At 49.2% G+C, this 121896-nt stretch overlaps 2 protein-coding genes and 3 long non-coding RNA genes across 10 annotated transcripts; 3 read left to right on the top strand and 2 right to left on the bottom strand.

Moving 5' to 3' along the window:
- Positions 1-344: 344 nt before the first annotated feature.
- On the bottom strand, positions 345-21157 carry LOC115505721. Of its 3 annotated transcripts, none has more exons than XR_003966095.1 (5): positions 19343-19464; positions 12306-12402; positions 12057-12206; positions 7501-7794; positions 345-1240 (listed from the first exon to the last, which is right to left on the bottom strand). It is a non-coding gene; the product is annotated as an uncharacterized LOC115505721 (long non-coding RNA). The 3 variants fall into 3 exon arrangements; XR_003966096.1 differs by having other exon boundaries at positions 7603-7794; XR_004343142.1 differs by lacking the exons at positions 345-1240; positions 19343-19464 and adding an exon at positions 20953-21157 and having other exon boundaries at positions 6183-7794.
- MAPKAPK2 (MAPK activated protein kinase 2) lies at positions 19744-64248 on the top strand. Of its 2 annotated transcripts, none has more exons than XM_030303480.1 (10): positions 19744-20225; positions 58822-58961; positions 59152-59225; positions 59504-59583; positions 60066-60192; positions 60819-60894; positions 61300-61424; positions 61748-61833; positions 61953-62033; positions 62526-64248. In XM_030303480.1, exons 1-10 carry the CDS (start codon positions 19941-19943, stop codon positions 62667-62669), a joined length of 1218 nt encoding a protein of 405 aa, XP_030159340.1. In that variant the 5' UTR covers positions 19744-19940; the 3' UTR covers positions 62670-64248. The 2 variants fall into 2 exon arrangements, with proteins under 2 accessions (XP_030159340.1, XP_030159341.1); XM_030303481.1 differs by having other exon boundaries at positions 19748-20225; positions 59152-59216.
- A 24942-nt stretch (positions 64249-89190) lies between these two features.
- On the top strand, positions 89191-94604 carry LOC115505250. Of its 2 annotated transcripts, none has more exons than XR_003965961.1 (3): positions 89191-89507; positions 93032-94205; positions 94382-94604. It is a non-coding gene; the product is annotated as an uncharacterized LOC115505250 (long non-coding RNA). The 2 variants fall into 2 exon arrangements; XR_003965964.1 differs by lacking the exon at positions 89191-89507 and adding an exon at positions 92143-92547.
- IL10 (interleukin 10) lies at positions 91082-95588 on the bottom strand. Its single transcript, XM_030302745.2, has 5 exons — positions 95322-95588; positions 94467-94526; positions 94059-94211; positions 92980-93045; positions 91082-91906 (listed from the first exon to the last, which is right to left on the bottom strand). Exons 1-5 carry the CDS (start codon positions 95484-95486, stop codon positions 91814-91816), a joined length of 537 nt encoding a protein of 178 aa, XP_030158605.1. The 5' UTR covers positions 95487-95588; the 3' UTR covers positions 91082-91813.
- Positions 95589-116181: 20593 nt separating this feature from the next.
- LOC115505251 lies at positions 116182-120468 on the top strand. Of its 2 annotated transcripts, none has more exons than XR_003965967.2 (3): positions 116182-118692; positions 119247-119392; positions 119671-120468. It is a non-coding gene; the product is annotated as an uncharacterized LOC115505251 (long non-coding RNA). The 2 variants fall into 2 exon arrangements; XR_003965966.2 differs by having other exon boundaries at positions 116182-118783.
- The last annotated feature ends 1428 nt before the right edge of the window (positions 120469-121896 follow it).

Raw genomic sequence — 121896 nt, 5'->3', positions numbered from 1 at the left:
GACTGTTTCCACAGGGAAACTAATGGCATTTTTGCTACAGTTTCTTTCCTTCTTTCCTTCCTTCTACTGATAGCTTAAAAACTAAAATAAACCCAGTAGTGCGAATGGTCGCCTGAATGGTCAATGCTTTGGATAGGTGTACGGTCAGGACCAATGTTGCACAATGTGTTTCAAAATTGTTTTCAAGGGGCGTCTGAGGGGCTCATTCAGTGGAACATGTAGCTCTTGATCTCGGTGTTGCAAGTTCGAGCCCCGCATCGGGTGTAGAAATTACTTAAAAATCAAATATTAACAAAAAAAAAGTTTTTTCTAAGAATTTATGTTACTAAGGGTTACCTTTAAACTTTTTTTTTTTATTGTGGTAAGATGTATAGGATACAAAGTGTAGGATACAAAACTTTTTTTTTTTTTACCGTGGTAAGATGTATACGATACAAAATGTACAAACATCTCTAGTTCACGGAACATTAAAGTACTTTCACACTGTTGTGCAACCATCACCACTCCGCAAGCTTCAGAACTTTTTCATCATCTCAAACTAAAACTCTGTACTGGGGCCTGAATTTAACACAAGTACCTATGAGAACCTGCTGGGGTCCAGTTGGACCCTCAGACCTCCTAGTGGCTTTCTCTTCTGCTGCTGTCCCTAACCTGATCAGACCTGTAGTGGTCACTGTGTTCTGGCCCTTTCCTGGTAGGAATGACTCAGGTACTGATAACAGCAGAGAAGAGGGCTGCACCACAGTTGTTGAGTTTTGTAGCGAGAAGGGACCTCTAGGGATCCTCTGCATGGCCCTTCCACAAAGCAGAACCACAACTACCCCATAGCCTACCTCCATGCCTCAGTTAAGACTTGTTTAATGAATGGATGAATCTGGAAAGATAGACACTATCCTGAGAAAGGAGACTTCCTAGCTGGCTACTCATGGTCGTAGGGGGATGACAATGCATGTGCTTTGAGGTCAGAAAGATCTTTGTCCCTTTGTCTCTTGCTAAGTCTGTGGCTAGGTTTTCCTCTGTTACACCACGAATGGAAATAGTCATTCTTAACTCATGGTACGAGGCTTGAGCGAGGCAGTGCATATGAGGTGCTGTAGCAGAGACAGAGAGTAGTAGAAGTTCAATGATGCTCGTTCCCTCCCTTCCACCTGCCAGACACTCTCACAGATGCATCTCGGGAAACGACTTCCTCTTCTTTGACTCCATTTCCATTTCTTATTGGCTCCTTTTGTGTCAGATCCTAAGAAACAGAAGCTTCCCCATTACCTTTGCCTTTTAAAGCTAGGGTTCTATTAGTAAGAAAATGTGAAAGGGGAGTATTGTTTGTCTTTATCTGAAATTGAGCCTCCCAATTTCTATTTTATTGGATGTGGTTGTGATTTATTAATGTTATGTGTTCTCTTTCTCTCCTCCCCTCCCTCCCCATACAATCACCCATATAGGCAACTCCTCTCATACCCTACACTAAATTATCCTGTTTTTAACTGTTTTCAAATCCAAGAACTTGGTTACATTCCCCTGAGACAGAGGACAGAACTTACTATGGATACCCAGTATTTATTTTATTTTATTTATTTTATTTTATTATTTTATTTATTTTATTTTATTATTTTATTTATTTTATTTTTTTAAGTTTATTTATTTATTTTGAGAGAGAGAGAGAGAGAGAGAGAATGGGGGAGGGGCAGTGAGAGAGTATAAGAGAGAATCCCAAGCAGGTTCTGTGCTGTCAGCCTGCTGATGTGGGGCTTGAACTCATGAACCTGACCCAAAATCCAGAGTCGGATGCTTAACCGACTGAGCCACCAGGAGCTCCTCGTTTGTTTTTATTTATTGATTTTTTTTTCTGAAAGAGAGAGAGAGAGAATGGGGGGAGGGGGAGGGAGAGAAGGAGAGAGAAAGAATCTTAGGCAGTCTCCACACCGAGCGTGGAGCCCAATGTAGGGCTCAATCTCACGATCTTGAGATCATGACCTGAGCCAACATCAAGAGTCAGACACTTAACTGACTGAGCCACCCAGGCACTCCAGCACCCAGGTTTTAGTAGTAACCAGGTCCTATCATTCATTCTCAAAGATATTTCCTTCATCCACCCCTTCATCCCAATTACTTTGTACCTTTATTCTCACCTCCAGATACTAATATGAGGCCACAGAGTAAGTAATTTGTAGAAATCAAGTGATCTGGCTAAAATCAGTGGGCTGCAGGACTCTATCTTTTCTGGTAAGTAGTTGGAACACTTCAAACCCAAAGGAAAGTAATACACTTCAATTTTAAATCAATACTCATTGGGCATTGTGTTTATTCAAGGATTCTGGGAGCAGCATGGGCTTACAAAATCTGTAAATCTGATAATAGAGATTTCAAAACATTATTTGAGAATAGTCTCTTCACTGATTTCTGTCACTGTGTGTCCTCTCTTCAGCTGAATTTACACAAAACTTGCAGACTAAAGTTCTAAAAACAGCACTGGTGACTTTGGGCCCAAGGCTGTACTAGGGAACGTAGTCCATTTCTCTAGGCTCTGGGGATCTATTGAAAGATTTTTGAAGCTCTAGAATAACATATTCATATTTATATTTTTATTTTTTACTTTTTTGTAATGTGTATTTATTTTTGAGAGAGAGAGAGAGAGAGAGAGAGCATGAGCGGGGAGGGGCAGAGAGAGAGGGGACAGGGGGCTCCACGCTGGCAGAGAGCCCCATGCAGAGCTCGATCTCATGAATCACGAATCATGAGATCACGACCTCAGCTGAAATCAGATGCTCAACCGACTGAGCCACCCAGGCACCCCCAGATTTATATTGTTAAAAATTATTGGGGCAACGCTGAGAGAATGGACTGGAAAGAGAAAACCAGAAGCCAGTTAGGAAGCTGGTGCCATCATCCAGATAAAAGATGGCGAGTGCCTGAGGCAGGGAAGTGGCATAGTAGCAGAGAGGAAGAAAACTGGTAGAGAGGAGGGGGGACGAGCAGGAAATGGTCATTGAGTGTCAGGGATAAGAGGAGTGAGGACTATCAGACTCAGCCTTTGACAACCCAACAGATCGTGATCCCTTCTCTGAGCAGCAGAATGAAGCTGTGTGTGTGTGCACGTATGTGTGCACGTGTGCAGACGATGAAATCCATTTTGTAGCTGATGATTTAAGGTGTCTGGGAACGCCTAGTAATGGAAGTCCACAATGGGTATGGATTCAAGAAAATATTTGGGCTGGATTTGTAGATTTGGGGGTCCTGGGTACAGAGTTAGCTAATAGTTGAAACCTGAGAAGTAGCAGGGAATGATTGGAAAACGGTCAAAGAAGGAGCCCAAGACAGCACAAACACCTTAGGGACAGGTAGGAGTGAGGAGCCATTGAAGGCAACTGAGCAGTGGACAGGGAGGTAGAAGTCGAATTCAGTGTGAAGTCCTGAGAATCAAGGTAGAGGGAGGCTGAGGAAGAAGGGATGGCTCCACGCATTCAAAGCCAGCAAAGAGATCAAACTGAGGAAGTGAACTCGGGTGAGAAGGAGGAGGAAGGTGGCAGAGACAACAGCCTGACTGCGGTGGAGCTGAGGAGACACGAGATGAACTGGACACAGGCAACGCAGCTGCATGGCTCCTGCAGTGAGTCTGCTGGGAAAGGGAAGGGGAGAAATGGGGCAAGTGTAGGCAGAGGCAGGGCTGAGGGCTGGGGGTGCCTCCACATGGTACAGGATCGGGGGAGGAGTCCGCAGAGTGGGAGTCGGGGCACTTGCTGTCAGTTACCCGTGCAGAAACCAGCCCTCTCTTCCTGGGTGGTAGGCTTCTTCCTACCCTGAGAATTCCAGTTCCTTTTGTCCAGTGATTGGTTTAAGATAGACATGTGACCGATTTCAGGCCAATAAGATATAACCGGAAACCTGCTGAGGTTCTCTGGGAAGTATGTTTTCCCTTGATGAGTAACATAGTCACAGGAAGCGGGGGGGGGGAACCTTTAAAATTTATTTGTATGCTTGTAATATTTGTATATGTTTTACCCCTGCCTCTTTCGTTGCTCTGCTGAAGGCTGTCACTTGGGGGTGTGAACCTTAGAGCTGCTGCAGCATCCTTGCAAGAGTAAAGGGGTGAGCTGAGCTGGTGGGCGGGTACAGTCAGCCAAGGACAGCAAAGCAGGAGGATGGTAACACAGAGAGAGAGGGAGACACAGAATCCAAAGCAGGCTCCAGGCTCAGAGCTGTCAACGCAGAGCCCAAAGTGGGGCTTGATCCCATGAACTGCAAGATCATCGCCTGAGCGAAAATCAAGTCAGACGCTTAACTGACTGAGTCACCCAGGCATCCTGGGGGGCAGATCTTTCTAACAGTTCTAATTGGCCACATTTTTATTGTCATAGAAGATAGGGCTTTGGATGTCATGCTTTCCTCTGGAATTTAGGCAAAAGAGCAGTGCTCTCTTGACTGAGGATTCGAGAGGCAGAGCTGTATTCCAGACCATGGGGCCTGATAGAGATCCAGAGATGTGCAAACAAAGGAGGCAGGAGAGAAACACCCAGAAGGTGGAACACTCTTCTCAGGGCTCCTGAGGAAGGTACAGGTGTCTGGGAATTGAGTACCCACCCTGGAGAAATGTACAGTCCAGGGGAGAGAAAGTCCTAACATGTAACTAATAAAGACCGAGTGTAACAAGCACAGGGTTGGAAACAATGGGGGTTGAAGGAAATAGATCTAGTTAGCGGTTACTAGAATATTCTAGGTAAGCAAAAACTAGGCCAGTAGCCGGGGAGATGGAAAAGAGGGCAGGATACAGGACGCCTCGCTGAGATAGAATCAGCAAAAACTGCCAACCTGTTAGATGTGGGATGTGAGGAGAGGAATGGATAGAAAGACAAATCAACTCGTACAGCATTGAGAGAGGTCTTTAAAAATCCTCTAAATCAAGGGTGAAAACCAAACTGTCATTTCGCTATAGAAAACCTTCTTCAACAAAGCCAGACACAGACATTCAAGGCACTTGGGGGTAGGATGTGTTTTTCCCTTTTCCCTTTTCTTGTTCAGGAGTTGGACACACACCAGGGCAGAAGAGACGCCAGCCCCGGTGTTCCGCACAAGGATTCGTACAGGTCTATGCAGGGCCAGTTCTATGGGCGTGTGACCCATGCAGTCACACAGGGGCCCGTGTTTAGAGGACCCTGTGCTTGGTTTTAACGTTCTGCTACCGCTCTTTGAAATTCTTAATAAGCTCTGAACGAGGAACTCTGCATTTTCATCTTGCACTGGGTCCTGCAAATTAGGAGCCCGAGCCTATGGTAGTTGGTGCTGGGAAGAGAAGCAGAGGTTAGAGGCCAAAGAACGCAGTCCTTCGACAAGCTCTGCGATGCCGAGACAGCCAGGGTGGCCGTGGACGTGAAGAAGAACGTCCTAGCAGCCGGAGCCTACTGTACAGCATTGTTGTGAGTATTGCAACCAGCAAAAACACGGGAAGAGTTCAGAACAGCGTCTGGCACGTAGTGATTTGCTATTTAAGTGTTTGATGGCGTGATTAGCCCCTCTCTGCACCGACTCAACAGCTGACAGCTTGAGGTTATTCATTCACAGGGTCACAGTTAAATTTCATTTTCAGTTTTAGGGGCACCTGGGTGGCTCAGCTGGTTGAGTGTCTGACTTGGGTTCAGGTCATGATCTCACGGTTCGTGGGCTGGAGCCCCACATTGTTGGCTTTGTGAAGACAGCTCGGAGCCATTTTCGGATCCTCTCTTTCCCTCTCTCTCTTCCCCTTCCCCACTTGGGCTCGCGGGCTCGGGCACACACTGTCCCTCCCTCTCTCTCCCTCTTTCAAAAATAATCATTAAAGAAAATTTTTAAAATTTCATTTCCAGTTTTAACCTATCGCTCGCCATCCAGCTCCAGGCTGATGATTGATCTTCGGCGGGGGGGGGGGGGGGGGGGGGGGGGGGGAGGGGAGGAATCCAACAACAATAAATATCATAATAAATAAATGTGCACCATCGCATCCTGTCACCTTCCTGACAACGCTCTTTTATGTTTATTTATTTTGACAGAGAGGGAGAGAGAGAGAGAGCATAAATGGGGGAGGAGCAGAGAGAGAGAATCCCAAGTAGGCTCTGTGTTGTCATCGTTGAGCCCAATGCAGGGCTCAACGCAGGGCTCGAACTCACTAACCAAACTGTGAAATCATGACCTGAGTCGGACATTTAACTGCTTAACTGACTGAGCCACCCAAGTGCCCCTAAAAACAAATCTTGAGCTCCCTGCTTCCCTCCTCCCTGGATCTAAGGGAAGATTATGTCCCTGCTGTCATCAAGATAATGGCTCCTTCCCGCACTTCCCTCCACTTCCATCTGAGTCCCGAGAGCCTATAAAGTGTACAACCTTTGTCCTTTAGAGTACAGCTCTTGACTGGTGGTAAAAAATTAAAACCCTGGCCCAACACCTCTATTCCATGAACGCTTTTCCCAACCAAAGTCTGAAAGCTGTTCCTCCTACCCCCCCTAATCTTAGATGTTCCCAACATGTTCTTGGTAAGAGGGAACTCTCTCTTATTGTCCTAGGGTTTCAAGTCGGCAGGGACTGCACATTTTTTCCTTAGCTAAAATAGTTGTGGTTTTTCCTAAAAACTTTGCAAGTTCCCTGTAGACTTGGAAATTCCCTTCTTGGTTATAGCTCTTAATGGATGCAGAAGAATCCTGGCCTGGTCCTATCTTTCCTGCCGGTCTGCTTGCTGTGTGACTCTAGGAGGTCAGCCTAAACTCTCTGGGCCTCAATTCACAAGGATTTCCTTAGCTGGGGCAGATTGGAGAATGGAAAGTTTTGGGGAGGATTTATTTCCGGAGGACCTTGGAAGAAGAGATTTATAAATGTCTCTATGGTAAGAATAACCATTTGGGAAGCTAACAACCCATTTAGATCCCTCCTCTTGAAAAAAAAAATGAGTTTAATAATTTCCGCTGCTAATTACTAACCCCCACCCTCACCTCCATGCCTGCCTCCACTCCCGGCTGTTGATTGATGGAGTAGATAAGCTGTAGTCTCCCTCTCCCACCTATGTGCACACTTCTGACAGGCCCTAGATAAATAGGAGGCAGAGGCAAGTCCTTAGAATTATTATTATCATTATGATGATTATTATGCTTTCAGCATGAGAAACAGGAAGTGAAACTGACTAAAACATCCAGCGATAAATGCCTAGCCCCATCTCCTCCGCCAGACTTAAAGGCAGAGAAGAAGCCAGCCAAAGAAAACTGTGGGCCACAGACTCTGTCAACCCTGTGTGTGTGTGGGTGTGTGTGTGGGTGTGGGTGTGGGTGTGTGGGTGTGTTACAAGGACTGTCTCTGAATAACTAGTTTCCAGGACTTGTGATCTTTTACCCTCATTCTAATGTCCATGCTTCCTCCTTCATGTGATATCCTCAGGGGCCTTTCTTACGACTTCCTTCCCCATTTCCTAGAGAGAGCTTCCCATGGCTCTCAGAAGATGTTAAGAGGACCAGCCCAGTGAGTAACTGGTGCATCGGTACATACCTTGCCTGCCGAGGCCAGGTCTGAGCCCTACACCTTTCTCTGTCGCTTGATTTGTCCCCACGGCAGACAGATTTCCTGGGCCAGAGGCCTTTCTTCCCTCACCTTTCAGGGGAGCCCTGTTTTCTCTTCTGGCCTGGTCACCTGACACTTCATCTGCTTGGATGATTATTCACAGCCTTTGTCTTTTTCAGTAATCGATTGTGGACGAACGGTAGTCAGAAAACAGGGCATCAGGGCCAATGTAATTATCCCACGTTGACATTTCCATTTGCAGCACCGTGGCCTCTGGAAACTCTGAAAAATAGTGAAAATGACCTGATTTTCATACTACCTTGTTAGCGCAACTTCCCGTGGAGAAAAGAGGAGACAGCTGTGTGGGGAGAAAATGAACCAAGCTGGTGTTTCAGAAATGTCTTCTCATTTGGACAACGTTCTGAAAACTACAGAGGGGACAGATGAGGAAAATGCATCAGGAGAGGTAGCAAAGACAGAGAAAGAGCGAGCAGGGTGCCGGGCTCTTGTGCTAGTCCTGGGGCCCATGTCTTTTTATGGCTTTTGTACCAACATCTTGAGCCAGAGTAACAGAGTGTTGGAACTTTGCTTTGGGAAACGTATAACCATCGCAGTCTCCTTACGATTTAATAAGGTCCCAGTGAAGCCTACCCAGGGGTTGGGATGGCGCTGAGGCCACAACACGGTAACTGACAGAAGAAGAAAACTCCAGCATAGAGCTCTATACCCCAAGTTGTGACGACAGTTGTCTGCCTCCGGATCGTCCCCTTCCGGCTGGCCCTGCTCCCTGTCCAGGAGACCGTGGTGCCTAGGAAGACACTGTTGAGTCCTGGCTTCCTGTGTTCAAACCCCCATTCCAGTACTTCCCGTAAGTCACTAAGATTCACTGGGCCTCAGTTTCCTCATCCGGACCCCTGGAAGGATATTAGTAACACCTACCCTATAAAGGTGTTGTGGAAATTGATTGGATTAACACATGGAAAGCACTTAGAAACCCCATCAGGAAGACACTAAACCATATGGGGGCCATTGTCATGATTTTGTCTCGTGTGCCACCCTCCATTCCATCCATCCAGGAGAATGTAAGTGTCACATTCTGTGACAAGCATTGGGTGAGTCGCTAGGGATGGAAAGTTTGCAAAACATAGATCTCCGGGGGCTTCGCTCTCTCTGCAGGGTTTCTCTTCTTAACAGAAAATAGGTGGTGCCGCACTGACTCCCATTCTTCTTGGTTCCTTGACCCTGTTCCTTGACCCTGTTCCTTGACTGCCTTCATTTGCTGCTACTGCTCCCCTGCTCTTTCCCTCCCCAACTCTGCAGAAGATAGGTCCCAGATGTCTCAGCCAAAAAAGGCCCCAGCGTCCTGATAGGCTCTTCTCTGACTTGTCCTGGTGAGGGAGCCCTGGGAGGGGCAGGGCCCCAGGGAGGGTGCTGGTCTTTCTGCTCAGCGGCTCCCCCTTCCCAGGCCCTGGGCTCCTCCACACACACTCTGGAGAAGCTGGAGGAGGGCCACCAGGCTCTGTAATAACCACACTTCCTCGTGGTAAACAAGAACCAGATTCCTGGGGAGTGACGCGGGCGGGAGCCCTGTGGCCGATCAAGGCAGCCGTGTGACTTGAAGGAACACCTCTGCTTGGCCTTGACCTGTCTGGGGAAGGTTGAGGGGAAGGCTGCCCACATGTCCCTCTTTGCTACCCTTGCAGCCGTACTCTGAGCTACGGGGTCCTTCACACCGAGTGGCCCTGCAGACTCTGGATCTGGCATCCTGGCTCGGTCTCACAATCAGGGAACATCTGCCCCGTGTCTCCTGTGTCCGCATTTGTCTCACCCTCTTCCCTACTCCTGTACCTAACTCCCACCCTTGGGTGCCTCCCCGTCCCCCCCGCACCCTGCACGAGGAATCGTATGCTTCCCTCACTGTTGCCAGAAGAAGCCTCACAATCCCAGGAGGATGGCTTGATCCCAGGAACTCAAGAGTGAAGGCTGCAGTGGAGGCTGGGCCGGCCCACGAGCTGCCTGGGCCTTCTGACTTTGGGTGGCTGGTCCAGAGCTTCCATCTGAACAGCGTGACTTGGGAGTTTAGGATCTGATGTCTCAGGAATGGAGGCCAGATAGGGTCCCTGCTAGTTCTAGTTCCTGGGTGGAAGGTTGGACTGGCTCAAAGACCTCTAGAAAGGGCTCCACAAGAAAGGGGGGGGGGCAGAGAACTGGTAGCTGAGGGCTTAGGACGGGAGGGGGCAGTTTATTAGATATCTTTTTGGGCGTTTGCATTTTGTTCCATGTGAATGTACTGAAGTTTCCAAAATCAAAAAAAAGACTTCTGTGAGTTGGTAAATCTGTATGTTAAGTTATAGAGAAGTGTCCCTTGACCCTTGTCCCCTTGACGGTGAGACATCCAGCTTAGACTTCAGGCTTAGAAGGGCCGTTAGAGGCGGGTGGCTGCTCAGGTCTGGGATTTTCCCAGCGTCTGAATGATTTGCAATGTTGCACTGGAAGGAGAGGCGTTGCTGAGCACATTGGTCCAGGAGGAGAAAGGACGTACCTGCTGTGCTCCTGTGATCCCTCCGGGTCTGGAAGGCCAGGAGTCTCCCATCTAAAGGACCGCAGGAGCCCGGCTCCACCCAGAGAGGTCAGCCGGGCAGGCCATTTGTGTTACCTCGGTCCCTGGGGGTCCACAGGGAGGGGGTGGGCCAGTGCCAGCACCCTGGAGACCCAGTGTCTTCTCTGAACGTGCCAGAAGCCACCTCAGTTTTCCAGGCATTGTGTATTAGTCTTAAAACTTGTTTCTTTAAAAACATTTCTCTCCTTGGGGCATCAGCGTGGCTCAGTCGGCTAAATGTCTGACTTCGGCTCTGGTCATGATCTCATGGTCCGTGGGTTCGAGCCCCACGTCAGGCTCTGTGCTCACAGCTCAGAGCCTGGAGCCTGCTTCAGATCCTGTGTCTCCCTCTCTCTCTGCCCCTCTCCTGCTCATGCTCTGTCTCTGTTTCTCAAAAATAAATAATCGTTAAAAATTAAAAAAAAAAAAACTTTCTCTCCTTTTTATTCTCAATCCTTACATTCATGTAACGTGTTGAAATTTGCATAGCACTTGCGCATATGTTACCGACGGCTCCCTATTGCCCAAGTCCAAAGCTTTAGTAGAACTTCTAATCTTTATATCTGCCTCCCACCTCACATCTTGACACTTTCCCACACACATCCTATATTCCAGCCCATGCCGACCACCTGTTGCTTCTACGAGCCACACAATGTCACCTTTCTCTCCATTCCATCATTCAGTGCTACCTCTTTCTCCTCCCCTTCCATGAGAACTCTTGCCCGTCTTTAGATGCCTAAGTCAGATGTCACCTCCTCGGGGAGGACTTTCCGGATGAATCTGTCTTGTTTATGAGTTCAAGAGCACCATACTTAAACCCTCTCAAGGGCCACCTGGTAAGGCGGCTATTACCAAAACTGAAACCAACCAAACCAACGCTAGAAAGTAATGGGTGTTGGTTAAATGGAGAGACACAAGAACTCTTGGCACAGCTGGTGGGGATGTAAAAGATGCAGCTGCTATGGAAACAGCACAGGAGGCGGTTCTTAAAAAGATTGAAACAGAATCATCATATGATCTAGCAATCCTGCTTCTGGGGATAGACCCCAAAGCATGGAACGCAGAGGCTCCAACAGGCATTTGTACATGGTGCTCGCAGCAGCCAAAGTGTGGAAGCAAACAGGTGTCCACTGAGGGAGGGACGGATAAACAAAAGGTGGTTCATACATACAATGGTGTATGCATACACAGAGCCTTAAACAAAGAAGGACATTCGACACATGCTACAACATGGCTGAATCTCAAAGACATTATGTTCGGGGAAATAAGCCAGTCACAAAAGAACAAATACTATATTTGTATGTATATTTGTATATATGTTCATATATGTGTGTGTGTGTGTGTGTATATATATATATATATATATATACACATGCATATAAGCCAGTCACAAAAGAACAAATACTATATTTGTATATATATTCGTATGTGTATATATTCATATATGTGTGTATATATATACACACATGTATATAAGCCAGTCACAAAACAAATACTATACTTGTATATATATTTGTATATGTGTACGTATATATATATATATATACACACATATATATACGTACACACATACATATATACATACACACATACATATACACACATATATGTGTGTGTATATATACATATATACGCATATATGTATACACATATGTATATATGTGTGTATACACACATATGTATGTATGTATGTATGTATACACATACACACATATGTATATATATACATACACACACATATATATATATATACATAAAAAACTTCTTCTCCAGGCACCCAAGGCCTGTCAGGGGCATCAGGGCATCCCCATGCCCAGCACAGTACTTGGCACTAATCGGTGCCACCCAGTCCATCTTTATTGATACGAGACGGGCACAAAGTTGATGGTGTGTGTGGGGGGGGCATCTGCAGGTAGGTCTCAGGCTGGGCCACATTCCAACTCACCTCTTTCAGCACATCCAAGTTTCCTCTGCACCTGCCGCTCCACTGGAGGGGGGGCGGGGCTCTAGCTATCTTTCCAGCACCGTGGGGAGACCCTTGCCAGCATCAGCGAGTGAGCATCCAGGAGTGACAGGGACTTGCCTGCAACATGTGCTACACGGGTCACACAAAAGGAAAAACTTACCCTCGTGTTATAACGAGGCACCGGAAGTCCTGAGAGTGTGAGGTTTTTAGGGTCACACACCTACCTACCTATATGGTGCTATAGTTGTGGTCTTTGGAGGAAGGAGACAAATGAGGTGATTGCCATATGTCCTTTTCATCTCCACAGTATTACAGCTTTCATAGCCTAAGAAGATAGGTGGGGAAAAAATTAGCTCCTACCTCTGTCATGAAATGAGCAAAACCAAAACAAAACATAGTATATGTACTACATATACCTCACATATTTAGGTCCTCCCTCAAAAGCTTATATGTGCTAGGATCCCAAACTCATTAATGCTTCATTGACTTTACTCAATGCCTTTACCTCTCCTAGAGGGAGAATCTTTGGAATCAGAGTAAACTGCAGGCCGCAGAGTGTGTTTCCTTCTCCTGAACCATGCACACAGGCTGAGATGGCATCCCCAGAGAGGCCTGGCAGGTGTCAGGTGGCTGGACCACTTACAAGAGCATTTAGGACCACAGACTTTGACATATGTGGGAACAGCATGAGTCTGAAGTCTGGCTCTTCCCACTCCAGCGTGATGACTTCGGCCAGGTATTTAACCTTTCTGGGCCTCGGTGGTTTCCGTGATCCAAATGGCAGAAATACTACTACTCACAGCCTTGTTGAGAGGATGGAAGGAGATAATTGGCACGAGAATATCTACTGCAGTATCACGGCTCACGTTTATAGAGGTCAGTTACTATGTGTGGGTAACAGTTCATAATGTTTCATGTGTATTTAAGTTAGGGAATTATCACCCCCTTCATTATAAAAAGTGCGTTCTGAGGTGTGGTTAATATGGCAAGTGGTAAGTGGTGGAGATGGGAGTTGAACTCAGAATTTGATTCCCCCATGCTCTACTGCCTGAAAATTACCTTCTCATGTGAAGCTAATATCATCATACCCTTAGGAAACCACTAGACATTCCACACACACGCTAGCACACCTCTTCTCCCCCTTTCCTACCTTCCCACTTTACTTTTCTTGTTTTTTTTTAATGTTTACTTATTTATTTTTGAGAGAGAGAAAGAGACAGAGAAAGAGACAGAGAGAGAGAGAATCTAAAGCAGGCTCCAAGCTGCCAGTGTGGAGCCTGACACAGGGCTCAATCCCACGAACGGTGAAATCTTAACCTGAGCCAAAATCAAGAGTCAGACACTCAAGCAACTGAGCCATCCAGGCGCCTCTCTGTATACTTTTCTTAAGTGATGGAGGGAGCAAAAAAAACCCCCAAAAAACCAAAAACCTGGGGACACAAGATTACCAGGAAAAGATGAAATGACCTCCTGGGTTGACACACTCTGGTTGTGTCCCTGGATGTCCCCTTTTCCTTTCTCCCTTCCCCAGTTCACTCTCCAGGCTGAATGCTCATCTGAGTTGTAACTGACATGCTCAATACAGGGTAGTTTGAAGGGGCAAGACTGACTACAGGGACAGGGATCACAGCCTAGTGCCATTTTGAATGTGGTAGAATATTTACCTCTTTTCCCTCCATTTCCCATACTAACCTGCAGAATTTATAATTAGGCATCTTGTAGTCCTGATTAGCCTCATTTGTGGTCCCTTTAGACATGTTATGTTTGTTGATGGGCAGAGGCTAAATTTCCATTCCCCTCTGGGTACTTCCTTCTTTCTCTTTCCATTCCCATTCTTCCCCTCTAGTCCAGCTGCTCCCTGCTATGGCATTAAACCCTCAAAGGTTGGGGTACAGACAAAGGCATCGGGGGGTGGGGGAGCAGAGCATTTCTTCCCCTCTGGGAAGCCCTCAAGTAGGGCATTGTCGGCAGCATTTGCTTTGGGTAGAATTTCTTGCTGTGGACCAGCTCTTAGCACTTTCAGAGATTTCAGAAATTTTTGTAACTAATGGTTCTTCTGTATCTGTTATCCTTGAAGACATTGAAGACCCTCATTTTACCAAAGAATTACTAGCCTATGACATGAAGACTGCTTATCTCTCCCTGGTCCCAAAATCATTTTCCTTCCCAACGGTGAGTTTTCAGTGGACAGATCTTTTCCTGTGAATCACGCTCCCTTTCTTCAATGTTCTGCTTTTTGCCATGCTAGCATTAGATACAAAGTCTACTTTATATGTGTGCCTATGGGTATCCAACAGCCAGTGGATGATTCTGTCTCATCAAGAGCATGCTATCTGAAAATTTTCAAGAAATTCACCTCCATAGATCCCTACCCTCTGTCATCCAGTCATAATGTCACAGCATAATAAAATAGGAGATGTTTACTCTCTGATGGTGTGAAGGCCGGGTAGGGGAAGCTTGGAGAAGAGAGTTCACTGTGGAGTCATATTTATCCCATAATATAACCAAGCTATGCAAATTAACATAGACCTATACTAGAAGGTTGAAGGAAATTGAAATGTGGGAGATTTAAAGTATATCTGAAAATGGAAACTATAGCCCATAGCTCTTTGGGCCATTCCTGCCCAGAAATGGCATATACTATCTTTCTGACATCAAGAAGGATTTGTGGGTATATGTCTGCTCAGGGTTTAGACTGGGGGCCATGATCATGGACTTTGGGTCACAAAGAACTGGGTTCTGTCCTTTGCTAACTCTGTCACCCTAGGAAAGTTATTAATTTCTCTAGGACTCAGTTTCCTTTCCTAAAAAATAAATAAATGAGGATAACAGTACATACCCCATAAGGCTATATAATAGGTAGGATAAGTAAGAGTTAAGTTTGGGAGTGATAGAAAACCTGGTATATCAGTTACTATAACAAGAAGGACATTTATTACTCTTTTATATAAAAGTCTCGGTAAGTGTGTCAGGGTTGATATGATGGATGCTTGCTTCCCAGGACATATGCTGCTTTTATCCTTTCGTTCTGTCATCCTCAACCTATGGCCTCTATTTCATGATCCAAGATGGCTCCTCAAGCTCCAGCCATTAAATTTTCACTCCAGCCATTGGGGAAGAGAAAAGAGGAGGAGAAGGAGAAGGACTACCTCTACCTTTCAACCCCTTCCATTTACAAGTCATTGGCTAGAACTTAATCTCATGAACACAACCAGCTGTAATGGAGGCCGGGAAATGTAATTTTTAGTCCAGGCAGTCATGTGCTTAGCCAAACATTGGAAGGTCTTTACTATTAAAGAGGGGGAAATGGGTATTGGCTCAAATACCTAGCAATCTGCCACAGATCTTTATGAGATGTAAGTAAGATGATGCACAGAGTAAGCACCCAATCATCACCATTACCATCACCATCATCATCATCATCCCCATGAGAATGTGGAGAATACTTTGAAACCCATCACCAGATGTTTATTTTAACCTCATCTTGTTAATAATGTCATTCTTATCCACCTCCCTTTTAAGACACTATTAGTTTTTTTTCTTTTATGAAGGTCAGACACTTATACCTTATGAAATAAAATTATGGAAAGCAAGAGAAAACTGAGGAAAACAAGGGAATGGTGAACACGGGATTCTAGATAATGGTTCTCTTTGACGGTGGAAACAGAGGTGGGGTGGTATGGGGATGGAGAAACCACCTAGTTATTTCATTGTCAAAGCCCTCGTTTTTATTTTGGGCAGGAGATTCACAGGAGACTCTTGCGTTGTTAAAAATAATGAATAACCAGGGGCGCCTGGGTGGCGCAGTCGGTTAAGCATCCGACTTCAGCCAGGTCACGATCTCACGGTCCGTGAGTTCGAGCCCCGCGTCGGGCTCTGGGCTGATGGCTCAGAGCCTGGAGCCTGTTTCCGATTCTGTGTCTCCCTCTCTCTCTGCCCCTCCCCCGTTCATGCTCTGTCTCTCTCTGTCCCAAAAATAACTAAACGTTGAAAAAAAAGAAATTTAAAAAAAAAAATAATGAATAACCAAATAAAAGCGGAGATACCTGGACCAATGATCCAATGTTGGGGCTGTGTTGTGAATCAAGGATTATAATTAATCTGACTCTATGCAATGAGGTCTTTAACGTTTATTTATTTTTTTTGGGAGAGAGAGAGACAGAGCATGAATGGGGGAGGGGCAGAGAGAGAGGGAGACACAGAATCGGAAACAGGCTCCAGGCTCTGAGCCATCAGCCCAGAGCCTGACGCGGGGCTCGAACTCACGGACCGCGAGATCGACCGCGAGATCGTGACCTGGCTGAAGTCAGACGCTTAACCGACTGCGCCACCCAGGCGCCCCTCAATGAGGTCTTTGAATTGTACAATATCACATGGCATATGTCTGTATGTCAATAATAGACAAAAATAGTGCTTTCTATCTGCATAGAGCTTTAACTTTTGAAGTGCTTCTACACATCCATAAAAACTGCTTAAGAAGTTCATTACACGTGGCTGAGGGCTTGGAATTATAAAAATAGGACTTTGGACTTGTGCGTCCTAAGGGAAAATCATTTATTTTATTCTTACAGTAGTTTTGTGAGGCAGGCAGGACAAATGTTTTATCACTATTTCACAGATGAGAAAGAAGGAACTGAGAGGGCAAGGGACTCCAATGAGGTTGTATGGCTAGTTGGTCAGCAAAGGAACTTTAGACTAGATCTCTTGCCTAGTGCTTCTTCCTTTACGCGAGCTCACTCCCGGTTATTACGCATCTGTTAGGCATTTATTCTGTGTTACATGCCAGGCACACCATGCCGATATGTTTGTGTTTACGTAGGTGCGTGTTTTCCGGGTACTGTGTGCAGTTTATGCGATCTCTGTGCACACGCACACATACACGTCCTTGTTGTCCTTGTGTGCCCCGAGGCCTAAGTGGCCCATGTAACTCCAGGAGGAATCCCCAGCTGGGGTTTCAGTTGTCTTGTTATTCCTAGGTCACTGGGCTTCAGCATCTCCCCAGAGCCCCAGCTAGTTAGGAAGGCAGCTTTGGTATCAGGGACAGATCTCCAGGCAGTGGGCACAGAGCACAGCAATGCTTTAATAAAAGAAGAAGAAGAAGAAGGAGAAGGAGAAGGAGAAGGAGAAGGAGAAGGAGAAGGAGAAGGAGAAGGAGAAGGAGAAGGAGGAGAAGAATTTCCTGATTATTTCTAGTTTATGAAGAAATGATCATAAACACTATCTCATTAAATTCTCATTGTGTTCATAAACACAATCTCATTAAATTCTCACTCAGCCCTGAAGTCCATGTTATTATTTTTCTCATTTGCTCAGACACAAAGAGAGGATAAATGGCTTGCTCAGGGTAACTCAACCCGAGGGCAGACTTGAACTCAGGTCACTTGTCTCTGAATTCTTTTCTTTCTGCTGTGCCTTCCATCTCTGCAAAGGCAAAAAAAGACCCTTATCTTTCTTCTAGTGGTGTGGGGAGAAGCTGTGAAAGCTCCATGCCAAGCAGTAGAACACCCCTAGTGACACCCTCTGTGGACAGAAAAAGAACAACTCAGAGGGCGGAGCAGCCCCAGACCGAGGACCTTCAATCAACAGAGAAAAAGACGGAGTAGCTGGGGCTTTCCACCTCCCTCTCTCTGCATCCTTTCTTGTCTCAGTCCTCTGGTATCTCCGGTGTGTGCCTCGGGGAGGCGATAGCCATACTACTAAACTGGAGAGGTCAAGGTGTTTTCCAATCTCTGTGGCCTTAGACAGTCTCTTTGTCTTTTAAGAGTCAGGGGGTTGGGAGAACTGTCTCACCACAGGCATCCTCGGCTACTGCAGCCACAGGTGAATCCCTCCAGCTCCCAGACTTGTGTCTGTGCCACTTTGGCCAAGCTGTTCGCCTGCACGGGTCTGTCTTCTCCACCGATTAACACCATCTACCAACTGCAAGGCTGAGCATGGCTTCTTGTATACAGTCAAGTTGTGCACTAAATGAACTCTGCTTCAAAAGAGCCAATATTTATGTTAGGGGAACTGGCCCCAGGGAGTGAATCCTGCTGCCCTCCCTGGAAGGGAGACTCCTGCCTTTTGCTCTACCTCTTAATCCTTCCCTGCCTGGGCTCAGTCCCAAGGCCTCCTGTCCTCAGGATATCCCATTGTTTTCTCCCTATGCTGGGTGTCCTTGGACAAGGGGGCTCTGGAGTATCGGAGGGACATATTAGGGGCCATGTGTGGCTATAACTCAAGCCCCATTTTTAACATTTTATTTTATTTAGTTTTTTTTTGAGAGAGAGAGAGAGAGAGAGAGAGAGAGAACCCCAAGCAGGGTCCGGGCTTTCAGCCCAGGAGGTTTGATTCCCCCCGACTGTGAGAGCATGACCTGAGCGGAAATCAAGAGTTAGTTGCTTAATGGACTGAGCCACCCAGGCGTACCCATTCTTACTTTTGCATTACCGGTAATCAAGCTGAGGTTTTGTGTTCACCTGTCTGGTCTTTTTTCTCAACTGTTCTTAGAACAGGGAGGAGGTCAGCAGGGATGTATTAGATGATCATCCCCCACACCCATCAGAATGCGTATAGAGGCCCTCCAGCAGCTTATAGTTAGGGCCTCCCCAGTCGCCTCCCCCTGATCTGGGCTACTATGGGCCCAGCTAGATCCTTGGTATCTTCCGCAGAGATATGGCGCTAATCTGGACTAGACCTCAGCTTCTTAAAAATACCCACTTCTCCTAATAGGCGTAACCCAGGGACTAACTTTTCCACGCTAGAAATCAGACCCTAGTCTGATCCAGACCTTCCTTTTGTTTCACCGTCTTATCTAATTCCACAGCGCTGCAGAAAGGTATTGCTTTTCCTCCCACTGAGGGAGAGGTGCAAAGGCTTGCCCAGGGTCACACAGGAAGTCTGAAGGTCAGTCTATCCTTCCCCTCCCCCCCCCCCGCAGTTTCCTTTCTTAGCTAATTTACATGAGAAACAGTTCAAAGTTATAATTGCTACATTGTTCAAAGTTACACAATGATTAAATCTTTCGCTGACAAATTCATGAGAAAAGAAATGCAAAACTCAGAGGAAAATGGTCCAGCTAAGAACATGTTTAATATTTGCCTCACACCTATTTCTAGGAGGAAGGGCCTCTGTAATTCCCTGTAATTCATGCTCACGCCGCTTACACTTACTAGTCGGTCACCTCTCTCCTTCAAAATACACCCCTTCTTCCGATTGGCTGCTGCCGTCTAAAAGAGCCAGACGACTGGAGAAAAGTGGGTTTTCTATCTGAATTATGCGCCTACCTTCATACGCCTCCTTCTTCTCTTGGCTTGCCCCTGATCAATCACGAACCGGGGTGTCTCGGCCCCCACTCCCCTTTAGCGACCCCGCCCCCAGGCCGCTGCCCCGGCCAGCCACCCTCCGTCCGCACTCGGGAAGGCTCGCGTCCTCCCCTTTAAGGCCAGCCCCGCCCCCGCGCCCACGCCTCCTTGGCCCCGCCCCGCCTCCCGAAGCCCGGCCCCTCCGGCCCTCCCCTTTAAGGACCGGCCCCGGACGCAGACGAGGCTGTGACGCGGCCGCCGGCCCCCGGGCTGGGTACATTGTCGCGCGGCCGCTTCCCCCCGGGCCGGGCCCCCCGCCGTCCCGCGGTCCCCTGAGCGCCAGGCCCCCGGGGGGGGAGGGCGGGAGGGAGGGAGCAGGGCTGGTAGGCGCCAGCGGCGCGCGGCGGGACCCACGGAGCCCCGCGACCCGCCGAGCCTGGAGCCGGGCCGGGGCGGGGAAGCCGGCTCCAGCCCGGAGCAAACTTCGCCGCCGGGCGGGGGGTGGCGGGGACCCCGTCCGGAGTCGGAGGAGGGGGCGGCCGCGGGCCCTCCCGCCTCTGCTCCCGCGTCTCCGGGCACCATGCTGTCCAACTCTCAAGGCCAGACCCCACCGGTGCTGTTTCCCAACCCGCCGCCGCCGCCGCCGCCCCAGCCCCCCGCCCCGGCCCAGCCTCACCCCCCGACCCAGCCGCCGCCGCAGCCCCCGCAGCAGTTTCCCCAGTTCCACGTCAAGTCGAGCCTGCAGATCAAGAAGAACGCCATCATCGACGACTACAAGGTCACCACCCAGGTCCTCGGACTGGGTATCAACGGGAAAGTTTTGCAGATCCTCAACAAGAGGACCCAGGAGAAATTCGCCCTAAAAGTAGGTTCGGGGGCCGGGGGAGGGGAGGACGGGCACGGACGGAGGCGGGGGTGGGGGGGGGTGTCCCGGGGACGACCCCCAGCGCTCCGAGCGCCAAAGCGCACGGTCGCCCGGCGCGATCGCGCGGACCCTGCCCGAACCCGGCGACCGTCCGTCCCGGCCGCGGCGGGGTTGTGGGTCCCGGGCGCCCGAGGGGAGCCAAGTGCGCGGCCGGGGGCGGGCGCGCCGCGGGGAAGGTCAGGTCCGCGCGGACCACGCCGCCCAGACCGAGTTTCCGGTCACCTCCGGGTGTGAGTGGCGGGACCCGAGAGGACTCGTGAGCACTCTGCCATTTTGGGGTTTGAGCGGGATCCAGCCGAGTCGCAACGGTTGGCTTCGGGACCACTTCTGCTAATTTCACCCTGGCTCGAGGAAGTGATTTTCGAGGCTTGTGGTTCCCCATCCTCTCCTCCCTCCTCTCTTTCTTTCTGCGGGCACAAAAGGCCCATTACTCATTGAGCTGGTTGGTCGGTTAGTTTGGAGAAGTCGGATCTCAGAGGTTTATTTAGCCTCGCTCCTTATTTGGGAGCCGGAATGTGTGATTTCACTTCCCTGGGCCTCCCGAGTGCGGCCATGCCGCCTTGGGGCGCGCCGGCCCGGGAGGTGCCAGCCTGGAGATTCCGCGGGGACACCGCCCCCCGGGCGCGGGGGAGGGACTGTTTTGATCCGAGAGCAGGCCCCCTCCTACCTTCAGTGTCTGTGAGGCTCCAGATGGGAGGCCAGCAGGCTCCGGCGCGATGTCTGCTGTTTCCATAGCTCCATTGATCATTGTGAACCGGGTGTCTAAACCACGGCTTGGCCCGGTGCTGATTCCGCAAATCAGGGATGGCCACCTGAGCCCTGGACGTGGGCGATTGGTGGACAGTACGACGGAGCGTTTTCCTTGAGCCGGGGAAACCCAACCTCTTTTTTCTTTTTTTTTTTTTTAAGGGGGGGTGTGGTGGTTTCGGGGGGGGGGGGGTTGGGGAATGAGGAGTTAGATGAGAATACCTAGTTCAGAAGTTAAACAGAACGGACTTGGAGGCCTGATAAGGTGGGTGGGTCCCCAGTGCAGCGTGAGCCGGTGTTCAGGGTCACTTAAAAAGGTTTTCCCCCCTCAGACAGGTTTCAGATCAAACCACATCTCTAAAGGTGACACATTACGCCTATTTCCCCTGGGGTGTCTTAATGATTGGAGGAGGAGAAAAATACTTCCTGTGTTATATTTTTCTCTTCCCCCTCATGCCTCCCCTCCTCAGCTAGCTGTATTTCAGCTATTAATACAACTCAGATAGGTGTGATGGGCGGAACTGTTGGAATATATAATTCGATGTAATAAAAGGCTGGCACTTTGCATTCCATGTGCAATTTCCAGATTTTCAGGCCTCTAAAATCATTTTCCTGCTGCTTTCATCCTCTTGGGGGAGAGCTTTCAGCTAGTCCCAACACTGTCAGATTTCTTTGGTTTCTACTCTGAGCTGTTGCTGTGGGCTTTTAGCTGTTGTGACTTAGACCCCTTTCCCCATACAATCAACTGGGGACAGGGAGTAGGAGCTGTGGTTTAAATGTGTCACTGACCTTGGGGAATGGAATTGAGTGAGTGCTGTTTGACCACAGTTAACTTGTACGGGTGAGGAAGCGACAGACGCCCTTTCTGAGAGAGTTTTCTATCCCTCCGAGAGGCCATCTGCCCTCACCCATCAGCAGTTTGGGGACGAAGGCTGTTCATTCATTCCCCTGGATAGTTGGAATATTGCATAAAGACTTGAGAACAAAAGCTCTCAACCTCTTTTTATTCTATTTAATGACACATAAAACTCCACTCTAAAATGTTTTAGGGTGGCAATGCAGATTTCTTTTGTAATTCAGATTTCTGCGATTGTAATTAATAGGAGAGAGATTTGGATATGTCCCCCCCGCTTTAGTTTTGAAAGGAAAAATCCCGCAGCATTTTAAATAACACTCATAATTTATCCCTCTCGGGTGGGAAGTGGGTGCAGATTGAAGTCAGTCTGTTTTGACAGGCAGTCTGCTCCCAGATCTTGTAAGTTGGCTCAACTGTTAAATTGCAGATTCCCACACATCTTTGTGTAAAAACTTAATAATAGAGGAAGAAAGAAGGTATGAGACATTCAGAGACTGATAGTGTCAACAGCACTTCCATGTCCAAATATTGGCTAAGACATAATTACAGCTTGTAGGGGGAATCTGGCCCAGTGAATCCTGTCTGAGACACACACCAAAGAGATTTCTAGATCTTGAATCTTGGTGAAATTAACCTTCGGTGCCGAGTGGTGAAATGATTTTCAAAACCAGGAGCGTTTTGACTATGAAGCAAGGGGAGGTAGATGCTGCGGGCTAGGACGGATTGCCCCATCGGTAGGTGCCTGAGGAAAAAGGGATCAGATCTCCACTCTCTGCACAGCGTTAGGCCATTCCTGGGGATTCGGGGCAGAAGCTGCGGGGCTGGAGCAGGGCCTCGGATGGGGGTTCTGACCTCTGCTGTTTCTCAGCTCTGAGAGTTAATGGGAGGTGGCAGATGCCCAGATGCCCTGCTCGCTCTGTGGTCTGGTGACCTCCTAACCCTCTTAAGTGAAATCAGTGCTTTCCAAAAAAAAAAAAAAAAAAAAAAAGCCCCAAGCCACCTTGCTGCTTCTCTCCCTGCACCTCAGAGAGCTAACATTTCAGTGCTTTTAGTGCGTGCTGTGACCTTACCTTACCATCTCTCCTGGCTGCTGTTGCTAAGTTCTGAGTCATACCCATACTTCGTCAGAGTCGGAAGGGACTTCAGAGGTCATCGCATCTACCCCCCTTGTTGTGCAGATTTGCGAAAACCAAGGCCCAGAGCAAAGACTTGCTTGAGGTAGTATAGCCACGCGCTTGGCAGAGGCAGGATTAGAACCCAGGATGCCTGACTCCCTCTCTCAGGCCTCTTCCCACTTTGTAACTGCAGTGACGTCAGCAGACTCGGACCTGGGATTGGCTGCGGCTCCAGCCTAGGGAGCTACTCTCTTACCCCCTTGACTGATGGCGAGGGGGTGCCGGGTGGGTATGTATTACCTCCCCAGCAATAACCCCCAGAGTTGGAAGGGCAGCTTACGAACCAAGTCAGCAGCTCCATGAGTTCTAAATATGGTTAACAAGCTTTTTAAAAATAATTTTTGTATACCACCCCCTCCCTTTTTAGGGCGTGTTTGATATAAATCTAACGTATTATTTTTTGTATAAGAACATGGGAATTCTATTAACTATTTCTTTGATACGGACGCCTGGTCCCAATCCACTTGTGTAACGGTTGGTTGTATTCCCCGTGGGGTTCCTCAGCTGCTTCCTGCTTCTCCGTGTCATGGTGACTCTTGGGTATTAGCTGAACAAATTTAATTAAAGCTGGCACTGTTGTCCCTCTCTGCTGTGTGACTCTGATTAGGTGAAGCACATTATTGCTTTACAAAATATAGAATGTTGTCCTCCCTTATCTCTGTTTATCTTTCCATTGCGTGGATTAGAGAAAACAAGGTCCTGTGATGTCTTCTCCTTTCCTTTCTCCGGTGGTCCTCCTTCCCCAGGTCACCTCGTGTCACTGCGGTGTGGCTTCCTTTGTTGTTCTGAGGGGGAGATCATCGGAACTGCCCATGGTTGGTCTGAACACTGTTAGAGGGAACCACCAGATCTCCCACAGCCCCAAAGTACAGGCATCTTCCTCTCCAGCTCACATCATCCTGTATACCTCCCGGGGAGCGGGGAGCAAGATAGGTAGTGTGGCTGCGTGAGGGGGCAGTGTCCCAAGATGGGGTTCTCTGGATGGAATCACACGGTGAGGAAAGTTTCTTTGACTAATAAATCAGCCTCTTTCATATCCATTGAGGTTACAGGAAGTTAACAGTTTGCTGAGCATCCTATCGTATGCTTACTTGTGTGGAAGAGACAGACCTATAAAGTGCCTTAAAATTTAGGGGGCCAAGAAACCGATTTGGAGAAGGCAAAATTAACAAACTTGGTTTGCACGCTCCAGTATGGCAGCCAATACCCATGCATGGCTATTGAAGTTAAAATTAATTAAGCTAAATGAAATTAAAAATCAGTTGCTAGCCACATTGCAAATGTTCAGTAGCCTGCACGTGGTTAATGGCTGCTGAAGTGAATAGTGCAGAAGAATATATTCATCCTTGTAGAAGGTTCTACTAGCCTTTGCTGGTCTGGAGGTTAAATCATGTGATTGGGAACAGAAGAGCTTTAGAAGGGAAATCTGGGAGGACCCAAGGAGCCATGGATGGCTCATTGCTGGGCCTCTGAGGTATGAGTAGATCTGTCGGAGGGGATGGTGACCCTGGCTCTGAGGGGAGATCAGGTTGGCAGGGAGCATATAGGGCTAGTGGTTCAGAATTGACTCTGACCTAGTTTTGTGTTAAAAGCCGGTTTCAAAGTACTTGAGGGGCGTGAAGTAAACGAACAGGCTGTTGTAAAGCAGGGTGACAGATCACTGAGGTTTGGGCTAGGAGGTTCTAGTTTCTGGTTTCAGAGATGCCCTCCCCGTCTTGGGGCCTTGGTCCCTGTTTACTGCACCAGGGCTCTTGGTGTCCACTGAGGCAGGATCAAAGCTGGGTGCCTGGGACTTGAAGGGGCTCCTTTTCAGGAGGACGAAGGCACTGGTACTCATGATTAAGATGTTTTGACTGCTTGGGCCCAGAGGAGTTGGCCCATCATCCATTGATGATTCCCTTAAGAAGCAGGTGCAGGGATCCAGGGAGAGACCTGGAGGAGCCAAGATTCAGGACTGCAGACTTGATCCCTGCCCAGATCCTGGGGTTGGAGGAGGGGCCAAAGCTCCTGTCACCCGCAAATCCCAGGGATGTTTGGCAGCCTTGCCAGGAGGAATGTCAGCCACAAGCGGGGAAGGACAGGGCACTGGCGTCTGCATTTGAGTCCCTTCCATGATTCCCAAGAGGCCCTTGCGTGTTCTGAGTCAGGACTCCTCCCTTCTGGTTTGAGGTCCTCTCTTCTGCTGCAGGCCCTTCAAAGTCATGTGGGGTCTCTTTTCTCCTCTCTTCCCTGGTCTGCAGCGGTGCTTCAGGGTCCAAGAGGGAGGTGGGCGGGCAGGGTTGGTGTCTGCTGTGTTCCAAGGGGCTGCAGGTGCTCTTGGTAATGGTTTAAGGCCCGGTGGTACAGAGACCCACACATCATTGCACCTTACTGCTGACACTCCCCGGCATCTTTCTTGACTCCTTCCATCCCACCAGAGCGGGAGGCTAGGCCCGTCAGGAGGGGTTCAGTGGTCTGTCCAAGGCCTTACCTGGCATCAGCATCAGGGACACAGTTCCCCAGGACCTGCTCTGAGTCTGGGTTTCTTTGGTTTTTTGGTTGCTAGAGGGAGTAGCGCTGGGAGTATAGACCTGGCAGCACACAACTGAGTTCTTGGCACTAGGTCTTCCTACGTAGGTCACCTCATAAATGGGGACATTGGTAAAGAGAAGGGGCCACGCCACTGGGCGGCTTGATGTACACCAGGTATGTGACCCACATCAGACTTTGTACCCTCTCTGGTCTTGAGAGGAATATTGATATTTTGTATTTTAAGATGTATAAAGATGCATATTTTTAGAGAAGAGCCTGTTATTATTTGTTATGTGTCGGATGGGAAAGCCAAACATGGGGTCCAGGCTATATGCCCTGCTAACTGGGCATGTGTCCTGCAGTAGGTCAGTTAAATTTTCCAGGTTTGGGTGCCCATGGCAGAGGTCAGGCTACCCATTGCTCCTGAGCACTGGCATTGGTGGGTAGCGGAAGGCTGTGCCGGGGGCAAGAGGCCAAGAGCTGGCCGGATGGCTTGCTGACCAGCCCTGTGTCTGACCATCAGCAGCGTCTGAGCCAGAGTGGATGCTCCTGGTGTGGCCTTGATGGCTCCAGGGTAGCCTGTGCCCAGTTAATTAACAGTCCTCCCTGACCAACCGTCACTTCTTTTGTGTGAAGACGTGGAAAGTGTTGCACCTAGCGCCTCGGCAGAGAGGATGGGGCCAGATAACTCAGTGGGATGTGAATCTGTTCTTGCCTTGAAGTTAGAAGAATCTTAGTGTAGCGGTGTCTCCAGGCGGAGATGCGGAATTCTTTGTGTTCCCTGTCTGCAACTTCCTCCCCACTTGAGGTGTGGGGCTAGACGTGGCCGCTGTGATCGGTGTGCAGGCTGGGCCCTGCACAGGGGCACCAGCTGAGGAAGTGAGGGCTGCAGTCTAACCTACCATTCGCTAGTCAGGCTTCGCGTTGGCTTGTGGCTGGGTCCATCCACATGGGTGCCTTCTTGTAATTCACCCAAAGATACGGTGTGGGCTGGGGACTGTCCTGGGATGAGAGTTGGGGACTGATTCCTAAAGCTGACGAGGAAATTAGGATTTGCATCCAGGTACCACTCAGCAACCCCCTAGGGCTGGGTAAGACTGGAAATCAGAAGTCTAAGGAAGCAGGAGGAGAGAGGGATGCCTGGTGAGGTCTGTTCTCTTTCTTCTTCTTCCTGCTCACTAAATGCTAAAACAGTCGTTTCAGTCCTGGAGCTTCGGACCATGGAGTCCTGTGCTCTAGGCCATCATATGTGGCTGGATCCAGGAAGAAGAGACACAGTGGAAAGGGGGATGAGCCTCTGGCAGTGCCCTTTGGGGGGCTTTATTTCCTGATCCAGTAAACATCTCTGTGTGCTAGCTGGCAGGTGGGAGAGGCTGGGACATGGCCCCAAGGTCATCCCCCATCAGTAACGCATGTTCCCTCCAAGACTGGCCAAGCTGTGTGTTTATTCTGCTAGGAACATGAGCCGTCCCAAAGGGTCATATGAAAGGGCATCTTACTCTTGAGGGACGTTTCCAGGCATCTCCATGGCCCGTGTCCATCCAGCACTCATCTGGAAGGTGAGGAGTGGTGACCGAAGGCGGAAGCTATGTGGCCACCACTCGAAGCCTGTATGGCTGATGCCTTCTCTCTGCTTGGCTTCTCTCCACTGATTCTTCTTCTGAACCCAAAGCAAAGGTGAAGGGGACCTACTGACAGGTCCCTGCGGGCTCCTCCACCGACCGTCATGCTCTTACGGGGTGCCTTGCCCCCGACCCTTCTGTGGCAGGTGACTGAGTCAGTCATGTTGCTGCCATTGTGACAATCCATGTTATCTCTAGGCTCCCAGCCCACACACTGGATGGACACTTGCAACCTGGCCTCCCGCCCAGGGCCTCGACCTGTTACTCAGCCCCTCCGTCCCAACAGCTAAAAATAAACCTGCCGCTGCTGCAGTCCCCCACACACAGCCCGGCCCTGCTGTCTGCCCCAGGGCTGCCTGCCACACCGCCGAGCCCACTCTCTCTTGTCACTTGTGGTCTCCCCATTTGCCCCCTTCTCTTGTAGCCCGAGCTTGGGAGGTGGTGGGGGGCAACTCACGGTTCTGAGCGCTGGGAGTGAGATACGATACCCGGAGCAGCACCAGGCTCGGTTTGCTCCCAGCGCTCGGAAACGTGAGTTGCCCCCCACCACCTCCCAAGCTCGGGCTACGGGAGAAGGGGCAGTGCATACAAAGGCTCTGGGGAGCCACCGTGCTTCTTCCCCATGAGGGGAAGGGCTGGGAGGAGGTTGCAGAAGTTCCCCGGGTCAATTAGACTTTCCCCCGTGCTTGCCTCCTGCTCCGGCTTCCTCCAGGCTGCACCGGCAAGCAGGCCTCCCCGCAGAAGGTACACGGAGGCCAGCAGGAGAGCTCTGCCTGAGGCTGCCCCAGGCCCTCACCCCGACTGCCCTGTGACTGAGCTCGCTCCCTGCCCTGGGACTCCTGCCCTGCTGCTGAGCTATATTCTCCACCCCTGCAGCGTGGGGCTTCAGGTTACCACATTCAGAAGTGTGACCTCATCCTGTTGGCTTCCAAGGATAACTGGGCCCTGGCTCTCGGGGCCTCCCTCCTGAGTCAGGCCATGGCCCCTCTGGCCCTCCCAGCTTCGCCACCTGCAGGATGTCACAGAGAGCACGGGTCTCTTCTGCCTCCCGTGAGGGCAGGGGTGGTGCTGATCGGTGTCCACTGAGGTCCATTGAGGTGACCTCTTGCCCTACTGCCTGGGGATCCCGGAGACCTACAGGATGTGAGGAAAGGGGCTCAGGGAGCTGGGGTACCTGCTTAACTGGTAGATACTGGGCAGACTATATCTTTTAGCTTGACTTTGGCACTCTCTTCTTACTGATTTTTCTAATCCTTGGGCAGGTGTTGATACTAACCATGCACAGAGGGATTCTGTGTCTTTTTTCTGGGATTGGGATTTGTTTGGGAGAAGGTGTGTTGGGGGAAGAGTAATAGAAGCTGAGGCAGGTCTGGGGGGCCCTCTGGCTTGAGCTAGAGTTACATACTGGACCAGGTCTCCATGGACTGCTTCCTCCCGTCTGTCCCTGCAGGGCCTCATTTCCTCTGCAGGGAGAGATTTATCTGCCAAGGCCCATTGGCTTCTGGAGGGAGGAGTTGGGTGTAAATGGCTAAGAGTTTATTTTTAACTCTGACAGAAGGAGCCCCTGTCCTTGGAGTCACCATACCCTCCCTCTTCTCTGTCCCGGGCCTCCTTCTCTGGCTTCTGTAATTCTTAGAGGAAGGCTTGTAGATTCCAAAGGCCAGGCTTCACAGGAGCTGGGGAAGGGGAGCCTCTCTAAGTGAAGAATCTGCAGGTTGCCCGACAGGCCCGACTTCTGTAGAGCCCAGAGCACCGTGGGGGCAGGGGGTAGAGGGGGAGCCCTGGGCATTGGAGGCCACAAGTGTGGAACGCACAGCATCCTAGGAATGCAGGTGGACCGGTGCGGAGGCCACAGGGGCCTTGGAACCCGGAGGACCCTGTCTACTCTGTTGTGCTGGGGAGGGTGGCAGGGGACATCTTGAGGCCTTCGTGGTGCCTCTGTGTTTCCAGGCACCCAGGTCTCTGAAAAGCAGAAGGCCACGGGGACAGAGTGAGTGTACCTGGTAGCTTGCTTTGTAAATGCTCATGTTTACAGAAACCCGGAAGCTTTGTTATTCCCTCGGACTGCCGGCCTCCCAAGCGTCACATCCTTTCTTTCCACTAGAGCCCACGTGGGATTCTCAGCGGTTTCCTACCTTCATGTCCCCCTCCCCTGGCAGGGCACTAGTCCCCTGTGCTCCTAGGGAGGAGGACGAGGGGTGAGAGCACCCTTGACCCTTCTGATTTCGTGGACTTGTTTTTGTTACCTTGCCTTAGATTTTTAAAAAGAACATAAAATTGAGTTAGAGGTGTGTAATTAGAGAAAGAAGGGATGGAGAGTAGGGGGGTGGCGAGGGGGACAGCCGAAACATTTAGCTGACTCTGAGAACCTCAGGCGGGGAATGAGGGTCTTGCCCCTCTGTCCCTTGGACCACACGCGGGACTACTTTGCCAGCCCTGGTCATGTAGCTTCGTAGTTTCAACCCTTCAGTGGGTCCCCTTTGCCTGGGGAGCACAGGAGATTTTCAGATCCTTCCTTGATCTGACCCCAATCTGGTTTTTGGTTGTGTTTTTTTTTTTTTTTTTTTTTTTTTTTTCTGAATGACTGCTATGTTTCAGCTCAAGGGGCTTACATTTGCTCTTTCCTTAATAGGACCCTTCCCCTCCCCCTCCACTGTCACCTTTGCCCGTGGTATGTGTGCCATCTGTTCATCCGTATCTTCTTTGCCTCCCTGCCCCACCCCTGTCTGTATCTACCTACTCCACCCTGTACAAATGCTGCCACCCTCATGAAAGCCTTCACCCTAGAAGTGGGTCTCCCCAACCCTCCCCCGCCAAACTTGCCAAGACACTCCTCCCTTCTATTTCAGTTGAAGACAGTGTCTCCATGTTCAGGGAGCTTTCTAAAGATTGGACTGCAAGTTCCTGAAGACTCACATCTTCATTCTCTTTATATTCTCTTACTTCCACGTGACTCTATGCCCTCATTTAGAAAAATTTCATGGAGTATTTTGGCATCATGAGTTATACCCAGCTGCCTAAGAAAGGTGCGATAACTGAGTAATGGTGGATGCTATCTGCATCGATATAAGGTACGAATGGTGATCCTCAGGGTGGAGGGGGACGGCCGCGGGCGTGGAACAGTATTGGGCTGGGCTCTCTGAGACTAGCCAGGGGTATAGTGAAGCCCCCCGAGTGTCTGTCCCTGCTCTCCCTCCTGTCTGCCAAAAAGCCATTCATAGCGGAACAGTCTTCTGGGCATCTCTTTTCTCCACACATTCGGATCTGCTGACTCAAGCTGGCACCTTCTGTTTCTGCTAACGGATTTCTCGTTCTCGTAAGGGCCCTGACCACAGTTTCCCATTGATGCCTCTTGTCTTTCTCGTCCCTGCTCCAGTGCCCCTCCTTTTCCGGTTCCACTACGGAGATGACCCTTCTGCCTCTCAGAATTTTCACTAAGGGAGGGACAGATGTGGAAGTAGCCAGCTCTCCTCTGGCTCTTGGCATCTTCTAGTTAGCTCCAGACAAAGCAGAGACACACAGATGTAGTCCAAGGTGATCGTACTGCTGGCTTTGCTCCTGGGTGAGGCGAGAACACCAGCGTTGAATACTAGGCTGCCAGGTCTGAGGTCAGAGGTTTGACTCTCGTGGGGCCACTTGACTCCATGCCGCACCGTTGTAGGAGAAACAGAAGGGGACTGGTATCTGAGAGACCTGGCTTGTGTGGTCCTCAGCAGGTCCGAGAACCTGTCTGGGCCTCATTCAGTTTCCTCGTTTGTGAATCAGAGGGCTCAGAGTTGATCTCAGAGGACGCCTGCTTCGAATGAAGGGCTTTCTGTAGTGCTGCTTCTGTGACCCCACCGCTGGGAATACTGCCCTGTGCTGGAGGACGTGGGGCAGCCCAGGTTCCAGGCCGCAGGGGCCATCCTCTCCGCCCTCACTTTCTGCAGGCCAGCGCTCTTTCACCCTTCTCCGGGCTGTAGTATTTTTATTCATTCAGCCGTTCAACCGATGTTTGTAAACATTTATTCTCCTCCATGCCTGCCTCCTTGTCTTCCCTGACTGGCCATCAGGAGGCCCAGATGGCAGGATTAGCCTCGACGGACTGGGAGACTAGTCAGGGTCATCCCCTTGGGTTTAGACCCCTTTAATACCTCTGCTATATGAGATGAGAAGAATTTGGAACAATGAGGGCTGATTCTTTCTAGCAGCTTGGACTAGACTCCTGCCTTTCTAAGCAGGATTTGCCTTAGGGTGCCTTCTATCCCTCTGAGATCCAAAGCAACTTACTACTCAAGAAAATTAATTAGCAGTGCTAAGGATGACTTTGCAGCCTCCCTACGGATAGATCGGAACAGCAGATCGACTTTGAAACATATAACAGTCCTCAACTTTCTGCCCCATTCAGCTCACTGTTGAAGGTTTAGCAACCCTGTGAAGGTTTCCCAGATTAATAACAAGTCTTTCTTGAGCAGATACTATGTGGCAAGCATTGTGTTAGGTGTCTTACTTATATTCTTGTTAATTCCCTATATTAATACTGCCAAGTAAAAGTATTCACAGAATACTTAACATTTTACAGAAGGGGAAATGTGATCAGACATGTTCGGAGCAATGCATTCATTAGCAACCATTTGTTGAGTACCTACTGAGTGCTAAATATCGTTTTAGGCTCTGGGGATACATGAAGTGTACAAAACAGAAAAACAAAAACAAAAACAACCTGCACAGAGCCTGCATCCTAGTAAGAGGAGACAGACAAAACGTAATCAATTAAATGATACAGTTTGACAGATGGTGATAGATACAGTGGCAAAAATGAAGGAGGGAGGAGGCCCTGGAATGCTGAGAATGTGTGTGGCTCAGGGAAGGCTTTCCTGGGAAGGTGGTGTTGCCTGCACAGTGGGAATACTGGGATGGGAGGGGCGGGGTCAGGGGGCAGAAGGAACAGCAGGTTGCAAAGCCCTGAGGCCGTTAATGGTGGGAGTGTCTTACGCTGAAACCTGGGCTCCTTTGGCGTTTGCAATATTGCTGAACTGTTCCTCCGTGACTCCCTTATAATTTAGTACTCAGTTGACCTAGCGATTTGTGTTGTATCATCAAATATTTATGGAATGCTTATTTCGTGCAGATCGCCACCATGGTAAGGTGTGGGCCTTGCCTTTGGGAACTTACAGTTCAGAACAGGAGTGAACACCTGTGTGTATATAAAAGGGATGAATACCACCACCACCACCCCCCCCCCCCACACACACACAGCAGTCTGGATTGTGCCCTTTCACACACATTCCCATTTGGTAATCTCTGGTAAAGGTAGTACTTCTCTGACGGAGGCAGGCCAGGTGGCCTGATTTCTGGGTTTACACACGAAGAAAGAGGTTCAGGGAGATGGTGGTGGGGACGCGGGTGGAGTCAGGGCAGAGGATACAGAGACACGGGATGGGCCCCTCAGGGTGGAAGGGCTCACTTTTGCCTGGCATGGGCAGAGGACACATCATGGAATCATATTTGTGACACACCCAGGGGAGGGTACAGATAAAAGTTTGGCCAGTGGGGGGGATTCTAAGGGGAAATGGTGAAGAACTACATTGGGTACTCCTGTCTTCTGTTTGGCTGAGAGGGAAAGAGATGACCTCCTCCCAGGGATCTTTCTGGTAAGAGGAAATGCTCGGTATGGGTGTGGCTGGCTGACCATCCGAGAGAATCAGGGAGGAAAGGGGGAATAAAAAAGAGGGGGCCGGCCTGAGCCTGGGGCAGAGCTTATTTTTATCCTCCTTTGGGCCCTAACGGGACTTCTGTCTCGCTCTGAAGAATCGCCTCCATCCTGTGTTCAGCCTCCCGATGGAGGAGCAGGCAGGCGGCCTGCCAGGTGATGGGGAGGCTGTCTGTCCCCCAAGCTCTGGCCATCTTTGCTTCCTGCCTCTCAGGAGCCCAGAAGTCAGGGCTCGGGATGGAGCTGACCGTTAGCACAGATGGGAAAGTGAAGCAAGGCCTGGGGTTTTTTCCCGAGTGCGTGCGGTGATGAAGGAAGTTGCAACATCATTTTCTTTTTCTTTTCCTTTCTTTTCTTTCTTTCTCTCTCTCTTTTTTTCTTTTTCTAGAAGGGGGAAAACCATCTTCCAGTAAACTTCACAAACAGTATCCAGTCTTCGATGGAAGCCATTGCCCCACCCCCACAGTGCTTTTCGTATTTGATCTTTTCTTCCATCTTTCTCCCCCGCCCCCCCCCCCCCCCACTGTGGTGTTCCTCTTGGCTGAGAGACCACGTCCCTGCGTCAGGCTGGCTACCCAGAGGCTTGCTCAGTGGCCTCTCCTTGACGGGGAGCTGTTGAAATACGACAGGTGGTTCCTGATACCCACCTGGCCTCTCCTGCTGTCGCATCAAGTCTGTTCCTTTGGTATTCCAGAAGGTTGAGGCAGCACTTCTCAGCTCAGGTAACCACACTTTGTGGTAGATTCAGAGCATGTGTGCAGGCAGATGCTGGGCAAAAAGGGCCTAAAATGTGGAAGGCAGGAATCAAGGCTGGAAGACCACACATGTTAATCTGGAGTCCTCGGTCAGGTTTGAACTTGGCCTTTTACCGTACCTGGGCAGGGGTCCAGTTATGTTTGAGAGTGTGCACATGATCTCTTTTGCCTGATGAAAAATTCTGAGGTCTGGAAAAGTAGTGGATTTGAGGTTTGCTTTTTGTTTTGTGAGATTCATTTTCTCTCTCTTGGATTTCTGCACCCCAATACAGCCAAAAAGTTCCGGTACAAAATTTGAGAGTCCGGCTCTAGTCGGCCAAGGAGTGTTCTAGGTCATCCCTGAGAATGAGGTCTGCCTGCTCCGAGGAAGCCGGGAGACACCTCACTGCCTGGGCTGGGATGGTGGCTGCTGGTACCTCTGGGGCTGCTGGTGGTGTTGCTTTCTCGGGCAGGGAAGGGCAGAGCCCTTGGGGTGAGAGTTTTAGTTTGGGCTCTTTGTTCTCTGTACCTGTTGTCTTTGGTACAGCTGACACAGAGCTCCTCCTTTCCTGCTATTTTCTTCGAATTTAACCTCTCTGTCATCAGGTAGCTCACTTCAGGCTGGAAATGAGCTCTGAGAGGCGGTGGTCGAGGGAGGTGGCTTGTTTACCTGGATCCCACAGTGAGTACAGTACATAAGCCATCTTTCGCAGGAAGCTGCTGCGGCCAATAGAGTAGCCCCTGGTCATCTGTGGCTATTTCAATTGAATACATAAAATTATAAATTAGTTCCCCTATAGCACTAGCCACCTTTCAAGTCCTTGGTAGTCTCATATAGCTCGTGGCCACTGTATTGGGCAGTGCAGATAGAGAACATTCTATCATCACAGAACATTCTCTTAGACGATGCTGGACTCTGAGGTAATCATTCTACACCCTGGTGAAGATTTATCTGAGCTGGAAAGGGGATTTATGGAAGAGCACAAGGAGAGGTTTGAAGGCCCAGGTGAGAGGGTAAAAAGAAGCTAATCATTTAGAAAGGACCTTACGTAGTATTTACTTTGTCTTGTTTAAGACTATATACCAGCAAATGGCCATCTAGCCCAGTGGCTCTCTAAGTCAGTTGTCAGAATCACCCATAGATAACATTGAAATATAGAGATTCTTCAAAAATTAATAAGCATTAAAAAAAAAGAAAAGTTATTTATTTATTTTTTTTCTAAAGGGGGCACCTGGGTGGCTCAGTCAGTTGAGAGACCGACTTCAGCTCAGGTCACGATCTTGCGGTTTGTGGGTTCGAGCTCTGCGTCAGGCTCTGTGCTGACAGCTTAGAGCCTGGAGCCTGCTTCAGATTCTGTGTCTCCCTCTCTCTCTCTGCCCCTCCCCTGCTTGCACACACGCACGTGTGCTCTCTCTCTCAAAAATAAATACTAAAAAAGAAGAAAGTTAAAAAAACAAAAATAGAGATTCCTGGCTCCACTCTTTGTATCTTACTGAGTGTGGGACTCTGCAGAGGAGAGGTATTCAGGAATGTGTGTTTTCATCTGATGATTATCTGGGTTTGGCCACCACTGATTGATTGACTTTACGCTTCAATTGCTCTGGTGATGGGGGAGCTTACCCCTTTTCAGGTAAACCTTACCATTGGGGCACCGGAGTGGCTCAGTCGGTTGAGCATCCGACTTTGGCTAGGGTCATGATCTCACAGTTCGTGGGTTCAAGCCCCATGTCAGGCTCCCTGCTGTCAGTGCAGAGCCCGCTTTAGATGCTCTGTCCTTCTCTCTCTGCCCGCCCGTGCCCCCCCCCCCCCGCCCACTCTTGCGTGCGCTCTCTCAAAAATGAATATTTCAAAAAATAATAAAAATAAATAAACTCCTTGGTTAAAAAAAAAATAACCTTACCATTAAAAAAAATTTGCTGTTGTTAAAGTTCAAAATTTTGTTCCTGGGACTTGTAATATTCCTCGGTGCTAGTGGCCTTTTCTGGAGCCTCAGAGAATGCATCAGTTCCATCTTTTGTATGCAGGCTAATGCACATATTTGAACACAGCCTGTGACCCAATGTCATGGCACATTTTCAGAGTACTTGACCTGCCAAGGGCCCTGGAGAGATGCAAAGATGTGACGTCATTCCCTGATCCCTCCGATTACCGGGCCTTCCTGAGAGATTGGGGAAAGGTCCACGTCTCAGGGGACCCTGTCAACGGGGAGTCCCAGAGGCTGTCCAGCTGCTGCGGACCATGCATGTCCTCCACCCCTCTGCACACTGATTCATGGGAAAGAGGCCCCGACTCCCCATGGTCAACTCTGCTTCTTGAGGGCACTGATCTGGTTTTCTTCAGAGGCACCAAGAGACTCAGCCATCCATCCATTCCTGGTCAGATAGGACCACAAACATTACTTCTGCTTGGAGACCTTCAGTAGCACCACCCTCCCTGGCCCCCAGCGTAACGCTCCCACTCCTGACATGGTATTCGAACAAGCTGGCTTTCACCTTCCCTCCCACCCCCACCCCTCGCACACAGACACTCACCCTTTCAGAGATGACTGCTTCCAGTCTGAGTGCATTCTTATGCTCCCAGATCTTCTGTTGGGCCTTCCTAATGTTCATCCTTTTGTATCCTGGTGGAGTTATAGCTAGCCTTTGAGGCTTAGATTTTACCTGCAAACTGCCCACCCCCACCCCCACCCCCACCCCCAACTCCAGGCAGAATTCCCTTCCCTATGCTAGTGGTGGTTCATACTAGCTGTAGGTCTGCTGTGAATTTGAATTACAGTGACTCTTGTTTCCTTCCCTGCTAGACTCTGAGCTCCTTGAGGACAAGGACTGTGTCTCATTTATTTGGAGTCCTCCAGTACAAAGCACAGTGCCAGGTACCTAGCTGAGGTGTTGTGTGTGCCCACAGAAGTGGGCCAGTCTCTTGGCTGTTTTGTCTTTTGGATTCTGAGGAGTCTGCCGCGGGGAGCTGGAGCCCCTTCCGCACTCCCTTCCCCGGTGCCAGCTTTCTCTCCGCAGTGGCCTCGGGCCCCATCAGCTCTCTTGAGAAAAGTACTGTTTAGCAGCTGATAATTAACAAGCAGGGCTTGGAGCCTTGGCTGCCTCAGAGGCAAAACTGGTATTTAAACAATAAAGTTTTTAAAATCAAGAATTAAAGTGTCAGCTTCAGAAGCAGCGACATCCAAGCAGAAGCCTGCCCGGTTAAGATAAATGGAACGATGAGTGGAGCCAAGGGGTTCTCTCTAACCCCACGGGGTCGGGGGGGGGCAAGCGGCCTGGCTGGGGTGCTGTTCTCTCTAGCCCCGCAGGGGTCCGGGGGGGAAGCCGCCTGGCTGGGGTGCTAGAAAGGGAAGCTTCTGTCTCTGCTCTTGGTGTGGGGCCTGGGGCTGCTTCACTAGGAAAGCCTGTCAGCTTGCCTTTCCACTCCCAGCTTCCATAGATCAGACTAATTTTGCCAGGTGGGCAAGAAGAGAAATTCGGAAAAATAGGGTAGGAATTAGGAATAAACTGAGGGCTTTTTCTAAGGTGATAAAAAGCACACTTTTGTTTTTAGTGGCAAGTAGGGACCGTTCAATACTGCCTCAAGGTGTCTCCTTGTGTTTTCTTCTGATGCTTCGAGGGCTGAGAATGGAGAGCCGACATTGGGGCCTCCTCCCTTCCTAGGTCAGAACCAGGGCATGAGGAATCCCCCAGCCTCCTGCTGTTGCCCAGATACTAACCACAATCGCCATCTCCACTGTTCTAAGAAACATGCATACCAGGAACAGTCCGTGGCTTCAGAACAAGGGCAGCTGCTCAAGAGGCAGAGGCTTCCTGTGTGTGTGTGTGTGTGTGTGTGTGTGTGTGTGTGTGTGCGCGCCATGTGCGCGTGCGCACATGCGGGTGGGGTGAGGGGGGATTGAGGGTACCCTGCAACCTGTCACCAGGGCACCTGCCTCTGTGCCCAGTTGCAGAGCCCGGTGGAAGATGCCTTTTCAGAGTGCATGGTTGTGAGTGAAGCAGGAGCCTCCTGAAGGGTCTCTTCCATAAGTTCACCCCAGGTACGTGGCCAAAATTAGACAAATATTTTTTTAGGGGGGTGAGTAGGGAGAGACTACTGTCGAATCCAAGAGATGATCTGAGATATACAGTTTGAATGTAAAAATACTGGGCTTACTGGGAAATGTTGATGATCTGTGTCCTGTCTGACGCTCATGTTACCTATCTTTGGTGTCTGTGGTATTGATACGCCCACACCATGTGTGACCCTTATGGTGTGTGGTCTGTGGTCGTACGTTGAGTGCAGTGACCCAGTTACCTGTGTGGACAACTGCAAAACAGTTGGGGTAGTTTAGGAGGAGAACGAAACCCACTGGCTCACCTGGGGTTGAACCCTTGTCCCTGGTGACATAAACACAGATGATTCACAGCCAGTGTTGGCTTGGGCGTGTGCAGAGAATCCGTCTCTTCGATGACATTCTAATGGCCCTTGCAGAAACTTCCCCACTAGTTGAACAGAACGGTGAAGGTACCACAGGCATGTGCGTGCTCCTTCATCTGCCCACCCAGCCGTTCTCTGGAAGTTTATCGAGGGGAGACCATGTGAGCCAAGTACGTCTTCGATACTCCACGTGTAGAAGAGCTGTGGACAGGGGGCCAGGTGAACGTGGAGGAAAGAGCCGCCCACGTTTCTCCAAGCACCAGACAGTCTTGGAACGTGCTGCTGGAGTGCCCATCCTGAGATGCTCTGTGACCAGAGAAACCTGGGAAACACTGCAGTGCACATTAACATTTTAAAGGCTCTGAGAAGTTCTGTAGCAAAAGAATGCATTCGACTTTGTAAAACCTAGTGCTTCTGACATGTATAGGATCCCTTTTTTACTCACCACTTATTAATATCCTGGTAGAATACTGAGAAATGGCTGTGCACAGTCTCCCTGCTCTGGGAGAACGGTCCAGTGATTCAAGAAAAATTCACCTGACTCTGACTCAGCACGGGTTTGAGAGGCTTTAAAAAGGTGTGCGTGTGTGTGTGTGTGTACATATGTGTGCGCATGCGTGTGTGCTGGGGGGTGTGGCAGAGAAGGGCCCCCACCCGGCAGGTGGCTTCTATTGAAGTTGGCCCTGTCTGCATCCCTGCTGGCTTTGTGCTTCTGGAGAAGGCTTTTGTCCTGGCTTGAACATACTGAATAGCAGCTACATCTGTCATGCCTGGGAAGCGGCAGTTTGCAGCATGGGGGGTGAACAAGCAGTGAGCAGACACCCCAGCTTGAGGCCCAGGCTGCTGAGAGCCCCTCTGTATGGAAGGGAGGGGCTGGCCGTCCAGAGGCAGCTGCTCGCTAATCCTGGAAGTGGAGGGGAGCAAGGCCTAGCTCCCTTGTCGCTGCGTTCTCCTCGTCCGGTGGGGGAGGTTGTGTTGAACCTTGAGGCGGTAGCTGGGAAGAAGCAGGTGGGCAGGGTATTTCCTCCCCTTTGCTAATAACCACAAGGCATCTGGAGGGTGGACCAGAGCGGAAAGGCACTCAGCTCTCCATTACCCAGGGGAGGCTGAGATGAAGCCATTTTGGTTTAAATGTGCGGAAGAATTCAAAATTGTGAAGTGGACTTAGCAAAGTTTGTGGTGTTTTACAGTTGGAGGGTCCCGGCTAGAGTTGCTTTTAGGCCGTTGGTGACAGGAGATAGGTATGAGTGCCTGGCCTCCCCGAGGGCCAGCCCCTTGAGAAAGGTCTGGGAGGCCTTCCTGGATTCTCCCCCTGGAACAAAACCAGGTGCAGGCACTTCCTGAGCCGGCGGCAGGCCTCAGTACCCCTCCTGCACAGCTTTGCCAGGAGGCAAAGGATTTCTAAGGAAATGGGCAACTGGGAAAAAAATGGGAACGTGTGTAGGAATCAGTCACTCTTCCTGGGGATCGTACATGTCCGATGTGGGTAGACCTCTGTGTAATTAAGGCGGGCTCAGGATTTCCCAATCTGTTTGTACGGATGTAGGTATTAATATACTTTTATGATGCTTTTCCTCTTTTGACCTTCCCAGAGGGGGAGGAGTTAGGTCCTCAGCAACGAGGGTGAGGTGTCCCTTACCTCCCCTCTAATCTGGCCTTCGCCTTCTCTTCTCAGTCACAGCCACAGAGCTCCCTGGAGTCATTCATCCAGATGGGGGAGGAGCAAATCCAATCCCTCCGATCGATCGTTGCCCTTGTTAGAGAAAAGGCAGATGCTGTCCCTCCGCTCCCCCTGAACAGGAAGTCCGGGTGGGCCAGGCTTTGGTTTGGGAAACAGGAGTATTAGCTTCTGCTGCCAACTGGGGTTGTGTTTGCAGACTCCCAGGCTCCAGTGTCTCCGGAGGGACCAGCAGCTCTGACCCCCGTGGACTTGCTGTGGTCCCCGGGGAGGGAGCCTTTGCCAGGAACCTCTGAGCTCACTGGAGGTGGGTGTTGGGTAAGGGTGGTGGAGGACTGGGTAGTAGGAGAGGAGCAGGGGGATGACTCCCTCCTTCCTCCATCAGCTGGGGATGCATCACCACTGCTGGGAATGCATTCAGGCCACTTCTAGACAAATTGGTCATTATGGAAATTCTTTCTTACCCCACGGTGGGGCTTTACTGCGTGTCCAGAAGAATCTTTAGATGTCCTGGCCGTGAGGGTCCAACCCTTTTGCCTGCTGTCCCCTCAAGGCTAGAAGACGGAGCAGTGTCTGAGCCCCCATTCCTGTGATCTCTCCCTGTTCTCCCTTCTCGTGTCGGCCGGTCTTCACCTGGGCAGACGTTGGGGCGGTGGTCTGGTGCATAGCGGGCATGGAGTTGGGGGAGACGATGGCACCACATGCCTCGCCCTCCTCTTCCCCATAGGTCCGGGCCCTGTTGGGTCTCCACTTCCTGTCATGGCCTCACTGGCCACTGTGGTGGCACATCTGGACCTAGACAGGGTGTCCTGTTGTCCTGCATAATGAGGATCCCAGACTTCCCCTAGGTGATTTGCCACAGTTATTCCAGGGAGGAGCGGGATTTCCCCTACCCCCAAGCACTCCAGAGACTTCCTCCAGGCTGCGGGCTCCCATTTCTGAGTCTTGACCTCTTAGCAGTCTACTCTCCTGTTCCTCCCCTACCCCCACCCCTCACCCCAAGGAGAAAGGCGGGAAGGAAGTCCCGCCAGAATTGTTTTTTGGTTTGTGAGGTAACGGTCTTTGGGTTGAGAAACACACCCTCCCCTTTAAGATCTGAGGCCAGAAGCAATGGGAAACCAGAGTGGGCAAAGCAGGGAAAGGAGCAGGGGGAGGGGGTTGGGGGCTGGTTATAGGTACTGAAATCTGGGAGGGACTCCCTGGGCGGTAGCCCTCCCTCTGTCACCCACCAGCAGGGGAACCTTGGCAAATACCTCAAACCCTCTGCTCCCTGGTTTCCATGTGCCTAAAATGAAGGTTATGTCGACTCCACCTGGATTACGGATTTAAAGGTGACCTTATACACAGAAGCGCTCCAGAATATATAAAAATTAAACACCTTTTGAGGTTATATTACCTGTCTAGGAGGAGAGAATCGTGTCAAAGAAGACGGAGTTATAGAAACCTTAGACCTCACGTAGGCTGGTTATATGTTAGATTTTACAGGAGAGGAGACAGTGAAAGTGACTTGTCTGTAGGTAGGCACTCAGCAGCAATTGTAGACGTGGGACTAGAACCAGGTCAGCCAGCTTTCTGGCACATCCTTCTATTGCTTGGCAAACTCTAGGTTGTGTCCTTGGGGTAGAGAGCCACAGAGTAGAGAAAACGTGGCACAGAAAATCTGACAGTCTTGTGTGCAATCAGATTTAAATTATCCATGCCACTGAGAGTAGGGGAGGGAGGACAATAGAGTAGATACTCTTAAAATTATTGAAATTGAACTTTGCAAAACATTATTGAATTTTTTTCCTGTAGCAAATGTATCTCCTTATTTCTCTCGGGCTCCCACAGTGTTCTGTGTCCCAGAGACCTGCTGTGTGTTGGGGGGCGGGGTGCTCCCACTCCTGTATTCAGTGTTTGCTGTGGCTACCCTACAAAGTGGATTGTCCACATGCATCGGGTTAAGAGCTTGTCCCTTTCTCTGGGGGATCGTGAGCTCCTTGCCTTTTGCCTGTAGGAGACTGGCTGGAATGTCTGACACCACCGTCGTACCTCTGCATCTTTTGGCTCCTGCCTAGAAACATGGTTTGTACAGATGCAATGAATCGTAGACTGTCAGAGCTGGAAAACACATTAAGCGTCTTCTAAACTAGTCCCTTGAGTGTCCAGGGAGAGGGACCAAGGTCAGAGCGGTGCAAGGACCTGTCTGGGACCAGAGAGCCAGATAGTGATGGAACTGGTCTCACGGGGACAAGGACTTACGACAGGAAAGGTCTGAGTGCGAACCTCACATGTGTCCCATCTTAGCTATGATCTCCTGTCCCCAGGTCAGCCGGGCCTTTTGCAATGCTGCCCCAAGAGGCCCCTGTCCTGGCCAGAACAGTTCCTCTACTTTCCCTTGCTGCTTTCCTCCCATGACCCCCCAGCCACCTCTTTTTCCCTTGTGATTCCTACTGGCTGTAATTCCTTCCCTCCTCCCCCACTTTTTATTATGAAGCACTTTAGATACGCAACAAGCTTGAAAGAACTTCACAGTGAACACCCGTGTACCCAGCCACCTAGATCGTACCATTAAATTTCACTCTGCTTGCTTTCTCCGGTCTTTGCAGTCTTTCCATCTCTCCACCCATTTGTCAGCCCTATTTCAGGGATGTGTTTCGTTAGCAAGTCGCGGAAATCAGTACATTTCCCCCACTAAGCATTTCTGCATACATAGGCATTAGAGTTCGGTGTTTGTTCATGCATTTATTTTTTTGTGTTTTGGTGGTAAAATGTATGTAACTGTGAAATGCTCAAATTTTAGGTGTATGCTTTGATGTGTTTTGGTAAACGCTTCCATCTGTGAATTCCAAACCTCTTTCAAGACACAGAACAAACATTGTTTTAAGTTTATTTATTTATTTTGAGAGGGGGGGGGCGGGGAGCAGGGGAGGGCAGAGAGAGGGGGAGAGAGAGAGAATCCCAAGCAGGCTATGCCCTGTCAGCGCAGAGCCCAACACAGGGCTTGATCCCATGAACCATGAAATCATGACCTGAGCCAGAGCAAGAGTCCGACGCTTAACCGATTGACCGCCCATGTGCCCCAGGACATTTTTATTACCTAAGTAAGTTTCCTCATGCTCCTTCACAATTCTGGTGTTTCTTCACCATAGGTTAGTTTTGCCTGTTGTGGGACATCATATGAATGGAATCATCAGTATGAACTTTTTGTTGTAAGGTTCATCCACATGGTTACCTGTGTAGGTCATTTGTTCCTTTTTATAGCTAAGTGGTACTCCATTGTATGGACAGCCTATAATTTGCCTATCCATTTTCCCGTTGATGGACATTTGGAGTGTTTCCAGTTTGGGGCTGTGATGAATAAATCTTCCATGAACGTTCTTGCACAAGTCTTTTTGTGGACATAATGTTTTCATTTCTCTTGGGTCAATACCTAGGAGTGGGATTGCTGGGTCAACAGAGGCTGGCTGTTCCTTCCTGTTCTGGACTCTGCCCTGCTCTCTCATTGTATTCTGCACCTGAGATTGTGAGTAGCAGAAAGTGCCTTATTGCTCATCTAGATTATTCTCTTGCCGGTGTAGGAATCCCCTGAGAGCCCACCTGACATTCGAGTCTCTGCTTGAATGTTTCCAAGGATGGGGAACTTGTTTCCTAACAGGTCCCTGCTTTTAGGAGACAGCTGCTTATTAATTTCTACCTTGGGGAACCACATAGGACAAGTCTAATTTAGCCTCTTCCGTGTGACAGCCCTATAGAATTTCAGGACTGCTGTCACATCTCATCCCTCAGCTGCTCCTCCAGGGTTTCTCTTCTTCAGGCGGATTGTTCCAGTTGACTGAGCCGTCTCTCGGGTGACGTGATTCTCAGACCCTTTACGTTGCAGTCATCATCCTCTGAAAGCTTAATGCCCCCCTTCAAGTGTGTTGCCCAGAGGTGAGTCCTGGATTCTAGACGTGTTCTGTGAGGTACAGAGTGTGGCTGGATCTGGACTCCTGTCTTGACCTGGGTACTCGGTCCACCCATGGGTTGAAGGCAACGTTTACTTCTTAGCAGCCCCATCATGGCACAGGAGGAGATGAGTTAATGTTTGTAAAAATTCCCGCAAATCTCAGATGGTATTAAGACCGCCCGTTTTAAATCACCTGGAGCCGCAGGTATTAATAGCATTTGTTGCACACCTTCCATATGCCATCATCCCCTTTACTCTTTGCCGCCACCTTATGAGAAAGTTGCCGTTAAAAAGAACTTAACAAACGACTTGGCTTCGAACCGTGTTTGTCAGCTTTGGCACCGTTAACATTTTGTTGGGGATTGTCCTGTGCCTCACGGGGATTCGCAGCATCCCCGGCTTCTATCCACTTGCGGTTCTCTCCATGCCCCATAAGCTGTGACGATCAAAAATGTCTCCAGTTATTTTCAGGTGTCCCCTGAGGGGGAAAGTCCTCTTAGGTTGAGAACCATTCTTAAGGCATAGAACTTGGTCACTGAAAAAAGTTTAAATAACACAGCTCTTCCCAAAGGGTCACCGGTGTTATTCTCTAGGATGTATATTCCCGTACTGTGTCCTTTGTGCAGGACAGTCCTTGCTTTTTGCAGATCTAGTGCACGTGGATCTCAGTTACTACTAAGCTACTACTACTAGTTGAGTAACACCACTTGCCGCGGTGTATTAACTGAGTAGTTGCATAGAGCACAGACTTTGCTACGAGCTCTTCAGTCCACAAATCACTATGTACAGAACAGATGTTTTTTATGATTACATCCCTTCTTTCTGAGTCTGTCAGCGGCGGTCGCTTATTGCCCATCTGTTGTCGGGCTCACACACAGATAGGGAAGTGGGCCGTTGTGTTGCCTCCTTGTCCCCTAGCGATGAACTCATGTGACACTTTACAAACATGGATAATCCAAAGAGGGAATTGGCCAACAAAGATGACATTTCCACAAAGAATTGAAAAGTGGTAATCCCGGAAATGAAATTGGAGCTGGATTAAATGGAGTCACAGAATCAGTAGTTGATTATAGGGATGTCGACATGGCCACGGGTCACGACTCTGCAGGTGAAGCCAGAGGAACCCTGGAAGGCAAGCTCATTGACATGAGTGATTGTGACGAAAAGGAGGAAGAAGTTCCAGAGGAAGTGGCGCTGGGGAAGAAACTCCACATTGAAGGCATTCGTGGAGGTATTCTGTGACACTGAAAGCACAGCGGATAACATGTTGAAAACCGACCCAAACTTTGAAAGGAGTGTGCCAGTTTGCAAAGGCACGGAAACGGTGCCCCCTCTAGAAAGCAAGCAGTGTCCCAACTACTCTGGATAAGTTTTTCCCAGAGAACTGACATACGCTATTCTAATCTGTATTACAGTGTACTGAACACAAGTTTTACTAGATTTTCCATTTCTCTCTTCATTTAGAACTGACAGTAAGAGAGTTCTCAATGTTTTGACACAAATTTCTAAAGGTCATGGAACAATCTTAATTTTTTCCATTGATGATTAAGATCGCACGATCATTTGTGTGGTTCTGTCTTACTGTGCAAAGCAAAGGCTGTCTATATTTAGAGAGGTGTGGGTAAATACACACACACACAACATTTCTTTTGCTTTTTCTCTTTCGTTTTTTTCAAAACATTTCAAAACAAAAATAGGATCAGACTACAAGTGACAATATGCAGCTTGCTTTTCTCATGGGAAATCTCTTTTTTGGAGAACTTCTGATCTTGGTATATCTGGATCTACGTCGTTCTTTGTGATAACTGTATATTATGTTATGTGTCGTTGTAGATGTACAATAATTTGTTTGACCCGTTTTCTGTTAATGGAGTTTAGCTTCTCTCCAGTTGCTTTTTCTCCATGGGATATAATGCTGAAGTGGGTATCTCTGGCAGATTCATCACTAGCCCCATTGAGTGGATGAAGACATCGGAGATAACTGGGACGCCTGGCCGGCTCAAGTCCGCAGAGCGTGCGACTCTTGATCTCAGGGTTGTGAGTTTGGGCCCCACACTGGGGGTAGAGATTACGTAAAAATAAAATCTTTAAAAACAAACAAAAAGAATGTGAAATAACTGCCCAGGTTCAGGCAGCTACTAAGCTCAGAGCTGGCATTTGAACTTAGGACTGTCCAGTTCCAGGTCCTTGTGCTTTTAACTACAGTGCTTTACAGATTCTCTTCTCTTAGAAGTAGCTTTTAACAACACAGCAGCAGCCCAATAGCAAAAAATATTAGAGTTTATTGAGCGAGACACAATTCTAGCGGCAAATACATTATTTTTCCTATTAACTGAGCAACAACCCTATGGGGTAGATACAGTTAATTGTGTCTGTACGATACTCAAGGACACCGAAGAAGGTGAGGAAACTAGCTAATGCAGGAACTGCGACCCCTCAGGTAGCCTGGCTTCAGAGCCTTTGCTGTCACTCCTCGTGTTATATGGATCTGACTTGAGAAAGGTCCCTCTTATCCCATGCTATAGTAGATGCCTTTTTTTTGAACCCCTGACTTGGGACTTTGCTCGGGTCCGTATGTTCACCTACTGTAATCGTTTAGAAATGTGTTACCAGGCACACCTCCACTTGTCGGTCACCTGCAAGTTTGATGAGCTTGCCGTGTACTCTGTCTTCAACCAGCTTGTTGGTAAAATAGCAGGCAAAGCCACAGATGGCATTTCTCAGTTTGTCGCTGGAGGTGTGCTTTGTGTTTAGGCAACAAGCAAGCGTGTATTAAGTACAGCCATAATGCCATGTACTGGGCCTAGGGTTTGCAAGCAAAAGTGAACAAGATCTAAGGTAACGCTTCGTGTCAACTAAGCTTCGAAAAAATGGTGGATGAGATACAGTCCCAGCCTTTAAGAGGCACAAGGTCTACACGGCAGGGCAAGGAATGGTCTTGTAACTGACGCCAGTGAGTGTGGAAGTAGGAGCTTACCAAGAGTCTCTGAGAGCAGAGAGGAGAGGGGCTGGCCGTGCCTGGAGGACGTCAGGGAAGCTTCTCACAGGAGGTCAGCACTGCCTTGGTGCTCGAAGGATGCAGACTTGGAGGCCTGGAGGACTGTCAAGTGTCGTGGCACCCAAGCAGAAAGAATGTGTTGGGGGGGGGGGGGGCGGCGGACAGAGATACTGCAGTGAGGAGCCAGGAAAGACCAGGCTAAGGAACTGGGGTTTTGTCCCGTAAGCCAGTGAACATGTCTAAGGAAGACAGTGCCCTGCTCCTGCTTGCCTTTCAGAGGTTGACGTGGGATGTGCCGGGAACAGATTAAGGCTAGCATCTAGACTCCAGTTAGAAGGCACGCAAGAGAAAAGGGAACCAAGCATGTGGCCGCAAGACTGGAAGAGAGAACGTGGATTTGTTTGGAGAGCTTTCCAAAGACAAGATCAGACTGGATGTGTGGGTGGGTGAGTAGGTGGGACAACTACTTCAAGGTTTATATCTGGGGGCTGGATGTCATTGTCATTTACTGAGGCCGAGGAGCAGGTCAGAGGGGGCGCTGAGTTCAGCTGGCTGCACATTCAGCCGGCCGCAGATCCATTAAATAGCACTTCGTCATTGGTCACTTGTGGCAGCGCTCTGTCCTCTCACCCTTTGTTTCTTTGTCATGTCAAAGGTCCGGCAAGGGACTGTCCTTGTACTCTCCAGAAGTGAAGGCCCCCTGCATCTGGCACTCCTTGGTCTATAATTTAGTGACTCTGCTAGAAAAGGTATTGAGATGAGATGTGTCACAGCCTCTCAGGGAACCCAGGCTGGGCTGCGGTCGCACTTCAGAATCCGTTGGCCAGAGACCGACGTGACGTTCGGCGGCCCCTCTTAATGACCATTCTGTTTACGTGTCGTTTCTTTTTCCCTTGACTGGTCTGTGAACTCCCTAAATCCCGAAGCGTTCAGCATGGTGCCTGGAGCATGGCGGGTGCTGAGAGAAGGAAAGCTGTGGGAGAGCAGGGCGCCCCCGTCTCCTCCTCCCTGGAGCCCTCCGTGATCACCAGCTGGTTCTGGAGGCACACCTGCAGATTGTTTCTGCGTCCCGCGGTGTCTTCACGATTGGCGTCTTGTCCCTCCGTCATCCTTGGGTGCTTATAGGTTGGCTCTTGGTTCAGCTTCCCTTCAAAGCTTCCCTTCAGTGTGTGTCAAGGTTTGGCCTGTTCGAATCTGAAGAACTTTCTCTGCGATTAAAAACAAACAAACAAAACACGATGGACCATACTGGAGATGAACATTCCCGCATCGGCCGTCATTTTTGTGGCTTAGAGCCTCAGCCCCATGAGGGGCCCTCTTCCCCCTCCCTGGTTTTTCTTACAGCTTTGCACGTAGGATTAAGACAGCCTGCAGTCATTCTTGCGTTTTCACAAGCCCTGCTCGCTCTAAGAGCCCACGCCACTCTCTTGGGGTCTGTCCTGTCTTCAGTACCCGAGCTCATCGGGGCTCCCTGTGCTGTGGACTTAACCATCGGTGGCTGCTTCCCCCTCGTTTCTTTCTCGGGGGTTATTATGTTTTACGTGCTCAGAATCTACTTCAGGGGGACCAGATCTTATCTTTCGAAATGCATTCCCCTGTGGGATCTGAGCTCATACTGCTCCGTTGAGGCAACATCTAAATATCGGTTTTCTGCAAGTCTAGGCTAAACAATTGTTTTTGTGCCTGAGTTTTTTCTTCCCTCCTTTGAACTCTAAAATAACAAGGTTACTTCCTCCCAATGTGGTATTCTTGTTGTTATTGTTTGTGCTAAGATGTTTTGTTGTTCCTACATAATTTACTAGATGTTGCTTCCTGGTCAGAATCTGAAGGAGCATTTCCCTTCCTTGCACCTCCGGCTGTATGACAGGTGAACTCTTTAAGAAAGGCACGGCAAGAATTTATCAAGTGCCATGCTCTTAGCAGACAAAAAGAAAAGAAAACAAAACAAAACACCTTGCATTTCTCTCTGTCCGATGCCCTCGTGTTCACGTTGGGTGATGCGAGCTCTGTCTTGCATCTGGGCCATTTTTGCTAACAGCAGGGAAGAGTGGTTCATACCTTCTACCAGTTTATTCTCTCGTAGGTTACCACGGGCGTTACTTAACCTCTGGTTCCCTTGCCTTCTCTCCTCACTCTGCTGACTTTCAGTCTTGGGCATGAGGAATTGTTTCAGGGGTAGGGTGTGTGTGTGTGTGTGTGTGTGTGTGTGTGTGTGTGTTGCCCTGGTGATCTGTAGGACCCTTCTTGTCTTCCATTTTCTGTCTCTCAACTCTCTCCACCTCCCATTAGATCTGTTGATGAAAGTGTATGCACCATGAATCTCATTCCACTTCACAGGAGAGTTGACCATGACCTGGCACTTATGGCTGCTAATTAAGAATTTGAATTTGCTTTGTCAGTTGCACAGGGTCAAGTTGATGGAGGCTGCATAGGCCAGAAACAGTGTCTCTGACCTCCTTCCGTCTTAATTTCTTTTGATACTTTGTCTATCTCTGTGGGTTTTTTAAAAGTTGTACCTAGACGCTGCAAAGAATGTGGCATTTTCTTCTTCCTGCCACTCTGATTTTGGCTTCAATCCAGCTGGGAGCGTTTAGTGTGTTTCCTTCCCACCACTGTCTGCCTCGTGTGCAGGGAAAGATGCTTTGTATCCTGATGTAAGCCATTCTGTTATACAGCCCGCCTTTTAATTTATCAGCAAAGTGTACATTGTGTCTCTTCTGCACTAAGCTGTGCGCTGGGCCGGGCAGGTGCAGAGATAAATGGGGCAGACCTGTGAACAGGGTGGCGTAGGGAGCCAGGGCAACAGTAAACTAATAGCAGCAGCTCAGGGTTTGCTTGTCAAAGCGTCGCTTGTCGTGAAGATAAGACCCTGGAACTTAGTGTCTGAACCGGGTCTGCATCTTGGCTCCGGCAGTTACTAGCTGTGCGTCCTTGGCAAGTTGCTTCCCCAGGACCTGTTGCCACACCTCCGCATGGACTCAGCAATTGACTATTCCAGAGGGCTGTTCGGAGGTTTCATTATAACGTGTTTTCTAAATATAAAGTACACCTGACACGTGGTTGGTGTGGTGTACACGAACATTCCTCTTTCGATCATGAGCATCTGCTGGAAGAAACACAAATATCTGTGTCCCCCAGTCCGTCAGTTTCCTGCCTGAGACTCCAGCGTGCTTGACCTTGTGCGGTGCTCATTTCCACAGGAGTCACAGGTGGTTAGCAGCGGTGGTCTGGGGCCTCAAGCTACTCTTTTTCATATTTGGGTTAATGCTCTTCAGGGAGACATCAGGCCTTTACATCAGCCGGGTAGCCCTCGTACTTTGAACTACGCCGGGTCCTTCCTCCTGCGGCCAGTGTGGGATCTCCTGCATCTGGTCCCCTGCCTCGATAGTCGGAAGGTTGACTTGCTTTGGGGCACACAGAGCTGGGTCAGTCTGAGGGCAGGGGTCAAGTAAGAACTGAGGCATAGTGCACCTTAGAATCTAAACCTCTCGGCTTGATTTTTAAAAAGAAATGCATGTAGATGGTGAGATCCAAATATTACAGAAAGATATAAAGTAGAAACGTAGGGCACCTGGGTGGCTCAGTGGGTTTAGCTTCCGACTTCGGCTCAGGTCATGATCTCACGTTTCTTGAGTTCCAGTGCGGCATTGGGCATGGAGCCTGCTTGGGATTTTCTCTCTCTCCCTCCCCCTCTCCCTCTCCCTCTCCCTCTCCCTCTCCCTCTCCCTCTCCCTCTCCCTCTCCCTCTCCCTCTCCCTCTCCCTCTCCCCCTCCCCCCCCGTTCTCTTTCTCTCTCTCTCAATAAATAAAGTAAAAAAATAAAAAATAAAAAAATAAAGGGGAAAACAAAACAAACAAAAAAACACAAGTTTTTCGGTAGAACCTTCTCCTGGTAGTCAACCCTCTTAACGTTATTTGGGATAAATACCTCCAAAATAATTGTGAGCATCTGCAGGCCTGTGTACCTTCTCCCCTGCGCCTTAAAAAAACAAAACAACAACAAACCACCCAAATGGTATTATTATATTTTCTATTCTGTTCAGTATATTTTTTGGATGTTTGAAAAGCCCACAAAAGAAGAAAGCACTACCTTTATTACCACCGTTTACAGTGACCCATTAATTAACCTTTTTTGGTGTGTTGGCTTCTTGTGTTCATGAATATACTTTAAAAGTTGCTTAAGTAATGCCAATGAAAGTCCATTAAACAAACCAGGATGGTAACAGTAAAGCCAAAGTGCCATCCTGTTCTTGGTCTGCCCTCCCATAAACATGGTGTATGCGGCCCCGCGTCTCTCACAGCCTGTGCACCAAGTTCTCTGGTGTGTAGGTGCCTGCCATCTATCTGACCAGCTCTGAAGTGTCGGACGTAGGTCATTACCAGTTTGGGGGCCATTAAAATGCGTTAGGAACCTATTTGTGGGATGATTTCCTAGCTGGGCAATTACTCCGTTCAAGGTTTGAACATGTACAATTTTGATAGATTCGGGCCAAGTTCCTCTATACTAGTTTACGTCCCTACGGGGTGTATGAGGGTGTACCCTTTCCTCCCAAATCTTGGCATAAACCCAGGAGTTTTGTTTTGGTTTTGGTCAAACATTAAAACATATTTGCCATTCTGGTGACATTACTGTCTTGTTTTTGTAAGCATTTCTCTTTTCACGAGTCGCATGGAGAATCTCTCATTTGGCCATCTGTGTTCCCTTTCTTTGAACTGCCTGGTCGTCTTCTTTGCCCATTTTTATATCGGACCGTTAATCTCCTACAATTGGTTTGTCGGAGTTAAGTTAGCCTTTTATCTGTCATGTGTTGCAAATAGATATTTTTTTAATTGTCATTTATAGTGTGACTTTTAAGTTTCTTGCCTTTTTGTTGAACCTTGGTCCTTTGTGGCTCCCCCAGGAAGGTCCTGGAGAGAGAGGGCAGGAAGCACAGGGAAGGTCTAGCTGGTGTGGGCAGTGTAGTGTGGTTCTTTCAAGGCTTTTAGTACTGGATTCCCCGTTATAAGTTCTGGCTTTGTTTTGGGTGAGGATTTTTCCCTATCATAATAATGAAAGTAACAAACAGAGAACCACTTTGACCTCCCAGCCAAATATTTGGGACTGTGTGTGCCAACGAGGGACCCAGATGCAATACTTCTGTGTATCTTTTATGTCAGTAACCTTCTAAGACTTAAAAACTCTATTTGATTTCTCCTTAGGTCATTTTCTAGGGGAAGGTCATCACTAGCTCCTCATTGCAGAAGTTCTAGAAGAGGGCATACTCCCCACCCCCACGCTGCCAGGGATTTAGAGAAAGGTCATTTCAACCAAGACTTACCTGTTCATCATCTCTTAGGTTCCTGAGCTGGGCTAGATGTGAAGAGACAAGTGACCATGTGTCCAGGATATAAGGATCTCTCTGTCATTGTGGGGGGGGGGGGGCGAGAGAGAGTCTCCCCACTACCACTGCTGATTTCTGACAGCACCCTAGCCCCCTGTTTCGTTCTTTTGTAGCACAAGTCACAGGATGTAATAAACCTTTTTAGACTTTTTGCACCGTGTGCCTCCTGCATCCCAATGGAGGCTGCATGGGGCACAGGCGTGATTTGCTGTGTTCTCTGTTACATCCCAGCACTCTCCCAAACAGCGGGCTGTGTGAACTGGGTGCTGCAGATGCTTGCTGCGTGATGGCATCCTGGGGGGGTGGGGGGGGGTGAGCTCCCGCTCTGCGCTCTGCGTCTCCTCCCTGGTTCCAGGTCCAGGGATGAGGGCTGTGAGGACAGTGTGTCCCAGTCCTGTGGCCTCGTGACCTCCCACATCTCCCTCTTCCGCTAGCACGGGGCTGCGGGGGCCAGTTCCGCAGGCTTCAGGCTGAGAGGAGAGGCGTAAAGAGCTTTGAGCTGACGCAGACGCCCGCTGGCTGGGGAGCTGGACGGCCAGGTCAGGAGCCAGAGGGGACGGAGGACGCTGGGGCGGCTTGAGCTGCAGTTCTCAGTGTCCGCCCCTCCTGTCGGGGAGAAGGGTGTGGGCACCTGCCCGTGGCAGCCTGCACCTGCTGGCGTGAGCTGCCTTCCCCCTTCCGTGGATGTGGGGAGACCTGGGGGTGGGACGACGGCCTCTGGAATACATTTGGAGAGCTAAGCGTCTTTCTTTGCCTCTTAAAAAGTACAGATGCTCATTGTAAGTCACCTGGAAGAGAAAGATACAAGAAAGTTAAGTTACTGTAATCCTCCTTTTCAGGTAGAATTACCATTAGCGTTTTACTGAGTATGAATGCCCTTCCTTTTACACCCTCCCCCCACAGATGTGAATAAATGTATAGAGCTGTACTGTACCTAATTAGGCTTTGTAACTTGCTTTTTTCACTTACTGTCAGATACTTTCTGATGAGCAAATTTGAGGAAACGAAGATTGGGATTTGTGCTTCAAAGAAAAAAAGTAGAGTGCCCCCATTGACAGTGACCGATGGTGACTGAGAATCTAACACACAGGACTCCCTTACTGACGAAACATTCAGTTCCAACACTGCAGTAACGATTATAGATTGTATAGGTAAACACACTTCTAAACAAAAGCAACTTTGACTGCTTATCGCTAGGCCTTCATTAGCTGTTTCTGGTTGATGTCACTGACCCGGGACATACCTTAAGGCCCCACTAGGATAGTAGCTTTGGGTAAAATTCTCTAAGTGGGATTTCAGGATCAAAGGGTTCGTACGTTCGGGCCCCCACTTTTGGCGTTGATATGTGGACAGTCATGGCAGATTTTGTGCCTTTGCCCTACCACGGGGCGGTGGAAAAGGGGCTTCAGGAGCAGTGAGAACAGGCACCGCATCCCAGCCCTGCCACAGGCAACTGCTGGGAGACCTTAAATGGATTGCTTGGCTTCTCTGAGCCTGAGTTCTCTCATTAGTAAAGTGGGACGCGCCCTCCCAGTTGGGTACGAGGGTTCCACGTTTGGAGTCCTTAGCACCCGCTTAGCACAGAGCACCCCGGAGGACAGGGGCTCCCTTCCCCCTGCTCCCTGGGGATCCCGCTCTCCACTGGAGTGCTCTCTGGGACTCACGGCAGCAGCCCTGCTGCCCACGACCTCCTCTTTCCCTCTGTGCCTCAGAGCGACCTCCTCTTTCCCTCTATGCCTCAGAGCGACCTCCTCTTTCCCTCTGTGCCCCAGAGCGACCTCCTCTTTCCCTCTGTGCCCCAGAGCGACCTCCTCTTTCCCTCTGTGCCTCAGAGCGCCAGCTCAGCACCGCCCTGTAGTCCAGGAGGAGGGCGGGTGCACGGCACACGGGGGCCTTTTCCCTTGACCTCCTGCTGCGAGTGACGGAGGAGGTCTGGTTTTAACGACACCCCACACACTTGCGGACACACGCAGTGCCTGACTCAGACTCTTGGCTCCTGGTCAGTCTTGGGAAGGGATGTCTTCCTCCTCATTACGGGTGCACCCGCCCCCAGCTGTCCGGTTGGTCTGGGTGGCGTAGGGAGGGAGAGGAAGAGCTCAGAGCTGGGATGCCAAAGACCGCCTCCCTTCCAGTGTTCTGGGTCCCCCTCCGCCCGGTGCCTGGACCTATTAATAACGCTGTAAACCAGGTGGGCGTGAGCGGGATCCCAGCTGCCCACCCCGGTGGGACCCTGAAACGACCTGGGTGGGAAGTGGGGGCAGAATGATAATAGCAAACACGAATGCGCTGCTCACTGTGTGCCCTGCACTGCTCTTAGTAACTTCCATACGTTACCTCATTTAATACAGGCGAGTCCTGTTATTACCCCCTTTTAAGTCCAAAGGGATTAAAAACTTCCGCAAGGTCACGCACCTGGCAGATGTTGGAGCCTGTGAAGGGGATGATCCCTTGGGGCCTGCGGCTCGTTCCTTCCCCTCCAGTCCTCGTACCTGCTTTGCTGGTGAACCATGCTTCAGGCCCTGGGCTCTGTTACTTCCCATTTCTCTGCCTCAGCCAGGTTTAGGATGCTGACCACTCCTGAGCCTTTTCCTGTGGCCCCACAGTGGAAGATTTGGTGACTGGGGAGATAAGGGGGACCATAAGCAACCAGCAACAGGGGCCCCATTCCTCGTCCCAGAGCTTCCGGCAAATTGAGGCTCGAAACAGGGTTTGGGGAAAGCTGCCACGTCTCCCTCGTTGCCACTGTCATCCTGGAGGTTCCTCCCCAGGCGGTGGGCTCTGTGGCCTTGTCCCTGGCCCTCGCCACACTTGGTGGGTGGCCTTGTCTATTGCACACGCGATCATTAACCTTTTTCACAGTGCGAGAGAATTTCAGACGCGGTGTGTGGAGTGGAGGGCGGGGACAAGTCACAGCATCTGCTCCACACTTAGTGTGGGCTTAAAATATTTCATAAACCCTTGCAGGCTTTGTGTGTTGTGGCTTCTTGGTGAGAAGACCCTTCCTTCCTTCCTTCCTTCCTTCCTTCCTTCCTTCCTTCCTTCCTTCCTTCCTTCCTCCAATCTGGTCTGGAGCCCTGAGAGCTGGAGACCTGGGCCCTTTGGCCTCCACTGTCTTTGTCGTGCCAGAGGAGTGAGCCTTTCCTGGGTGACTCTGTCGGCTTCTGGTTGAACCTGTTGGTGGCCCCTGGCAGCACCACGGGAATCCTGTTTCTCTCTCTGACTCTTCTCTGGCTAGGGGCTCATGCACCCCCCCCCCCGCCCCGTCTGCCACCACCCCCACCGCTGTTCTTTACTTAGCTCGCTTTTCATGTCCTCCCTGCTGGCTGTCCACACCCCACAGCTGTCTGCAAAGCCTCTTTGGCTCTTCAGGCTCTTCCCCCACAACATCAGCCCGCCCGCCCCCCTACCCAGTCGAAGGTCTTGCCTTCGATGCTTGTTGGTTTTCGTATCCCTCCAGGGATTTCTGATAAACACGTACCTGGACGCCAGGCACCAGTCTCCGTGGGAAATTCTTATTATGTTTCTTGTAGAACTTAAACATATGACTCTTTCCGGTTTATTTGTTTCGCTGCATCTAATCCCGCTTTACGGATGAGGAAACCCCTTGCAGAGAGGGAGGTTGGCTTAGCGGACCGCGCGAGGAAGCGCAGAGCTGGGAAGTGAGGTGCGCGTGGCTCCTGAGGCCAGCGTGTTGTAGTGGGTCCGTCTGGCTCGTCTACCAGGCGAAGTGTTGTGTGTGGGCCTGGAGGCGGGATGTGAACCCAGGCCTCCTGACCCCACATGCTCTTCTGCCACGTGGTCTAACCCGTCTCAGGTTGGAGCGCCAGCTCTGAGTTCGTGGGAGGGCCAGGAAACACGCACTTGGGTTTGGGCATTGGTGGTGTCCCCGCCTGGCACAGCTCTGGTTGGTCAGAGCCCGGAGCTGGTTTCCAGGTTGTGGTCACTGGGCCGCAAACGCCAGCCCGGCCTACGGTCTTGCTGGTGACATCAGCGGGCTCCAGCCCCAACTCAGAGGTGATGGAGAGAGTCCCTGTGCTGTGGCAGTTACGCCGCTGTTTACAGTGATGAGTGCCTTCCTGATAACAAAGCACTCTTAGCGAGACTATTTCATGAGATGCTTACAATGGCTCTGTGAGGAAGGGGGCCAGCCAAGTGTTACCCCCTCACTTCACAGATGCAGAACAGGCTTAGAAACGTAATGACCTCTCCCAGGGAATGCAACCAGAAATTGACAAATTCCAGACCCGCACGCAAGACCCTCCTGATTGTAAATCCATGACCTCGAGTTGCCTCTGAGTAAATCTGTCAACTTTGCTTCTTCCTCTCTGGGTCTCGTAGTCATCTAGGCACCTGTAGGGGGCGAGAGAGGTCTTTCCTATTTGGCTGTTCTGAGAACTTTTGCTTCTGAACCATTTGAACTTATCACCCATATAGCACATTAGCTCACTGGGTCATAAGTATTTTCTGTGTCTATGTCCCCTAGTACCCTGATTCCTCCCGCCCCAGCTTGAATTCTTTCAGATTGGGACTCTTCTGTTACGTCTTGACGTTCAACACAATGTGGGACCCAGTAAGTGCTTACTGAGTTGAATTACATGCAAATGAAATTGGTCAGTACCTCCTCCTGCTTTCCTTAGAGCATGGGAAGGAAAGTAAGCTTTTTTCCTGGTCCATCCAAATGAATTAAAGTTGAAGGCGGCGGAACTCAGAACATGTGCAGTATCCCCAGATGGCCACGAGGTGGCAGTGTGACCCCACAGGAAACTTGCCTCCTGCTTGCTCCTTAGGAGACTGAACTATCTGGGCACCTGTCTGGGGATTGCCTCTGCAAGGTCAGTCTGCACTTGCCTGTCTGGAACTGACAAGTCTCAGCCTCCAGCTCTCCTTTTAAAGACTCGTGTCACAGAAAAGGCTTGGGCTTTGGAACCCACCATGCTTAGATTCCAACCCTGGCTCTGCCTTTCCCTAGGAACTTAGCCCTGGACACGCTATTTGTCTGAGCCTCAATTTCCTCGTCCCATAAAATGGCAGTTGCATCTTGTTGACACGAGCACTGGGTGTTGTTGTATGTAAGTGACGAATCACGGGAATCTACCGCCGAAACCAAGAGCACACCGTTCACACTGTATACTTGACAATAAATTATATTAAAAAAAAAAAAGGCAGTTGTGCCGTTAGAAAAGGCCTAGGATATCGCAGACCGTAGCATGATGAATTCTAGTTTTATTGTTGGAAATTCCTGTGTTTGCCTTTCACCGCCCTCTGTGATCTGGCTTCATCCAGACCCTCCGATCTTTCTTTCCAAGCTTTGTGCACTTTGCAGCAGGTCTCTGAGTTTTTGGGCTGCATCACCCATCGACTCCAACTCCACTCCCTCCCAGTCAGTGCCCTGATCCCCACTGTTTTCCTGGCCTGGATGCCCTCCCTTCTGCCTCGCCATTTCCTTCTCAGCCTCCACCGCCCTTAAATTACTGTGTAGGGCTAATCTTGACTTCCCACAGAGATGGTAAGTCTCTCCGGGTCTTTGTCTTAATCACTTTGGCATCTGTGCTGTGCGCATAGCGGACGTTCTGGAATGAAAGCCATGGCTCTGGTTATCGGGCATAGACCAGGCACTCTGCTAGGCGCTTTGCGGGGTGGTTCAATCCTCGCAACTCTATCCCCATTTTGCGAAGGAATAGATCAGGGTGCCTTTGGCTCCGCGCAATAAAAGAACTCTCCTTAAAAGCCGTTTAAATAGTAAGGAAAGATTCTGATCTTACCACAAACAAGTTCTGAGGGCGGGTTCTTGGTGTCAGCAAGGATCCAGGTCGTTGCCTCCTCTCCCGGTTGCTTCCTCAGGGCATGGACTTGTCCTCTAAGGCGGCCTCCTGTATGGCACTAAGGTGGCTGTCCCCGTTCCAGGTACCACGAGCAGGAAAGACGGCATGGGTTCCTTGTGCTCCCTTTAAGAGGCCTCTAGCGGATTTTTTACAAATCTCATCTTGGCCGGCGTTGGCTCTTAGGCTTGTTCCAAAACTAGTCACTAGTAAAGGACTAGGAATTAGTGAGACTGGCTTGGATTAATCAAGATTCAGCCCCCCAGGTTCCATTAGTGTCCCTGGCCACCTGGTCCGGGGAAGAAGGCACAGGAAGGAGGCTCATGAGTTAAGTAAGGAATGTGCTCAAGGTTGCAAACATGTAAGAAGCGGCATTCGAACCGCATCAGGCTGACTCCCTAGGCCATCGGTTGGTCGAACGAAGTATGTCACAGAGGTAGAAAGCACCTTGCTCTGGATTTGGTGTGCTGGGTTTTGAGGGATCTTGGGGGTCCCTTTTCTTACTGATTCTGGAGTCTCTCCCTTCTCCAGGCCCCTTTCTGTGGTTGTATTCATTTTCTTTCAGCCTGTCTTTCTCCTCATGCCTCCTTTACTAACCCCAGTCTCCCAGTGCCCGACTGCTGCCTGCCTTCTAGAAAAGACTCCATGCCCATGGCTAGAAAGGGCCCACCTGGATAAAATGGTCCACGGGCTGATTTCGGTGTAGTTGTCAAGGCCCCATGGAGGTCATCTTAAGGTTTCTTTCAGAGCAGATAAGGGAGCTGCAGAGCTCCAAGTCAGGATTTAGGGGGAGGGGCCGGAGAAAATGCCACGGGAGCTGGCGGGGGACCAGATGGGAGTGGTGGGGAGTTCTGGCGAACCAGCGTGGATGTCCGTGGGCACCCGGGCCACGGCCTTGGAATAGGCCTACCCGGGGCGACAGCCAGCTGTCCTCCTGCAGAGACAGTGCAGTGACACAGGTGGCCGTTTGGCTTGCAGATGCTTCAGGACTGCCCCAAGGCCCGCCGGGAGGTCGAGCTGCACTGGAGGGCTTCCCAGTGCCCACACATCGTGCGGATCGTCGATGTCTACGAGAACCTGTACGCGGGAAGGAAGTGCCTGCTCATTGTCATGGAATGGTACGCACCCGTGCCCGTTCTGCCCCTTGCCCAGCCTGTCCCCGCCTCCCACTCAGGCCCCTCGCCCTCCGGGCACTGCCCAGGCCTGGACCCACAGCTTCAGACATAAATGCTTCATTTCTTTTGGCGGGCGGTGGGGAGGGGTGGCGGGAATTTGTACCCGTCGGATCTGACTGTGGCTTTGTTTCAGTCTGGATGGCGGAGAGCTCTTTAGCCGAATCCAGGACCGAGGAGACCAAGCGTTCACAGAAAGAGGTAGAAAGGGTCTGTTGTGGGGACGGGCCTTGGCAGGCAGGGGTGTGGGAAGGGGGCCTCTGCAGCGCCTGCTCTCTAGGAGGGATGCCGAGGCCCACGGCCTCCTCCAGCTTGTTGCCGAGGCTGGCATCCACAGCTAAAACGTGACCGCTCCCCATTTCTTGGTTTCTAGGGTGGGTGGTGGACGTAGGGAGTCTGGGGCTGCAATGGGGGGTGGGGGGCGGGGTTTCAAACCCGACAATGCATCTTGTGACCTTCTTTCTCTCTCCCACCTCTCACGGCTACAGAAGCGTCAGAAATCATGAAGAGCATCGGTGAGGCCATCCAGTATCTGCACTCAATCAACATTGCCCATCGGGATGTCAAGGTACCAGCCGTTTATTGCCGCCCCTCCCCCTGACTGAGTGTCGCAGAGGGCCGCAGCCGTGGGACCGCGGTGACCCTGGGAAGGTTTGTCCTTCCCAGGAGTGTCCTGCAGCCTTGCTGCCTGGCTCCTGAGGGCACAGTAGGGCGGGGTGCCATTCTCTGCCCCACGGTGCCTGCCCGCTCTGGGCACACCCCCAAACCCAGGAGCAAAGCCGCCTGTGGCTGTGCCCAGCCCTGTGGTCCTCACCTTTGGTTTCTGTGTCCCTGTGGTGTTTGCTCGTGGTTGTCTGTGTTAGTCTCCTGTCTCCAAGCACGCTGTAAGTTCTCAGAAGGCAGACCCCTGGTCATGTATGCCCGCCTGATTGTTGATGACTGTTGAATGGAGGAGGGAAGACAGGAACGTCACGCTTCTGATTCTCATAGCCCCTCAGAGGCTCAGCAGAGTTGCCGTTTCTCTGTCTCTCTCTGTCTCTCTCTCTGTAGCCTGAGAACCTCCTATACACCTCCAAAAGGCCCAATGCCATTCTGAAACTCACCGATTTTGGCTTTGCCAAGGAAACCACCAGCCACAATTCTTTGACCACTCCTTGTTATACGCCGTACTATGTGGGTAAGTCCCAAGGAGGCCTGGGGCGCCCATCTGTCCCCAGGGCTGCTCTCACACCCTCCCTCCAGCTCTCGGTGCCACCGGTCCTGGGAGAATCATGTCCTCTGACCCTTTCTGGAGCTGGTTCTGATGTGACCTGACCACAAGTAGGGCTCGTCAGAGTGAAGCTGGGGTTGAGGCATTATGGGAAATTTTCTGAGAGTATAGGCAGGATTTTGTGCCCACGTGTAATTTCCCCAAGAAGGTCGGTCCTTGCCATCAGATTCCTAGTGGAGTCTGGGACACAGATTTGGTTCTGGGGCCCCAGCTGACTGGCACAGAATAAACTCTCTGAACGTGTTTGTCGAATTAAATGGACAGCGTGGGTTGACAAGGCTGTTCAGTTCATGAATTGTTTCGGTCTCGAGACTCTAGCCCCAGGGCTCCTCTTGGAGGAGGGTCTGTTCCCCACCCCCAATCCCAGCACTGGGTGATGGCTGCTCCCCCCCCGCCCCCCCCCCCCCCCCGCCAGCTCCAGGACCATCATGAGGGGCTGAAGGGCTGGGAGGGAGAACATGTTCCACAGAGAAATGGGAGATAGCACAGTGCTCCCAGGGCCAGACCCACCCACAGGGACCTTTGGTTTGCAGCTCCGGAAGTGCTGGGTCCAGAGAAGTATGACAAGTCCTGTGACATGTGGTCCTTGGGTGTCATCATGTACATCCTGTGAGTGTGCCAGGGAGAGGTGGGGGGGGCGGTGCTGGGCTGGGGCAGCGGGGTGGAAGGAGGCCTGTACCTCTCTGGGACAAGAGGAAGGAGCGAAGGTCAGCGTCCCCTTCTGGATGGGGTTTCCCTGGGAATCCCCGGCACGTCTCCTTCTCTCAATGCTTATTGGATTCTGGTAGCCAAGCGGTGGCTATAAACTGATAAATGGGCAGGAAACTGTGCTTTAGATACTCCGCATGCTGGATTTCTGGGCCCTGGTCTTGACTTCATACGTTGTGCCTGAATCAATGAGTTCCAGTTTCTCTGTGACCTTGACAAGAAGAAGCCCGTTTCTCAGCCTGTTCCTGGTGCAAGGCCCCCTACATAATACCAGCGCTATCCCTCTCTTCCTGCGTCATGGTTTAGGCTGTGTGGGTATCCCCCCTTCTACTCCAACCATGGTCTTGCCATCTCTCCGGGCATGAAGACTCGCATCCGAATGGGCCAGTATGAATTTCCCAACCCAGAATGGTCCGAAGTGTCAGAGGAAGGTAAAGACCCCAGGCCGGCACGTGCGCGTGTGTGCATGTAGGTGTCCCGCTCGTGGGGGTGGTGTGGCAGCGGGTCTGTACCTGTGCTTGTGCCCACTGGGTGCGTCCTGTCTGTGTGAAGGGCCTGGCGCGGGGCCAGGGCTGTGGGGCCACGCGTAACCTATCAGGTGGTGCAGGCGTCATGCCCTCAGCAGCTCCTTGGGCAGTCTGCCTCCATGCAACACCCCCACCCCCGAATCTGGGTTCACCTTGCAAACTTTGGGAAGAGGCAGAAGAGGGAGAGTGGCCCCTGAACTGTCTCTGTCCCCCGCCCCACCCCCCAGTGAAGATGCTTATCCGGAACCTGCTGAAAACGGAGCCCACGCAGAGGATGACCATCACGGAGTTTATGAACCACCCCTGGATCATGGTAAGCCTGGTAGAGGCCGGAGAGACCTGGGTCCATGGGAACCGTCCCTCAGGGTGAGGGTTCAGCCACCACTGTGCCCCATCCCAGGCTGTCGCTTAAACTCCTTTTCTCCCCATCAGCAATCCACAAAGGTCCCTCAGACCCCACTGCACACCAGCCGGGTCCTGAAGGAGGACAAGGAGCGGTGGGAGGATGTCAAGGTGAGGGAAGTCCTGGCTGCGAGGGGCTGGGGGAGGCGGCTCGCCAGGGGTGCCCAGGCGTGGGTGGGGGCAGTTTGGGTCTGCGCTCGCTCACCCCGGGGATCTGTGTTAGAACAAGAGCAGTGACTCTGAGCCACTTCCCCAGCCAGGCTGTGGGCCGGGGACTCTGCGTTTATTCCCGCTAAGCCCCCCGCTCACTAAAGGGACCCCAAAGGCTACTACTCAGGGTCACGCAGCTATTAACAGGCTGGAGCTCACGGGACTCCTGGTCCTCTTCTTGCCTTCCTGCGGGGTCGTTGGAGGGCTCAGGGAGAGCAGCAGGATGCCGTGCCCAGGCTCCGGTGACCCACGCTGGGGTCCAGGCCGCTGTCGGCCCTGGACCCACTAACTAAGCAGCCTGTCCTCTCTGCTCCCACCTCCCGTCGCCCTCCCCCTGCCCTCGTGTCTCTTGTCTCCCGTGTCTCCCCCTCGGTGAAACCCTCCCCTCCCCAGGAGGAGATGACCAGTGCCTTGGCCACAATGCGCGTCGACTACGAGCAGATCAAGATAAAAAAGATTGAAGATGCGTCCAATCCTCTCCTTCTGAAGAGGCGGAAGAAAGCTCGGGCCCTGGAGGCCGCGGCCCTCGCTCACTGAGCCTCTGAGCCCATCCCACTGCACGGCAGGGCAAGCAATAACTCTCGACCTGGATATATTTTTTAAACGAAGAGACACAGAACTGTCCCGTTTCCGCCTCCCCTCCTCCTCGGCGGCATGGAGTCCGGAGCCCCATCAGAGGCTGAATCCTGCCTTTGGTTCCAAACGAACGGCCACCTCAGAGACGGGGAGGCCGGGAGGTTGGGGGTGGCGTGGAGAGAGAAGGGAGCAAGATGCTCTTGAACCCGTGCTCATTTTGCAATTCTGTCAGTAATTTGACGTAGAATTTTTATGAAACTTCTTTTATTGTTCCTTGCCCCACTCTGCCCTCCTGTTCCCCAAACCCCTTCCTCTGGACATGCAAGGGTTTGGGGTTTGTTAAAGGGTATTTGTGGAAACTGTTCTAGGGCGTGTCGCTGTGTGGTCCCACTGCCCTCTCCTTCCCCACTACAGCCTGAGGTCCCTGCTGGCCGAGGCATTCTGGGAGCTCGAAGCCATGCAGGGCCGGGGCTGGGATGCCACCCACCTCCGCTGGAGCCCTCAGACGTGTGCCAGACGCACAGAGGCGAGTGTGAGTGTGAGTGTTTGTGTGTGTGTGTGTGTGTGCGCGCGCATGTGTATGTGTGCCCGGATCTGTGTCTGGGACTGCATTTGAGGGGCCAGGGGCAGGCAGGGCTGCAGAGGGAGGGGCCCTGCTGTGGCTCAAGAGCCTTCACCCTCCCTGGGCCTGCCGTGCCCATGTCGGGTCTGCCAAAGTGCCTGAGAAGCCTATCCAGATTCTGGGCCAGGCCCTCCGTGGCCCGCCCGTTAGCCGGTTCTGGGAGGCAGAGAGGAGTGACTTAGGCACTGGCACAACAATCAGGAAGACTGGACCACCCCCCGTCCTCACCCCCTGCTCCCTAGTTAGTGCTGGTCCTCGTCCTCTGAGGCGCTTAGCTTCCAAGTGGCCTCTCCACTTCTCCTTCCTGCCATTCTTAACCCACTCTTGTTTAGTTTTCCTACATTTTTAGCCACTTCTTAACAGGCCTCCCCTCTGCCCGCGTGGGTGAGCCTGGGCAGTCTAGAAGTGATGCACAGCTTCTGCGTTCTGCTGTCTCTCTCCTGGGCTCTGGAGGCATTGGCGAGCCACCCCATGCGGGCAAAGGCAACACCACTCAAGTGCTGTTGTGTGTTGGGGGGGGGGGGATCCTTCACACCAAAGATGTCCCGGCTCTGCCCCCCCACCCCCCGTCCCCACTGGCCACTTTCCCTACCCCAAACAGCTCAGCTTCACGTATCCAGGCCAGTGAGGGGAGGGTGGGGAGGGTGGGGAGGGCCCTCCCCCAGTGTTAATGAGCAACCTGGGGAGACGTCCTCTGTGCCATGGTCTTCGGGGCTGTAATCCTTCAGCTTTCGTCTCCCTCAGGGGCAAGGTGGTGGAGGAGCCCCCCAGCTCTTCTCTGGGCACAGGGGAGGCCCTTCTCGGAGGGCCTGCAGCGCCTCCCTGTCTCTGATGGTGTGTCCAGCACTCAGATTGTTGTAAACTATTGATGTTTTGTATGAGCGAAACTGTCTTTACTAAACAAATTTAATAGTTGAAAGGTTTCCTTGCTCTTCCTTCACGGGACTCAGCCCTTCTACCCCCCTCCCCCCATTTCTCTTCTTCCCACAGATGGAGATGGTTCTGTATGTTGGGAGGGCAGAGTCTGGGTGTCCTGGCAGGGGAGAGGACGGGAGGGCCTCCGGGGTGAGTGGGAGCCAGCGCCTGTCCCGTCCAGGGTCTGGCCAGGATGTGTCTGGTGTAGGGGCATGAATGCTGCTGTCCTTTATAGCAGCATGGGGTGACAAGAAGGGGTGGGGGGCCCATGCTCTTTTGCGAAATGCTGAATCAGGAGTGAAGCTGTTTCTCAGTACTTGATTCTTTGACCTGTTTAGCCACAGCCAGGTGCTGGCCTGGGATGGGAGGAACTTGTTTCAAACCCTGGGAGAGACCAGGGGAGCAGGTTGGTGTAGTTCCTGAAAGTTCCAGCAGGGGGCGATAGGGATTAGGCTTAAACCAAAATACTCTACATGGACCTGGAAGAGCCCTCTGTGTTCACAGGACCCAATTCCCGCCAGTTCACGGATGAAACTAGCAAGGCCCAGAGGTGGGATGTTTGGGGTCACACCATGGATTGGCTTGCAGTAGGGCCTAAGGTAGAAACTGGTCTCCTGACCCCATTGCTCTTTCAGGAAAAGAGAGGAAAAACAGTGCACCCGAGTAGTTAACTTCCCATCTTCTCGCATGGTCCTCAGAGCTGACTGGGGAGAAACGCAGGGCAGGGTGGTTACCCCTGCTTCACGATGAGGGAACTGACTGAGGGCGCAAAAATGTACTGGAGCTCACACGGCTAACTGGTTTGGACTAGAACTCCGGATCCAAAGGCCTGGAGGGGGGGGGGGGTTTCCATCCTCACACCTGACTGTGGCTGGAGGAGGGGCCTGCTTATCCCCTCAGTCATTAGCAGGATCACAGCTCCACTGCTCAGGCTGGTGGGCTCAGGCAGGGCAGCCCCTGTTGACCCCCGACCTCCACTTTATACCCCCTGAATGGATTGTTGAGGCTAGTTCCTAGCTTGAGACCCCACTCAGCGTTCTAGAAACCACCGCTCAGGTGAACCATCATGAGCTTTTGTGTTCAGAGAAATCCAGTTGTGTTCTCTGCGCTGACACAAGTGTCAGAAGTGACGAGAACTTGGGGGAAGAGGAGCCAAGGGCAGATAGGAGGGGAACCAGGGTGAGAGGGCAGAAGGGCATGGTCAGAGCTCCATTGTCTTTGGAGGCCGTATCCCTTTTCTGTTGAGTCCTTGATGCATTCCATGGCTTAAAACGGCACAGATGTAATATCTTACAGGTCACTGGTCTGGTAGGGTCTCACTGGGCTAGAATCAAGGTCTCAGCACAGCGGTATTCCTTTCTGGAGGCTCTAGAAGATTCCGTTGCCTTGCCTTTTCCAGCTTCAAAAGGCTTCTGCATTCCTTGGCTAGTGACTTTTTTCTCCCTTCTTCAAAGCCAGCAACATCACATCCCTCCGATGCTTCTGCTTCTGTTGTCCCCACTTTGACCTCCACTCTTAGTGACCTGTGTGATGAGACTGAGCCTACCCAGATCATCCCGGATAATCTCCCCATCACAAGGCTCTTAACCTTAATTCTATCTGCAGGGTTCTTAGGTCCAAGGATCAGGATGTGGCATCTGCAAGGCACCTGCTTTGCCACAGAGGCCTGTCCCACAGCTTTCTCATCCTCTTGTCCCCACACGTTGACACTCGTGTTTGCTGCCTCTTCTGTCTGGGTCAGCCCGGCTCAGGACGCTTGTGGCCAGAGACCATCCGGCATGGAGTTGGTGTTCAGGGAGGATGGCTGGGGTGAAGGGCCCCGAGGGGCCCGGCTTCATGCATGGGGCCTGCCCATGCCTTTGCACTCCTCCCCATGCCCCTGACCCACACACGGGTGGCTCTGTGACTCTCCTGCTAAACTCCCAGGTGGGATGGGAAAGGGAACTTTGACGTAATGACAAATGCTGGCCTTCTGGGGTGCAAAAGACAGAGCGGTGTGATTCCTGAATGCCCTTAAGTGCTGTAAGATGTAAAGAGGGTCTAAGGACTAGTCTCCAATTTACCTGAGGAAACGTAGCCTCACAGAGTAAAATGACTCTCTCGAGACTTCACAACTAAGCAGTGGCGAATCTCACCTGTGACTCCAGCTTCCAAGTTTAGAGTTCCTTGAACAAATAAAACCAAATACTGCCCCCCTCCCCCAAGTTTCTTGATAAGAAAGTGGGGTGGGGGAGCCAAGAGCGAGACTGGTTTCCCTTCCACTGAGTGGAATTGTTTCCTTTTGTATGAAATGGGGGTGACGTGCCTGTGTCCTGGGGCTACTGTGAGGAATTTAATGAGATCATGGATTTTAATGCTTCGTAAGGCACTAGGTGGCCTTTATGAATCCCACCGTCCAGAGGACACAGGGAGCCCTAGGTTTGGAGCAGGGTCACTGGTCTAGGCTGGGTCTATCCCGCCCTCAGCTTGAAGATGTGTGTGCCTTGGGCTGAGGAGGCAGTTGGTTTGGTAAACAATAACAGTAAATTTGGGGTTTTCCTTTGACTTGGTTGGAGACAGGAAGCGCTGTGGAGGGCTGTGAGTGACGAGTGGGTAGTGCCAGCTCAGGGTGTGAAGGAAATTCAGTTATTCAGGGGAGGAGGATGGGGTTGGTGAGGCTGGGGAAAGTGCCCGCCCTCCCGCAGGTAAATGTAAACAAACCTGCTGGGCACTCCCCAGCTGGGCCCCAGTGGGTGTGGGAGCAAACTTGGGGGGCAGCCTCTGTGCCCTGGGCCCCAGGAATACAGCCCCTTCCTGCCTTTGACTCTTGAAGCCCACAGTTAGGGGCTCAGCCACCCCAGGGACGGGGGGTGGGGGGTACTGGCCAAGTTTGGAAGTAGCTACTCTTCAGAAGGAGTACCAAGCTCCAGCTCTGGGGGAGCCTTCTGGCAAATTCATCTACCTTTCCCCTCCCTGCACTCAGACCAGTGTGAAGAGAGCACCCAACGCCCTGAATCACTAAATACCCAGGCACACACTCTTATGCACTGTGCTTTGGGAAAAACCACGTGTAGGACCCAGGTCCTACTCAGTATGCAACCTTGGGAGGCCTTGTTTTGTCCTTTCTCTGCATCCACTGGCCTGGACACAGACTTTGGGGTCTGAATCTATCCATTCAAAACTGTCCCAGACAGTGAGGGCGGTTATCATCCGAGCCCAGGTGGCCCCGGGACAGCCTTTCAGCACCCCCAAAAGTTTTGGCACTGGAGGGATGAGTGAGGTCAGGTGAAGCACACCCCGAATCCTTGTCCTCCGGGCAAAGCCCTCACCTCTGCCTATCCTGGGGACAGTATCAGTCCTACCCCCACTGAGGCGCGTGACGATCGCATGTGGCCTTGCCAGGACTTTGAGAAGTAGGGGCTCTATCCGTGGGTGGACAAGGGGGTGGCCTGTCCTTTTGGCCTCCTCGGCTCAACCACTCTTGGAGAAGACTCCCCATGCTCCCAAAGTTAAGGCGCCACCCTCCGACTCAGCCCCTCTGGAGAACCTGCTACATGCCAGGCCCAGTGCTCAGGACTTCGGGGAGATATAGATGCGTTAGATGTGTGTCCAGCCCTCATGGACAGGTGGTTGTGGAGCTTTTCTGGGAGAGACCCTGGCGCGCCTCCTCTGAAATGCCCTTGGAGCTCGCTGTGGGAGGACAGGTTTGACCATAAACCACGAGGGAAGAGCACAGGGGTAGATTTTCCCATCAGATTTCCACTCTGGTCTCGGCAAGAGCCACATCTTTCCTTCTCTGAGTCTAGGTTCACCCCTTCCTTCCGTCTTTTGGTCTGAGCTGCTGTCTGTGCACCACTGCAGCTTGACCTTTGACCCCCACCAATCTGTCTGCGGGGAAGTCTGATTTCCCCCCCCACCCTCGGCGTTTTTCTGCCCCTTTTCTCTTCCGCGCCCCTCCAACTTGGATTCCTCTCATTTACTGTGGTTCCTTCCCCCAAACCAGAATTTGGGAACAGAGCCCCACTGGGATTTCCCCTCTGTTCTCCATTAACTTTTAAAGAAGCCTTAAACTTAGATCATTTTTAGTTACCCATTTTACAAGTTGTTATAAAAACAGGCTAATGTGACTTGTAATTGGGGGCACCTCTTGGGAAACTGGGAGCAGTGGTTGTTGAGGGTTTCCTTGCTCCCCTCTGTCACTGAAAAGCCAGAGCTCCAATTTTAATGTACCTAAGCTTCCACACTTTTTGTTTTTCACACACCAACATCTCAAACCTAGGGTTACCTCGGAATGTACAACCACCCTGTGGCGGTGGCGGGGGGGGGGGGGGGGGGGGGGGGGGGCGCATATTTGTTGCTCTGGGGGAAAACGACTACCCAGAGCCTCTGGCCAGGAAGTCTTGGCTGTGAAGCCTGCAGGATCTCAGGTGGGGAGGGGTGAGTGGGGCTGGGCTGTCGGAACCTGTGTGTGGTAAGTCGTTTTTAGGGGCCTGGGCTGCCATGCAAATGCATTTGTTTGCATAACTTTCTTGCTCCGTGGGACAGTGAAGTTTCCTACTCCTCGCGACACCTCTGCCAGGATTTGCAAGGGAAATGCTGGGACTGGCTTTCCCCCTTCACTCTCCCCCTCCAGGAGCCTTGTCCTCCCCCTGGGTTCTGTTTCAGTCCCTCTGGCTCAGTGTGACCAAATACCGGTCTTAACCTTTCGGATCCTGGGAGAGCGGCGTTTCTGGGGCCCCGAGATGCACAGTTATCTACAGAGGTTATGCAAATGAGTCCCTGGGGTTGGGTGGCTCTGGCCCAAGTCCAAGCCGGTGGAGAGCTGAGGCCGCTGGTGTCTGCGAGCAAGTGAAACGTACTCGCAGTCCTTCCTCAGTCCAGGCAGCTGGGGTATCTTGTTCCTCAAAGAACTCCAGCCTCCAGGGGCTATGAGGCCTCAAGTTTCAGAATAAGCCGAATTCTCCCAGCCCTCCCCCTCTGATTTGGAGACCTGTGGTTCCAAATACACCAGTCAGAGGTTTGCTTTTCAAAGAAACCACGATCTCCTCTAAGTCTGAGCCCCAGACCTCGGTTAGCTGTGCCTACAGCCTGTGGTACAGGGAGACCTGGTTTTTTGCAGTAAGACCCAGAAGGGCCTATGGTTTTCTGGCACTCAGCTATTTCCCTTTTCAGGTCAGAAACCTCTTCTAAGTAATGGTCCTCATTCATAGTGAGACTCTGACCCTACTGGCTGCACCCACAGCCGCCCCACCGGGGCTGAAGGCAGGAGGGGACAGGCCATTCTCTGAGCCGGTCTGCAAGGAAGAGTAAAGGATGAGAAATCAGCCTGACCTGCTTATTCTGAGTTCTGAAAACGGCAGCTGACCCCACATAGGTGCTCGGGATCTGTCGGGTGGATGAATGCATCCACAGAACAATCAACACAAGTAATTTTAGTAATTCGAACAGCAAAGAAATTACATGCACGTGTAATTGTGTATGCATTCAGAGTGAAATGTGAAAGTTGGTTACAACCTCTCTCCCCACCCAACCACGCCAGCTCCCTCTCCAGAAATAACTTCATTCAACAGCTCGGTTTGATTTTGATTTTTTCCAGCCTTACCAAAATTTCTATTAATCTATCTACATACATATATATCCTTATAAACACAGATGAGGAATTTCTTTGAGGGCTATCACAAGTGCACATGGAATCATTAGGTATGTTCTACAACTTGCTTTTTTTAAAAAAATTGTGAAATACCCGTACCATAAAATACCCCATCTCCACTGCTTTTTAAGTGTCGAGTTAAATAGCATTAAGTATATTCACATTGTTGTACATCCCGTCTCCAGAGCTTTTTCATCCCTGTTAATTAACATGCAACTTGCTTTTTAAACTTAGCCTACCGTAGTGAGGCTGAACTCAGAACCATCGAATTCTTTTTTTTTCCCCCAATATTTTAAAGTTTTTTTCTTTACTTTTTTAGTAATCTCTACACCCAACGTGGAGCTAAAACTCACAGTCTCAAGATCAAGGGTCGTGTGCTCTACCAACTGAGCCAGCCAGGGGCCCCAGAACCCTTACAACACCTATAGAGCATGCCATAGTAGAGATGAGCCACAATTTAACTATCTGCTGATGGTGGGCAGACGTTTCATTTGTTGCCTTTTTTTTTTAAACTATTAGTATTAATGTTGCAAACATCTTGTACAACATCTCTGTGCACATGTGTGAGGGTTTCTGTAGGATAAATTCCTAGAAGTGCAAGTTAGGTCAAAGGATACGTACATTTTATGTTTTGGTAGGCATTCCCAAAAAGACACTGTCAATTTATGAATCAATGCATTTTGCATGTCGCTTGCTGAATGATAGGGCCATGAATGACTTTGCTGTCAACAGTGGGGCAATCTGGGGATAGAATAAGTCAGCTGAGATTAAGAGGGTATTTGAAGCACTTCCCAAAACATAGATATATACCCTCGGCTGCACTGTGGGCAACTGGAAGAATCAGATGCGGAGGGGCAAGGGGGATTCCTTCAGCCTCTCCCCACATCAGTGGCTCTGCTCGCCCAGTTACAGATATTTGCATCTATTTTGGGTGTACAGGCAGAATGGCTCAAAAACAAATCTGAGGTTCAGCCTTACTCAGCTGGTGTTTGGTCTTGAGCACGTTACTTGATCGGCTCCCCAGACTGGGAAGCCCCTGGTGGGAACACCATGGAGATGGCGGTGTGCAAATGACTTTGACACAAGGCAGACTGGCAGGTACCATAAGCGAGGCCCCGAGTGCCATGGGAGCTTCCCGGAGAGGGCTCTCTCTGGTTGGGGACAAAGGCACATGCTGAAGAAGGTGACTCAGGCTCAGAGTTCTAGGTGTTGGGGCAGACGCAGGAGACTTCCAAGCAGTTTTTCTTACTAGGCAAGAGCTCAACCATATTACCCCCAGAAACGTTTATGGGACACTCATGGTGTGCCCAGCCCTCCACTGATTATGGAGTCTGAGGAATCAGGTTTGGGATGCGGTGGTCAATAGCTCAGATGCACACTGTGCGGGAGAGAGCTTCGGAGTTAACTAAACTGGGTTCAAAGTGTGTTCAGGTGACTTGACTTTATGGAGCCTCAGTTTATCAACCAGTACAATGGGGATAATAATTGTGGCACTCCACAAAAGTTCTTAATAGGACAACAAGTACGTACTCACTATGAGGATGGGCCTCATAGTCCTCCAATTACAGCATAACCAACCGAAGGGCCCCAGCTGCTGTGCTCTGAAATCCACTGTTGCATCTACGCTCAGGCCGTGTTTCCCTCCATCTGCCCCAGCCATGACTGGGCCCAGCAGGGAGGCCAAGGTACCCCAGTTCCTGGGGAAACCGGGACTCTAGTGATGGCTGGTTTTGGTTTGAGGATTCTCTGGCAACTCTGGGGAAACTTCTTTAGACCGCACCTCCAACTTTCTCTCCTTTGCTCCTCCTTGGGGTCAGCCATCGTCTGATGGCTCTCCCAGCTTGACCAGGCTCCCCCCATGTTTTTGTCTCATGAATACATTTCTCCTAAGCAAACCCCTTGCAAGTTCAATCTCATTCTGGCAATTCCTTCTCAGAGGACCCAGACTAACACCATGATATTGCTTACCTCATGGAAATGATGCCTGGCACATAGTTAGCAATCATTGCTACCCTCTATCGCAGGTCGGAGTCCTGTTATTGTATCATTGGTGTGAATGGATTGATTTCAACTAGAGGAGAGTAAAGGTGACCTACACTGCGTGGCTTTGGGTTGACCCGGGAGGCCGCTGTATCGGCTGCTGCAGGGATGTTTGGGCCAGTGGGTTTGTGGCTCTGTGACCTAGCAGAGAGGACCCCCACTCACGCTGGGACGGGGAGCAGCTGGGTGTGTCACTGGAGGGCGTTAGTGGCTGGCAGAGTTGGGGGCCGGGGGGTGATGATGGGAAGGCAGTGTGCCTTCAAGTGAAACAGGGGCCATGGGAAGTGAAGGTGACTCACAGGGTTTCTCTCGAAACTCCCAAGCCCATGGCATCTAGAATGTGCCGAAAGTGGGGCCCGCCAGCCCAGCCTCGCCCCGGTTCTAAGAATGTGTACCTTCTCTCCCCTCCCACAGTTGCCAAAATTAATCAGGCCCCCGATTTCAGCGGTATTATTCTCATAAGAATTTGGCGAAGAAAACCACTGGGTCATACCCCCTCACAGGAGGCCGCAGAGATCAGGGCTGATTGGGAGGAAACGTGAGAGCCGTTATCTCTAGTCTGGGTTTCTGAACCCGGTCCTCCCTGCTCACTCTTGCAGAAAAGACCCAGTTGCAGTGATGTGGGTCAGGCTTGCCGGGTGGGGTAGGCTGGAGCCCTGGACTCCTGTAGGCCCAGACCACGTTGCGCCCCTTCCGCGTGCGGGCTGAGGCCACCGGCTTCTGTGAGCCTCCACCCCCATTAGCAAATGGTGGCAGGAGAGCATCTCCATCACGGCGCTTCTGTGACAGTTAACCAGCTAATCAGTGGAAACCCTTAGCCCAGTTCCCGGCACATAGCAAATGTGAACCTGGTGAAGACACTGCTCAGTCCTGTTCAGAGACCTCTGGTCCCCTTTGTGGACTGTCTCTTCTCTTTCCCTTTTTTTTTTTTTTTTAAGTGTTTATTTTTGAGAGAGGGAGAGGGAGAGAGAGAGAGAGAGAGAGAGCGAGAGAGAGAGACGAGTGTGGGCAGGGGAGGGACAGAGAGAGAGAAGAGACACAGAATCCAAAGCAGGCTCCAGGCTCCAAGTTGTCAGCACAGAGCCTGAGGGGCTCGAACTCAGGAACCATGAGATCATGACCTAAGCTGAAGTTGGACACTTCACCGACTGAGCCACCCAGACATCCCTCTTTTCTTCTGAATTCTGACCTCCAACAACCCTATACGGTTAGTGGTATTATTATTCCCATTTTATAGATTTGTAAACTGAGGTCAGCTTAAGTACCTCGTAAACAATCTCTTGTGATATAGGACCCCAACGTAGCCTGTTGGGACACTTCCCAGAGGCAAAGAGGAGGCAGTGAAAGCAACTGAGGCCAAATTTAGAGGCCTACAGCATTCATGGACCTGGAAGGGCAGCACCACATAGGCCATTCCCCCCCTGTCCCCACGCCCCCAAGATGGAACACTCCTCCTTCAGATATCTGCACAATTCATTTCCTTCATGTTCTGTGTATCACTTTTTCTATGATGCCTCTAGCCTGACTGCTCTATTTAAAACTACAGTCTTTCCTCCTACACCCCACCCCTCACTCTTACTCTCCACTCCCCTCTGTGGCCTTACATTTAAAATCGTTTTAATTGAAATAGAATGTACACACCAAATGCTACCCTACTTCAGGTTTCCCGCCCAAAGATCTGATCCCCTTCTAGAAACCTGTGGAACTTATTTATCGCCAGCGGAACCTAAGCTCCATGGGCGCAGAGATCTGAGTCTGCTTTATTCGCGGACTCATCGCCGGTGCCTGGCACACAGTAGGCCCTCAGATGCTTGTGAGATGTTGGTGGGAACCTAGCAGCATCCAGTACTCCTCGCAGAGAAGGAAGACACAGGAGACCCAGCCTCTGCCTGCCTGACTTGGCGGTTCCGTGCACGGTGGCAGCAGGCTGTGTATGAGTAAGTTCCAGAGGGCGTGGCCACCGCCGCAGCACGTGCTCGGGGCAGGACTGGTCCCCAGAGCTCTGAGACCCAGGCAAGGCCTCCTGGAGGGCAAAGCCGGGCACCTTGATGTTTGGGACTCCCCCATCACCTGAAACAGCGTCTCCTTCCCTGATAAAGGGGAAGCCTTTCCTCTGTCAAACCCAGATCCCTGCTGCTGCTGTTTCAACCCATTTCCTCTTGTTCTGCCCTCAGTGGGTCCTGTGGCAGTAACCGCACTAACCATTCCAACCCGTCTCATTCCTCAACCCGGTGTCCCCAGCAGGCTTGAGCAGAGGCTGCTGCAGACAAATTGCCCATAACCTTGCGCAGTCCGGAGGGGACAAGCTGAGAGCCCTGCGCCCTTGGAGTAGGGTGGACTCATGGAGGCACGATCCCCAGTCCCTGTTGGGGAGTCGACCCGAACAGCGAGCTCAGGAAATGCTGGCTGAGTGGATGGATGAAGCTGGGGACTAAAACATGCCCTGAGAAATCCTTTTAATGACCCGGCTTCTGTCTAGACTTGGCGATGACAGCCTTTAAACAAATGTTGGTTATTTCGCTTTATGACTTGTTTGTGTTTTTAGTGTTTTATTTTTAGCCACTCTCCCCCAAGTAGAAGCTTCCAAAATTGCATCCAGTGCAGTATACTATAGCTGGAGAAAAATACATGAGAAAGTCAAAGAAAGAAGAAAAGAAAAATGAGAAAGTAAGGAGAGGAGTGTAGAATGTGTGTCGGCAGGAGATCCTACCCCAGGGATCTGAGTAGAGCCGAAACCCAGACTTGTAAAGGGCTGCCGCTGTCTAGGCACTTGCACGCATGTGTTGGCAAGGACCTGTTCTGAGTGCCGTCCGGGGGCACAGCCTTATCACAGGCACGGGGACGTGTCCCTTGCTCCTGGAGCCTACAGCGGAAGTGGTATGTCATGATTTTTATGGGGTCCTAGCTCTTCTCCGGTTTCCATCCCATGCCCTCACCCAGGCAAGTCAGAAAGCAGGCTGAGTAATGGACATTCGGGGGGCATCTCTGAAACACAGAAATCTCTAGGCAGGAGCTCTGCAAAGGGATACTGGTGTTTCTCAAATTTGCTGAATCATGGAACACCAAATCATATTTTTGGTGCTTCACCCCTAACAAACCTTTTGCTTAAAAAGTACCCCTGCCCCCAAACCCCTGAAGAGCTACATATAGAGCAAAACCCAAGGGGATGTAATTTCTTAAGGTCACAAAGAGGTAACATTTTAGCTGTTTCTGCTAATAGCAAATTTGTAACGATATTCTCTTCCCCAGTTCTCACAGCACATTGGCACTGTTTTCAAAGGCTCTGGACTAGTCTATGAACTCTGTAGCTGGAGTCACCAGCCCTGAGTTTACTCCCTCTGTAGCTCTGTAACTCTGTGTAACAAGCATGTACCAGAAACCACGCCCCTTCCCTTTGGCTCCCCGCTGGGTGACCCTGGGGAGTGGCCAGTGATGGCCTTCTGAGAATTGCCCCATGACTTGCAACGAGAGACCTTTACCTAATGAAGCTGGTGAAGCCCAGCTTCTGTGTCCTGACTTGCAAAAACTACTTTTTAATTTGACATCTCGAACCTCTAATGTATTTTTTCTTTTTAAAAAATGTTCATTTATCTATTTTGAGAGAGAGAGAGAAAGCACAAGCAGAGGAGGGGCAGAGAGAGGGAGAGAGGGAGAATTCCAAGTAGGCTCCCTGCCGTCAGTGCAGAACCCGACACAGGGCTCGAACCCACAAACCGTGAGATCGTGACCTGAGCCGAAACCCAGAGTCGGACGCTTAACTGATTGAGCCAGCCAGGCACCCCGTCTAATTTATTTTTTCTTAAAGACAACCTCTAAATTATTCAAGCTTTGGGCCCCACAAATCTGGATCCATTGGTGCTTGGCAGAAAAGGCAAGCTATTCACTAAAGGTTTTTGCACCTTCCATATTTGTTGCTCCTTTGTGACTTGGTTCTAATCAGTGGAATGTGGCCGAAGAGAAAGGGCCACCATTCTCAGGCCTGACCTATTAAAACCTCCCGTACATCTTTGTCCCTTGTCTTCTGGCTGTATCCAGGAGCTGAGGGCCCCAAAGTGTAATTAAGAGTTTGACTCCATTTTTGATGTCTGCTCACGGCTCTCAAGCCCGCTACTCCCCTTTTCCCTTTCTGCCCCTCAAAACTGAAAGGGAAGTTTGACCCCCCTCCTGTGGCACTCACCGGAAGTTCAAACCACACAAGTCTCAGCCTGCACCCGGGAATCCTTACTCAAGTCCCATCATGTAACGACCATGAACCCCACACCAGTAGCCCCTCCCTGCTTTTGCTCAAGCCATTGTTGGAACCAGCCCTCCTCCCTCCAAGAAAGCCTCATTATGTGAGTAATAAACCTTTCCATACCCTCCTGGAATGTGTGTGTGTGTGTGTGTGTGTGTGTGCGTGTGGCATCACCAGTCTTGGCATCTGAACCGCATTTTGTTGGGAGGGGAATCCATCCTGTCTCAGGAGTGACTATAACGCAGAACCTCCATCAGCATGAGTGAAGGTGAAGCAGAATTCTTGCCTGTACCTCGCTGCTACCCTCTCCAGACGCATTCTCTCCATGAGTGAGAAATAAACTTCTATTAAGTCACTGAGATTTCAGGGTTGATCTGTTACAGCAGCTAGTGTTATCTTAACTAATGTGCCCATGATAAAGGTGACTCTAAGAATTCTGTCTAATTAATTCCAATATCCTAAGTCGCTTTGGGGAAATCTAAGAAGAAAAAAAAAAAAAAGAAGACTGGTTATTTTCCTTTCTGCCTCAAGAGAAGAGGCCAACTCTTTTCCTGCAAAGAGATTATAGATAGCAAGGCCATCTGATTCAGAATACAAGAATAAAGACGTTGTGATTCTAGAATGATAGATTACTTGTTTCATAGTATTAATATGACTTTATTCATTCTTAGTATTTTCCCACGGAAAAAAGAAGGGAGGGAGGAGAGTGTTATCGTGTGTTATGAAACAAAAGGAGAAGGGGAGGAAAGAAAGAGCCCAGTACAGCAAAATCAGCCATCAAATAAACATATTCCAGTCATGGGGTCACCGGAGTCCAAGGGAGATGTATGTCAGCAACTTCCCCACCCTCCCTCCTTTCTAGACATTCACGATTTCACCCAAAGCTCTGGGTTCTGGCAGTAACATGGAGTTGCTTTTGCTCTCCTACTTAACAAGCGTCAGCCTCAGTGACATGTGCTGACCCTGATATGCGTGTATCTTTCCTTTCTCCATTTTTCACTCTCAGTTCTTCCGTGAACGGCTCCCCACTGCTTCCTTTTACCTTAGGAGTGGAAAGGATGGCAGACTGTGAAACCAACGATGTGTGAGCAAGTAGAAGAGGAAGTAATCGTTGCCAGGATCCAGTAAAGGTTCACTGTTTAGGTCCTGCCTTCAAGGCTCCAGAAGCCATTGGCCCACATTGCACTTCGGGAGACGACTGAGTCAGGAAGAGCCTCTCCATGTGGGTGCAGAGTCAGATTTTAGAGGACCCTCAAAGTATTGCCTTGAACCTGAAGGTGGAGGCAAGAACAGAACAAGTAGCATAGTCAGGGGGGTAGATTGCTAGGGTAGAGAAATTCAAGTTCACTCATCAAAATTAACTGATGTTTTTGCACAGTGCCTCTCTTGAGCGGAGAAAGTGGGTTTGAGGTCATTCTGGTCTAGACAAGTTACTTGTTTTATATGGTCCCTGGACTAGTAGATTTGGACTCCCAGTAGACTTGATGTGTCTGGATTTCATCAAGGCGTCTGAGAAAGTCTTACATGATCAATCTGAGAAAGTCTTATGTGATCAATGTGCAGATAAGCTATAGCTGTCTATTATTTCTAGCTAGGAACAGGACCTTAATTGATATCTAATGTGCTATTGCCTCGATGTACCATATTTAATGTTCTGTCATTCTGGGCAAAGGTCTAGAGGTCAAGGGTATCAAAAGCTAGATCAATTGCCCCAAATATCTAAGAGTAAAGCAGACATAGGTAAACATAAGTCATATATTTAATTTTAAAAACTTCAATGTGCAACACAGGATAAGGATGAGGTAACTTGGTCATAATTAAAAAAGACTTGGAATTTTAGCTGACCCCAGGGTATTAGTTTTCTAGAACTTCTGTAAAACCCTACCCCAAATGGGGGGGGGGGGGGAGGTGGTGCTTAAAACAATGGAAATGTATTCTCTCACAGTTCAGAAGCCAGAAATCCAAAATCAAGGTGGCAAATACAGCAGATACAGTGCCGTGCTCCTTCAAAAGGCTCTAGGGAAGAACTGGCCTTGCTTCTTTGACTTTCTGGTTATTGTCAGCAGTCTTTGCTGTTCGTTGGTTTGTGGCAGCCTAGTTCCAATTCTGCCTTCGTCTTCACACGGCCATCTGTCCTGTGTGTTTATGGCCTTGTATCCAAGTTTCCCTTTTGTTATAAGGACACCTGTCATTGGATTAGGGCCTACGCTACTCCAGCATAACCTTATCTTGATTACATTTGCAAAGACTACTGCCACGTAAGATCACATTCACAGATACTGAAGGGTTAGGACTTGAACATATCTTTTTGGGAGACACCATTCAACATGCAACACGCGGTATGGCCAACAATGTGCTATGGCTGCTGCTAAAGAATCTGCATGGTGGTGGTGAGGCTGTGACATGATGAATGGTCCTGGGCAGGGACGGTGAGTAGGTCTAACCTGCCCAGGGAGGCACAGCTAGTGGACTCTCAGCAGTACCCGGCCCCATCTGCTCCTCTGGACTTCCATGCATCACGCTCCATTTTTCCTTCCATTTTTCTGACAGGTTCTCCTTGCCCTCCGTGGCTGATACTTCAAGTCACCCATTAAATGATGGTATTCCTCAGTGCTTTAAGCTGTCTTTTCCCATTCTCCATATTTTTCTCTGAGTGAGTCGGTGTTCTTTCCCATGATTTCAGTTACCATTTGCAGACTGATGACTCCAGAATCTGGTGCATACATCTGAACTCTAATTAGACGCCTCCACTTAGGTATGTCCAAGTATGTCAACCGAACACATCCAACACTGGGATGTTCATCTTCCTCGTTTGTGCAAACCCGGACCTCCTCCAGAGTTTCCAGTCTCGGTCCATAGCACCACCATCTCCCCATTTGTCTAATATCTTTGATTTCTTCCTTGCTTCACCCTCCACGTCCACACAGTCGTCAAATCTAATTGATACTACACATGACCTACCGCACAAATATGTCTATGTAGTTTTCTTTTTATTCCCACTGCTGCTATCCTTGTGCAAGTCACTGTCTGATTTTTCATTATTGTATTGTATTGTATTTTTACCTGCATTACTGTAACAGGTTCTGATTCGGTCTTCCAGTCTCTGGTCTTATCCTCTGCAAATCCACTTTCCACATAGCAGCTGCGATGCAAATACAGTCATGTTATTTCCCTGCTTAAAACCCTTCAATGGATTCCCACTCTCTTTAGGATATGAGTCACCCTCCCTAACGTGTCCTAATAGAAACTGGATGGCCTGACCTCTGCTTACTTCTCAAGTCTCATTCTCTCTATTCCTTCTTCTTAGTCTCATACCTTCCCCCTTCGCCTCCACATCTTTTTACCTGCTGTTCCCTCGGCCCAGCACATTGTTCCTTTCCCCCTTTGCCTAACTGATGGATATTCATATTTTAGGTCTCAGGTTAAATGTTCTTTTCTTCCAGGGAGGACTTTCCTGCTTCCATCAGTTACCGGTTTACCATGTTGCACAACTCCAAGGGGTGAAATTTGTATCATATTGTGTGTGAAGAGTGCCCCCGAAGTTGTGCAACACAGTGATCAGGCACCCTTTGTTCCTCACTCTCATCGTTTAATTGTCTTCCTTTCTGGGTCTGTAAGCTCCACATCTGATTCTCTGCTGTGTACCTGGCACATAGTAAGAATCCAATCAATATTGAATTAATATGTGAGGGTTAAAAAAGAAAGGACTTTCTTAATGAGTGCATACAAGAAAAAAAAATGCAGGAATGGAAAAGATACTGGAAACCATACATTTTGAATAATAACTGGAGTAACTGAAGATGGCTGACTTAAAGAAATTAAGACTGAGAATAGATATAATAGCTGCTTTCGATATTTGAAGGACTATCCATATGAAAATGAAATATATTTATTCTGTTTTATCCCAGAAAGTGTAACTAAATAACTGAAGGTAAGGTATAGCCAAGCAAATTTGGGCCTGATGAGAAAATCGAAAGAGATTTCCAATCATGAGAGCTGTCCAGAAATGAAACAGGTGTAACACCACGTAATGAGTTCTGTTTCATTGCAAATATTGACGTATACGCATCACAATTCTTGTCCGTCTGTTAGCGTGATTGTGGATGGCAGGTGGATAAGAGAGCCTTTGAGTGTCTAACTCAAAATATCTGTGATTTGGTAACTATAAGGAAAATCTTCTTTTTAATTGAACTCAAACATTTATATAATGCCTTCTCTGTGCTTGATACTATTAGGGATATAGGACTGCGAGACTCCTCCCTGCCCTCAAAGGTGTAGTCAAGTGTGAGGGACAATGTGAAGTTCATGAGAAGATAGAACCTTCTAGAATAACATCAACTGTCTAAATGTGTGGCTCAGTGGTTTGCTCAATGAATGGAAATAACTATCTGGTCTCCCACTGCGGTGGAAGGATTTGTAGGAGAGGAGGCCTTTGTAAAGGAAAGTGGAAGATGCAAAGGAGAGTCTACCTCAGGAGAAGGGGGGTGAGAAGGTAGAGCCCTGGGAGAAAGCAGATGTGGGCCAGAGGCATAAGCGAGCGTTCCTCACACATTTCACTTACAGCATCAGTGTGCACACAGCTCTACAAAGGTCTGGTTTCCTTGGGTGAAAACATTGAAGAAGATGACATGGCGGCTGGCCTGAGAATTGGCTGAAACTAGGGAGTCATGTGCTGTGGTGAAGGGAAATGAACTCCTTGACCATCCTGAACTCCCTCAAATATTTGGGGTTCAGTGGACGAGTCAGAGGTGACTCAGCTAGCTACCCGGAAGGAGGAAGGGAGGAGGGGAAGCCCCAGGATTAGAGTTGTTTGACTGTTTATGGCCCAAGGGCTCACGCATATCTTTTGTACATATTTTTGGCTGCGAGTAACCTGAAACCCAATCAACAGTGACTTAGTAGGAAAAATTATCATCTTATATATAGAAAATTCTGAAATAGTTCTCATCTAGGATTGGTTAACTCATGTGTTTGACAAAGTTACCAAGGACTTACTTCTTTCTGATAACAGAATAATCTGCTTGCCATTTTCCATTTGTTGATTTATCTCCTCAGGCTGAGTCCCCTCATGGTCTCAGAGAAGGCTTCAGCAATTCCTGGCTTGAAACGTGGAAAACATCCAGAGGCAGAAAAAAAGCCTAGTTTCCTTGCTTTTAAGAAGAAGAAGAATATTTCCCAGTAGCCCGTCATCCAAGCTCTCCTCATGTCCCATTGACCAGGTTACATCACAAACCCATTCCTAAGTCGGTCACTGGATGGGGGAAACAATAACCTTGGGAGGAGCCCTGCTCCCCTGAAGTGCATACATGCAATACCTGAACAAAATCAGAGACAGGAAGACAATGGCAGCCAAGCATGGCTGCAATATGTACCTCCTGAGGAGGATTTTAAATTCTTTAGGGTCAACTCTAAGTGGTAGAGTGGGGACTTGGAACCAGGTTAGTCTAAGTCTATGTATTTCCACCATTGGTATCTCACTACCTCTTTCTCCCAATTTGAGGTTCCATGAGTCTGGGAATAAGCTGGGGAGTGTGATTTAAACCTGAGTTTCTCAAACCGTCTTTGGTAAAGAATCCGATTTTTAAAGAAGTTCAATTCATTATGGCTCAACATTTTAGTAAAATACAATCAAAAGAATTACTAGGGAAGTAATGAAATGAAAAATAATGTAAAGATATACAGAATGCAAGCCCCTGTTTTCAATGATTCGATCTAACAAAAAAATATTCTATCAGATTACTATAAAGTTTTTTTTTCAATTTTCTTAATGTTTATTTATTTATTTTTGAGTGAGAGACAGAGCATGAGCAGGAGAGGGGCAGAGAGAGAGAGAGAGAGAGAGAGAGAGAGAGAGAGAGAGAGAGAAGGAGACACCGAATCCGAAGCAGGCTCCTGGCTCTGAGCTGTTAGCACAGAGCCCAACGTGGGGCTCAAACCACAAAAGGGGAGATCATGACCTGAGCCGAAGTTGGACATTTAACCAACTGAGCCATCCAGTCGCCCTGCTGTAAAGTTTTTTAAACTTCATTTCTGTGCTGTTCTTGCCACAGACGGGTAGCAAACACTTCATGGACCAGCAGTGGTCTTCCAGCCACACTGAGTGGTGCTGATTTAGATGATTTTCTGCCTCCATCCTCCTCCCTCAACAGCAACTCCAGATACTTGATGCTTGGATGCCTCAGCTGAGATGAGGGTGGGCGAATTACCCATTATAATTATTGAGCCAAATATCAGAGGAAAGGGCTAAATTTTTGCACTGCTGTTTTCTTGGGGACTTCTACTGTCACCAACAGATTTCATGCTTGTGGTAACACTTTCTTGTTGTTGATTTTCTATTTACCTGCTATGTAGGAAAGAGATTGAGCACAATAGTAAGGCAGTAGTCCCTCCTTCTCCACAGGGGGTACATTCCCACACCCCCAGTGGGTGCCAGAAACTGCAGGCCATACGGAGCCCTATATAGACTATGTTTTCTTCCTATACATAATACCTATGAAAAAGTTTAATTTAGAAATCAGAAATAGTAAAGGATTAACAACAATAACTGATAACAGAACAATTATGACAGTATGCCGCGATAGAAGTTATGTGAATGTAGTCTCTCTCAAAATATCTCATTGTACTGTTCTTCTTGTGATGATGTGAGATGACACAATGCCCATGTGAAGAGAGGAAGTGAGGTGGATGACACGGGCATTGTGATGTAGCTCTCGGTTGCTGTTGACCTTCTGGCAATCTGTCAGAAGGAGGATCATCTGCTCCTGTACCACGGTTGACCACGTGTAACCAAAACCACAGGAAGCACAACCGTGGATAAGAGGGGACAACTGTACGTGAAATAGAAAAGACTCAGGGGATAAAGACCCTGCATATCATAGGAAAGACCTGTTTGGAGATTTGCTGGAGGTGACCAGTTGGGTATGTCATTGGGTGATGATTCATCTTGGCAAAAATTATAAGGTTCTTGATTTGAATGACTCGGATTGTGTGTGGTTAATGCTTAGACATTTGTTGTTTTTCTGACGTAAAAATGACTTCAATCTGCTAAGATCTATTTACAAATATATAGGTTCTTTTATTTATTATGAAATACCAGGAAATCTATATATTAGGGCATCTTCTAAGAAATCTAAATCTGCACTGCTCTAAGATTTAGGAAATTTAATTTGTCAAGTGTATGAAACTCTGAGAACTCTACATATTTGAAAATTAGAATCCACCAGAAGCTCCAGGATGCTCCAACATCTACCTCTCCGATTCATTCCCAAATGATTTGAGCACCTACCTCCCACTCTTCTTTTACATCGCCTTCCACTGGCCTTCTTTCTACTGCCACAAGCCTGGTGGATTTCAGTGTCCTTGTGGGTGACTTCTCCAAAATGTGGCTTTTCAATTCCATCATCTCCACATTGCTGATGGCCTTTCCCCCTGCCTTTCCTCAACCATCTATTCCAATGGCTATAGCCTGGAATTCATTATCCCTCAAAACTGCCCATCTCCAAAATGTCTTGATTCAGTCTCTTCCCTGTCTGGCCACCACCTCCTCTCCTTGGGGATTCCGCTTTTACCTTCCCAACTGTTCCTTGACTGCATCAGAGCCTCCAGTCCATTGGCTGATCTACACTATCTCTTTTCATCAGTTCTGTCTTGTATGCACATTATTCAACTTTGAGTCCTGGGTCCATCTTTCCAGTCAGGCTCTTACTTATACTCTCAACTTCCTCTCCCCCTTGTCCTTTTGTTATATTCATGGGTCAAAACAATTTTGCATATCATGCGTTCACTCCAGGCTGCCAAGAGAATCCTGAGAAAAAGTATGCAATCTGGCAGACTGCAATTCATGATTACCTACCTCAACTGGGCTCAACACTGCCTGGATGTCTTCCACATTTCTTTAGAATCATTTGCTTTCCACATATCTGCAAGCATCATTTCAAATCTTTCTTTCTCTCCTCAAAACTTCTTTCATTCTCTTCTTATTCACTCTTCTCAGAGAAAATAAAAGCCATCTGATGGAAACAACTTCAACTTCCTGCCAACAAATCTTCAACCCAACCTGCTTTTGTACCCACTGTCCCTACTTCCTTCCTGTTATTATTCAATGAAGGTGTTCCTCTTAATCTCTTCATCCACTCCTCTACCTGCACCCTACCCCCTCCTGCCTTCTGAGGAAACTGTCTTCATCAGTTATATCTCATTCATCTATCTTCAACTTTTTCTCCTGTGTTGGCCCAGTGTCCTGTGATCCACTTTTTCACCTCCCATTTAATGCGTGATTCCATCTATCTCCCATCCCCTGCCACTTTTCTGCACTGTTCTTGATAAAGTAACCAGTGCCCCCACTTGCTATATCCCATAGAAGCTCTTTTGTCTTGATCCTAATTGTCCTCCCGATAGCATTTGATTCAGTTGACCATTCTCTCTCCCTTAAAATGCTTTCTTTCTTTGTGCTCAGGAGTGCCACTTTCTCCTGGTATTTCTTTTTATCACCCAGGCCATTCTTTATAAGTTTCTTTGTCAGCTTTTCTTGCTCTGACTTATAAATATCTGGGTTCTCCAGGTCTTGGTTCTGAGCTCTTTTCTCACACTCTTTCCCTTGGTGATTTTCTCCACTCCTACAATTTCACTTACCATCTCTATTGCAATGACACTCATAGATTTATCTTCAGACTACATCTCTATGTCCAGCTGACCACTGTGGAAGAATTCGAAGTCTCAGAGGCACCTCCAACTCAATGGGGCCAAGGTAGAATGTACTCTTTTCCTCCCAACTTTCTTCTCCCCTACCCATTGTCCAGACCAGATCTGAGGGGTTTTTGGCCATCACTTGCCATCACCACTCTCACCTAAGTAGTTGCCGAACACTTGAGCCCTTGTACTTCACTAAATTCCTATTTATTACCCCCATAGTCCATACTAGAATTTCCTCTTGTCTGAATTGGAAGCCAACGGACCCTATAGGGTCTCATTCAGAAGATATATATTCTCCTCTCTACTTACTAGCCTTTAATGGCTTCTCTTTGCTTAAAGTCTGTCCTTTTCTTCCAGTTCATGTTAAATCTCTCTCCCTCATGTATAATATGCCTCACTTGTTGTGTGTCATCTTTTAGTTCCTTAAACAGTTTAGGTCCCTTCCTACTTCAGAGACTCAGGATATGAGAGGAGATGGAGAAGCCAGAGGGTTCTGAAGAGGGCCCAGGGCCCAGCTATATTGAGTATCAGTACAAATCTACCCTTGCTTCAGAGACATTCCTTCCCTTCATTCTTTGCTGTTCAAAGAGGTCTTTAAATATGTGGCTCTTTCGAAGGTTCTCAGCACCTCCCTCTTTATTTGACCAGCCCCACTCATCCTTCATGTCTAGCTGGATGTCACCTTCTCATGGAAGCCCTCCCTCCCCCGAGTCTGGGTTAGTTGCTTTAGTGACACCTCCCACTTCTCATCTACTAGTTTTCACAATTATGCTAACATTGTGTAGTTAACTTGTGATGTCTTTTTCCGACCATATGGATTTAGCTGCTAAATCCATGAAGGTAGGCATGATGTCTGTTTTGATCACTATTTTCTCCCCAACACCCAACATAGTACCTAGAGTATGATAGGTTCTGAGTAAATAAATGTGCACCTCATAAAAACTCTGACTCGGGACAAAGGCCAGGGAGAAGCCAGTCTGCCCCTGTTTTGATTTGATCTCATCCTTGTTAGATACGAATGTAGAGAATATTCTGCGAGAAGACCTGATTAGTTACTTACGCTGCATACTAGCCACGGTTACTAATTCAGTTCTGGTAGAGGTATGATAGGGTTCAGCTGGGGGCATGACATCCGTTTCTTCTAAATAATCCAGAAAGACTTTTTCACATAGGCGTGAGATTCTGGGTTGCATATTTGATGGACTATGGGCTCTGTTATACAATGACTTCTTGACTTTGGGGGAAAAATGTATTTTTTTCCTTGAATAATGGTAAGGGAAGATGCAGTGTGGTAGACTGTCTCATTTTTTAGGGTGATAACAGATTAGTAACCGTGATGGATAATGAACGTATATGAACAAAGGCCAGGGCTGTGATCAATAAAAACTTTCGACGTAATTAACCTAGTATTTATTTAATGGTATGTGTAACTATTATGGCTTTGGATGGCAGTTAGGCACCTCTAGTAAGCCTCTGCTCACTGAACCAATGTAACTCTAGTAGCTATAACTGATGTATATATTCACTTCATCAAGCCAAATAGTTCTTCAGGCACTCAAGAAAATGTCATTTCCTTTCTGTCCTTCCCAAGTGCCAGGATGGTCCGTTTTCTCTTCCTATCCAGAAGTGGTGGGTAGGGAGGCAGAAAACATTTTAAGGAAAGTCCAGGTTCAGTGATGGGCACACAGGGTGTGTCTGGGCTGTTTCTCGTGGTGATGGCAGTGATCTCACCATCTGGTCTCAGGTGAGCATTTTTCCAAATGCCTAAGGGAAAAGCTGGTTTTACTAAGTATTTGCTCTGTGCTTTACATGTATTCATACCTCTATTTCTTATGACAACAACACCTGGAAGGAATGATTATTCTCTCCGTGTCACAGAGGAGAATACCGAAGAAGGCGATGTGTCAAGGTCACGCAGCTTGGAGGTTTGGCAGATTCCAGAGGCTGAGCACATCATGCCTGTGCTGTGGAGTAAGAAACGAGCTGTGTTATTTTCCTGTAGGTCTTTGTCTCCTCCATCCTCTCCAGAGAGAATGTCAAGGAGGCTTCTGGAAACTCAGAGCTCTGTGGCTGCTCAACCCTGCTGGAAGATGGGAGCTGTTGATAGTACACAGATGACTGGTAATCTGTCTGGAAAATTACAGTGCAGACTCTCTGGACAGGAACGTGTCCCAGAAAAGGGCTCAAGTGGGAATATCCCTGGCTGATTGGAGGAATCAGATACTGGAATTAGGAACTATGGGCTCAGAGGGCACTTGGAGTTCATCTAATTTAGTGGTTTTGAAGCTTCTAACCACAAAAGACTGCCGTTATTAATTTCCTCCAGAGACTCTCTATTTTAAAATATTTTGGCTGGTTAAAAAAATTTACAAAAATAATTCTATTTTCTGTTTTTATTAATCAAAGATATAATAGACGACTAGAAAAATAGAGCTTCTGGCCAGCATGAGGTGACCTGCCTTTCCATACCGAGGGGCTCTTGCTTCAGCCAAGCACATACAAGTGTTTTTTAATGAAACTGTGCAGACTTACAGGAGGTGGGGATAGCAAACGTACAATTTCATTAGACTTTTTCAAATTTGGGAAATTGTTCCCACAGTCTCTCCACCATGAATACTTTCAGGAACGTGCGTGACTCTAGTGGTCCCAGCTGAAAATCATTGATTCAGACTTACTTCCTTGTTTCATCATTGAGGAAATGGAAGCCCAGAGAGGGGAAGTAAAATTTCCAAAGTCACCAAGTTGAGTTGATGAGTAAAAGGATGGTTAAATAATAGAATACCTGTGTCCCCTGGGACCCACTACCCACTCCAGGGTAGAGTTGACTGGTTCATTCTGTAGCCAGTTCTGCAGCTTGTGAAAGTTTAAAGATCTTCGTTTCATTTTTAATTCTGAGTGTTTGTTCTTAGGATACAGCTCTCATTCTCTTGGAGTGTTATGTCTGCTTCTCCCTCAGGAGAAGCTGGTCCCCGTGTCCCACAATAGATCCACTCTAATAAGCATTTTGAGGGTCAACAAGCCATAGAGTGAGTAGCTTCTGCCATTGAGCCAATTCTCTTTCCTCTTTCTTCACATCTCTGATATCAACCCCTTCCTTCCAGAACCTTTCGATCTGTCGGATTTCTTTCAGTGGCTGGGTAGGGTAACCACATTGTCATCACAAATTTTGGGAGATTCTCTCCCTGGTCCACCCTCCTCACCTTAGCAGCTTGGGCCATAGACTGAGATTCTCATTCTTCATTTCTATCTAAACTCTAGTGGGAGGTGAAGAGGGCCATGGGAGAAGAGGTGGTTGCTCTTTTTAGAGAATAAAGGCTTGTTGCAAAAAAAAAAAAAAAAAAAAAAAAATTCCCGATCATCTAAACCGCATCTTCTCATTTCTAGATTTCCAATCTATAGACATATGTACCTTCATACCTGACATTCTATTGGACCCTTATATCAAGTCTGGTCCATTAGCCAGCTCAGGCTACCATAACACAATACCGTAAACTGCACGACTTAAACAAACGAACAAAATTATTTCTCACGGTTCTGGAGGTTGGAAGTCCGAGATCAAGGTGCCAACATGGTAGGTTTCATTCTGAGACCTCTTCTCCTGGCTTGTAGCCACTGCCATCTTTCTATGTGTGCTCAATAGGATATTTTTATTGGGCACATGTGAAGAAAGAGAGATGGAGAGAGATAGAGGGAGATGGAGAGAGCAAGGTCTTTGGTGTCTCTTTTTATAAGGGCACTTATAGGAGGATGGCTCCACCTTCCTTCAACAAAATTATCTCCCATAAGCTTCATCTCCAAATATCATCACACTGGGGGTTGGGGCTTCAATATAGGAATTTTGGGGGAACACAAACATTCGGTAGATAACACTTGGGAAGAAAGTTTCTGCTAGTTTTCCAGGTGAGAAACTGAGGCTCAAAGAGGTAAACATATTAGACTGAGCCCACGAGAGAGGACTGGAGGAGGGCTATGTCCATGATGATGCCCTCTCCATGGTGAGATGCTTACCCGACTCTTCCCCTTACCCCCACTCCCAACCCAGGAGCCTGATGTGCCATTCGAGCACAGAGCTATGTTTTCTAAATTCTTAGAAAGATGTGGTAGTTTAAAAAGACGTCCACAGGGGCGCCTGGGTGGCGCAGTCGGCTAAGCGTCCGACTTCAGCCAGGTCACGATCTCGCGGTCCGTGAGTTCGAGCCCCGCGTCGGGCTCTGGGCTGATAGCTCAGAGCCTGGAGCCTGTTTCCCATTCTGTGTCTCCCTCTCTCTCTGCCCCTCCCCCGTTCATGCTCTGTCTCTCTCTGTCCCAAAAATAAATAAACGTTGAAAAAAAAAAATTAAAAAAAAAAAAGACGTCCACAAATTCTTTGAGACGCCTCCCTTCAAAATGTGGAATCTAATTTATCTCCCCTTTAATATGGGCTATACTTGCCAACTCACTTCTAAGGAACAGAATGTGCCAGAAGTGTGGTGTGAGATTTCTGAGATTAGGTCAAAAAGACACTATGACTTCCTCCTTGCTCTCTCTCAGATCACTGGCTCTGGGGAAGACAGCTGTTGTGTTGTGTTGTGTTGTGGAGACACCAAAGAAGCCCCACAGAAAGGACCACGTAGCAAGGAACCAAGGCCACCTGCCAGTCGCCAGTGAGGAACTAAGTCCTCGTGCCATGTAAGTGCGTCATCTTGGATGTGTTTTGTCCAACCCCAGCCAAGCTTCAGATGACTGCAGCCTTGGATGTTATTTTGACTGCAACCGCATTAGAGACCCTGAACCAAAACCCCTAGTTGTCATTCTCAGATTCCCGACCTACAGGAAAAGACAAAAAATGTGTGCTGCTCTAAGCTGCTAAATTTTGGAGGCATCAATAGATAATTAATACGAAGGGAAAAGCGTTTGACGCTATTCTCAGTTCTCCGTTCTCCATATAATCCATGCGGCCAAGGCACACCAACATTTCTGAACATCTGTTTCCTCTTACAGAAGATAGCAATAATAATACCCCATAGCATGCCCGATACATATATACCTAGCAACAACTAGCTCAAAAAAAAGCACTCAATTAATTGTGGCTGTTGTCAACATCTTATCAGCCATGTGGCTTCTTTAGGTGAGATTCTGTCTCTTGGTTTCAGATGCCCACTTCCCTCACATGAGGTGTGAACCTCAACCTTAAGTTAGTATGCATTGCCTAGCAGAGGGCCCTAACAGCCTAAACTTCAGTTTCTCCATTTTAGTACAGAGAGCCCTGCTGTAGAGAGCCTCACTCCTCTCTCCTGGTCTTCAGCTGGCCTCCATTCTTAACCTTTCATCTCAGAATTTCAGCTTTGATGCTTCCCACTTCCTTCCTATGGTTACTTTAACTAAAGTGAGTCAGGTCTTACTGAAAAACTGACCACAGCCAGTTGGCCCCTATCCTCCCCCGGACCAGGGCCGCCTGGGCAGAGTATGAGGGTGATCAGTGTTTACTCAGACCATTGTTTCCCTCCCTCTCCTCCAAGTCACGGGGCCTTGAGTAGGGCTTCCCCAGCCACCACACCCCTCCCAATAGACCGCAGTCAAAAGCCAACCTCACATTTGTCTGGTAGCTTAAGGAGGGAAGAGAAGGGACTGCAGCTGCTTGAATCCTTGGGTATTCTATCAAGTGGGCTAATCTGCTTATATTCTACTCGGTTGGGTGGGCCTCTGATCTCAGCTCAAGGAGGATTTGGTAGGGGTTTTTAGTTGTGAATACCAACAATCAAACGTGTATAGGGACCATCTCTTAGCCCTAGGAGCCATGTTAGCTCTTTATCTTAATTTTCTCAACAGCCCTGGTCAATTAGTATTCACCCAGACCTTTGGGGCTTGAAGAAGCCAAAACAAAACAGAACAAAAACCCAAACCAAAACAAAACAAGACCCCAGAAAACAAAGACAAAACAGAAAAAAGTCCTCTGCCAGTCTTTCTAATTTTGGTATCTACAGAACTTTATCCTTAGCCTTGAAAATCAACATGATCTTTAAGAATTTAAGGATAATTTCTTAAATGACTGAGTTTGTAGGAAAACTGTGGCGGTCTTTGCTATTGCCTTTTGAAGTGAAACTTTTTTTCCCCCTCTGATCAGATTTGGAACTTGCCTCCTCTCTGGGAGAGTGTAGTTGGTTTTCTTTACCTGAAATGCAGAATTCATTTCCCTACGCTCTTCTATCTTGGAAACATTGAGGGAATAATTTTAGTCAAACAGAAGTCAAATGATGCCATAACATAATTTTAATAAGACTCATTTATTTATTAAAAATTAAAATCTGCTATGAAGACAGACAAACAATGTAACATTCCCAGAGGAATTGAATTGCTTCTAGTTAAAACTGAGTTCTATTAGAACCAACTTTAGGTTGTTATAAAATAACAAGCAGGACACAGCTTTCAAGAATGAAGAGGTTGAGGAATGAGGTCAAGGGAATCCCTGTGAGCCACTGGAATATTAATTATCAAAGGGGCTCCCTAGTTTCTCCTCCTAAGAGGGTAAGAGTCTTTACAATACTCTAGGAGCCCCAGGCCCAGAGAAATTATAGGGAGGTCAGGAACAATAGCTCAACAGCTATAAGTATGGTCAGGCTTGGAATGGAAGCATCAGTAGGCTCCCCAAGAAACATTTTTTTCCTTATATAAGTTACAATTTCTCTTAAAATACTCAAATATCATAGGGTATCACCCTACATAAACAGCTTACACACAGGTGAAAAAAAATAAATATTGAAAAAAATTATAATATTGGGCTTCTTTCTAAATAGTTCACAGAGAAGCTCAGTAAATAAATACAAATGGGAGTTGAGGTATCAGAAGTAATAAATATTCTAAGAGAGAGGTATGACCGGGTTCTCCAAGGAGCTGTTTGGTTGTCCCATATCCCTGAGTAGGATTTTGTAGATCTCCAATTTATGTCCTAGAGTCCAGAAGAGTTGCATCCTGGATGTTTCGTTCCCCACCATGTTTCAGATTTTCATCTTCATTGTCATGTAAGCTTCTATGTAGTTGATGAAGATGTCAAACTCACCCATGGCTTTGTAGACACCTTTCTCTTGGAGCTGTGTAGGGAGATAGAAAATGTTTAGTGAAAGCCCCATCTGAGTGAGCAAATGAGTTCCTGGTTTGGATGGGCATGACTCAGGGACCCAGGAGTTACCCTTGCTCCCATGCGTTGGGAGGTGAAGGACAGAGCCTAGAAGCCCAAGGCTATTCCCAGTGCCTTGGGAAAGGCTACATGTTTACCTAAAACATGACTAGCAAGTAACAAGAGGAACATTCACTTCATAAGGCACAGTCTACAAAATGATGCCTTTTCAACAATTTTAAAGGTCATGTGCTCACATGACGCTTATTCAGAATTTGGAGAAAAGACGTTAGGGGAACAACTTCGACAGCAAGACAGTAAGAAGAGAGAAGGGAGCCCTTTTATGTTGATGCTCTCCCACCATTGGACGGAGCAGGCCCTGCCCTGCTCCTCTGGCCTATTATCAGGGGGTTTATGTCCCCTGATGCCAGAACCCTGCCCAGTGTCTGTCCCCAGCCCACAAAGAGGACAAGACCACATGGCTTCTGGGCAGTGGGGTTGAAGAGTTCACCGACAGTTGGAAGCGTGAAACCCCACTCGATCTGAGAGCTGACATTCTCAGGCACTTTGGCAGGTGTGAACGGCACCTGGAAAGCGAGTATGGACCAACTCCAGGTCGGTGAGAATGCTACTTCCTGCTCTGAGTTTTGGGGAGTCCAGGCTGAACCCCTGGGTGTGTTTGTGTGTGCACATTCACGTGTTGGCTTCCTGCACGTGTGGCTTGAGTCTAGATTCCCAACAAGCTACTTTCTGTTTCCTTTGTCACTCTCCCCAGCATCTAGCTCACTGCGTTCGCAGGCTGGCTGGCTGTCTCAACCCTCAACCCGCCTGCAAAGGCGGGGAGCAGTCATTTAGAAACCCCCAAAGACACTTCACAGAAAACAAATATAACCAAGGCGGCAGCTCCTCACTGGCTGGGGAGGTCACACCATCTGTGGGGTTCCCACACCCCCTTTGAGAGAAGGACGGGGCCTGCTCAGCACCTGACGACTTGGGGAGGGGGTAGAGGTGACGTTCCCCAAACCCTTTCTGCCGCCATCCACTTACCTTACTAAAGGTACTCTTCACCTGCTCCACCACCTTGCTCTTGTTTTCACAGGGCAGAAATCGATGCTGTGGAGGAAAAGAGAAAGTGTCAATGCCATGGGCTCCCAGCTCCTGTGTCCACAGCACTTGGGGGACAAGCTGGAAGCACGAAGAAGGAGTCAGACTCATCTTGGATACCTAACCCCCACAGCGCCCGGGGAGAACTGAGCCCTCCGTCACCCTGGCCCACTAGACAGAGAGGAAACAGCCCAGGGAGATGAAAAGTGCTTCTCCAGGAGCCTCTCTGAGATGTTTGCAAAGCTTGCATGAAAACCCAGGGGATGGAGCCTGGAGCTTCCTCTTCGAACACCACAGTGCTGACAAGTGCTGAGCCAGCCATTCTGTCCTTTCCTGCTTCCCTGTCCTGTCCCTCTTCTTCAGTTCCAGCCACCAAGGACCATTTCTAAGTCCTCCAAGGAAGAGAGATGCAGAGACTTAGTCATGCCGACCAAAACCTTCGCATGGTCCTGTCCTACAAATAGAGACCAACTGGTTCCCCAATTATCAGTGAGAGAGCAGAGGAAACCAGAGGTGAGGGCATCACTTCAGTTGGAGAAATTTTTATCCTAGGGAATTGTTCATAGACACTCGCCTGGTGGCGAGTAGTCCCCTGGGCCTTCTAAAATGCCAGGGAAACTCCTGTCAATTGGGCCCCGCTTAAGGGCTCTGCTTTCCAAAGGTGGAGAGTAAGAAGCAAGGGGAGTTTCTTCTCCGAGGGACTCTTGCTTCCTGGCCCATCTGGCTGGGCTCGGGGTCTAGATCCAAAGGGAAAAGGGAGCCCAGACTGAAGCTCTGGGCCCCTTTCGTAAAGAGAGGGGGGAATAGTTAATAACCCACAAATGACTCACAAATAACAGGAAAGCTGTTTGCAAACATGTAAATGCCTAGCAGCCTCCCCCACTCCCCGCTCAGAAAGAAATGAGCAAGAGACAGAACTCTAGCGCCTTCGGAGAGTCCTCCCGCCAGGCTGTCTCTGCTTCTCCGGGTGTGAGTGGGAAGAGGCTGCCGAGCCCTGAGGGGAAGAACCGATCCGCACTCACACAGCGCCGCAGTCTCAGCCGGAGGGTCTTCAGCTTTTCTCCCAGGGAGTTCACGTGCTGTTTGATGTCTGGGTCCTCGTTCTCAGCCTGGGGCATCACCTCCTCCAAATAAAACTGGATCATCTCGGACAAGGCTTGGCAACCCAGGTAACCCTAAGGGGGGGGGGGGTGGGCATGCAGTCGGTGACTGGGAGGAAGCATGGCTGCCCCGGCTCGAGGGGACAGCTCTGTCCCCAGGGACCTTTCTTAACCAGCCACCTCCCCCAGGGCCAGCCCTTTGGCTGTGTGCTGAGTTAAGATCTTTCCACTTCTCCTTTTCAAAGCAAAGGAAGCAGACCCAGCTCCCGGCCTCCCTTCTCTGAGTCACGCTGCAAGCTCGCCTCCCACACGCCCCCCCCGGGCCCTCACCTTAAAGTCCTCCAGCAAGGACCTAGTCAACAATATGCTGTGCAGCTCGTCCTTGGTTTGCTGCAAGAAGAACAAAAGGAGAGTGAGCCTGAGGTTTGAGGAAATAACTGAAATAAATGTCTTTCTGATGCCCTCTTATTTATAGAGCTTCTGAGTTTTCATTAGTGCAGGAAAGGAGATTTTCAAAACAAGGACATTCAACAGTGCGGGAACCCTGAGTTAAATCGGGTCCCTTAGTTACATCAGGATCAAGTTATTTTTAAAATTCGGCCAGGTTTCGAAGCCAAGGCCGAAGCTTGACTCGGTCCTGCTCTCCTTTCTGCAGAGCTGGATCGGGTTCAAAGGGGCCACCCACACCCCCTTCGGTGCTCTTTGCTGTTCTTTTCTCCTCACTGCGGACATCCAGCGGCAGCTTTGAAAGCCATCTGGAGATGGGATGCATCCCCTCACGCAGGTTTCCCCTCTGTACGGCTCTTGCCCAAGCCATCAGGCTTTGCCTGGTTCTGGAAGCCCGCTCGGCTGAGGCCATTTATGTTTCCCTGCCACAAGGTTTGGGGAACATCTTCATCTTCAGTCAGACCCTTTGTGATTTCTCCCATGTCTCTAAGCATAGGAGTCCCAGTGCATTTGCCTGGGAGGTGGCTTTTCCCCCCCGCACATTTGTTGCATCACCTGGGCTTAGCTTAACTCACTCCATCTAGGGCTCGACCTGGGACTCCTTAAGAATTGAAGTCTGAGGGGAATGGATCCTGGGGATGGAGGTGAATGAGAAGGAGGGTTCTTGGAGCTCCAGCACAATGCCTGGCTGAGGTGGTCCCGGCAAGGAAGGAAGGACGGGAGGGCATTCATACTCACAAAGAACGTCTTCACCTTGCCGAAGGCAGCTCGGAGCTCTCGGAGCATGTGGGGCAGGCTGACTGAGAAGTGGGTGCAGTTGTCCTCAGACAGGGTGCTCTGGTGTCGGCTGGCTCCTACCCCGGCCAGGAAGACCAGGAAACACAGAAGTGCTGGGCTGGGCATGGCGAAGCTCTGCCTTCTGAGAGTTGGCCTTGTGGTTTGGTGTCACAAGAGAGAGCCCCTGGTGTGCAGACCTTCACCTACTGTGTCCCCCTTTTATATTGTGGGTTTGGCGAGGCCTCCCCATTCATAAAAAGCCACAGTCACAGGTTTCCTGGCAAACAGCCCCTCCCTTCCCTCGAGCTCTCCAACTTTGCATTCGCTGAACTTAAAGTTGTTAAATTTTTTTTTTTGCATCGTAAGCAACACGGATTGTTGAATAATGAGCTTTTGCATTACAGCTATTTTTAGGACGAGCTACCTCTCTCTCTCTCTCTGTTTTAAAATAACTTTCCAGCTTTTCTTAATAAAAAAAGAAGTTGATTTCCTGGGGCGAACAGCTGTTCTGTGCAGAGAGGCCCATGGTTGTGGGTTCCATTCGCGTGCTCCTAGGTCACAGTGACGTGAACACATTGGCCATTCCAGAATGCACTGGAATTGAGAAATAATTGGATCCCTTCCCCAACCTGAGCCGAATACCCAAGGCTTTTCCTTGCTGAATTGGAAAGAGCCTCAGTTTCCCCAAGTGAGAACTGGGGTGATCTAAATAGCCTCAAAATTCCCTCTGTTTCTTTTGTTTTATGTTCCAAGAAGGCCCCTCGCGGAGGCCAGTTTCCCACAGAACTAGCAAGGTCGTGGGATGTGCTCCACGCTCCTTCTCCAGCCCTGAGTTCATTTCAACTCTCAGATCTGTGTCTCTACCTCCTCGGTGGTCCCCATGCTTGGGGGACGTTAGCAAGAGTAGTCCACCCTGACTGATAGCTTGGCACCTGCCCGTCACTGTGACCCTTATCAATCTCCATTTTGTAGTGAGCAAACAGAGGCACAGAGACGTTAAGTAACCTGCACAAGGTTACACGGAGGCTAAGTGAGAGAGTCAGACTTTGCACCCAGCCCTGCCTGACACCAAGTCCATGCTTCTTACTCTTCTCTACACTGTGGAATGAAAAGGTTGGATTCAAGAATCCTTAAGGTTTCTTTTAGTTGTGAGCTTCTGTGGTTGGAGACTTACGGGTGGGTGAGGAGGGAGGGAAGGTAGAAACAACAAGGAAATTAAGTCAGGGTTCCATGAAGACTGGGACAGCAGGCCCTTTCCTGTCTCTACTCTCCTTTCCCCTGCCTCCCAAAGAAGTCTTAGCCGTCTTATCTTTGACTTGCACATGTGGGGTTTTGAGGGTAAGCAGGTAGGGTAGCCAGACGTAGTGAGGAAGGTTGCTCTGCCTTTAATAAGGGAAGGACAGGGGTAGTGACATCGCTTCTTCGGATATCTGGAAAGTCTTTTGATATGCCTTGATCTTGTCCTTCTACAGGGGCTTTTCCCACCTCCCCAGTGAAGATAGTGATGAGGAAGACCACTGGCCTGGGTGGGCAGGAGGCCTGGGCTCTCCCTGGTTCTGTCTCTTTAAAACCAGGGAAAGTCACTTGGCTTCCCTATATCTATATCCCTTCTGTCCCAAGGTAGAAGCAGTACTTGCCCTCCTGCCCGCCAGCAGCCTTTGGGCTACACATGGGAGGGGCTTGGGGGTGTCACAAGTGGACTCAGATATAGGGTGTCTCCAGTGTTTCTGTTACGCCTTGGCCCTCCCGCATCTGCGCTCGCGACACCTCAGATGGCACCCGGGACACCTCCTGAGTCTGCTCCAGTGGAGGAGGTCACTGTGGCAGAGCAAATAGGGCAGACATACTGGGGCCAGGCCAGTCTGGAGTGAGTCCAAGGGAAAGAAACGAGGGGGTCCATGCCCAACCTGTGGATGTACCTTGTGCGTCAAGATCAGGAGGCTGCGGCCTCTCCTCCCAACACTTTGGGGAGTGTCAGTGCAAAAACCTAAGAATAGTGAAGGGAGTAAAGGGTGGAGCTCATGCAGGAATTTTGGCTCCTGATTTATACTGGGCTTTGGAGTACTGAATTTTGCTGCCAGGAAGCAAAGAAGAAGTCAGGAGCTGAGTTTTCACCCCCTCCGACCCTTCTCCTTCACTCTTCCCTTCCGGGTTTTCTGGACTATGCCTGCTTTAGCCCATATTGCTGACTGCCTCTCTGAGTTGGGTGTTCTGGGTGCAGATTCAGCACGGTGGAGGAGTCAGGTCAGAGGAGTCAAACCCCAGGCAAGGCTATGAGGCCCCTCTCATAGCCCCTCTCCCTGCACAGGGTCTGGTCCATGGAAGAAGGCTCCTGGCCATACAGCTTTCTCTTTTCTGTGTTGTGTTGGGCATAGCAGAGTACATGATGAGCCTATACCAGGGCTGCAGGAAGTAACGTACAGGAGGCCGGTCTGGGCACTCAGAAGGATAGGAAAGCAACTCAGAGAGGCAGTCCAGCATCTTTTACACTTTCTTCTTATAATTTGAGATACACACACATGCATACACACACAAATGCACAGGATGGCAGGGGGAAGGTAGGCAAAGCCATTTCTATCTTTCTTTTTTTTTTAGTTTAATTTACTTATTTTGAGAGAGAGAGAGAGAGAGAGAGAGAGAGCACGAGCATGGGAGGGGCAGAGAGAGAGGGAGACCGAGAATCCCAAGCAGGCTCCACGCTGTCCGCACAGAGCCTGAAGTGGGGCTCGAACTCACGAACCGTGAGATCATGACCTGAGCCGAAATCAAGAGTCAAACACTGACTCTTGATCCATTTCTTTAATCCATAATCCATTAGGTAGGGTTAGGTTTAGGCTCTGACTTCTTTATTTCTTTTGGAACGCGTAGGCAATTACTTCAAGCCATTTGCTGAATAGTTGATCTTTCCCCTACTCATTTGAAATCATTGTCCTCTCTCATTTCAAAACTTCAGAATCTAAATGATTGAGGATAACCATAGCAAGTTTTTGGATGCAGTTCCTGAATTAACAAACGGAGATGCCAGTATATTTTCTATCAACATAGAGGGTCGACGTCAAGCTGATAGGAGAAAATGGGGATGAATATTTTGGGAAAAGTTAAGAGCCTTTGCTTTTACGTGGACAAAACGATAAGAACAATAAAAATAGGCATCATTTGGGGCACCTGGGTGGCTCAGTTGGTTGAGCGTCAGACTTTGGCTCAGGTCATGATCTCGCAGTTTGGGAGCTCAAGTCCCGTGCCGGGCTCTGTGCTGACAGCTCGGAGCCCGGAGCCTGCTTCGGATTCTGTGTCCTCCTCTCCCTCTGCTCCTCTCTCACTCATGCTCTGTTTGTCTCTTTCTCTCAAAATAAATAAATGAACGATTAAATAAATAAATAAACATCAAAAAGTAGGCATCATTCTATTTCTCAAGGCTGAAGGTATCCATTCATTTGAAAAGTCGTTAGGATCCACTGGGACAAGTCTCAAACTCACAGTCACATCTGAGACATAAAGGTCAACAGTCTGCATGTTATGGGAGTTTGAGTTTGGGTTTTAGTACATGAGAAGAGCCCATGTAGGGGAGGAAGGGAGAGAGTGGGCAACTATGGATGATGAAGTGTCAGTCTGGGCACCATTTGGTTCTGTGGAGTTCATGAGGACCCAAAGGCCACTGATCACCGTGAACTCCATGAGGGCGAATGGCCTGAGTCCAATCTTCCCTTAAGTCCAGATGCATAGCAGGGGTCTGATAAATGCTTATTAAATTGAATTTAAATGACTTTTCCCAGTGAGGACTCTCTGGGAGAATCAGAGGAATATTGTGGGAGAGGAAATACCTCCCCTTTTCCACCCCTCCTCCAGAATATTCCCGAATTTCTGTATTCAGCTGCAAATGAAAGAAAATCTGATTAATCGTGGCTTAAAAAAGAAAAGGATATTATTTTTTTGGTTTCATTTAACATGAAGTCAGAGGCAGGCAGTCTGGGGCCGGTTCAGCACCCACATCATCTAGAACCTGCTTTTTCTCGCCTTCCTCCTCTCCTCTCTGTTGTTGCAAGATGTTGGGGAGAAGGGAGGTGGGTAAAGCCCAAAGGTCCAAAGGCATGTCAGCCCAGAAGATCCTAACAATCTTTCCAAAAAGCTCCCCTCAGTGAGTTTCACCACTTTAGCTGCAGAGGGGTCCAGGCAAGCAAGCACCGCTAGTGTGTGTGTGTGTGTGTGTGTGTGTGTGTGTGTGTGTGTATGTGTTGGGTGCTATGTAAATAGATTTTGAGGTCCCGTCTAAGAGCACAAGAACTCATAAGGAATCATCTTCCAGCTACCCTAACACTCAGCAAAATGGAAGCCTTCCTGGCACTGTTGCTCTGAGTCTTGCCGAAATTTTATAACAGCCCTGTGGGCCTCCATTGGAGCCACAGATGGAAGGCTAAGAATGTAGGTTTGCTGGACTCAGGGTTTAACTAGCTTGCCTGGCAACCAGAGCCACTCGGGAGGGAGCAGGCAGGTTGGTGATACAGGCAGAGAAGGGGGGGATGGTGCCCACCCGGGACAGGGGAATGACTATCTTGATGAAGAATCCCCTTGGGGCTTGGCTTCTACTCACCCATTAGTAGTTATTATTTTAAGGCTGATAATGGGAGTTTCATTTCTTCTTATCTGGGACATCTAGTATGCACAATGCTTTCCCCAGCTTGAAATTTCTAGTATTCCCTTGAATAACCTTCCTTAGCATCCCGGACAGAAGCTTCCTCAGCTGCTATGCCGCAACAGGCCTGGTCAACAGCACAAAGGCTGACAGCACAACCCCAAGTTGTGCTGGGCGGGGGCTGCAGGGGACAGGGCTCTGTGGCACTGTCCTCCGCTGGGCTTCTCTGACTTTGGCCTTGCGACTGGGGTGCTTCAGAATATGGACCAGGTGGGTCAGAAGTTTCAAAGGAGCCTGAGTAGGGCTGGCCCCTGGGGCAAATCAAGCAAGGGTTATGCAAACTGTATCGGGTGCCCGTCCTAGGAGCCTGGCCCACAGACGCTGCAAACCACAGCGGAAGGGCTGATCTTTGGACAGCCAACGTGGAGTTCCCCTTTGTGCAACTGGGGCGCCAAATCAAGCAATTTGGATTTTCCTTAGGGGACAGACACTGTGATCTGTAACTTCTCACATGAGAAATTTGGTGCACAGGGGCCGGGACACCAGGTGTTGGAGACTTTGCCCCCCCCCCCCCCCCCCCCCCGCCAGGACACAGCTGTTTCTGATCCGTTTGTATGACTACCTAGAATAACTGGTGTAGTTAATAGAGTACTAGGGTAGTTATTAGCAGTCCTAGTGTAGAACAACTGTGTAGTTGCACAGGGTCCCATGGTCTGGACACAGGTCCCAAACAGTCAGCTGTTACTGCTTTGAGATGCTTAGCGATTATTGAACAAGTGGCCCCATATTTTCACTTTGCACTGGGCCCCCAATTTATACAGTTGATTCTGTATATGAGACTGAAGCCATCTTCCTTCTCTGGCCTCCCCTTCACCTAGTGTTCCCTAACGCAGCGAGTGACATGACCCTCTAACCCCACACACAAGCCAGAAACCTAAAAATAACTTGCTGGTTCCTCTCTCTCCCTTGCCAAGTTTTGACCAATCTATTATCAGGTGCTCTCGATTTTTCCTCACAAACATCTTCCTAATCTGCTCACTTTTCTCCATTTCCAGCAGCAGCAGCAGCAACAGCTGTCTGATTCAAACGACCATCTCGTCTCTCCTGGGCTCTAAAATAAATGCCTAATTCAAATTCCAATATCCATTCTCCAATGGATTCTCTGTTCTTCACCTTGTAGGCAGAGTGATTATTTGCAAATAGCAATCTGATCGTGATTCTCCTTCTGCTTACACCCTTCCATGGCTTCCACTTTCTCTTTCTTAGTAAAACAAAGACCTGTATTCTTCACGCTGTCTAGGACTCCTTTATCATCTGACCCTCCTTCTGCCTCGACTTTCAGCACTCCCCACTGCCCCTGCCCTCCAGCCTCATTGGCTTTCCTCTTTTTGTTTTTTTGTTTTCAAATAGTCCATGCTTTCTCTCCTACTGCAGGGCCTTTGCACATGTAGTTTCCCCTTTATGGATTGTTCATTCCCTTCCCTTCATCCTTCAGTTATCAGTTCAGATGTTACTTCCTCAGATGAGTTTTAACTTATTTTCAGCTGGATCGTCTGGGTATATCTTCTTAGAACATCTTGCTCCTTTCCTTTATGGTACTTATGACAGTTTATAATTATACATGTGGCTTTGTGGCCATTTCTTGAGCTCCATACTTGCCATTAGACTGGCCTCCACAGGGCAGGACTCGTGTCTGTTTTTGATCACCATTGTTTGCCTAGTACTTAGCACAATGCTGGGCACATCCAAGGTTATTGCTAAATATTTGTTGAGTGGCTGAGTATGTGCTTCCTAAACTTTTTGTAGTTATAACTGGCTACCTTTGTCTCCCATCTCACAGAAAGTAGAGGATGAATTCCCTTGAGGAGATAGCTACCCTCACAAACTACATGCTTATTCCCATTTAGCTTTTCCATTTTGAAAAATCAGTCTCATTGCTACTCAACACTCATCCAGGCAGGATGTTGTTAACCTAATCCCCCATGATTCTTGGAGTGTTTAAAATGTCCTATGTCACAGAGTATCAGAAGAAGGACCTTAGCCATTATATAACCCATTCCTCTCATTTTATGGATGGGCAAACTGAGGCCCCGAGAAGAAAGTGACTTTCCCAGGCACTTGAAATAGTCAATGGCAAGGGTGGAATCTGACCTCAATTCTCTTTGCATTATTCTTCTCAAATCAGCATCTAATTCCTTGACTCAGAGGAGCATGAAATCACTCTGAATTCTCATGGCCAGCACCAACACTAGAGGGCACTAAGACGCGAGCACTGTGTGTAGTTGTAATGGCGAGAAGTTGAAAGTCATGGAAATAAGTTTCCCCTTACAAACCAACTATGAATCTATTATGTGCTCTCCAGGTATGTAGCTCTGTGCTTGGGACCTAGAGATGGGGGCGAGGGTTGCTGCGATAGGTTAGTCCTAGGGAAATACTTGAAGCCTTAGGATATTTGCAAACAGAAGAGGGTTTCTTACTGTATTTTATCTGAGACGTGACTGCAATAGTATTAGGAGGCATAGGTTGGCATGCCCTCCCACCAAGGAACCCCTCAAACACCATCTCTCTCCAGAAACCTTATTTAAGAGAGCATAGAATTGAGTATGCCCCTTTATCTTGCTTATTCTGGTCTTGTCTGGTCTCCAAAACATACCCCTGACTCTAAATCCTCTATCACACTCCACATATTTTGATGTGTGCTTTAGATGCACAACTGTATTGTGTGAAGAGCCAGATGCTTCCTCCATACTGGATTCATGACACTTCTGCTGTGACTGTGTCATTTACGTGAAGCCTCAGGTAATAAACTCTTTGGGGAAGAGTGTGGAATTGGGCTGTGGTGTCTGCTGTGGTGTCAGTTTCCCTAAGTCAGCTGTCCCCAAGCTGTTGGGATTCAGGACCCTTTCATATTCCTAAAAACTACCGAAGATCCCAAAGAGCTTTTACTTATGTGGATTTTATCCATCAATATTTATTGTGTTGGTAACTAAAACTGGGATATTAAAAATGCCTATTTATGAGTTTTCCAGGTCGTAATAAAAACTACACAATTAACATAAATAACATTTTTATGAGAAATAACTATATTTTCCAAGTCAGAGCACCTTTGGTGAGAAGAGGGACCCTGTCTGACATTTGTTCCAAATTTTTCGAAATATCCGGCTTAATAGAAGAGCTTGTATTCTTACATCCTCTTCTCCATTCAATCTGTTGCAATCCGTTGCCTGAAGCGTATGAAGAAAATCCAGCACCACAAAGATATACAGTTGGAAAGGGGAGGACCCCTAGTGGTCCTTGGACTTCCCCCTCCTTTGAGAACCACTTGCCTAAGTGTTCAGTAAAAATCTCTGGCTGATGTTGAGTGGGAGGAGGGTGATCAACGTTTGGTCTCAGAGAAAGGTGTGTGGGGGAGGGGAGGATATAGCAGCAGGACACCGGACCTCGGTGGAGAGGGAGAAGCCCACCGATTCACTGCTGCCTTCCTCGTTCAGAGTTTCCAAATGGCCAGCGTGGTCCTGCCGCGCCGCAGCTCCTGCGACCATCAACGTATGTCATGGGAGCTGAAGTGCCTCACACGCGGGGTTTGTGGTTTCAAGTCAGAACCCATGGGAGTTTTGGGGCTGATCTGCAGTGCCTTACCTATTACTGTAAATCCCCTTCTCCAAGGGGCCCCAGGCTGAAGCCCAGGTTGTCGGGGCTGGGCGTGGTCAGGGGCCACAGGGCTATCAGAGGGACTCTACTGTGGCTTATTTGGGGTTCTACTTTCCACTTCCACTTTTAGTTCTTCTCTCTCTTTCTTGCTCTCTCTGCTTTCTCTTTGGTTAGCCTTGTGCTTTCTCAGTTTTCAGAACAAACTGAAAATACCATCAGATGTTTTCCAATCTGATGGCCGGGATTTATCCACCCAAAACAATGCGCTTTGCTTTCCACTTTCTTCTTACCCCATGCAAAGTCAAGGGGCGTACACAGTCGCTGAGCTCTTCCTGATCTGGTTAACTGACAGATCACTTCAACGAGGTGCGCACCCTTTTAGGAACTGGGTCAGACACTGTGGGTTCAAATTAAAGCTTGATTCCTAGTTGCCCATCTGACCGTGGGAAACTCTGTGTAGAAGGAGTGGGAGCTGGGGCACCTGAGTGGCTCAATCGGTAACACGTCCGACTTTGGCTCAGGTCACGATCTCACAGTTTGAGTTCCAGCTCCGTGTTGGGCTCTGTGCTGACAGCTCAGAGCCCGGAGCCTGCTTCGGATTCTGTGTCTCCCTCTCCCTCTGCCCCTCCCCCGCTCACGATCTGTCTCTCCGTCTCTCTCAAAAATAAATACACGTTTTTTAAAAATTAAAAAAAAAAAAAAGAGCGGAAGCAGAATTTCTATTTTTATGGAGCTGGACTAAGAACTCCCAAGGCCCTGATATGCTTCAACCTTTGAAAAGAGTTCAAAATAGGGGCGCCTGTGTGGCTCAGTTGGTTAAGGGTCCTGGCTTTTGATTTCTCTTTTTTTTTTTTAACGTTTATTTATTTTTGAGACAGAGAGAGAGCATGAACAGGGGAGGATCAGAGGAAGAGGGAGACAGAGAATCTGAAACAGGCTCCAGGCTCTGAGCTGTCAGCACAGAGCCCGATGCGGGGCTCGAACCCACAGACCGCGAGATCATGACCTGAGCCGAAGTCGGACGCTTAGCCGACTGAGCCACTCAGGCGCCCCTGGCTTTTGATTTCAACTGAGGTCATGATCTCACAGTTCATGGGTTCGAGCCCCATACCAAGTTCTGCACTGACAGTGTGGAGCCTGCCTAGGATTCTCTCTCTCTCTCTCTCTCTCTCTCTCTCTCCCTCTCTCTCTATGCCTCCCCTACTTGTGTTCTCTCTCGCTCTCGAAATAAATGAATAAACTTCTTAAAAAGTTCAAAATGACACATCACTAAACTATACAACATATTTAAGGGAGTCCACCAAGGTTCTGATACTTTTGATGTATCAATGCTTTTGCAATTATATCAGTACTTTAAAAAATATATATTGTTCTTTAAAAACGGTAACGAGAATCTGTTCGTGCCTTGACTTTTGGGTGATCTCAGACTGTTCCTGGGAGTCAGGTCAGGATTCTCACGCAGGAGGTTGGATATAAATTGGCATCAAATAGTTGACTGATTGGTTTGAAGATTCCCTGATTGGCTAAGGGATGGTGCACTCAAGCCTCTCTTACGTGGCAGACCTTACGTCTCCTCTGACAGCAAAGGCTGGGTCTTTGGCGGCAAAACACCCATCTTCCCCAATTTGCCAGACCCATGCCCTGGGCCCAAGTGTTCGGTTGCTGGAAACCATACGATGTGCCCTGCCTTTGAGCTGGTCTCTGCAGTAGAGTGTGGTTGGTTAAGTGTGTGGGTCCTAGAGTCAAGCTAACTTTGCCACCCACCTCTGCCTCTTACCATCAGTGTGACCTCGGGCAAGTTGCTGCACTTTCTCATGCTGTAGTATCTACCACCGGAGACGGTGACTGGCCCTACGCGGCTGTTGCAAGGACTGAACGCAACAGTGTGTGGACGCAAGTGCTCCGTGCGTGCCCAGCACGGAATGAGCGGTGGTTTTTGATGCTTTTCCATCGGCATGCACAGCTGCTAGAGCTGGATCTCTCTCTTTGTGGACCTGACGCCTCAGAACGGGACAGGGCCTCCACCCCAACATTCTGAGGACGTTACACAGATGTCCGCCCCATAGGAGAACGGCAGCCAGCCCCAGGCCTCCTCCATGAGACCCCAGACCCATTCCTTTCCACCCCTTGGCCTTGCTTTCTTAATCGATAATTGGGGGGCTTGACAGAGTTGTTTCTCTAAGGTCCTTTCCAAATCGAGCATCCTAGGATTTTGTGGTACTCCTCCCTCCCTCCCCGTCCTTCTTGGCAGGAGTTAGCCACCACACGTGCTTCTGATGCACACATGCCAAACCCACGAGTCAGCTCCATGCCAGGCCCCTTTTTCCGGTTCATAGTTTCTACCCCGCCCTGGAAGCATCATTCTGTAATAGAAACAAAACCTTTTCCTCGGGCGACGTTTGCGTGTGTTCACCTGTATTTCCTTCTCGCAATCCTGGCCCCCAGCGTGCCTGAGGCTGCAGTTTCATTGTGAGTCAGGTCTGCTGAGCGCAGTGGAAACCAGATGACAAGATGCTGCCTTTTCCTCAAGAGCATGGTCTGGGGGGCGGCGGGGGCGTGCGAGGGAGGCGATCACCCTCAGGAAGTGGATTTTCACATTGACTGTCTCTGGGAAGAAAGAATATTACTGGAAAGCCTGAGAGATCGCTTCACGTCTCTTTCAGAAGGGCCTTCACATTCTCAAGAAATTATTTGCACCTTGCCGTAAAATGGCTGTGTCATCTTGGTATCTGCTGCGAGGCAGGCCAGTGCTGGGGAGGAGGTGTTCCTGGTGTCGTTGGCTCGTGCCATGAGTCTCAGGTAATAGGTCTTCCTGGTGGAGGTGGCCGTGTGGAGCCAGATTGCCATGGCAGAGCGCAACGAAGCCTGTCAGAGTCCTGACTCAGTCCCGGGGTGGGGTGGCTGACGGCTGCCACAGGCTTTGGAGCAATGAGTGAGAGTCCTTCAAGCCCTCAGGTGTGTCCCATGGGGAAAAGAAGAAAAGGCAAGGAGTGGATCGGATTCAGAGATGGGGGGAGAAGCTATGGAAGATAAAGCAGGGACCCCTTAGGTGTTCACCCCAGAGGCTGAGTTCTCTGCGGGGCTGGGTGGTGATCTGGGATAGGTGGGAAGGTGAACGGGTCATTGGGCAGCTCCTGATCAAGCAGGGCAGAAGGCAGGGGTTTCAACAGAGGGTCCCCTCCGAGGAGAAAGTGGATGGATACCTCCCAGAGAGGGGTCCAGTGTGATAGGAAGTGTCCCGAGATAATTTTGTCTTATTTTGAATGTTGCCTAAGGCTGGTCGTGTGTGCAGTAAGAGAAAGGAATCCTCCTTAGGTGGCCAAGAGGCACATAAAAAGATGTTCCACATCGCTAATCATCAAGGAAATGCAAATCAAAACCACCATGAGCTATCACTTCCCACCTGTCAAAGAGCTAGCAATCAAAAAGACAAGAAATACCAAGTGTTGATGAAGACGTGGAAAAAAAAGGGAACTCTCCTGCCCTGTTGGTGGGAATGCAAACTGGTGCAGTCACTGTGGAGGACAGGATGGAGGTTCCTCAAAAAACTAAAAATAGAAATGCCATATGACCCAGAAATTCTGTTTCTGGGTATTTATCTGAAGAAAACAAAACTAATTTGAAAAGATATCTGCACCCCATGTTCATTGCAGCAGTATTGACAACGGCCAAGATACGGAAATAACCTAAGTGTCCAGCGTTCACTGATGAATGGACGAAGAAAATGTGGTACATGTGTTATTCAGGCTTTAAAAAAGTGAAATCTTGCCATTTGTGACAACATGGATGGACTCTGAGGACATTATGCTAAGTGAAATAAATCGGAGAAAGACAAACACCATATGATCTCACTTATATGTGGAATCCAAAAAGCCCAACGAGACAAAAACGAAAACCCCCAAACCCAGGCTTGCAGATACAGAGAACAGACTGGCGGCTGCCAGAGATAGAGGGTGGGGAGGCAGGTGAAATGGGTGAAGGGGGTCAAAAGGTACAAACTTCCTGGGGCACCTGGCTGACTCAGTCCATTCAGCGTCTGACTTTGGCTCAGGTCATGATCTCACGGTTTGTGAATTTGAGCCCCGCATCAGGCTCTGTGCTGACAGCTCAGATCCTGGAGCCTGCTTCGGATTTTGTGTCTCCCCTTCTCTGCCCCTCCTCTGCTCATGCTCTGTCTCTCTCTGTTTCTCAATAATACATAACAGTTAAAAAAAATTAACAAAAAAAGGTACAAACTTCCAGTTATAAAATAAGTCATAGAGATATAATGCACGGCATGGGGCATATCGTCAACCATATTGTATTAACCTTTATGGCTGCAGATGACAATTAGATGTATCGTGGTGACCCCTTCTCAGTGTGTACAAATGTAGTAAACATGAACTAATAGGACATTGTAGTCAATTTTACCTCAATTAAAACAGAAGAGACTATCTTTTGTAAATCTTGTAGACCCCAGCTCCCAAAAACCTGAACTGAGGTTGATGCTGTTTATATAGAATAACCCAGTTGCATCACATGCTATGACAAATCAGCATTCGTAAAATGAGTTCCTATGGAGACCTCATTCCAGTTTCCAAAAAAGTGACTCAGACACCTGTGCGTAAGCCATACATAAGCTCCTTGCCCCGCAGTGAACCAACAGGTACCCGATCAAGGGAACTGCAAGGTCCTACTGTGTGTTGGGGAAGGGGGTGCGGGTGGGGCTCGGGCCTGTGATAAGGCAGGACAGGGATAATAGGATATCTTCAGCGGTGTGTCACCGGCTGGCTGGCTTTGATGGGGCGCTGTCATTGTCATCTAGAGCCCCACATATGCCTCCACCGAGGAGAACTGATCGTATCCGTTAGAGCAATAGCCGCCTCTTGGCTGTGAGAAGGATGTGGGATAGATGCTTGCCGCGGTGCCTGGCACATAACGAGGACTCTGTGACTCTTCCCTGGCAAGACCCACTGCTTCCAGACTGCTCTGTCACTATACTACAGGTACAACAGCTACCACGGCTATTACTATCAGAACAGCTATGACTGTTGATGCTACCACAATTTCGCTTTCCCTTCTGGGCCTCCCGAAATGACTTTGAACATCCCAAAGGGTGGGACCAGTGGAGGAAGAGTTGGTCTGCTCGCCGAGCCCTTCATGCGTGGGTGGGAGTTGCAGGGGAATAAAGAGGCAGGGCCCCGGGGTGGGGGGGAGGCCTAGGCTGGGGGGAGCGGGACCCAGGAGCTTCTGGTCACTCTAACCACAGCTGGGGCTTTTGTCTCATTTCATGTAAAATCAAAGGGCTTTCGAGTAAACCGGGGGTGAGGAGGAGGGCCCGGGTTGTACACGAGAGGCCACACGGAGCCAGAGGCTGCCCCGTCTAGGCCGCAGCAGCAGGAAAGCTGGGGTTGAGGCTACCGGGGCGCTGCAGCCGAGATCTAGGGGGTGCGGAAATGGTGTGAGGGGTGCCGACTTCTTCACATCGACCCCACCCTTGGCCCCCTATGCTACTCCTCCCCCGCCCCGCCACTGGCCAAGTGAAAGCCCACGTGCAGTTTCAGCCCTAGCTGGTGGTTACTGGCATTACTTTTCTAACCAAGTTAACTTTTTATGTGGATTGTTCCCTTCAACCCCAGCCCGCCAGACAACAGAAGGCCTTCTTTAAGTCGTCTCCGGTTTCTCCAGACCGTAGGCTCGTCTCCCTGAGGCGCCAGTTTCATCACCCATCTCCCGTTTGCACGAACCTTCAGAACAGAATCCCTGCATCCAAGCTGGGCATTCACACTCCCAAAGGTCTTCGCTGCCTTCTTCCCCACAGATTTTCTGCACAAGGTCTCTGGCCCCAAAGAGAAGGCTCTCTCGCCTACTGTCAGAAGATGCCCTGCTCTCTCGCAACTCCTCTGCCTCCGTCATTCGTGGCTTTACTGATCTGCAGTGGCCGTACCCACCTGCTCCCCTCCATGCGGCGTATCCCTCAGCGTGCCTCCTCTCCGAGCCTCTCTTTATCAGTCTCATCCCACGGAGCTTGCTTTCTTTTGTAAGAACACCCTACAGAGGCGCCTGGGTGGCTCAGCTGGCTAAGTATCTGACTTAACACACTGGTCTGCAGATCTATCGTTCATCTTCTTAATCCGGAGATGGCAAATTTAGGCAATGGGATCTGTCGTGAGTGTGAGGGGGTGCTCGTGGTGTGTGCGTGTATGTGACTCTGCAGCTCTTCTATGAATAACTGATGCCATGGACCTGCCATTGCCCAGCCCAAGGCTGCGAGCCCACAGGCCTGTGCTGATAACCACGTTCGACTACTACCTAGCTTGGATGGTTTACCTTGATGACTCTTCGACTTCTTACCATGTGCCACGTTGGACCCCCGAGCTTGGACCCTTCAAAAGACTGTGCCGTATAGCTTCCCCTAAGTGCAAGACTGACTCATCTCAAAGTAGCCATACCTGTTCGCTAAACTTTCCTTCTTGGAAACTGCTTCACTACTCCTCTACATTCCTTCTATACCTCACTCGCTCCGAACTCCACCCCTCCTCCCAACCCATTGCTTCGGCCACGCACTCACCCTCTAAAAGCATCTTCTAGGAGGCCACCGCCAGATTCCAAGAAGCCTCAGGACTCAGAAATGGTCCAGTTCAAATCCAAGGGGCTGTTGTCCGTGTAGTTCATTCCCCCAGTCTAGCTCCTACATAGGAGACCCAGAAGACTTCTTAACTGGAAGTCACAGTCATCTGGTTCAAGTCCTTGCTTTCCAGACATGACTACACAACCTGGCACCAAGTTTGCCCTGAAGCCTTTCAGGAAAGGGTCTGGAACGTCTAATGATCCTGGTGGTCAGAAAATTTTCTTCAACAAAAACTCCATCCTGCTTGGCTCTAAGCCTGCTGCTAGCTTCAGGGAGCACCCAGAGTCCCAGATAGTATTGGAACTGGGAGGGATCTGGGAATTTAATTTCTCAGGTAGTTTCCGTATTAACCCTGTCTTTTTACCGATGAGGAAATTGAAGTCCGGAGCCTTTAAAGAACTTGCCTGAGTGGCAGAGTCAGAGTTAGAACTTGGGTCTCCTGCTACTTAGTTCATTTCTTTGCCCATGTCACCATACCGAGATGAACAATGTGGCTTCAAGAACTTTTAAGATGTTAAAAGGCGGCAGTGCACCCAAAACTAACGTAATAAGAAATTATAACTCAATTAAAAAAAAAAAAAGATGTTATAAGGGCGTGGTCCTACCCCCATCCTCTTGGTGTCCCAGAAGGAAACCCGAGCCCCCTGAGACTCCATCACTGCTGATATCTAGCCCCTTTTCCTGTCTGTGGCCTTCCTAAGGGCATGCAATAAGAGGAAAATACCCACCACTTCCCAAATGGGACACGAGGAGAAAATTTTCCCCAAGCTTGGCACTCATAGAAGATAAATAACGTTGACTCTCAATGTGGTTCATCGGCAGAATTTTCCCCAGAGCCAACGGCCTGTGTCAGAGCTATATTTTCCACTCTGGCTACTGTGATTTTGTTGCGGCACACTTGCTTTCTTTCCTTTTGATAGTGCAGACGCTGACGCAGGTTTAGGGCTCTGGCAGGTGTCTGGGGGTTTACAAGCCCATCTCGGGCCTCTGACACCTCATCTCCTCGCCTCCCCCTCCCCCTTCCCTTCCCGACATGGCCAGACCCGCTGGGGCAGCAGCAGTTGGAGGCGCAGGTAGGGAGCTGGGGTTTTGCCGCCCCCAGAATCTCCTTAGCGTGTGCCTGGAGTCTGAAGGCAGAGCAGGCAGGACACAAGGCAAGATCTTGGAGTTCATAGGGGTTTTTCGTAGAACAAATTCCAGCACATTTAGGGTGACTTCATCGATGACCTTTGATGTTGTTCTTCATTCCTTCTTGTTAAGTTGTCTTCTCTTGTGCAGCGCGTGTGTGTGTGAGGCATTTGTGGACAGTAGGCCTTTCCCGGGACTGCTCAGATTTACTGTCTCATCTGCTGATCACCGTGTGAAGGATGAACAATGCCTGTCACGTCCACTAATAATCAGGTTCCAATCACAAGCCCAGAGTGGCTTCTTTCACTTCCTCTTTGGGAAGGAGATTGTTTCCAGGGATGTAGCTGTAGGAACGGACAGAGAGGGCTAGTCAGCGAACACAATCTGCTCATACTTGGGGCAAGGCTGGGAAAATTCCCAGGGGCCTTGCCGCTGGCTGAGTCCAGAGGGTCCCCAGGATCTGAGTTTGGTTCTCTGCCTACTGTGCCCAGCCCCGTCTCTTCCTGTACCCCAGGCGCAGCCCTCCAGGGCCCTCTCATCAGCTGTCTGGCTTCTAAAGCCTCAGTGTGGTTTCCTTCACCCACAGCTTTACCCTTACCAGGTGCTCTCTTCCCCACTCCCTGGAAAAACACCATTTTCTCAAAGGTGACTGGTCAACTGAATACTAAAAAGTAGGTCATAACTGCAATTTCCCACTCTCTCAAGAAAACTTCTATAGTTTTCACTGGTTATGTTGCAGACAGGGTGTCTAGGTACACTAGGGCATTAATGCCTCCCCTCCCCTGTGCACGCGTGCGTGTGTGTGTGTGTGTGTGTGTGTGAGTATGCATGCATGCATTTGAGGACAGGGTGGGGGCAGGCTCTGGGCCTTTCCCGATTGATTGGACTTCTCGTCTCCCTTGTCCTTCCCAAGCCGACAGATGAATAGTGCCTGTCACAGGCAGATGTTCACTTCTCTGGAATTACCCCATCCTAGTAATAGTGTGACTTCAAGTGCTGGGTTTGAGATATCTTCTCCTTGTCCTAAGCTACTGGGAAGCCTAGGGAGGAGCAGAAGTGGTCCACCCTGGAAATAACATACAAGCATACCAACCGCCTACCCACTTCCTGAATAAATGTGGCTGAGTATTCCTGAGCTTGGGGACAGATCTGAATTCCTCAAGCCATCTTCTCCTTCCCCAGTACCAACCCGGGCATGGCCTCGGCCCCCTCCCCATCACGGTAAGGGCTGTATTTGTTAGTAGTAGTTTATGCTCTCAGACAGGGTCACCCTAGGAAAAACTGGGTAATGACAAAACATGATTGCCCTCATTGCCCCTTTGGGGTTCAGCACATGCATGTTCCTTCCCTTTATAAGAGCTGTTTTCATAGGGGTGCCTGGATGGCTCAGTTGCCTCAGCATCCGACTCTTGATTTTCAGCTCAGATCATGATCTCATGGTTTGTGAGTTCGAGCCGCGCATCGGGCTTTGCGCTGACGGTGTGGAGCCTGTTTGGGATTCTCTCTCTCTCTCTTCCTCTCTCTCTCGGCCCCTCCCCTGCTTGGTCTCTCTCCCTCTCTCTCTCAAAAATAAAAATAAAAAGTAAAAATATTTGAAAAAGAGCTGTTTCCAGGACAGAGCCTAATATATGCATCACGTATTCTTCAAGTAATAGCAACAAAACAAGAGCTAACCCTTGGAATGTATCAGGTGTGTGTGTATTAACTCCTTTAATATTTACAACAGTCCTATTACGGAGCTGTGTAATTGATGCGGTATCTCCACTGGCCCATCTTACAGTCGAGGGAACTGAGTGTCAGAGAGGGGATGTGCCCAATCCAACCTCACACGGCTGGTAAGTATCAGAAGCAGGGTTTGAACCTGAGCAGTGTGGCTGCAGAGACCACACCGTCTGTTGTCCCTTAATAGAGATTTGGAGCAGCCAGTGGCATATTAGGACAACCAGGGGCTTTGGAATCAAAGACGTTTTAGTCCTAATTCCAGCTCTGCCAACTTCTAAGTGGCCTTGGCCAAACAGGAGCCTCTGAGCCTCTTTCCAATCAGAGTCACAATTCTACATCGCACAGGGCTGTGCGAACCTGAACTGAGATGAAGTATTTAAAGTCCACCCCATGGTACCCAGAATGAAGAAAGTACCCTCTGAAGGTTAGTTCCCTTGTTCCTTTTTCTGTCCCTCCCTAGAGAATGGTTTGCATTTTATTAACCGTGGAACAAATGGCATTCAGGATCAATCGCATGGATTAGAAGCATTTATGGATAGTGTTTGTAGGATACTCAACCAAGCAGGCCACTGACAATCAGCTGGGGAGGTCCTGGGGTTGCATCTGACAAGGCCTCCTGAAGATGACTTTGATAGTTGCTGATACTTCAGTGTCTCTATTTCAGGTGGAGTTTGCTGTCTGAGGAATTGGGGGTTTGGGGGTAGCTATTTTTAAAATAATGTGAGGCAGCTGGTGATGGCTGCTTCAGGGATAGCACGTGAGCCAAGTTCCAGGAGGGGAAAGCCATGAATCAGGAGTCATGTAGCAAGACAGGGTTTTCCTTCGGGCCGGATTTGGTCAGCACGGGTCCACGGTTCCCTTGAGGGATTCCCCAGCTGTATGCCTGGTCGGCCATGCTCTGGTAGAATGCCTCCGATTCCCCCATCTGGCCTGACTCACCCCAGCCTCCAGATTGCTCAGTGAAGCTGACCTTCATCAAGGTGCTGCTGGGAGAGTCAAATAGGACCCTAGCCGGCAGCAGGCATTCCCCTGTCCCGCCACAGGCTGGGTGGGAGGCTGAACAAAATGGTGTGCCTTTTCAGTTCTGGGAAAGGTTGGGTCTTCCCTTTACTCTCCAGCTCACACCTGGGACCTCAAAAATAGGAAAAAACATGAAGACTGGAAAAAATAATTATAATAATTATCAATGCTTTCTGAATCTCTGACACCAGTCCGTTAGTCATAGCCGCAATTTGGTGGCTGTGATGATAACACCTCGTTGGCCTCGTTAACAGTTAGTGATGATTAATTACCTCATCCAATTGCCGGGCCAGGGAGGAGCGTGCTTGTTCACAAGACAGAGAAGCTGAGCACCAGGGGAAGGAGAGTGGGACACCAGGTGTGGGTAAAAGGCCCTTGGGGCAGAGGCTAATTTTAGTGCACCTGAGTCATGAGGGTGAAACCCCAGGTCTGAGGTCAATCACTAAATGTCCCAAAGCCATCTAGAGGGCTTCAGGGTCATAGCCCCTCTTGACCCTTTAGGTGATAGATGGGCAATGTTTTCCATCACCCCGGAGACCACAGCCAAGCCAGTCTTACCCCGGCATCATTACCATCAAGGTAGTCCCCAGTCACTGGCAGACACTTCTCATGGACCACCAGGTCAAGTCTAAATTCATACAAACACTTCAGTTCCGCCAACTGCAAAATGGAAATAAAGACACTGTCACTTTTGGGGGGAGGATAACATGAAATAAAAGATGGAAAGTGCCTGGTATAGCCAGTGGCATACAGTAGGCACTCAACAAATGGTTGTTCATTTCACTCCGGTTTCTCTCTATGGATTGTCCCCTCAAATACCCCAATGTTCTGCTCCCTGCTCTTAAACCACTCTTCCTTCCTTCCTGTCTCCTGTACATTCACTGATTACCACGCGATGGTGCCCTAGTTGTGTCTCCCCAGGGAAGCTGCCTCCCACGGCTTCGTTCTCACTGATACACCCCTTTCTGAGCCTGTTGATTTCAGTTTGGCCCTTGGTCACTGTATCCCCTCTTGGATTGTCCCTTCTAGGACACTGGGTGTAAGTTTTGTCTTCCATGTAGACTGTAGTTTCTCAAGTTTAGGAAACTGGGCTCGTTGCTTTGTATGATTCCCAACAGGTCACTAAGTGAGCAATAGTGTTTTAGAAGAGACCTGGGGGTACGGGTGGGTGTGTGGCAATGGAAAGTTACCCAAAGTGATGGGGAAACCAGCTGGGGCACTTCTGTTTGGGGATTTCCCTGGACCATGACCTGTACCAAGCCCCTTGCTTTGTAATCCTGCCATACCCTTTATTTTCTATACCTATTTCTTCCCATGGTGCCTCTCTGAATTGGCAAAGGTGCTGTGGGATGGAGAATGTTGGGAATCTCAAGACATAGGCCAGTGAGTACATCCTTCACAGGCAGGATGAAGGGCCCTTAAAATCTTATGCTCTTCAGATCTCTCAAGGCTTCCCAAGCCCTACCCCCATCCTGCCAGTCCTGTTCTGGACTAGGCATCTCTCTTGGTGGGGGAGGGGCGCAGGGAAGAACTCTCTTTTCTCTCTGCAAACAGCTCAGGCATAGGGGGACAGTCTAGATCCAGACACATGGGCCAGCTGAAGAATCTGAGAATTAGAGTAACAGCTCTGGCATCCAGGGTTGGGATTATTCATCCAGCAACAGTCTGTGAGCAGTGGTCTGCTGTTAGAGGTGATTGTTGTTTAGGATGAGACCCTAACCATTTTCTTGACACATTTTACTTTCTTTTCATCCATCTGGGTTTATTCTGTCATTTACACAGTTTGCCTTCTGCTCTGGGGCTGCTATTCAAGGACCAATCCTGGATGATACTTGGTCAGGTGTAGGCTTTGAGTTTGTTCAGCCCAAGCTGATACACCTGTATTATGCTCAGATTGGATGCCTCAACAGCCTGACCTAGCTCCTCCTATTTACCATCTGCTTTCTACTTTACCCAAACCAAATCACCCTTGTACTCTTCCCTATACTTCAGGATTGTAAAATGTAAAATGCTAGAGCTGGAAAGACGACCTAGTTTACCTTGTTTCTCTCGCCATGGATGGGGAGAGAGACCCAGGGCCTGGGAGTAACTTGCTGTGTGCTCATATGGCCTCTGAACATAAATAGCTGTGTGCTTGTCTACCCCAGGATCAGAGCCTACCCTCAGGTTATTTCCCATCACCCACTCTTATATTCGCTGTGTCTGAATCAGTGACTCCCTTCTCATTATTCCTTCTACTACCAATCTTAAAAATCACCTTCTCCTTGAAGCCTCTTTTGATTAATTCAGCTCATTGTTCATCCTTTACTAGTGGGTGGTTTGTGCTCTGTTAATTTTCACTTAGTATTTTTTTTTCTCCATGAGTTCCTGTAGGATTATTTCAATGTGTTCATTGTCATCCCCGTTAGTCTGGCAGCGCCCTGGGGGTAGAGTCCATTCTAGGAATACTTGAAGGCCATCATCTTTTTCTTCTGGATCCTCATCGTTTGTCCAGCTCAGAGCTATAAACTCAAGGATGCTTAGTGCAAGAGGCTGGTAGCATTGCCTGATGACCCAGGTCACAAAGCCTTTTTGTGCCAAGGGTGCGTCTGGGGTAAGACTTTGAGGAAGAAGAACTTTCTGTGACTCCTATGCTGGAATCAGTCTCTAAGGGCCGGGGTTCACCCCCTGCAGTGCAGAGGTTTTGTTGCTGGACAGGATGTGAACATCCTTGATTTTCTCATGGTCAAGTTAAGTAACTTGTCTGGGGTCACACTGTGACACATTCATTGCCAAACCTGTTCCTTTTGCCAAGTCAGTCCTCCTATGTGCTTTCTTGCTCAACCCATGCAGAATTCTAGAATTCTCAGGCAGGGAGGGAATCCATGGTGGGGTAGGTGGGGTGGGGTCATGTCATACATTTTCCTAAACAGAACACATGGAAGTCAGAGCCACCAAAGGGGTTGTGCATTTACCTGTGGTCACCCATTTCAGCATTCCACACCCAGTTTAGCTATTCTTGCAAATGTCTAAATTTCTGCTACTGTAGTTTGATTCTGAGCCCCTCACTCTGTTTTTCCTGCCAATATGGGAATGGGCAGATGTCTATGCTCATTTGCCTAAAAAAGTTACTTGAAAAATTACTTTCCAAATTAAAGTACCATGGTTTCTTGATTTTTTTCCCCCTTGCTCAAGGCCCAGCCCAACTTCCTGCTGCCAAGTCCAGACCCATCTCTTCTTATCACTCACAAACACTAGTGGTTCCATGGCCAAAGGAAGACAGCAGCTGGCCACTTGGGGCCATGGCCCTTCAGGGACTAGGGCTCTCTGCGACACAGTGAAAACCCAGAGAAGATGCAGTAGTTTATAGGAAGTGCAACATTCTGGGACTTTTTCCAAATGACTTTAAGACAAAGCAATTTCTGAAGAGGTTTAAGCTAAGCACCAAGGTAAGCACCTGGATGTCATCGTGCCCAATCTCTGATTTTAGAAACAAAGAACTGAATCTCAGAGCTAGCTAGTGGCAAAGCTAAGGACTGATCAGGGCCACAGACCTCTTGACTGCTCAGGGAAACCGGAACCTTCTATGTTTGGTTGTGCTGTGTTGGAATTGAAGGAGGAAGCAAAACACACATGCTGTAAGTTGTGGGGACAGATGACTTCCCTATGGATCACTTGCTGCCTACTCCTTTGTCCCCAACAATGTACCAGGCAGAGTCAAAGCTTCCACAGGTGCAGTCCTACCCTGCTTTCCAGTTCGGAGACCTGTATTAAGGGGCCATGGGGCTTTGGTTTCACTTGTAGATATGCCTGTGCTCTTTCTTAAGCTTTGGCTCTGCCCTTACCAAATCTGGGCCTTATCTTAGTTGGCTATAAAATGGGGAGAATCATCCCAATTGCCTTGTCTACTGCCCCAAGGCAGTACATCTAAGAAATACTTTGAGTTCCTCAAAGGGAGGGGTGAGGGAAGAGATTGCTCCAACAAGAGGGCATGATTCTCATGAAGGTGGGGAGACCAGCGCATTAAAATCCAACAGCTGTTGGCCTACAGTGCTGGTCAGTTAGAATGCATGGGAGTCAACCTCATGAGTATTGACTGTGTTAGATATTTCTCTTGAATTATTTGCACGATAACCTTATGGTGTGGGGTCTAATTTTATCGGTTTTATGGAGAAGAAACTGGAAGTCAGCGAGAAAGCTGAAATAACTTGCCCAAGGTCACTCAGCTAAGTGGTGGAGCTGGGCTTCAAGCCCAAGCGGCCCTATCCAAGCTCAAGTTGTTAGCTAAGGTGCTTCCCTAGACCCCAGCTTGAAGTGGCAGTACAAAACGAAAGTGAGTCTTTCCCCCTCCCCAAAGGAAGGGACTGTGTGACCTGGAGAGTAAGAAGGAAGATCCGTGAGAGGAAGAACTAAAGGGGTCGGGATGAGAGACTTTAGGAACTGCTGGATGAGAGTGGTGGTAACTGCTCGTTTCTCTTCCTCTCAAGCTACTCAGCTCCTGTTCTTCACGTGGACAAGTGTAACTGAGGCTCACCCTCTCCAGCCTGCAGGAGGTTTGTGCAAGCCCACACTATGGCCCTGACATCACCTCTGTGAGCAACGTGGTACTTTTGCAGAACTACAGTCCTCCAGGGACTTCAATTTGTATGGGAATGACAAGCACAGACGAAAGAAAAGTGAAGTGTAGGTTTGAGCTCCCATTGCCCCACCCCCAAGTCAATTTCCTATGAAGCTATAAAACTAAAGCTTCAGAGTCTCTCACTGGCACCAGCCCTACCCAAAGCCCCGTACCTAGTATTACATTAGTAACTACACACACATTTAGATATGTTTTTCTTAGAGAGCTTCCCTTCCAACCATATATGATTCAGGACCCCATCAAACCTGTCCCCTCCCCTCCCCTCTAATCAGCTAAATGTCAGAGTCCCACAACCCCCTGAGAAACACCAGTGAAACCCTCTCCTCCTGGAGCCCTCCCACACAGTATGAGCCTTGATTGAAGGTGTGATTCAGCTCAGAGTAGCTGGGTTAAGTTTTTGTAAAGAGGTTGCCGGGTGTGCACTTTAGTAGACCTCAAAGCCACCAGAAGGTAGGAGCTTAGTGTACTTTCTTTGTAACGATGACTCTCTATGATTTCTATCCATAGATAGAAGCTTGCAGGCACCGATACGATTCCACAAAGACATACAAAGTGACTATTTACATACGAGTCCATGAGCTCCTGACCATCCACGTGTGTGGACATACGTAAGCATGCCTGTGTGCCAACGCTTCTTAGATCTGTTCCATCAAGTGAGTCACTTTTGCTACAGGGACCTTGGAGGTAGAGTCATTCTCTGGGACCAAAGATACCCAGTTTATTTCAGGGGTCTATAGAACTGGGCTTCTAGACATCCACGAACAGCCAGGGCTGTTTTAGCTAGAGGCACACAGGTTCTTCACTACTAGATTGTGGGACAGGTTTAGAGGACACGGAGGGGGCTCTGGACTGAGGGGAATCAGGGGAATGAGGGAATGTGAAGTGGAAATGAAGACCAATAAATTATGCCTTCATATCCCTTCCTCATTAGCCTCCATCCTGGACGTGGCCCATTTCTTCACACCTACCCAGCCTTCACCAAGGTTTGCTGGCTGTAATGATACAGTTCAGCTAGCTGAAGCAGAGAAGGGGTATTTACTGCAAGGATCTTGGAGGGTTCCAGAAGATTCATGGACCGAGATGCTGCAGATCACTGAGGGGCTGGTACCAGGAACGTGAATCATCAGAAAGCCAGGCCTCAGTCTCTCACTCACTGAGGCCACATGGCCACTCTTTTCTGCTTTCCTCAGCACTCCTGCATTCTGCTCTCTCCCCAGGCCTGATTTTTCTGCATTCTGAGCGGTTTGTAAAAGACTGCAACTACACAGTGCCAGAGGCTCTTGTCTTTAATTCAAAGGATCAGAAAAAATTGATGAATGCTCTGAAGTCTCTAATCCCAGTTCCTGGGAGAGAGACTAATGGCTCAGTCCAGGTCAGGTGTCCATCCTCCAATCAGCCACATCCAGGGGACCAGGGTCACACTGGGGACACATCATAAATGGTGTCCCAAGTCAAATGGTTTGTTCTCCCTGAAAACCCTTAGCTAATCTTATGGGAGAAGTCCCCTCTCCCCTGGGTTCCCATAGCACTTTATCTGCCCCTCTCCCATGGAACTTATTGCTTCTTACCTTGTGTCAATATTGCTGTTATAAAAATCTTATCCACCATCCCACATATCCATAACTTTCTTGTTCATTTATCTTCGTATATCTCACAGCTCGTGCAAACCAAAAATTGAACATGTGATCAATAAGTAGTTTAAATTATGATAATCTCCAAATAAATCAATTTTCAGGAAACTTAACTTGCTCAAGTCTTTCATTTAATCTCACTCACAATTTCATTAAATACAATTAATTTACCCAGTTATTTAATTCAACTAATTTTAATTGAGTGCATCCTACATACCAAGCACTGTCTTGGCTGTGCAGAGGCTATATCACTACACAAGACAAAGGGAGTCCTTACCCCACTGAGGTTCCAAGTTACTGGTGGAGACCATCAACAAACAGTGTTCACTATGACCTAACCTTCATGCTGGGTGCTAGGCTAGAGATGTGTAAGTCTCTAGCACTGCCCCAAGGAGCCCAGCTTCCCTGGGAATCACCGAGAAGTCCTCAGATATGTTACTGTATTCCAGGGCAGAGAAGAGTTGCAAGACTTCCAAGAGAGAGTCGTTTTACTACTAGGAGAGAAGGGGGTTGCCGAGGGTGGTTTCACTGAGATCAGTGACACATGACTGAACTTGAAGGGTGAGTATAAATTTGCTAGGGAGAATGTGAGTTATACACGTGAGTGTGTTTGATGGGTTGGGAACAGGGGAAAGGAGCTGGGAGTGATGGTGGTCAGAGCCTTCCAGATAGGCACATACAAAGCAGATTTCAAGCACTGTGAAACCACCACTGTGTCTAGAACATGGTGAGGCATTCGGTGTGTCTGGAGCACAAGGAACATGAGGGAAAATAATGGTGAAATTGGCCAGGGACCTTGCCTGGCCTTGTGTGCTAAACCCAGGAGGTCATAAGTTAAGTATCAAGAGTCAGCATCTGGAAGACAATGATTGCTACTTTAGGCATGGGGCCAGGCAGAGCCTGGAGACCAACAAAAATACCTGGTCAGGAACATAGTCTAGAAGGTCCCAAGATGAAGCATTGCACCAGTGCTGCGGTCATTGACCTCTGGCTCATGGAGAGAGATGGCTGGATGGTGAGATGACATTTTCACTCTCAAATTGCAATCTTCCTCAGAAAGCACCGAATCTTCCAACTTTCACTCCCTTGTGAGTAGAGTAGGATTTTCTAGATTTTGCAATTGAATTTAAGAAATCAAAAGAAAAATACATTTGTAGTTAAAAAAAAAAAAGGCCAGCAGAAAGGGATCTGTATACCCATACATCTTTTGAGTTACAGTCTTATTCCCCATGTCCTCTTAGCCGATGATATGATGAGGGTTAGAGATGAGTGATTTCCAGAGACTGCTTTGTCCTGGGATATTGTTCCTCATGGGACTGCAAGTCTGTTCTCTGCTGCCCTGAGATGCCAAGCAGAGGTAGAAGGGAGCCAACTTCTTGGGAGCTTTCCCAGGTTGAAGTCAACACTGTTCATACCCTGGTCCCATCCTACTTCTCCAGCCCTGTGTCCATCCTCTTCCTACTCCAGATGAGCCTTTCTCAGCCATGTTGGCCCTCCTGCCTCTCTCAGATGTTCATATCTGCAGG

Source organism: Lynx canadensis, chromosome F1, assembly GCF_007474595.2.
Source record: "Lynx canadensis isolate LIC74 chromosome F1, mLynCan4.pri.v2, whole genome shotgun sequence".
NCBI classification, from domain to species: domain Eukaryota; kingdom Metazoa; phylum Chordata; class Mammalia; order Carnivora; family Felidae; genus Lynx; species Lynx canadensis.
The sequence above is the reverse complement of the archived record's forward strand: the minus strand, read 5'-3'. Positions and strand labels throughout refer to the sequence as shown.

Excerpts from the sequence above, each read along its gene's own strand:
- MAPKAPK2 (XM_030303480.1), top strand. The coding sequence starts at position 19,941 with ATGCTGTCCAACTCTCAAGGCCAGACCCCACCGGTGCTGTTTCCCAAC. Across the intron at positions 58,962-59,151 it reads CTGCTCATTGTCATGGAATG|TCTGGATGGCGGAGAGCTCT; the intron begins GTACGCACCCGT and ends GCTTTGTTTCAG. Across the intron at positions 59,584-60,065 it reads TTGCCCATCGGGATGTCAAG|CCTGAGAACCTCCTATACAC; the intron begins GTACCAGCCGTT and ends CTCTCTCTGTAG.
- IL10 (XM_030302745.2), bottom strand. The coding sequence starts at position 95,486 with ATGCCCAGCCCAGCACTTCTGTGTTTCCTGGTCTTCCTGGCCGGGGTA. Across the intron at positions 93,046-94,058 it reads GGCTGAGACTGCGGCGCTGT|CATCGATTTCTGCCCTGTGA; the intron begins GTGAGTGCGGAT and ends TTTCCTCCACAG. Across the intron at positions 91,907-92,979 it reads TGAAGAGTACCTTTAGTAAG|CTCCAAGAGAAAGGTGTCTA; the intron begins GTAAGTGGATGG and ends CTCCCTACACAG.